The following is a 139,111-nucleotide window of genomic DNA, read 5'->3' as shown; positions in this document are numbered from 1 at the left end:
GCATGGACTTTGAATCTCCTGGGGAAAGCCATGTACGTTTGCTCTAAGAGTACAGTGCTAATTAAATCTGATAGGAATTGGGTACAGGAGACATGCATCATTGTAGCAGGAGGTTGCAAGGAGGCTACTTCAAGAAGTCCTTCCCTTTTCCTTCCTCTTCTTGGCTCTATTTTGAATTGAAGGCAGTGAGAACTGCATTGACACCCCTGTCTTGAGAGGATCAGGGGGGTCTGTCTTCTCCTCTCCTTTTCTTGCAAAGTATCTCATGGGTTTATGGCCGTAGCTCAGAGATTCAATTTGCTTAGCAAACTGTCATGGAATCTCAATCTGGTGTGGGGTGGAAGAGGAAAGTGGAGGAGGGAAGGGGACTCTGTGCACCACCCCAGACCTGCTTCTGGCTAATCCTCGCCCTGCAGTGTGACTTTGCTCTGTTTATCTTCTTAAACACACTGCAAAGATCCGACATTCCTTTGGGATGACTTCCATGGAGCTGAGCGCCCTTTGATGTGATGGGGGTAGAGCTGTGACTGGCCTGGTACCCTGAGCCTAAGGTTGAGCAGAGCCTGGGGACGTTGTCCTGAGCCTGCACTCTCCTACTTGGTCCTTCTCCCGCTCTTTTTGCCTGCTTGGTTGCTCTAGGAATGACATTAATCACCAGGGCCATCCCTGGAGGTCCTGAGCTGACCCCTACTTCCATATTTCATACATGTCATCTTGCATGTCTTAGATCTCAGCTCTGATGATTCCCTTTGCTTCCTTAGGTCCCTGTTGCAACTTTGCTGGAAGGTTTTATTTTAGTTGGCACGTGCACTACTTGTTTGCTTCACCTTGCGGTGACACGCAGCTGCTTTGTCCCATCCTGCAGGTAGTTGCACGCGGCAGAGATCTCAAATCACTTGGAAACCTGCTAGTAAAAGGTCTTTTGCAATAAAGATACTCTAAAACTGTCATCTTTGTCTCTAGCGCATGGCAGAGTAGGACTGTGGCTTGTCCCTGCCTTGCAAGCTGCAATCCCATGAATTGCTGTGTGCCATCCTGGGAATTACTAGGCAGTTATTCTTCTCACACCAAGCATGGGTCGTTTTTTTTGCAGGATTTCTTGGATTTAGTGGGTTTCATCTCCAAAAGAGGATTGAGACGGCTGCTTACTCTGATGCACGTGAAAGACTGTGGCCAAGATCAGTGACTCCTGTGGCAGGAGTTTGCAGATGCTCTGGAAACCGAGTGAAACTTTGTGTTTCCAGCCCTTGCTGCATCTCTGAACCCCCAAACTGCAGAGGGGAGGTCCCTGCAGGGAGAAGATTATCCCTGACGTCGCCTGCCAGCCCTCGGGTTCTCCTGCCAAGCTGTGATTGCCTTGGCTCTGAAGCTCTACTCCTTGGCCAAGAAGCACCACAGCTCGCTCTGCTCCCCGGGGAAATAAAAAGAACGGTGCTCTGAGGCCTCAGGTCTGCTCAGGCCTTTAAGCACTATGGTAAAATCAAGGAATAAGTATATTATAGAGGAAACATCTGCCCCAAGTTTGCTAGGGTTGGGTATAAATGGGATCTGAAATGAATCTGCTGCCTGGAACCTGGCTTCCCGCGTCAGCTCTGCCAACCTCACCAGTTGCGTCTATTTTTATTGCATTTTTTGTGGGTTACAATCAATGGTGATAATCAAATCTCCGTGCAGGCAGCAGATTAGCCTGCTATTTATGATGAGGAGCAGGGAGTGTTCTTGCTGGTGAATATTGTCAAAATATTTTCCAAAGCAGCAGTTTGCAGAAAATGGCCTAGAATTACCCTCTGATTTGCAACCACGCAGGCTGTGTCTTCCCAGGTTAACAAACCTTCCTGGTTTCCATGCCTCGGGAAATAGCTGGCAGCATTGGCTATGGGCACAGAAAATCAAATTAGCCACTTGGAGCTGGAGAGGAACCTCACAGCTCCGGCTGTTCTGTTATTAGCTAGAGGTGAGAACAGAGCGTGCGGGTGCAAGGTTCCCACTTTGTCCCTGAGCCAACAGATGGAGGGCAGGGAATGGGGCTCGGGATTCCCTCTTGGGATTTCTCGTCCTGGAGGCTATTCCCTTGCCTGGGAAGTGTGTTCTTAGTCCTGGCCGGGTGTTCCCTGCTGGTTGTCCCATCCCTTCCCGCCTTGCATTTTCCGAGCGTGTGGATTTTAATCCGCTCTTGCAGCGCCGGGCGGCAGCCAGGGGCGGCATTCCAAGCATAGCTCGGGCAGGTACGCGGGAGCACAAGGAATGGGAGGAGCAGCCTGCCCTTAGGAACGGGGCGGCGTGAGGAGCAACGCGAATGCACCGCGGTCCCCTGTGCCATGTCCCCCCTGCAATGTCACTGCAGCAGCTGGGGCTCCTGCAGCCCGAATGGGAAAGCTGCAAGTGGGAGGCATCTTCTCCAGCTGCTTATACGTGGGAAAACTAAATGTACCCCTTGCCTCTTTCAGGATGTCATTTCTGGTGCAATTTCTGAGGTCAAAGCAAAGCTGAAGACATGGTCTCCTTGCATAGGTTTGATCTCCCGTGACGACTTCTATATCCTCACACTAGCTTAAAGTACCCTGGTGAAGACTAGAGTCTAATATAGTAAGTGCTGGAGAAACCCATGCTGAGACAATCCCACAGTCGAAGGTGGTCTTCCCTTCTTCATCCTTTTTTCCTTTTACTTCCAGTGACTGGCAACTTTAGGGCTTGTACATGATTCTGGGAAAATCTAGGATTTGGACTCCATCTTTTCCATAGTGATATTTTGCTATGGGGTTTCTTCAGGCTCTGCTGAATCCTTTCTGCTGTTTGCTCATCCCTCTCATGCCTGAAAACTCTCCTCATGGATAGCTCTGTATTTTAAAGCTATTGCTTATGGGGCACGAATCGCATGATGCCTTGAAGGGGAGGAGAACTTTAGTGCCACCGTGTAACCATATCCCTACTCGTAGTAGCCTTTGCTGTGAGCGTTCACCTTCATCTCAACAAACTTTCCCCCTTTCCTCCACTTCCCAAGGGAAGGGTTTTATATTTTTTCCATGCAGCTCTGATCTGAATGACTGTGGGAGGTATCTAGCAAAGTGCTGGAAAATGCATGGAAGTTTTAGAGGATGCACCAAGGCTATGGGGGCAGAGCTGTGTTTCTTCCTCAGTTATTACCCAAGCAAACCCTTCCAGCTGGGCTGTGGGAGTTGTATGTGTGGGCTGGAACTGGCTACTAGGAGCTGTAGCTTCATTTAGGACAGTTTTATTCTTGAGGACTCGGGCTTTGAGAAAACAGTTTCTTTGTGTTTTATTTGTCCAGCTCCTGCTCACAGCCTGTTTCTCTCTGCTTTGCTTGTTACACTGGGCTGCCTGTTTATGCAGTGATAAAATCCCTGAGCAAATTGTTTTAACTGATGCTGTTTATCTAAGAGATAAACTGGGATCAGTGGAAGCTCCTGGCAGTTGCATGGGGAAAGTTGGTCTCCGGGAACTGTTTGAGCTCTGTTTAGGAAAGTGCTTCTGCTTCTTAGTAATTGCAACACTCGAAAGCTGCCAGCAACACCGTGACCACCCTGTAACCCGCTGCCTCCCTCACCCTGTTACTGCCTGTCTGGAGGGAACAACTTTTTCAGTGCAAGTTTTAATGTCACGGAAAGTGGGTGCTGCTGTGGTCGATAGTTTCTTGTAAGACACAAAATAAAACATAGCTGGTTCTTACAGGACATCTGTGCAGCAAGCAGAGAGCATTGGCTGCGTATTTTGAAGCCTTAGAGGTTGTGCATCCAAGTGGGGTGAATAAAAGGTGGATTTGGGTATTGGAGAAGATCTCGATTCAGAAGATGTGAAGATGCTGATTCCTGCACTTGGTACAGGACTCCAGTGACTCTGGGGTGACCTGTGGCGCTGGGTGCTCTGCTTGCCTCCTCTCTGCAAAAGCTGCAATTTTTTATCTATGAAACCAGGACTGTTTTCTTGCGTGGGGATGACTGGGATGAGACGGGACGGTTCTCCCCCTCTGCATTCCTAGGAAAGCTTTTGGCATGCGGGGTGGTGAGCTGGGGAGGTGATGCCTTCAGCATGAGGACAGTAAGTGTGCAAGGAAGACGCATCTCCTTGCAGGAGTTTTCCCTCGCTGTGGGTTGCTCTTCCTTGCTGCAGATCACTCTGCTTGTGTAACCTGTTCTGGCATGTGCCGTGCTCAGGTGGATTCCGCGTGCCGGGCTCTGCCAGCCTGGAATGCCAGCTATGCATCCTGGCGCGCCGCGGAGAGGCGGGCGGCTCGCGCGGCGGCCACCTGGAAACCCTTTAATTTCTGTATTAATTAAAAATTATTTGCTGCTAATGTCAAGGCGGAATTGTGCCAGGCAGAGCGCTGCACTGATCTCTGCAGGAAGCTAATGGTGAAAATGCTAATTCTGTGTCTTTTTTTTTTTTTTTTTTTTTTTTTTTTAAAAAAAGGCATTGGAGGCAATGCTGAACTTGTCTGCAACCTCCTGTTCCTTTGGTGCCTGCTCTGGAGTTTAGTGGTTGCTGCTTGATACCAGGAGTGTAGTGGAGAGTGAAGAGAAAATTCCTATGACGGTTCCTACATTTCTCATAGTGCATTTTTTTTTTCTGCAATTCTTCAAAGACTGGGCAAATCCTATCATATTTTCAGAGTTCTGACAGGGGTTCTGCTGTCAGGGATTGTCAGTAGCCTCTGAGGACCAAGGCACATACTTAGCTTTCAGAACAAGCTCTTTTTTCCTTCGTTGGGAGCACAGCTGGGAATAGTCTCCTTGAAGAGCGATCTTGGAAGATGCCACAAGAAGGACCTTTGGGGACAAGTCTCCAAACCGTGGGCATCTAGCGTGGCTCGTGGTGAGTGGGGAGCTGTGACTGTAGGAATGCCAGGGCTCCTCTTATCGGAGCCTTGTGTCCTTAGCATCCTTAGTGAGGCCCTTTTTTTAGTGCTTTTGGGACCACCGTGGTGTCATGCTTGGGCACTGCGAGGCTGAGGACTTGGCACAGCTTGCAGAGCCAGACGTAATAGCAGGGGACAGCGTGTTCCTTGGAGCAGAGCCCCGAGGTGGCTTCTTCTCCTCTGACAGGTGAAATAGAGCAATGAATAAAAAACACTTGGAGGGATTTGTGCTTCCTGAGTAAACCTGGTGCTCAGGGATGCTCTGTGCCAGCTGGTCCTTCTGCCTCGTAGCTCGTTTGAACAGAGCCCTGGGCTTACAGGGCTGGCATGGCCAGGGAGCTTAATATAGACCTTGGAAAAGGGATGGAGGAGGTGGGAGAAGTGGATCTGATCTGGAGAAGCCTCACGGCTCCTCTCGTCTCATTCTGGACAGACCCTTGTCAGATCTGTTAAAGCTGCACCATGAAAGGTGCTCCCTGCTGTGCTTTTCTGGTCATCTGCACTTGTTTTTATGAATGTGTAAACTGGTGGTAGCAGCTTGCACAGAGTATCCTATCCATCCTCTCTGGCATGGGAAGTGTCCTGCTCCCTTTCTCTGCTTGGAAGCCACTTCTGAACGCGAAAGCTGCTTTTTGCACCTCCCCTGCAGCGCCATTCCTCTGGATTCCTCTCTTTTAGCCTTTGCTTACATCATTGATTAGGATTTCAGTCCCCCAAATCCGCTTTAGTAATGGATAGGTACCATTTTTTGTTCAGATTGCCTTTTACAGCTGCTTATATGTGTCTTACTCCCCTCTGAGCAGCAAAGTGGATACCGCCCAATTGCAGATCCTTGGAAAAGGCTCCTGCTCCCTGGGCAGGCTGAGATAAGGCTGGGAGGAAACTGCCTTGCCCAGCGCTGCTTTGCTGCCTGCTGAGCCCTGCACAGTCGGTCTGGCTGCTTTTCCTGGTCCCCTGAACCGGGTTTTGGGCCATTTGTGACATCCGCAGGTGACGGCGGGTGCTGGGAATGGAAAACATCTGCCTTTTGGTTCCTCCATGGACCACAGGCAGTCTGCCTTCCATGGAAATGAAATTCTTTCCCACTTTAGCTACCGGATATATCCTGTTGTGAAGCTTGTGGGTTTATTTATTTATTTATTTTGAAAACTCCCGTAGTCCATCCTTGTTTTGGAGCTGTTTGGTGGAACATCAAAGGCAGCGTTTTCCCACCGGCTTTCCAGGGGAAATCTGCAGCTGCTGGGCGTAGGGGCAGAGCTGGGTTTTGGTAGAACTGAGACTGGATAGGAGCAGGTTGCAAAACCTGTGAGCGTTTTACAGTCCCAAACTGCCGGACAGCGTTTTCGATGACTTTGTTTCTTACGGAGATGAGGACAGAGCCCTTCCCAGGAGGGCATGGGTCTGTGTGTTGCTTAGTTCTTCCCTGTAATACCAAGGTTTCACTATCTTAGGAGTTCAGAAAACTACAATGAGCACTATGGAGCTTAGGCCTTAAAAATCCCCCTCTCCAACACTTATCCACAAATCCTTCCTGGTGGCAGCTTCACACTGAGGCTGGAAATGCCTAGGACATGGGTGAACACATGGCTCCCGCTCCATGTGGGTAGTTTGAGATGGAGGGATGGAAAGAGCATCCTCCTTGGAGTAGGTTGTGATCTGGTATCCTGACTATGGAGCTAGCTGTTGGAGCAACTGGAGATGGAGGGATGGAAAGAGCATCCTCCTTGGAGGTGAGTTGTGGTCTGGTATCCCAACTGTGGAGCTGCTTGTTGGAGCAACTGGAGATGGAGGGATGGAAAGAGCCTCCTCCTTGGAGGTGGGTTGTGGTCTGGTGTCCCACTATGGAGCTGTTTGTTGGAGCAACTGGAGATGGAGGGATGGAAAGAGCATCCTCCTTGGAGGTGGGTTGTGGTCTGGTATCCCGACTATGGAGCTGGCTATTGGAGCAACTGGAGATGGAGGGAGGGAAAGAGCCTCCTCCTTGGAGGTGGGTTGTGGTCTGGTATGCCGACCATGGAGCTGGCTGTTGGAACAACTGGAGATGCTCATGCGCTGCATTCCTGGCTCATCCAGCATTTCCGTCCTCCCCGGTGGCTGTAGGTGCCGCTGCGGGGACAGAGCCGCGATTGACTCCGTTATCCCTGGATGTGATCCAGGGCTGACGGCTCCCGGGAGCGTGTCCGTCCTCCGGTGCCAGCCGTTGGCCTGGGGGGCCTTGCCGCATCCTGGGAGCATCGTGTGGAGCGGGAATGCTGCAGCCGCGCGGTGATCCCGCTCCGCTGCGTTCCCTGAGCAGGGCTGCTAGTGCGGCAAGAAATGGCCTTGCAGGGCTTGTGTTGGCTGCTGATTGCTCTGTGAGCTGGGGAACAAGCTCGTTTCTTTAATTTATATAAAAAAAATCCCTAATCGCTTCCTCCCAGAAGTCTCCAAGGGCTCTCTCTGGAGCTGCTGTCTGATGTGGCACAGAGCGAGCGTCCTTCCCCATCTCCTGCCGCGTGGCTTCTCTTTTCAGACAAAATTGATTCCTTTTTCTCTTTCTCTCTCTCCTTGAGTTCTCATCCCCTGGGAAAAGAGCTGTCTTGCTTCATTTTCCTTCCCTGCTTCATCCTGCTGCAAGTTCTGGTCTTGCTGGGGCTCTGATGATTCCCTGCTCAGCAGAGTGTTGCTTTTCTCTTCCCTGCCCAGCTTTTGTTGCAGGATTTATTAGCTAAGAAACCACAGGAGAACCCCAGGGCTCCCACTGAGTACAGGACCACTGGAAATCCCCTGCAGGATGTGATGTACCATGGATGCCCTGTGCCACAGGGATGCACAGAGCTGGGTATGGTAGAAGGCTGCAGCCAGGGCAATGCTGAGAACTAGATTTGGTTGCTTGAGCAATTTGGGCCGTGCTGGTGCTTTGCTCGCTCCTCGGGAGAACTGGATGTGCTCCGTATTCCTCTAGCTCCTGCCCTCTTTCCTTGAGCAGTTTTCTCAGCGCCAGCTGTGCTTGTGGCTTCTACTTGGCAGCTGAGAACTGCTGCAGCTGAATAGGAAAGGGATAAAGCACTAAAGTCTCTATTTTCAGCTGAGCTTCATGGCAGGGTGGGCAAATGGTTTTGGACAGGACAAGCCCTTTCCATTTGCAGGTGGAGGCTCCTGGTGTTTGCCGTGGGAATGCGGAGTGGTCCTGAGCTTCTAGGGCTAAGTCACAGCATCTCTGCCATCCTCCTCCCTTCATCCCTAGCTTCTTCCTGATATCAGCTGAGCCACCTCATGCTCTTGTGGCTCATGAGAAATGTTGTCTGCTGAGCTCAGAGCTGCTGGCCTGGACCCAGTTCCCAGGCACTGAAACAGGAGGGAATCTAAAGAAATCCAAGCTGGAATTGTTTTTCTAGACTGATAATTTCTCCCAGACAGCTCTCAGTTAGACTCCTGGCCAGCTGTACTTGCACTTTCTTTGGGAATGTCTCTCAGGGGAGTCTATTCTGAAATCTGCACTCCCAGACGTGCAGTGCTGCTTTCTGCCTCCCTTACACCGAGCGCAGCCACTGGAAACTCATCCTCACATCCTGCCCAACCAAGCGCTCCCGGAGCGCAGGGCTCGGGGCAGGAGCTCTGGAATTAGCTCATCTTCATCCCTGCTTCAGGCTGAGCTTTTACGGTGCTGCCTAGAAGAGACTGGCCAGAAGGGTGGAGGAAAATGCAAGAGCTGCTGGAAGGTGGCAGCCAGACCGTGCACGTTGCTGCAGGCTGGTGGGCAAACCCTGGATGCAAAAGCTCCTATTTTAAGGCTTTTATGGCTGTGCTCCCTACCAGCCCACCCAGATGGCAGCTGCTGGCTGCATCCCAACCGTGTGCAGAGTGGGAAGTTCAAGTGTTTGTCCCTTTCGTTCCTCTTCACCAGTCTCCTTGGTGGAGCTCATCCAGCCTGCGTGTCCGAGTCTCCCATTGCAGGGTATGGCAGCTGGCCACCCGGGATGTTAGCAACCTCTAGGCTGAGGTTGGCTGTTGTGCAGATGTAAATTTGGCTTGTTAATTGAGAATTCTGCACTTTTAACATTTGGGTGCTCGACTTTCTGCCACCCAAATGAGTCTTGTGCCTTGTGGCCGCGTAGAAAATATGTGGCTCTGTGTTTTAAATGACTAAACTTGCCTTTTGCTGCTGGTGAAGCCTTTCCAGAAAGAGGAGTGTGCGATAAAGTGCTCTCCTCTTTCCCAAAACAAGCGTTCCGGACGTCCCTGCCTCCTTCCCCGGCGTGGGAAGCCTTGGTTAAGAGCTGCCCTGGAAATGAGCCTCATGAGCAGCCGCTTTTGCTGCAGACACGGGCTGGGGTTCCTGCCCTGCGACCTCCTGCAGCGAGTGCCCGGCCCTGGGGATCCCCCCATGCAGCATCTGTCACAACAGGGCAAAATTACAGCTCCAAAACTCTTGTTTTTTCACTTCCCATTGAGCCAGCCAGCTATCGCATGTGTTTGGGGCTGTTTGCTGTGTTTTCTAGCAGCCGAAATTTCTTTCCCCAGCTTGCAGGTCTCTGCTGCAGCTTTTCCTGGTGCAGGTGCAGCTCCTTGCATCCTGGATTTGTGCATCTCTGCCCGGAACAGGGGCTCTTGCTGCTGCGAGCCCCCGGCTCGTGCTGGGATCTCTGGGCTGTGGAGACAGTGGCTCGTGCCTGAAGAAGGGAGCCCACGTGAAGGAGGGTTCCTGCATTTATAGTGCCCAAAAGGTGCATGCAAAATGACATTGCATCTGGCCATAGGTGCCTGTACCCCTTTTGCTCCAGCTTGTATGATGGGTTGATGTGGTTGGGGATCTTGCTGCGATCAGACCTCCAGCAGACCATGGTGCCTATGGAAGGACAGACCTCAATGGAGGCAGCACGGTGAATTTTGGGTGTCTTGCAACTGAACATCCGAAATTCTTTGGCTGGAGCCGCGCCTGTGAATCCTGACCTTTGCAGGAATCGTGTCGTGCCATGCGTGGGAGATAGGGAGTCACGCTGGATGCCGCTGCCGTTAGGGATGGGAACCAATTGGCTCCGCTCCGTGGGAGTTCTGGTCCTGTGTCTAAGACTGCATGGTGACCGTGTGTGTGGCACGTGGTGCCTTTTGGGGACAGGTACCGGGCTCTGCTGTTTTGCTTCAGCCACATCTCAAACCTCAGCGTGCAGGTGGGCTTTGGTCTTGGACCCATCCTAGCACTAAGTGCGCAGCTAATTGCAGTTTAGCACCAGCTGAAGGCCTTGCAGTCCAAGCAGATGGTCTGACTCCTGTATGGGGGTGTCAAACACCGCAAAAACCGTTTGCAGGCAGCAAACTGCCTGCATGTGAGTCAACATCCAGCCTTTCTTTGAATTTGCTCAGATAGGGCTCGTGTTTATAGGGCATGTTCACGATCGCAGCCTGCTCCTGCCCTGCTGTTGCTCGCTTCCAAAAATCCATGGAGTTTTGCACCGCGTGGATGGCAGGAGGTGAGGAAGAGGAGGAGCGTGGTGGCTCCTGCCTTGGCTCGGCGTAGCGGGGCACATTCCTCTGCCCTGACTTCAAAGGTTGTTGCTGCATATACAGAGCCCAGCAGCCCTGGCAACCCTGGGCGGCCGGAGCGGTGGTAGCAGCTGTTTGCTGCTGGTCCTGGCTCCTTTTGGCCTCACTGCTTTTTGGGAGGGATGCCCGCTGCCTCCCGCCATGAGCCAGGGTATGTGCTATGGGTATGTGACCCTTTCCAACGGGCACAGCCCCCAGTGTCATTCCGGGCAATTTGGGATCACTTCTACCTGCTCTCGTGTCCTGTGCGAGCCCTGAATTTCATAGTGCAACCACCTCTGACACGTGCATCTCAACCTCCATTTCAGCCCTGGTACCCTCTTGGGGAGCGAAGCTATGAGGAGGGGATGCTTTACTGCAGCATGGAGTGGAATTAATTCAGTTCAAAGGCCAAACTGACCCTTATGTGGGCACAAACCGCCTGCACTGGAGCAAATTCCTGCTGTAGCATCACCCACGCAGGCCGACTTTGGCCTGGAAGCACCACTGTGATCAAAGCCTCTGGGTTGTGCCCTCTGGGATGGCTTCCCTGTTTGTAAATGCATGGATTTAGCACGTGGCGGATCAGGGGAATCGTGCACAAGGGCTGTGCCCCCTCTTGTGCTTCAGCTCTGGAGTCAAGGAATGACTTTTTCCAAGGATGGTGGGTGGAGGGACAGGGGTTGCAGCCCCTGGCCCCATGGGAACACAGCAGCCCTTGTCCAGGAGCCCCAGGAGCAAGCAGAGAGGGAAGCAAAGCTTAGCAATTGCCATGGAAAATTCCTCAAAGCAGCCCTAGGATGCAGGTGCCGGCGGGATAAGGGTTTTGCAGGCCAAGCACCTGCTCCAGGGCTGGTGTCCAGCACCTTTCCCTGCAGCGCAGCGCATCCCTGGCTGCTGCACGGCACATCTGGAAGGAATCACAGCTGTAAGCAGAAAACAGCTGGGCCTGGCTGTATCCCATTTCCTGGGCTGCTCGGGGTCCCAGGTCCTGCTTTTCCTCCCAGAACGGTTGATGGACGTCCGTCCTGCTTCCTTGGGGAGCTGTCGGCCTGCACACATCCCTCATTTGCTCCAGCTGCTTGCAGGACAGGGAGGTGGGAACGTGCATCAGGAGCTCTCATTCCTACCGCTGATGTCCTTAGTTAGCCTGGATAAGACTCTGGTTCTGTGCATGCCTCTCGCTGGGATTTGAGCGGAGCGATGGCATCCTGGGATGTGCTGGGACTTCTCCCTGGTTCCTTGCCCAGTTTGCCATGCAGGTGACTTCAGCGGCATCTCCGTTCTGGGAGCATTGCTGCAACGCACTTAAGAGATTAAAATTTACCATTAGGGAAATGAGGCTGCTGTGGTGTGGGCCAGCACGGAGTTCTGGCTTCCCACTGACTGCTCTTCGTTGGCTCCCTCGAGTCTCCTGAGATCCGTCCATCTGACCACAGAGGGAATTGCAGAGTAAGACGCTTGTAACAACTGTGATTTCCCCCATAGGGAGTTTCTGGCATCTATCAGAGGAGAAAAGGGGCTGATATGATTTATGCAACAGACATTTTTGGAGGTTTTGTAGGGCAAAGAGGATATAAATGAACTGTAGGCAACAGCCTTTGGAGGGCTGGCTAGTATTCGCCTTACAAGCTCCATGTCTGGTGCACATGGTCACAGGTAGCAGCTTGACTCGGGCTGGTCGAGGCAGGAGAATCTGTTTGTTTGCTTTTTAAAATCTTTTTTCCTCTCTGCCAAGATTCTGTTTAATGCTGTCTGCTGGGTTGCATCCTGGAGGCTTCAGCCCAGAGAACTGCTGAGGCTTCGTGGAAAACAAACAGCTGTTAAAACTTTTTGCAAGGATAAAAGTTCATTGCTGTCTTCTCCCACCCATCTTGAGTATCTCCCCTTCCTGGTGCAAGTCCAGTGCATCAAACTCTTCTGCTGCTTTTCCCCTTGCTGGGCTGATTTTTGGACAAGTGTGGAGCTGAGCAGTGTGTCAGCAACATGGTAGGGAATGGGGGATTCTGCTCTTCATCGCTGCTGATGCTTCCCTGCCTTCTGCTGCAGTCCCTGCAGATTTGGAAGGTTTATGTTTTCTGTGCCTTGACCTGTCAAGGCTGGCCTTGGCAGAGACTTTGATCCACATGTTTTCCTTTCCTTGGAATTGGGCACAGACGGATGATGCCTCAGAGGGCAGCGGAGCAGTTCTTGGCTACCGCAGCGTGGGGGATACAGATTTGCAGCTGGAGGGAACATGGGAAGCGCTCGGGCAGGGGATGAGGGAGACGGGAGCAATCCTGGGACACGATGGTCTCTCCCGTATCCGAGCTCGGAGAGCTGCTCCGTACAGCCAGGGGAAACCCGAATCCGTGTAACACAGGGAGGGATCCGTTTGGCACGAATACGGGGTAGAGCTCGCTCCAGCCTCACCGCCTGTTTTTGCTCTTTTTCTTGCATGTGCTGTTTCTCCCTGTGGATCCTGGATTACTCACGACCAGGTAAGAGCAGCATTTATCTCTTCCTTGGACCGCGAGCGGAGCGGGGAGGCCGGGGCACACAAGGAAGCCTTGTGTGGCTGGAGCACATACAGCTCCAAGGGATGGAGAGCGAGTGCGTGGGTGTCTTGTTCCTTGGATCCGCTTGTTCCTGGGCTGGCACTGGTCCAGCCACCAGTGTTGGGTGCAGGAAGGACCTTTTTGTCATGGAGGAAGCTCCCTTGGACAGATGGGCAGGAGTGAACAAAATGTGGGGATGGAGAGGAAAAACAGCTTGTTCCAGGTAGCCACTGTCCCCTGCATTTATGGTGGGACCTGTTGGTCTTGGTCTTCTGGTTTTTGCCTGGTCTTCTGAACCAATGTGTAGTGTAGGGAGCTTTTGGAGCAGGTGTCTGTTCTGAAGCACCTACTAGTTTTACCAGGAGGGGAATAAAAGGGTCAGCTTGCACTAAAAAGAAAAGTGTGAGGTTAATGGTCAGCGCGTGTTCCCTCCTGGAAGCAAAGCCTGTATGGGTTTGAATTCCCTTAAAAGCAATAGGATTTATAGAGGCTGTTCAGAACCTACAGGGTCAGTTGGTCAAGTGGGGTAAATTGGGAGAGCTTCACTAAATGTTATAGCACTTAATTGGTAACAGTGCCTCTAGTTTGGAGCTGTGATTTAATGGGAAACCCGATCCCTTTTGAAGCTTCCTCTTTCTCCCTCCTGGATTCCAGCCGCAGAAGTGTTCCCGGGAATGGCCTGACAGCTACTGACACTGTTAAACCTTTTCTCACAGAAAAACCCAATAGATTTTAATATCCTTTGCATGATTTTATAAGAGCACAGACAACCTCCTTCTTGTGGAAGGACCATGAGTACCAGCACAACAGGTCCTGGAAAGGACCATTGCAGTAAAGTCTCCTTGAGGAGCAGGTCTACCCACCTCCCTCTAGTAGAGTATGGCTTATGCTGGAGGGTTGGGACATGAACCTCACAAAACCCAAACTTTTGTGTCCAGTAGACAGAGCTACATGATGCAGAGCAGAATGAGCTGGGAAGGGAGGTCACCTAAACCTACTGAGTGTGAAGAAGAGGCCAAGGAGGTGCCACCAGCTCAGTGCAGGCATCAGTCATCTGATGGAGAGCAGCGCTAGGAAAATACTGAGCTTCAATGAGCCAAATGAGAGAGGGTTAATGCAGGATTTGTGCTGGAACTGGAAGGAGTAGCTGAGGATGGGGAGCAGTGCAGGATGTTATTTCGGGATCTCTGCTAGACAATTAAAAGTGAGTTTTCTTTAGCCAGAGAGAATGGAGTTAAATGCTGCGAGTGGAGGCAGCTGCTTGTGCAGTCTGCCCTACATGGGACTCTGGCAATGACAATTCTCCAAAGGGAGGCGACATGAATTTTAATGAAATCTTGAAAGACTTTAAATTTTCATGTTAACTTCAATTATTCAGGACAGTGGAAAAGCAACTTTAAAGCTTCGTAAAGAGAAAAGAAAATAAGAGGCCAGTGTGTGCGCTTTCATTTCTGTTTTTAAGATTTATTGATTTGCGTTTAGTTCTATTGAGTTGAAACACGGATGTTTTAAAGACACTGTTTGTTCCTGCATCTGAGGAGGGGAGGATATCGGGCAGTGAATTATGTACTGCCTGGGGCACAGTAGAGGTACAAAAACAGCCAACTGGGGCAAAACTGGTGCCTTGTGAAGGACATGAAGGTGGGAGAGGAGGTGCAGCTGCCCAAGTGATAAAGCAGGGTGGGAATATGCAAGGTGTGAAGCCATCGGAGTCATCTTCAAGTTGGCAGGTAGAGCTTCCCGAGGTGGCTGGATGCGCTGCTCTCGGTGCTTGGGTACCACCGAGACCTCCTGGAGGCTGGGGATGCTGTGACCCTCCGGCTCCATCCTTGAGGAAGCTGTAGGCACCTCTTAGCATCCATCCCGCTGCACAGGCATTGGAAGTGCCCCGCTCCGGAGGAGAAAATCCCTTTGGATCCTGTTCTCAGGCTCAACAGCAGCAGGCACAAAGAAAGGGCTGGGGAAACGTAGGGCTGCCTGCTTTCCCCTTGTACCTCCAGGCATTGGAGGCAATCCTGCTGCAGCAGAGACCCTTTTCTTCAGGAGCAGGTAGCCCTGGTGCTCAGAGCATCCCCATTTCCCCTGATTTCAGCAGCCCAACGCGACGCGTTCCTGGTGCAACGTGCTTTTTGGCTCTCGACTTCGGTGCATCCACTCGCACCCAAGCGCTTTCCTCGCTGCTGGCTCCCATCTCCCTGGAACAAGAAGCTCTTTCCCTCCACGCTGCTGGGCTCTTCCTCAGCATCTTCTGCCTCGAAACCCGGGGCATCTGTCTGCAGTCCTGTTTCTGGCTGATGCCTGGCCTCCCTTTGAGGGAGCCCCACTGGTGCAGGGGGCTCTGCAGCATAAAAACATCTTTTATTCCCTGCTGCCGAGAGCTGCCAGGCCTGGCTCCCTTCCCAGAAAGCGGGGCTGGATTTGAACATAAGCAGCTATTGTCTTAGCTGCAATGTGAGCCCGGCTGGAGCTGGGGGCGAGAGGGGAGGCAGCGAGCGAAAGCACTTGGGAAAGGAGCCCAAGGAATAAGGGAGCCTTGCAGGATCTTGGCTATGTCCGTCTCACTCCAAATAACGTGTGCGGCTATTCTAGACGTTCAAATTGTTCTTCCTCTCTATCCTTGGTTGCTACTGAGAAGGGCTGTGGGTTTATTTTATTCCTAGCAAGGAGCGAACTTTGGTGTTGCACTGGATGGAGGAAGAAATTGGGAGAAAAAACGGTCCTACAGTGAGGATCTCCTAATAGGAGCAGCCCCAGCTGGAGTCAGGGGCTCCTTGCAGCTCTGCCAGTGCAGGGACAGGCACTTGGGACAGGGGTGCTGCTTGGGGCACTGCTTTTCCCATCTATATCTGGCTGGCAGTGAAATGCTGGTGGACACGGTGCTGTGTGAAACGTGTGAGGTCTCTCTCTGTTTAGCTTTGTGCTCTCTCGGAGTGTTCGTTTTGCTAAGGGGTAAATCCAGGGTATGATTCTGTTACGAGGTCAGAGCCCAGGGGTACAGCTGTCCCAGGGCTTGTTTCTCCAAATCATAGAGCAGATCCTGGGCTCGGCCACGAAAAAAACAGTCCACAGGTTAAACAGTAATTGGGGATGGCTGGGAAGATGAGAACCCTCCCCAGACCTTCTAACCAGGTTGATGAGGAAGGCGATTTATCCCTGGAGCAGCTTGTGCCTATTCCCTATGGAAGCAGGGACGCTGGAAGCTAATCAGGAGCTATTTCACAAACTGTTTCTCCATGGAGAGCTGCACTAGGAGGGTTGGAGATGCTGAGCTTTTCCAGGTTAATATGGTGATTTTCTGCTACCTGCCAGGCAGATACCTGCAGTCAGCCCTGTGAGCAAACTTTCCCTGATTCCAATAAAAATGTGAGTGTAACCGAGACCTCCCCATCCTCCCAGCTCCTCCAACCACCAAGTCCATACCCTGACCCACAGCAGCTTCTTAGAAGGGAGCGATGGTGGAAAAGAGGGGAAACCTCAAACCCTTGCAAAGCAATTACTGCTAATGAGACGCTTCCTACGCAGCTGGTTCCAATTCTGGTTGGGTTTTGGGGGCTGTTCTGTGGACCTGAGGAAGGGGGAAAACCCCTGCTGCCTTCAGCAGCACCCACTTCCCAAGGTGGCATTTGGACCCCTCATTTGTTCCCATTTCACGTGCTAAACCTAAATAATTAACACACAAAATTGCACTTTTCCAAGGAGGCTGAATCTTAGCAGCTGCAATTATTGGATGCAGATTGAGTGCCAATTGATTGATATGTTTTTTTTTGAGTGTGTGTAATGTGCTTAATTAGTGTGTAATTTACAACAGCGAGGATGGCTAAATGCTTAGGACTTGAGAAAATTTCTTCATTAAGTGCCAGTTGTGAAGAAAATTGGGGTATTTCCCTTTTTTTAATATATAAATGAGATTGCTTGGGTTTCTGGTTTTTTTTGCGGACAAATTTAATGCTAAACTAACAGAAACTGTCTCTGATTTCTAAGCACCAGTCCTTGGGCTTTTAGGATGCTCCTGGGCTGCCTGGTCTCCCTGGGCTCCCAGAAATGGGATACTAGGTTTCTGGGAATGCCATCCCATCCTGGCCAAGGGGCAGGTGCTCAAGTGCCTCCGTCTTCCAGTGGGACCTTGGCAACTAGTTCTTGAAATTCAGTCAACTAGTTCTTGAAATTCAGGCTTTACATGGGTAAAACTAGGGAAAGAACCTCGGTCTATTATTGACCATTCAAGCCCTATCTCTGCCTGCAGGTTTGCTGATCCGGGCCCCTCCGACTGCTATTTTTGGCAGCGAGTTGCCTTGTTATCTGTGTGCAGAGGGTGGCCTTGGAGCAGGATGCGGAGAGGCAGGAGGGAGGGTCGGGAGAGAGGGATTTCAGGAAGTCGCTGCTGCTTTTGTGCCCCGAGCAGCGGGAAGGTGGCGTGGGAACCCTTGGCTCGTTTCCTTGGGAATGAGACGCTGCAACGTGGATCGTATTGGCAAGCTTATCGGAGGGATTTAGTGTGAGGGCAGAGAAAACGCCAAGTTGTGGCTTTCCTGGGATTCTTCCTGGCTGCAACCTGGTTCCTCCCGTCCTTTGGCTGTGCACGGAGGCCGGTTTCTCCCCTTGGGTACCCAGCCGTGGGGTGAAGCTCTATGGGGACATTGCGGATGATGCCACCTCGGCTCACACGGAGCGGGAGAGGTGCTGAAAGCCCCTGGCCAACTGATTTGCAGGGGATGGATGTGAAGGGGCTGCTCCCCCAGCAGTCCTGGAGTAGAAATCCCAAATGTGAGTTTTCTACTTTCTCTTCCATCAAATACAGGTGCGTTCTACTTGAACGCGTTTCCCTTCAGGAAGACTGTCCACAGCCGAGTGACCTTGGAATGGAGCCTGCCATTCTCCCGTCACTTTATTATTTATTAAACGTTACACTCAGCCTGCTTTCCCTTTCCCAGCCTTAGCAGCTCCTTCCTGCGGCCGCAGCGGGACGAAGGGAAAACGAAAGCGCGGTTCAATCTGGCGGAGTTGAAAGGCAGGGCAGGCTCCGGGGCTGCTCGGCTCAATTGCACTTTTGTTCCCAAAGCGGGAGGGAGGCCGGGCGGACGTGGGCAGCCTGCTGATCCGCCGGGATTCCCGCTCCGGGGCCGCATCCGGCAGCGCTGCCCTTGCGGAGTCTCCTGCGGTCCTTCATCCCGGGGATATTGCCCCGGTTCAGCCTCGTGCTGATGGTCCCTTTGCTGCTGGCAGCTCAGGAGGCTCCGAGTGAAGAATCCTGGGGTTGGGGTTGGCAGGAAGAGTGACCTTCTCCTGAGGGTCCTTGATGGGACACACGCTGACCTGCAGAGATGCCCCTATCTCCATTATATCGTTGCTCTTTCCCGTTGACTTTACGCTGGGTTCTGACAAGGGAGTTGCACTTTCAGGCCCCAGTAAACAGCAGACTTTGATACCTGCATGCGGAAGGTTCACGTGGTGTGGAACTGCAGGGCTCCCTGCAGGAAAGAGCCTCTTGGGAATGCCTTGGGTGGTGGCTTTCCCTCCTCTCCATCACTGCCAGGCTGTTCTGGGGTGCAGGAGTACCAAAGGAGTAGGATAGAGGTGGCATGAGTCACATCACTTTAATTTAGAGGCATCCGGGTAAAGGAAGGGAGCGCTGCCATTAGACTCTAACATTTCATCCGCACCAGAGCTGGCTGCAGGAGCCTGGCTTTCCCTTCTGTTTTCTTCCTCTTTTTGTAAATTTTAATCCCGAAATAGCTGTGCTGCTCTGGGATATTTTAAGCCCTCCCTTTTTCCCCCCGCATCCCCTAGCAGCCCGTGGCCGCGAGGATCCCGCTTGCCAAGGCAGCGCCGCACGTCACTTCCTTGGCGCGGAGCCGGCTCCGGCCCTCAATGCTCACTTTGTTTCCACCCCGGATGAGCGGCCCGCGTTACCCGTGTCCCATGTCCCGTTGTGCCGGTGGCTGCTGGTGCTGCTGGCAGAGCCCATGGGAGGTCGTGGTGCCCCTCGGTCCAGCTGTTGCAGCTGTGGGTAGGATGCTCTGTCCCGCATCGGTCCCGGGGTCGTGGCACCCCTTAGGGGACCTGTTACGTGTGTTGAGGCGGTTGTATCTGTTGTACAACCCTCCGAGCTGCTCTGCATTGGGGTATTAGTCTTTTTTTTCTTCATGCAAGGTGTGGAGGTTGTGCATCAGGGAAAAAGCATCCATCCCAAGGGACATGTGCCCGCATCCCGGAGCATCCCGCAGGGGAGCTGGGAGCCAGTGGACCAGAACATGGGAACTACCTCGGATGGTTTTGGTGCCAAACTGCTGTGGAGGGAGCTTGGGGTGGAGAGGAAAGCTTGGCCTGGCTGTGCTTTGCTGTTCTAACCGTTTTGTTCTTTGCTTTTTCTCCTCCCCTTCCCTTGCTTTCTAAAGAACATAGGAAGCTTCTTGCTGGTAAGTGGTGGCGTGTCATGCAAAATTATCATTTTATTATTTTTTTTTTCCATCCACCATCAAACTCGCTGGGTAGTTCCAGTCATTCTCCATCCACCTAGGATGTGCAGGAGCAATAGAAACCTTCTGGAAGTGGGTACGGACTCAGCTGAGCTGCAGAGCCTTGCACACCTCCGAGGGGGCTACTGCTCTTAGATCACAGTTTGGGAACCCCTCTCCCCTAGGCATTGCCCCAGCCTGATGTTCCTGCCCAGCAGGGCTCAATTAATTGGACTGATGCTGCTCAAAAATCAAGTGCTGAGTGCTGTGCTACTGAGTATATTGGATGCTGGGGGTGCAAAGCTGTGATCTAAGGACATCTGTCACCTAGTGCTCGTCTCATAGCCAACTCCATCCTCAGCCTCTCGCCTTCACCAGCCCCACCGGGAGCTTGCAGGGGGAGAATGCTGAATCCTGTCGGGGGTAAAACCAGCTCCCTGGCTCTGGAATCTCGTGGTGTCACCTGCTGTCACTTGTGGTTGAGGGTGAATCATTGCTGCTAGGCAAAAGGCAGAGGTAATGTCACCTCGGCAGCGCATCCTGGTCATTACAATGAGCTGTGCTTAGGAAAGCAGAGCTGCGAGGGCGCGCGGTGTACCTGGTACCTACACCCTACACATAACGTACATTATGGGTAATGTACAGCCCGTTGTGTGCACATGGGGAGGCTGAGGGCTTGCTTGGAAATGTGCCTTTGCTATGGAAAGCACCCGGCGGGGAATAGGTTGCATTGAATCCTGCCTTTTACTAACGGGATACTGAGCTCGGAGCTCCATGAGCCAAGAGCATCCCCTGCCGGCTCGCGCTCCCTCGGCTCAGGCACCCGCAAGGAGCTAAAGCAGGACCCAGGGCAGCTTCCAGGCTGCGGAATGGTTGTTTTTTGGGAGGTTTCCTTATTCCTCAGCGTGGGGAGAGGCTTCTCTTCCCCGGCGCCCGCTGGTTGTGCCACGATCCCATGCGATGCTCCTGTCGCGTTGGTTTTGGTGGCACCACGCTCCTGGCAGCGGCAGGTGGCACTGCGGGACCGCGCAGGACGCGCACGGACCCGGACCCGCGTGCGCCTTCGCTCAGCACCTCCTTGATGAGGAGCCGTGCGAATTAGCAGCGCGTTTCCCTCCCCGTCCTGCCCACGTTTTCATGCCTCTCCCTTATGCGCTCTGGAGAGGGCTGAAAATCTCTTTATTTCCAAGCGCTTCCCAGCAGGAGCCGAACTGCGTCTTGCCAACCAGTAAATGAAATAATTAAAATCCCTGCTTTCTCCCTCTCCTTTCGCTACTGCTGGTAATTAGCCCGTAAAACTGCAGGAGGGGATGGGAAGAGCCTGTTGGAGCCTTCCTCGCTCCCTCCTCCTCCTGCTCCCGCGGGAGGAAGTTGCGAAATGGCTCTCCAGGCGCCCGGCGCTGTCAGATAAATCCCAATTAGCTCCTTGCTAACGGGATTAGAGCGGGGAGGCAGGTGGGAGGCAGCCAGACAAGGGCAGGGGGTTCTGCAAGGAGAGGAGACTGACAGCCGTCAATCTGCGCCCAGAGCATTGCTGGATTTTAACCTTTTAGGTGGTTTTCTGGCAGGCAAGGACCAGACCCGTTAGCATCACCCGCTTAAAGTGCTTGTTGACCACATGGAGGCCCTAATGCATTAAAATTCATCTAGAAAAATTGGCTTGGTTGCATGTGAACGTGCTCAAAAATACTGTTTTCCTCCCCATAGCAAAAGAGCAGCAGCTGGATCCGAGGGTGTTAAATGGGATCTGTTGTCCCCCATCCCTTCCCCATGTCAGATGTGGTGACTTGCTGCCTCTTTCTCCCAATATCCCTGTGTTCAGGGAGTCACCTCTGCACAGGGCTCATCGGAGCAGGGATGCACCTTGGATTTCTTCCCTCCCCTCTCCATTTTTCCTGCAATGCTCTGGGCGAGTTGCATCTATGGGATGCTCAGGATGTGTGCAGCAGAGAGGGACGGTGGTTTTGGTGGTGGAGCTGGAGGGGAAGTTGTGATGCAAGGAACCTGCAGAGCAGGAGATGTCCTGCTAAGGACCAGCTGGGCCTGGTGACCTGCTGCAAAACTCACCAGCAAAAGGTGGGAGGAATTTAGAGACTTCCTTGTGGGTTTCCCTGTGTCACCACCATGGGCTTTCCCTGGTGCATCCTTTCTGCAGGGCCCCTGTCTGTAGGCGTGGGACGTGTTTGGGGACCCTTCTGTGCTCTGCCCAGACGTGCTGCCACCCCGGTGCACGGTCCATTGGGATGGAGTGGTGCTGTGGGGGGCTCTGCTTGTCCTGTGGTCCAGGCCTTTTTGGATGCCGTTTTTCTGGCTTTGCTGTGATGTGGTCTGTAGGTCCTTAGGTAAAAGGGCGCATAGGAGGCGTGCGCTGCTGCTGCTCTCTCCACCCGTTCCAGTGCTCTCCGGGACAGCATTCCAGGAGGAAGAGAGGCAGAAGTGCCCCAGGACCTCCCAGGAGCACCTTGCAGGACACGGGGAGGGGATGCAGGGCAGGGACACGATGCTGAGATGCCTCGCTGAGATGCTTAGCAGGAGGCGTAACGAGTTTTGACAGCGCAGTCTCCGCCTCTCTCGATATCTTCAGCTCACGAATGAAAAGGCGAAGAGAAGGAGGAGGAGGGGAGAGGGATTTTTTTTTTTCCCCCTCCTTCCCTGCGCTTTCCCTGGGAAAGCGAGGGAGGAAGCGAGCGATTTATCCCGGCAGCCCCCGCCCCAGCTCCGGCAGAGCAGGATGCGCACAGGTGTCCGTGGCTCCGGAGCGGCCGCGGAGGGACCGGAGCCGCGTGCGGGGACCGGGCGTCCCCCGCTTCCCCTTTGTGCTCCTGCCTGCAGGGGGTCCCCGGAGGAGCCGGGGCGGAGCGGGACGCGGAGCCCCTTTGTCTGAGCTGGGGACGGGGACGGCGAGGACGGCGCCGCATCCCGGTGGGCGCCGCATCCCGGTGGCCGTAGCTGCAGGTCCCTCCTCTTCTCCTTCCCTTCTTCCCGTCTCGCCTCCTTTGTTGGCGCTGGGATCGTTGCTGCTCCGTGGGCACCGGAGGGACGACCTGCTGCCCGTGACAGGTTGGGGACCCGAGGACCGTGCGCGCACGGTGGCCGAGGCCACCACTGCCTGTGGAGTGACAGAGACCGCCGGAGGCTCCATGGGGAGCGTGGAGCAGGTGGAGCATCGCGGTGGCACCAGGTGACACGATTGCTCCGGGCGTTTCTTTTATTCCTTCGTCGCTCGGCGCTGCACAACCCTTCAACTGCGCACGGGAGAATCCCTGTGCGGGAGCCGCGTCTCGGAGCATCCCTCGCGCTGCATCCATGCCGGCCCCGGCGAGGAGCCGGGATCTGCCTCGGAAGGACTGGCATGTCAGAGCGGCGTGAGGAGGGCAGCCGGCCTGTCCCGGCCACCGCGGCGCTGCTGACGGCTTCTCCCCACCGGCACAGCTCGAGGAGGAGGAGGAGGCAGGCCAGGAACGTGAGCATCGCCCTGGCTCGCCAGGAGGGACCGGCCATCCAGCGCCTGCTCCACCTGGATAATTCCTGGAGCATCCGACCCTGCTCTCTCTGCTCCAGGGACTCGTCCCGGCAGCTGGACTGCACACGAGTTCCTTGCACTTTTCCTTGGAATTATTTAGCTTATTGGCAGCTGTGGCTCTGCGCATCCCTGTTTGCAAAAGGAGCTGGCGCTGCCTCTCCAGAGCAGATCGGGTGCCCGTGCCGGTGCTCTGAGGTGGCAGATGTGGCCACAAACTCTGCCTGCTGAGAACCCCTCCGGCCAGCCCTGCTAGCGGAGCATGGGACCCTCCGGAAAAACGTAGCTCCGGTGGCTGCCGAAGAAAGACCAGAGCGGGGAGCGGAGCATCCGCTTGGATCTCGCGGCGTGACGGCCAAGCATGACCGCTTGCCAGTACCCCATGGCACCGGGGGCCCTGGAGCGGGACCGGCTCTACCAGCACAAGGTGTCCTTGGTGGTGCGTTATTTCATGATCCCCTGCAACATCTGCCTCATCCTGCTGGCCACCTCCACGCTGGGATTTGCCGTGCTGCTCTTCCTCAATAACTGTAGGTTTGCCCGGCCGCGCGGCAGGGAGAGCCAAGGGGATGGAGCCGGGCAGCGCGCGCGGGTCCCGGCTCCCCGCGTGCTCCTGCATCCGTCTTCCCTCCGGGTGCATCAAGGTGATGCTCCTGGTGGGAGCAGGAGCTGTGGGGAGGAACCTGCCCTCCCAGGAGCTCTCATCTCTCCCAGATCTGGTTTCCAGCGTGCCCAAGCAGATGGCACATGTGGGAGCGGGTACATCCGTGCGCTGTCACTTCTTGCTCAGGTGTTTGTGCTCCCACGGAGCAGCTTTTTCCGGGCACGACGTGGAGCAGGAGTCCTTTGTGCAGTGCTATCTCTGGGCTCCCAGGCTAGGAGATGCCAGGTGCCTGCAGTGAGAAGAGCATTTGGGAGGCAGAGGGGGGGCTGTGTGCTGCAAAAAACTCCATGAAACTGGTAAAAAGCAAAGGAATGCATTTCAAAAGCGTTGCCAGAGCAGGGCACTGCAATGGAAGGGAAAGACTGGCCGGTAAGGAGAAGGTTTGTCATCTAGTGCAGCTTAACTTCACTGCTCGTGTCACTTAGATGGTGGGGAACAGGGAGGGCAAAATGGGACATTGGTATCAGGATGCTCCTGCTTGGATATGGGACATGTTGGGCTGATATTCCCAAGGCACTTGGGAGCTGTGGGCAGAGGGTGTTGGGAGAGGAGGAGCAGGAAAGGAGCCTGACAACCCTGTGTCTTCTCTTGTTTCTTTGCAGACAAGCCCAATAGTTATTTCACCCAGACGCAGCCGACGCCGCGAGATGGTAAGTAGCCCAATTCCCGTTGCTGGAGCTTCCTGTGCTCGGGATGCACTTGGAAGCAAATCCAAGCCTCCCTGCAGGGATGCAGGAGTGTGGCACGCGGTGGATGGCATGGAGTGCGGGCAGGAGAGGCCCCTTGAAGGTGTTGGGTGATGCCCATGCACAGGGCCATGGGCTGAGCAGCTCATGGATGGGTGCATTTGCAGCTGGAGACTTATCTTCAGCACATGGACTTGCAGTTTTTATTCCATAGTCCATAGCAGTGCGGTATTTCCTATGGATTTGCACCTTTCCCTACACCTATGGCATTGCCAGGGTCTCTCCCAGGTTTGGCTTCCCCGTTGTCTGGTCCCAACACACCCTTTTCTCCAAACCAGGGCATCATGAAGCTCTTTGGGATTCACAGAGTTGTAGAAACCCTGTTTTGGAGGCCACGCTGCTCTGAGCATTATCAGCAGCTTTAAAAGCTGTTGGGTGCAGGCAGCGCATGCCCAGATAACGTCATCCTGGGAGCCTTGTTTCCTCTGAAAGTTGGGTTTAAAATCCCCTTTTTCTGCTAGCAGGCGGTTCAGTCACTTTCCCCGTCCTCCCTACCTTCATGTTCTCAGATAAGAACCTAGGAGAAAACTGCAGCCAATTAATAACACGATTCTCTCTTTCTTTTTCTCTGATGGGGGTGGGGAGGGAGGCGGGGGAGAAACGGATGCGAGATAAAATGTGATTAATCTAAAATTAGAGCGGAGAAGGCATCTAACACAAAAATAAAAGCAAACGTAGGTGTAATTTCTAGCTTAGGGCTCCAAAATATTAGCAGCCCAGCCCATGCAGATGACATATTCCGAAAGATCCCTGGTGCCCGCAGAGAGGAGCTAGGAAAGCGCCGCCCTTGGTGGCTCGCCAAACGACGGGCCTCCTTTTGCAACCCTGAAATGGTGCGAGTTCCTCTCAGAAAAGCTCAGAACTTCTTCTTTGGGAAGCTTTTGGGGGCAGGAACTTTCCATACAGTGATGCAAAGCTAGAAAACAAGCCATCTTCTGCCCTGGAAATGCCAAAGCTCTGTTTCCTTTTGAAGGAATCCGCTCTCCGCACCTTCAGCTTCTGCTCTGCCAAGACCCTATCCTGCATGGGAAGGTGCTTGGGTGATGCTGGAGCTGAAGGACTTGCCAAGGCAGCAGGGAGATGTCCCGGATTAGCCCTCATGTGCTGTTTCCATCTTCCTTTTTGTCAGACACCCATTTTGGCCCAGCAAACTCTTCAACCGTAGATTTATGGAGTTGTCTCTGCTTCCTTTCAAAACAGGGCCATTTAACGGTGTAAACTTACCATTTTGTCCCAAATTTCCAGTGTCACTGGCATTCCTACAGCTGAGACGGGCTTTGCTAAGCTCTGTTGAGTATCATAAGGCTTGAATATCTTAAACTCTTTGCTCTGTTGAAGGCTCCTCCATTTCCCCAGTTGAGGACCTGGTCCTGGTGTCTTAGCTGGTCAGTTCTCCATTCTCCTGCAGTATTTTGGATAAGTTTTGGAGAGTCTATAAGGAATTTGGGAGTAGGTGGATGCTGGCTCCGCTGCAGCCTCCCAGTCTCAGGGCAGAAGCATCCTGGATTTGGGCTTGGCAGGAATATGCAGAGCAGGATGCGCTTCCCTGCAGGGAAAGTGAGATGGGAGGAGGATTTGGAGGGTCCCTCCTCCCCTTCACTGTGTCCATAAAGCATCCACGATGCCAGGTTGGATTTCTGTTTGTTTGCAGCATCTCTTATTGGAGTCAGGTGGGGGAGATGAGATGGTTTTAGAGAACTCCAACCTTTCCAAGTCGTGGAGAGGGCTGGATCTTGGAGCTGTGCTGATCATTCAGGAGCTTCCTGGGTTTCATGACCTGGCTGTTGCCCTCTAGTCTGAGTCTTATCTGGGGCACAGAGAGGCTGTGGAGCAGCAGGGATGGGAGCAGCCTCATTTGGCATCATGGGGAGGTTGTTCCTATCATCACAAGCACTGGCTGTGCCTGAGCATGAACCACCCATCGGTGACAGGTCAGTGGTCTCGGTCTTGCTTCTCATTGAGTTAAAATCCCCTAATTCTGATGAGCAGCTTCCCCTGGCCGTAGCACATTGGCACAGATGTAAAGGGGGAGGAAATAAATTGCCTTAGGAGTCGCATAAGATGCTTAACCTTGCAGGGCAGCCGTGTCTGCCCACGGAGCACCTGTGTCCATCGGGATGAGCAGCTCCGTCGTGCAGGAACACTGTCCCTGCAGAGGACACGGATGGAGCTGGATGAAGAACTGGCTCTGGTAGGGAGGAAGCGCTCAGTTGCACTAGGAAGGAAGCCCTGAAAACGGAGCTTAAAATAAAACAAGTTCTTTAATTCTGTTCCCTTTCTGCGTGGTGGGATTGAAACAGCCTGTCAGCTTCAGCTACTGACCCCAGCCTCTTCCTCTCTTGGGTCTTGCAAAATGAATCCAGACCCCAGGCCTCGTGGAGGGGCTGGTTTCTATTAGAAATACTCCCTTTTTTCTGCCCACAGAGGTATTTCCCAGCCCCATGCCTTTTCCCACAGCTCTTCTCCCCACCGCGCTCTTGCTGCCCTGTCTGGCTCCTGCTGCACTCCCTGTTTGGGAGGCAGCGACTTGCAGCAGCTCGAGCGGGGAGGTTTGATCCACTTCAGCCCTCATCCATCTCACTTAAGGCTTTAGACCACAGTGTCCATCCTGTCATAATAAATGTCAGACAACGGCGCTGATGCTAAGCCAGGCTGATGCTCCTTGCGGTCCCCAGTGGCTGCTGTGACCTCCCATGTGTGTCGGGGACATCTCTCAAGGAAAGATGTGGCCATGTGAATGAAATGCTTTCTTTTCTCCTTGCTTTTTTTCTCCCTGCTTCCTGAGGCCATGAACACTGTGTAGTTGCTGTCTGCAATTAGCCTGGGACTGGATTTTTCGCATTTTTTCCCACTATAAAGAGCTGGACTTGCCACTTTCCTTGGCCTCTAATGAAGCCGGTGTGCAGCTTTGCTGTGCAAACCTTGGGATATCAAGGCATGGCAGCAATGTTGTGACACGTCATGCAACCACAAAATCACTGCTTGTGCAGGGCTGCATTTTGCTGCAGGTTTCTGGAACAGCCTTGTCCTTTCTCTGTCCAGCTGCTTCCTTTTAATTACATGAGGGGGTTCTAAACAGCTCTCCAAAAAGCTGAGCAGTAGTTAAGGGAGCTGCAGTTATTAGGCACCACTTTTGATCTCTTGAGAGTGTTCTTGTCTCTTTTTTTTTTCTCCCTTCACAGTCAGCATTGAGCTTTCTCTTGGGGATCAATTTATGCACTTTCATGTGATAGGGCTTGAGTTTAGAGAAGGGGTTGATAGACGGTGGGAATGTTAAGATATTACCTTTCTGCTTGCACTCTTCCGAAGGGTTGTCAGCGTCTGGTGCCTTGAGTGCCTGGAAAAGGTCAGCAAATGAGCTTAGACAGTGGATGCTGCCTTTGGTGTAACCCTCAACGCTGTCTGTGCTGCGTCTCGGGAAGGGTCTGTGCTGCTGAGCTGATCTCCTTGTCTGCCACTGCCGTAGGGCACGCGTTTCCAGCCTTCTCCCATCGCTGATAAGGGCTGCGGATCCTCCCATGCATCTTTTCAGATGCATGATTTCCAAGAGTGACTTTGATGTTTCCTATCCGGAGAACGAGATGCCTTAAACTCCTCCCTGCTCTGCCCTCACCTTGCTCACCGCCTGCACACGCGGTTGCTTTTAGATCTTCCAACTGCTCAACGCTGCTTTTTCCCCTCCTTCCCCCATCCTTTAATTATGGAAACATGAAGTCAGCTCTTCCCACTCCTCCATGGTCTGCCCGGCGTGTTGCAGGCCCTGCTGCTTGCAGGGCTTGGGGCTGAGCTGCTCCAGGAGGAGATACCCCCTTTCCTGGAGATCCCTGTGATGTGTTGAGGTGCTTGCAAGGTGCTTGCAAGGTCCTTGCACGAGAGGTGCTCAGAGAGCTGGGAGCAGCGCAGAGGTTCCCAACCGGGCGGTTGATCCTATTGTTCTCCCTATTGTCTCCTATCCTTGGGAGATGCCAGCTGGAAAGCCGTGCATGGCCTGGGACTTCAGTTCTTGTGGCCGTGGGGACCACGGTTGTGCACTTGCATGTTTTGGAGCAAATTCCTGGCTCCGCAGCCAGGAATAAGATGAAAGGTGCATGCTATTCCCATGAGCAAAGGGGAATCTTCGCTGCTTCCCTTCCCTGTGGCTCGCAGGGATGCCTGGTGTGGCCGGGGGCTCTCCCGCCTCGGCGCGGGGATTAATTAATATTGATGACGAGGAAGGGGGGGGTCCAAGGAGCACGGCGGGACTCGTTGCCGTGGCAACGTGCACCTCGTGCTCATGCAGAATTAATGGTGCCCTTTGCTGTCCTGCCCGCGCGGGGCTGCGTTTCGCTCTCCGGGGCAGCTCCCTGCTGCGTTTTGCCTGTTCTCCCGGGATTTCACCCCAATAGCTCCTCATATGTTGGATGGCGGCAGGGCAGGTTTGCTCGTGTTGTCCCTGCTCCAAAAATAAGGCTGGACTCCTGCTTTGGGGCAGGACACGTCACCGTTTTGGCCCCCTGGTCCCCAGGGACCGAGTGGGGAGCAGTAGGAGGTCAGGAGCAGAGATGCATCTCACCTTGGTGACTGCCCGCGTGCATTAGGGATGTGAAAACGGGTTAGGTGGTCGCAGCTTTTTCCCTCTGCTGCCCCCAGTGCTTTATCTGCTTTTAAATGGCTGAAGAAAAGGAGCACCCACTGCTTTCCAGAGAAAGAGAGGCTTAAAACTATTAACATTGGTGTTAAAGGCTATGCTGTTGCACCTGGACACCCTCATTCTTTAATTTCAGATTTTTCATATTAACAAGGATGAAGAATTAACCCAGGACAACTTCTTTCTGCTCCGTGTGGTTACGAGGGGCTTAGCCACTCCAGTGCTGCTTTAAACTTGTTTTCTCCTTGAATGTCCTTGCCTATGGCAGAGGTGACATTGCACTTGCCATCTAGTCAGCCTCTCTCTGGTGGCAGAGCTGTTCCTTGAGCTGGATGAGCCACGTTGTCTTGCAGGGTCCCTTGGTTGGTGGATAACACGGAGAAGACGGTGGCAGCTCAAAGGAGGATGTCCTGGCTCTGCACCAGAAATTCGGAGCCTTTCTCACTTCCCTGTCCCAGATCAGAAAGTTGGGAACGTGTGATGATGTTGATGGTTTCGGCTCATTTACCAGCAGTTCTGGGACGTGCAATTTGCCCTAACCTGCCCATGTGCCCTGCTTGAGAAGTCCCCCTTTTCCTCCCCTTCTCCTGCCCGCGTTCCTTGCTGCAGGAATTCTTGGCTACGTTTATATGCACACAGTTAGTCTTTTCTCTCTGCTACCCCTTTCCTCTCATCAGAGATGCTTTAAGGCATGAGAAGAGGTAAAACCCACCGCCCTATCTCCCACCCATGAGTTTTAATCAAGTTTCCCGCTGGGCTTTTCTGATTGTTTTTCTCGGTCTGTGTGGAGAAGGTGCAGCCTCCGCTGGGATCTGGAGCCAAGCCAGGCTGGGAAATGCACTTTACCTTCAGCAGAGAAACCTGGCTGGGGAAGGGAAGACACGGTTGGGATTATTCCATGGGTTTTCTAGGCATCTCTGCCTTCTCTGGGGCTATCTAGGCAGTGCCAAGACGAGGGCGCAGGCCGGGGTGCTCAGTGCCAAGGGCTGGATGTGTGCAAGATGCTCCAGGCATTTCTGTGCAATGGAAAAGAGCAGTTTTGCCATTAAAGTCCTAAAGTGTTTCTCCACTTTAATAACAATGATCATAAATGGAGTGTGAATGCTTGGGGCTTATTAGATAGAGCTCTTCACCTCCAGATCTCCAAGCACTTGACAACACCAGCTTATTATTAATCCCTGTTACTCGCATCTAGCTATTACCTACTTATATCAGGGGGCTCTTGATTATTATTAGCTCTTTCTTTTGTTGTTGTTTTTTGTAAATGAGGAAAACGGAGGCAGAGAACTGGCTGGTGAGTTGGGCACCACTGGCAGGACATGAAAGCGTTTCCGTAGCCACTTCTATAATTTATTTACTGGGTCTGGTTAGGGCAAGCACTAGCACTGCCTTTCAGGAGAGCCACCACTCTCTTTCCCCCTGGGATTCTAGAGTATTTTCAGTCTGCTTAGTAAATGATTCTTAAGATTTCTTTAAGAAGAATCAAAATCATTGGTAATGCCTCAACCTTTTACTCCTTCTGCTGTCGGGTCCGATATGGAAAGCTTTTCCCTGTTAGCCACCTCGTTCCTGCAGACTGTTATCGGGTCTGGAAAGAGAAATATAGACAGCAGGGAGTGAAGGCAGGATGACAGTGATGCATGAGCAGAGCCAAAAGGAAACGGGCCCTAAAATAGCAGCGAGTGCAGTGGATGTGGCTTCTGATGTGCTTGGTGCTGCCTTGAACTGGGCTCTGTGAAAAATGTCTTTGATTTCAGTGTGAGCAAACTAGCTCGGTGGTTCATGTTGGGAACCCTTCCTTGAGAAGATCCGTTTTCTATGCACTGCCAGGGTCTGTGCAAAGTGCATATCCGTCCTTCCAGCAGAACTGGAGCTGTCTCCTTGCATATTCTGCTTATCCCTGCTGCATTTTGGCGCTTTGCTCCATTTGGAGCAGCATGAGCGTGGGCCCAAGGGTGAGGGTCACCCCATGGGCTCACCCATAGGTTTCCTTTGCCAGATGCCAAAGGAGGCTGGTGGCACTGGGTGGCACTTGTGGTGGCTGCGTGTCCCCTTCTGCATTTCATGTTAATTCACTTGCTACTGGCCCCTGCACCTCCTAATCTCAGTGCTCAACAGGCTCATCTGCATTAAAAAAAAATCAGCAAGAGAGAAAGAGAAGCAGCAGAAAGAGTGGGAGAGATGATCCAGAGCACTTCATAAAGATGATAAATTGCTTTTAGATATTGGGCAGGAGAGAAAGCGAGTTCTTTTTTTTTTTCATTTGATATTAGTCTCTTAGCAGCGCATTGTTGCTGTGCATATGAGCTCGAAATCTCAAGGCAAAGGCGAGTGCCTGGGAATTGAAGTGTAAATGAGCCATTGCCGAGCACTTGATTTTGCCTTCTCTGATTCCTCTCCTTGTCACTGTGTTGGGTCAGTCTGTTTCTCTGCACAGGGTATGCACAGATCTGTCCTGCAGCCCGTGGGCTTGGAGCACAGCTGGTGCAATAGCTGCAAAAAAAGCTTTGCTTGCAGCAAGCTCTTGGCATTGCTTCCTCCATTGCACCTGCAGATAGTTGGGTTTGCAAGGACCCTCTCCATCATATATGAGATTCCCTTTCCCTTTAGCAGTCCGGGCGTTGAGCCGGGCCGCTGTGGTCAGCGGTAAGGAGCCCCGTGCCTCTTTTAGGCTGAGGCGCGTCTCCGTGTGTTTGTGCCGGCAGCGTGCCGAGGGATGCTGTGCGGCTTCGGCGCCGTGTGCGAGCGCAGCGCCGCCGAGCCCGGCCGCGCCGCCTGCGTCTGCAAGAAGACGGCGTGTCCCGGCGTCGTGGCTCCCGTCTGCGGCTCCGATTATTCCACCTACAGCAACGAGTGCGAGCTGGAGAAAGCCCAATGCAACCAGCAGAGGCGGATCAAAGTCATCAGCAAGGGGCCCTGCGGTGAGCGCGAGGTGTGGGAGGCTGCCCGTGGGCACGGGATCTTGCTTGGGAGCATCTCCTTCCCCAAAAAGAATGGATGGAAGCAATTCCCAGGCTGGCGTTCGCTGGCTGCGAGCAAGGAGCTCTGTAAATGAGGCCCTGGTGCCCTCATCTCCGTGTAAATTAACTTGACCTTTCCCTCCCACCGAGCTCTGGCTCGTGCTAAATCTGTGTGCTGCACCCCTGCTGCGGCGCGCGCTGGAGGGGAGAGCGCGCCGCGTGGTTTATTGCAAATAATAATCATAAAGTGACAAAAAGAAGCTGCCAAATAAATGTTGGCCCTTCCCTGTCAGCGAGGAAATTACTCCTTGAGCTCTTCCTCTAATTACGTTTTGCAGGAGGTGTCTTAAGGGCCCTCGATCTGCTTGTTTGCTGGAGCGAGAGGCTCTCCAAGAGCGTGTGCAAGGGAAGATGCTCCCAGAGGTGGAACAGTTGGGACGGGGGGAGTGTGATGCGGTGGGCGCTGATGTCCCCGCGTGTCCCCCCAGGCTCCAAGGACCCCTGCACGGAGGTGACGTGCAGCTTCGGCAGCACGTGCGTGCGCGGCGCGGACGGGCAGTCGGCCAAGTGCGTGTGCCCGTCCTCCTGCAGCGGCGTCGCCGAGAGCACCGTGTGCGGCAGCGACGGCCGGGACTACCGCAGCGAGTGCCACCTCAACAAGCACGCCTGCGACAAGCAGGAGAACGTCTTCAAGAAGTTTGACGGAGCCTGCGGTGAGTTGCTTTAAAATTGCTTTAAAAATCGCTTTAAAATATTTTTCCCTGGGAAGCCGGAACAGCTGGGAGTGCACCCAAACGTGTCCCAGATCATGCAAGCAACTTCCTTTCATTAAAGGAGCTCAATGGGCCCAGATCCCAGAGGGCAAGTGCGGTGCTGCCACTGCAAGCACGGCTTTCGCTTTGCCTAATGATGGTGGTGGATCCTTGTAATTAAAAGTGAGTGGATCCTTGTAATTAAAAGCGACTGTGTTCATTAAAAAGCCCATTAGATCATTCAGGGCACGTGCCAGATTTGTCCCTGGAGGAAGGCACGTGGGAGTGCGTTTGGGCAGGCTGCAGACCTGCAGGAGCTTTAACTTTCAGTGCTCAGGCTGAAGTAGGGCAAGAAGGATGGAGGTGGGAGGTGTGGAAGCAGGGAAACCGTGCTGGATGCTCCGGGTTTCTAGGATGGAGAGGGGGCTTGGAGCATCCCTGCTCCTTTGAGCTCTGCCTCTTTGTGGTAGGAGAGGGCAGAAACCAAGTGGCATCTGGACCGCTGCTAAGGTGAACCTGCCCCTTGCCGTGCTGTGAGGCTTTGGGATGCTGGGGACACGAGGGGAGGTGGTATGGAGGGAGTGCAGGTGAAGAAGCAGCTCTCAAGCATCCCCATCACACGGTCCATGGGATAACTGCCCAAGGACCTGCTTCCTCTCCCCTCTTTCATGTGGTCTCCATCTCCCAGCCAGGCAGCACCTTATTACCTGCAGGCTGGTGAGGCCATGGGAGATCTTGTGTTTCTGCTGTGGTTTGTGGAGACCCCAATGAGCTGACACGGCCTCGGTTGTCTGCTGGTGTCACCATGGAAGAGCAAACGTGTAGATGAGGCGCTTAGGGCCGTGGTTTAGCAGGGATGGTGTTGAAGAGGTTATGGTGGGACTCGATCTTAAAGACCATCAACGATCCAACCGTAATGATTTGATGATCGGATGACATGGGCTCCGGGTCGCCTCCGGCGCGGGCAGCTCTGAGGCCGCTCCGCGCCGTCCTTGTGCGCAGACCCGTGCCAGGACGTGCCCGCCGACGCGAGCCGCGTGTGCCGCGTGAACCCGCGCGGCCGGCGCGCGGAGCTGCTGCCCCGGCCCGAGAGCTGCCCCCCGGCGTGGGAGCCCGTGTGCGGCGACGACGGCGTCACCTACGACAGTGAGTGCGTCATGGGCCGCTCGGCGGCCGTGCGGGGGCTGGACATCCAGAAGGTGCGTTCAGGGCAGTGCCAGCACCAGGGTAAGTACGGGGGGACGATTCCGGGCCTTCCCCATGGCTCCGTGCCCTTGGGAAGGGCGCATCCCTCTTGCCCGGGGCGGGTGCCAGCGTTGCGGCCTTCTCCCTCCCAGACCAGTGCCAGGAGGAATGTCAGTTCGGCGCCGTGTGCCTGAACCGCCGCAGCAGCGCCCGCTGCTCCTGCGAGCGCGTCGCCTGCGACGGCGCCTACCGGCCCCTGTGCGCCCGCGACGGCCGCACCTACGGCAGCGAGTGCGAGCGCCGCAAGGCCGAGTGCCAGCAGCAGGCCGCCATCCCCGTGAAGCACCGCGGGCCCTGCGGTAAGCGCCCGCCGCGGGGACGCCCTGCCCCGTCGTCCTTCTCCCCCTTTCCCCGTCGTCCTTCTCCCCCTTTCCCCGTCGTCCTTCTCCCCCTTTCCCCGCCGTCCTTCTCCCCCTTTCCCCGCCGTCCTTCTCCCCCTTTCCCCGCCGTCCTTCTCCCCCTTTCCCCGCCGTCCTTCTCCCCCTTTCCCCGCCGTCCTTCTCCCCCTTTCCCCGCCGTCCTTCTCCCCCTTTCCCCGCCGTCCTTCTCCCCCTTTCCCCGTCGTCCTTCTGCCGCTGGTCCCGGCCGGTGCCGGCCCCTTCCCGGCCGGCATCCTGTGGAGGTGCCAGGAAGCTCCAGGTAGGTCATGAGAAGGGTCCCGTAGGCTGAGCAAGCTCCAGCCCTGAATTTCTGTCTGTCCTTTCTCCTTCCAGCACTTGCTGGTTGTCTGTTTGTGTGTGTGTGCTCTTGCTTGGTCTTGTCTCCGTCTAATGTGTTCGTTACCAAAGCAAAGAATCGTCTTGTGTTTGAACAAATCCAAAGTGTCTCTGATGTCCAGTCCCTTCCTCTCATTCATTCACCCCTCAACCAGCTCATCCCTATGCAGCCCACGCTCTTCATCCCTCCTCCAAGGGTAGTGCCAGTCCCAAACTCCCCTCATGCTTCCCCTCCACGCCCGCCTGCTTCTTTCAGCTCCAGGTGCTCTCCGTAAGGATCTCCTTGCTCTCCATAAGGATCTCCTCGCTCTCCGGAGCTCTCCACGGCTCCGTTTCGTCTCCGGGAGAAGCTTTTGGCCTTTCCGATGGAAGCTAGGATGGGTCTTTGGTTTCCTGTGGTGCTGGGAACATCTGTTTTTTCTTTTTAATTACTGTGCAGAAACTGGAGGAGGCTAAACACAGTCACGGGATTGATTTGCATGAGTTTGAATGACTGCTTATTTCAGTTTGGATCTATTTCCTGCTAGAGATATAAAACTGTGTCCTGTTTTAAGCTGATGCTTTGCAAGGTATCAGATATTTCAAGCCTTCTAAAGTACCAATAGATTCTGGCTGGTATTTTGGCCAGAATAGGCCAGTATTTTGGGTCTGTTTTGCTGGCTTTGGGCTCCTGCAGTTTTTAATATCACTCGCACCAGCTGCTTGAAAATTATCTGTCATGCTCCCAAAATCCCACTTAAAATAATCACAAATGCTATTTTGAATCGTTCATTCCAGTGCGTTTCTGGTTGTTGAACCATTAGGAGCTGCTTCCTCAAGTTTTTCCTACAAGAAGGGCAACAGAGATGCTTTTTATTCCTCTGTGTGATCCTGGAAGCTGATGCTGGATGGGGACCAGCAAAGCTTTGTAAGAAGCCGTGCGCCTTGGCAGATCTGGAGTTTATTCCCCTCCCCGTGTTGTGCGGCTGCAGTTTTATTGCTTGAGCTCCAGGTCTCCTGAGTTGGCATGGGAACACTCCAGGCTCCCTTGGGTTTGGGAAGAGGAGGAGCGAAGCCGAAGGCTTGTGTCCACATGGGCTGGCTCTGCCAAGTCCCAGAGGTTCAAAGCCCATATGATGGGTCCAGGCTGCCCTGTAGGAGACCACCCCAAGGCTCTCTGAACTCATTGCTGCCCGAGGGGATGACACTCCTTCCTCTTGGATGTTCCCAGTGCAGAATGAAAAGCAAATTCAGGTGGCAGCGATGTTGGTTGTTGCTGGTCTAGGTCAACATGGGTCTTTGCTGCGTGCTGAGGATCGCTCCTCTCATCCCTGGCATCCTGGCCAAGGCTCTGTTGGGTTGCAGGGTGCAGATGAAGAGCCCAGCCCATGGCAGGGGTCCCTTGGCAAGCAGGCTGAGCGACCTGCAAGATCTTTTTGCAGCCAGCACAGTGAATCCAAGGATTTCACCGATGCCTCCTTATTGCGAGTATCCCACAAATACCTAGAACCAAGGTGCTTCCAGGGTCTCGTGGAAGGAAGGGAACAAGACAAGCCATTACTACAATGGCAGGAATATACTTTAATCTTGCACACGCACCTGCCTGAGGAGCTCCTGGTGCCTAATGAGCTCCTGACTCTCATGCTCTTCTCCAGCAGCATGGCAAAGGAGGCAAAGCCAAGCAAAACAGCCCAGGCCTAATTTTTAATTCCCTTCTACTTTTGCATCTGTATCAGAAGCCAGAGATTGTCCCATGACAAAGCTGAGAAAGCAGGGATGGGATAAGACGTTGGACAGGAGGTGGAGGGAAGGTATCTGTAGTTGCATCTGTCTTTTCCTCCCTGCCACTTCTCTTTCTGTTTCCTTCTCCACTCTTTTTCTCCTCTGCTCTTTCTCTCTCTTTCCTTTTTCGTCTGTGTCTTGTGTTTTACAGTGTTGCCTGTTTGGAGAATGGAATTGTGTCCTCGCAGCACCTTTCCTATTTGGACATCTCTGCCAGGAGGTCGGCTTTCTTCCCTTCTCCGTAGCCAGTGGCAGTCCTGGCCCCTTCCCACTGCTCCCCTCTTCTCTGGTTTTGCCAAAGAGCCCCCGGGATGGAGAGAGGCCCCTGGGTTTGTTCCTCTTCCCAAACACTTCCTGCTGGAATGAAAATGCCTTGCAGTGCCATGGGGTCTTTCCTAATGCTTGCTTGGGTTTGACCTTCATAGACAAAAAGCAGAGGCCAAGGGAGTCTGATCCCCGACGCTCCTCAGCACGTCCAGGTTGGCTAAGATGTAACTTTGGGCTGCTCCTGGTCTTTTAATTGCAACTAACCCCTTCTCCCACCCACCTCCTCCTTCCTAGAGACTTCTGCCTGCCGGGGACTTGGTGACTTGTCTCTTTGCTCCCCATGGCGTGTCCTGGTTGTCTGTTCTGGAACTACTGGATACCCTCCAGCTGCAGGCAAACGGATGAGAAACGAAGGGTTGAAGGAGTGGCCCTTTGCCTGCACTGCAGCCCCCTTCCCTAGCCCTGCTGTTTTGCAGTCCCTGGGTTCTCCGTTTTGGCTCCATAGGTGCTTGCCAGAGGCCAAATTCAAAATTCAGCCTTGGGGGTACCCATGTTACGAGCCCTTCTCTCCCTGGTTGATGGCAGGGATCCAAACTCCGAAGGGCACAAGCCTCGTTCCCACTCTGTGGATGTGTCACATCTGTCCCCAAGGAGAGGAAAGCAGCATTTTGGTTCCTCTCCCTGCCCTTGTCCTGTGTCTGCCTTGCTATGTTGGTTGTCACCAAGGCTGTCCTGCGTCTGCCTGTTGCATCCACCTTGCTCCTGCTGCATTCTCTGTCCCCCACATCCCTGTTGTCATATGTCCTTGTCCGTGCCTGGTGAAGATGCTCTTTCTGCCCGTTCCCTGCCCAACTGGCTTTAATTAAGCAGCTTCGTGAAGTGAGTGGAGGAGGTTCTGTCTCAGCCTGCAAACGATGCTGCAGGGCATTAATCATCTGCAGGGACCCTCAGGGCTTGAGGATGTCTGAGGTCATCAAGTGCCTTCATCCCTTGCATTCCCATCAGGAGATGCAAGAGGAGGGGAAGGGGAGAGGAGGAGAGAGAGGGTAAGACATCGTTTCCGTGTCTTCCTGGGCATGGTCATGGGAGATGTTACGAGGAAATTTAGGGGGGAAATTGCCTCTAGGGATGTGGATTGTTGCTCTGTAGCCTTTTTGGCTGCTGAGTTTGAAAGCTGGTACCAGCTGGACGCCGAGCGCATCATCCCACGGTACCGGTACCGACGGAGGCCCCAGCTGAGGACTTCCTTCCCCTGCGTCCTGCCACGGGGCTGATTGCTCAGGCTGGACTTCACAGGGAGGCTCGTGGCTCTACAGAACCTCGAGCACCAAAACAGCAGGGTTTGCTGCAGAAACTCATGTGAAATCTGCAGGGCTGCTCCTACCTTCCTGCAAGCCCCGGCTGCATCCTCGAGGCAGAAGGTAGCTGGGATGAGGATGGAGGGGTGGAAAACTAATACCCTGCTTGTGGGATGCAGGGAAAAGGCGTTGTGCTTCCTCGCCCCGACCTCCCCGTGCATGGGAAAGATGCAGAGCCAGGCATGTGGAGCTGGCACGGAGGACACAGGGACTGGGAATGCTGCGTGTTGGCCATGGCTTTGGGGGCGGCCAGCGCGGGGCTCAGGAGGGCCATGCACTGAGCCCTGTGCTTCTCTATCCCCATCCCTGCAGACCTGGGCACCCCCAGCCCCTGCCTGAGCGCCGAGTGCGCGTTCGGGGCCACGTGCGTGGTGAAGAACCAGGAGGCCGTGTGCGAGTGCCAGCAGGTCTGCCAGGGCCGCTACGACCCGGTGTGCGGCACCGACGAGCGCACCTACGGCAACCCCTGCGAGCTGCGCTCCATGGCCTGCGTCCTGCGCAGGGACATCCGCGTGAAGCACAAGGGACCCTGCGGTAAGGACGCCGGGCGGATGCTCCTCCTAGCACTGCTGCTGTTTGCTGGGACTGAGCTGTTGTTTCCCAAGCGTGGCCCTGGCTTGGGAGGGCAAAAAAAGGACGTTTTTGGCTCGTTTGTGGGATGGTGGGAGAGTCTGTCACTGACGCGTTGCCCATCTGGTGGGTGATGAAACCATCAGGCAAATCGCCATGAGAGACAGCGAGGCTGGTTTGCAGGGGATGGGGGGGTCCTTTCCCTACCACCCATCACCTTACAAATAAAGTGAGCCCAGCAGGATGGGGATGTAGGGAGAGAAGAGGAGAATAGGTCTGAAACCTCCCTTCCTCGCCAACAGAATATCAGGAAAGTGGGAAACCTTAGGATAAAACAGATGTAAACGGCATCCCCTTGCAAGCCAGCCCTGGCGCTGCTGCCTGCAGTGTCCTTAATCAGCCCTGGTAGCTTTGCAGACCCAAAACCCTCACCCAAGCAGTGCTGTGGTGCCCATCCTCATCTCCCGGTTCCTCCATCCGTATATGACTCAGGCAGGCCCACACACAGCCCTTCCATCTGCAATCTGCCTGGTTTTTGCCAGTCTGTGTTGCTATTTAGTGTTTGCACACAGGCACAGCCCGAGCTGGCCGCGCTCTCCCTATAATGCATCTGCTGGGTTGCCCGGGGCTTGGCCCGCTGCAGTTTTGCCAAAATAAAGTCATTTTTCTTCCAGTCCTTAGGCTGCATAGCAAGAGCTGGTGCCTGTTTTTCCACCCTGTCTGGGGTGGGTGTTGCCTAAGGATGCTCTGGCCAAAACTGGGTCTGACCCCTTAGGTTCATAACCCTGTAAGGGGAAAGGAAAGGAAATCCTGCCAAAAAGAAAAGGCACCAGCAGCATCAGGAGCCTCTTGCTGCAGCAGAGCAGAGCGCCCCGAGGATTTCATATTGGAAGAAAATGTTGGTATGAATTCCAGGCAGCTCCAGGGAAAACAGCAAGGGGAGATGGTGCTTCAGCTCTAGGCTATGTGCAGCTGGGTGCCTGGAGGAAGGAGCTGCTCCTGGCCCTGCACAGATGCAGAACACGGATGCTCGGATTAGGGAGCTCCTCGGCGATAGCCAGCACAGTCCAATCTGCCTCTTCCTTCGCTGCACAAAGGCAGCAGCTGCCGCGTGCAAGGAGGGAATGAGAAAATCCATCTCGGAGCCAAATTCCCTGTGAATCAAAGGGAGGGCAAGGGAAGGGGAGGGGGCTCTTTGCCTGAAGCGGAAATGAATCCGTGAATTACGAAAGAGCCGGGGATGGGCAGCGAGGAGATGTGCTGGTGGCATCTGGGCAACAAACGCTAGTGAGTTATTACCAGGATAAATGTCCTCCGTGACCCCAGCCGGGGCTTGTGCTGTTTGCAGGATGGACATCTTCATGGGGGAGGTGACAGGACCCTGGAAATGGAGCAGATCATGCTATAAATCTACCTAGGATGGCTGGTGTGTCAGGGGAAGAGAGCTCCCAGGGTCACAGTGCTGCCCAAGCTCTGATGCATTCATTGCACCTTATATTCCTTGTAAATGCAGCTAACCCCATGCTCTCCTCTGCTTCCCACTTAGCTATACCAGTATATGATGCCACTTCATCGCAATTGCTCCTGGCCCCGATGGCTTTTAGAAGGAGTTATTGTCCCCCTGCCTCCAAGCCTGTCCCTCTTTGCTCCTATGAACCTCCCCTCTGCTCCTTCATCCCCTGCATGCTGGAGCTCCTTGCTCCATGCAGAGCTCGGCACGGGGACGGAGGTTGCAAGGAGGTTTTACCGCCGCTTTGGCAGCATTTTCCATAAGGAAAACTCCATAAGGAGGTGACGCTCGGACGCTGCATTAATGTCCCCTTATTTTTGCAGATCGCTGTGGCAAGTGCCAGTTCGGGGCCATCTGCGAGGCGGAGACGGGGCGCTGCGTGTGCCCCACGGAGTGCGTCGCGTCCTCGCAGCCCGTGTGCGGCACGGACGGCGTCACGTACGGCAGCGAGTGCGAGCTGCACGTCCGCGCGTGCACCCAGCAGAGCCCCATCCGCGTGGCGGCCCCGGGACACTGCAGTGAGTCTGCCACGGGCCCCTCGTCCCCTCTGCTTGCTCCTTTCAGTGGGCTTTTCGGAGCCCAGATGATCTTTAGCCACTTCGGTTATTGCATTTGCTTGTTAAAGTGTGGCCAGACCTTCCAGGAGGTGATGCAGAGCATGTCCCATGTCCCCAGAACAATCGGGCTAAAAACATAGTAGCAGCTGTCACCAAAACTGGAAGTATCAGTAGATTCTCTGTCCCCTGGGATCAATCCCTGCCTGCTCATGCGTTTCCTCCTCCCCTGCCTGTGCTAATTTCCCAATGAATTAAAAGCCCTGCCCGAGTCCTTCATTAGGACAAATGATACATTAGGAAAAGCAATGCTTTGGACCACGTAAAACATGTCCAGATGGATTGGGTGAGCAGGACATGGAGATCTCTAAATTTTGGAAAGAAAAATGAGCAAGTGTAATGGTGACTGCCACTGCTCCAGCAGCATTATGAGGCTGGAGATACAACACTGTGAGAGGGAACGGGGTTTCTTATGGCTGTCCCACAAAAAGGTGCTGGACACGACACCCAGTGGGTGCTGATGGGACTCAGAGATGCTCAGAACTCTCGTATGTCCCTTGCAGAATCTTTGCAGGCTTAAACAAGCAACGGCAGCTCCGGGGCCGGAGGGAGGTGGGTCGTGCGAGCCCGCGCGCGGTCTCACTGCGGTTCCGCCCTGTGGTCCCGCAGAGTCCTGCGGCGGCAGCGTGTGCTCCTTCGGCAGCGCGTGCGTGGCCGGGCGCTGCGTGTGCCCGCGCTGCGAGGGGCAGCCCGCGGCGCCGCTCTGCGGCAGCGACGGCGTCACCTACGGCAGCGCCTGCGAGCTGCGGGCGGCCGCCTGCCAGCAGCAGAGGAGCATCGAGGTGGCCCGTGCGGGGCCCTGCGAGGACGGTACGTTGCCCGTGCCCTCCTACGTGTGCGTTGGGGATGGTTCCCTGACCCGTGTTAAGGAGAGGGCTCCGTCCCCGGGGCCTTCATCCGCCTCCGCCTTCCTCACCGCGTCCTTCCCGCGCTGCAGAGTGCGGCTCGGGCGGCTCCGGCTCCGGCGACGGCAGCGAGTGCGAGCAGGACCGTTGCCGGCAGTACGGCGGCTGGTGGGACGAGGACGCGGAGGACGAGCGCTGCGTGTGCGACTTCACCTGCCTGGCCGTGCCACGCAGCCCCGTACGTACCCTGGGCCCTGCTGTCCTTGTCCCCCTCCCCCTTGTCACCCTGCTCCCTTCCTGGGGCATGGCAGGACACCCCGTGGGTGGGGAAGCTCCGTTCCCCATCGGGGATGGTTTGAGCATCTTCCCTGCCTTCGTGCAGGTGTGTGGCTCCGACGGTGTCACCTATGCCAACGAGTGCGAGCTGAAGAAGACGCGGTGTGAGAAGCGCCAGGACCTCTATGTCACTAGCCAAGGAGCTTGTCGCGGTGAGTCCTGTCCAGGGTAGCCAAACCTGTGGGCTCTAAATCCCCGTGCACCAACCAGCCTGGTCCCCCACGCTCTTCCCTCCACGAGGAGGTGCCCACTGAGGACCAGCAGTGTCCGTGTTGCTCCGTGTGCTCCAGCTGCCAAGTGTAACCCGTGCCCCTGCGTTCCCCTGCAGCCCTCGCCACAACCTCATCGCCTCTACCAGCCGTGCACTGCAGCCAGACCGTCTATGGATGCTGCCCGGATAACATGACCTTGGCGCTGGGAGTGGGCTCAGCCGGGTGTCCAAGTAAGTGAATGCCGTGGTCCCAGCCTTGGGCACCTCCAAGGCAGGTGGATGTGAGCAGAGATCAGGTCAGGCGGGCTCGGGATCCCATCCTAAGGAGATGCAGAAGGTGGTCTCTCTCCAGCAAGACGAGTGACCTCCCAGGCTGAGGAAGCCTTCAATTTATCCCCTTGCTCTGCTGCAGGCTCCAGCCTGGCTCCATGCGTGCATGGAGATGTGCAAACACATTCTACCTTCTGTGTCTGCTGGTCATGCTCCTCTGCTTCCTACCAGGGATGCTCCTCTCCTTTCTAGAGTCTTGAGTCTATGGAGTCATAGAATCATTGTGGTTGGAAAAGACCTTCAAGGCCATCAAGTCCAACCATAAACCCATCACCACCATGCCTACTAAACTGTGTCCCTACGTGGTCTAAGGCACTCTCAAATGCAGGAACATTAGATGGTTGCTCAGAACTTGTGTGTTGCTGAGTCCATGCTGGATATCCCAGAAGATGCCCAGAGAGACAGTCTCTCCCTGGGCTGTTCGTATGAGAGAGGTTTGAGATGCTGGTAAGGTTAATAGGCAAATCCTCGAGGGTTTAGTCCCCCCTCATAGTTGGGGCACATGAGGGTTGGCTGATGCTCTCCATCCCTGGAGCGAATCCGGGGGCTCTCCGGCGTCTCCCCTGGGACCAGGACTCTCACTATCCCTATGTGTCTTGCAGGCACCTGCCAGTGTAACCCGTATGGCGCTTATGGTGGGGCCTGTGACCCCACCACGGGGCAGTGCTCCTGCAAACCGGGCGTCGGGGGCCTCAAGTGCGACCGCTGCGAGCCCGGATTCTGGAATTTCCGAGCCATCGTCACCGACGGCAAGAGCGGCTGCACGCGTGAGTGCTGCGTCCCGCCGGGACCCGCGTCCCCGGGCTCATGTCACTGCGGGGATAAGCGGGACTTAAATACACGAACCCCAAGGCCAGGCCTGCTGGAAGGCACCGCTTGTGACTTCCAAGTGTCCCCACTTGGTGTCTGCCAGTGGGTGCGAGGGAAGGGATGAGGCAGCGTTTTTGGTGCTCATCCCGCTGGGAGCAGACATGAGCAAATGGGGAAGTAAAGCAGGAGAGAAGCCAAGTTCATTTCAAGCTCCATTGGAGAAGTAAGTGAGAAAATCGATAAGTGCCAAATAAAAAAGGCTAAGAGAAAATATGCTGTTGGGATGGGGCTGCAAACAACAGGATACAATTCTGTGCTTATTTGACAATAATTAAAGGTGGTTCCCTGTCCGTTTTGACTCGCTGGGACACCTGGAGGGTCTCTTGTTGTCTGCAGACAAAGTCAGCAGCTAAACAGCCTCTTCTTCCTCCTCTTGACCAGCCTGCAGCTGCGACCCGGTGGGCTCGGTGCGTGATGACTGCGAGCAGATGACGGGGCTGTGCTCTTGCAAGACCGGCATCACTGGCATGAAATGCAACCAGTGCCCCAACGGCAGCAAGCTGGGCATGACGGGCTGCGAGAAAGGTGAGGGAGCCCCATGCCAGCAGGACAGGCTGGGACACGAGTACCCAGGGGACAACGCGAGAGAAGAGCATCCCTCATGCTGCCTGCATGTGCTTTTGGGGGAAAAAGGGAGCTGCTTCTCTGTTTGGTGACATTCTGGCACTGCCACCGGTCCGAGCGGCTCTGCAGGGTCCCTTGGGAAGCTGAACCCCTGCACAGGGGATGTAGGGTGTTTTTTTTGTTTGTTTTTTTTTCTGTTTTTTTGTCATTGGTATCTGCTTTGTTACCTCTTCCCCTTCTCTCCTTACCCCAGACCCATCAGCCCCCAAATCCTGCGAGGAGATGAGCTGTGAGTTTGGGGCCTCGTGCGTGGAAGTCAATGGCTTTGCCCACTGCGAGTGCCCGTCCCCGCTCTGCTCCGAGGCCAACATGACCAAGGTTTGCAATGACCAAGGGAGGCTGCCGGGGCGACTCGGCGTGCAGGGACACGTGGGGCTGGCGCAGGTGGCATGGGACAAGGATGCTCCCGCAAGAAGCGGGGCCACTGTGGTCAGAAGGCGACGTGGGGGTCGTGGATGTCCCAGGGCTCCCTCCGTGCCACGTTTAGTGCCTTCGAGCTGCCCTGCTCCTGGGCTTCTGCAACTTGCATCCCCTTTGCCACAGAAGGACCTGCACAGCCTCTGCCCTGCCCAGCATGTAGAAATGGGCTTATTTCCTCCAAAACTTGGAGGAGAGCAGAGGTGTAACACGCACCTTTCCACTTCCCCTCTGCCCATGCAGGTGTGTGGCTCTGACGGTGTCACGTATGGGGACCAGTGCCAGCTGAAGACCATTGCGTGCCGGCAGGGACAGGTCATCACCGTGAAGCACGCGGGCCAGTGCCATGGTGAGTGTCCCTGCCGGGTGCAAGTGCCACCTCTCCTGCCCTGACACGGACTGCCACCCTCTGCGGCTCCTCATCGTCCCTCCATGGCACAGCTAATGCTCTGCCCCACGCAGATGCTTGGGGGTTTGCAACCATTCTTTTTCCAGCCTTCCCCCCTTAACCACCCTGTCTTGCTGCTCCTTTCAGAGACCATCACTCATGCAAGCCACACCACACCGCCCAGACCCCTGCCCACACTTCCCCTGGACAAATTAATTCTTCCTCCCCCGCTCCGGCTCACTACCCAGGCTCCTGAGCCCACGGAGGTGGCTACCAGCTCGCTGCTGTTGGAAGCCGGCCCTACTGCGAGAGGTCACGGCACGACGAGACGAGTGACAACCGCCAGACCGGCCACCACGCCATGGGTGACCCATGGGGTGCATAAGACAACCGTCCGGCCCCTCTCGACGGCCCCGGTGGTCCTGGCCACCACCCAGCCTGCCTACGTTGAGTCTGGCAGCGCGGAAGGCAGCGGAGACCAGGAGATGGGCATGAGTGGAGACCAGGAATCCAGCGGGGCAGGGTCTGCTGGTGAGTCTGCTTAGCTTGGTGGGTGTGCTGAGACACATGGCATGGCTTGGCCCCCAGGTAGACATGAAGCTTTCCCATAGAATCATGGAATAATTATGGTTGGGAAAGACCTTCACGATCATCAAGTCCAACCATAAGTCCTTCAACACCATGCCTGTTAAACCATGTCACAGAGTGCCTCGTCTACATGATTCTTGAGCGCTGCTGGGGATGGTGACTCCACCACTTCCTGGGCAGCCTGTTCCAATGCTTGACTACTCTTTTCATGTAGATTTTTTTCCTAATATCAACCTGAACCTCGCCTGGCGCAGGTTCTCTACCATGGGGCTCTCAGCCCAGTTCTCTTAATGTGGCGCTGAGGTCCTGTCTCCCACTGGTAAAATATTCTTCTAAATGCTGCGCAGGTGAAGAGGAGGTGGAAGAAAGCCAGGTAACCCCCACGCCGGCCATCGAGAGGGCGACGTGTTACAACACCCCGCTCGGATGCTGCTCCGATGGCAAGACGGCGGCTGCGGATGCAGAAGGGAGCAACTGTCCCGGTGAGTTTGTGCTTGGGGCCGAGCTCCGTGTCGGTGGTCAGGAATGAGGCCAGACTCTCGCAGGGCACAGTGGAGTGGAAGATGCTGCTGAGAGCTGCTCAGTTCTCACTCCATGGCAGGGAGCCCTGTCCCCGTGTCCTTGCAGAGCAAGGGGCTCCCATGGATGTCCTGGGCCCGTGGTAGCAGGAGAGGATGTGCAGTTTTCTTTGCCTGGATGCCTCCTTTCTACCTTAGCTGTTACTGCCTTAAAAATTTGGACAGTTTTTTTTGCCTTAGGACTGGTGCTGGGAGAAAAGAAGGAATTGCCCTGATTTCCACTTCCCTCTTTTACAGTGGCTGCACTGCAGAGAGACTGGGCTTGCCAGGGCACCTTAGTGCCAGGATAGCCCCTCTGTTCCTGCTGGAATTCCTGGGGGTTTTGAGCTCTTTCAGCTTATGCCCATGTTGTGTTGCCCATGTGCATTTCTCTCCCCATGTGGATGGCATCAATTTTTACCTCCCACACTTATTTTCACACTGTGAGGGTTTGCAGAGCCACTCTGCTTGCTGCAGAATCGTGGGTGTCCTGCGCACTCATCCTCAGTCTCCTTGGGTGCCTCCTAGCTGCTCACTGAGGTCTTTCTGACTGTCTTTCTGGACCTGGAAACTGAGTTTTCCAGCAGAACATCTGGCTCCCTTTTTAACCCAACAAGGGACCCCTGCCATGAAACTCCCATGCAGACATCCCCAGCAAGGACCTTTCTGGAGCCACCTCCGCTCCTTGGAAGGGAACTGCACCTTGGGCTCCTCTTGCAGCTTCGGTCTGGTTTCTGGCAGCAGGGATAGGTCTTCTCCTTTCCCGACATCCTCGTTTTCCCTCCGTTGCCCGATCCGGCCGCGTTGATGTGTGCTGCTCTGGCTAATGTGTCTCTCTTGTTGCTCAGACCGTGCAGGGGGGCTGCTCTCCAGGCCAGAGCTCAGAGGAAACTGTCTGGTAAAAGCTGCCATCTCCAGCCTGGTCTTTGCCATCCGCTCCAGCACCCTCCGATACTAATCTTCCATGCTCTCCTCCCAGACCCATCCAGACTAACCCCAACACTGGCACTACCCACATGCCACCATCTCCTGTTCCCCCAGGGACTGAATACTCTCTGCCCCCCACCATCCCACTAGCCAAGTTGAAGGGCTTTTTTTGTTTGCCCTCCTTCTACAGCTACCAAAGTCTTCCAAGGAGTCCTCATCCTGGAGGAGGTGGAAGGCCAGGAGCTGTTCTACACACCCGAGATGGCTGACCCCAAATCCGAGCTCTTTGGGGAGACGGCCAGGAGCATCGAGAGTGCGGTGAGTCCTTTGCACTTGATCTGGAGCCCAACTAGGGCGTTTCCAACCTTGGCTAAAGGAAAGAGATCCCTGCACTCCATGTGTGCCATGAGGGACAGATGCTTAAAACGCAAATGGTGACCTCCAGAAGTGCAGTCCTCTGCTCCTTGAATGAGCAGAGTTTCTCCAAGTGGCTCCTAACCAGCCATGTCCATACTTGTCCATGCCAGTGATGGTGTTTCCTGGGCACGCTCTCCTGCTGGTTGCCTGCTCACTGGTATGGGGCTGTTTGTGGACAAGAGCCTTCGCCTTAACGCAAAGTGTCATAGAAAACATCTTTGCAAGCAGCTAAACATATTTAGAGCTTTTTCCAAGCTGCACTTAAAAGTTGGCAAGCCCTCAGTGCAGCCGTATAAGCAGATGTGTGCCTGGCATATGGACCAGATGGTTCGTGCAGTTCTGCATTGTCATACAATATTTCCCAGTGCAGTAGTGACTTCAATTTGAGAATCCAAACATGCACAGAAAGCCTCGTTGGCCAGTTCATCCATTTGGGTGCAGGCTGCAGTGAGGTGCAACGAAGGACGCCCACTGAGACCCAAGATCTTTGACCTAAGTTTTTGTCCTCATTGATCAGTTTGTTTGCTTTCCTCCTCTGCCTCTGACCAAGTAGCTGGACGAGCTTTTCCGCCATTCTGATGTTAAGAAGGATTTCAAGAGCATCCGCGTTCGAGACCTGGGGCAGAGCAGCGCTGTCCGTGTCATTGTGGAGTCCCACTTTGACCCAGGTAAGACCCTCCCCTGTCCTTGTTCCTGTCCCTGCCATCACTGCTCGCCTGAGCAGGGAGCAGGTACTGTCAGCAGTGTATAAATAAGTATAAGAAATGAGCATGAGCAAGGAGCAGCAGATGCTGTGAGAAAACCTGGGAGGCGACGCACCCCACACTGGTGCCTGGAAGGCTAGAAATGTGTTTTTAGGGGAAGGAATGGTTCAGATGCGTCGTGAGGAGGTCAGGAAGCCTCCTAGGTGGGACTGCATCTTCACACTTGCCTTTTCTTTCTCCTCCTACGTGCAGCCACTTCCTACACAGCAGCTGACGTCCAGGAGGCCCTGCTGAAGCAGATCAAAGCTTCCAAGAAGAAGACCATCCTGGTGAAGAAGCCCCAGCAGGAACATGTCAAATTCATGGATTTTGGTGAGCCCTTCTGGCTGGCTGTGTTCTCTTCCCCTCTCTTGGCTTAGGTTTCCAAAGGGATGAGCTGGCTCGTCCCGTCTCAGCTTTTAATCTTCAGCAGTAAGTGATCAAGGGCTTCCCAGTGCACCGGGCCTTCCAGAGCCAGGGCTTGGAAGACGTTTCGTGTGCCCAGACTTGTTCTCATTCCCAAACCTGGGGCTGTTTCCCGTTTTCCCGGTGGGAATTGCAAGGTCCTGATGTTCTCCTTTCTGCGACTGTGTTTCAGATTGGATCCCGCGGCTCTTCACCACCACCATGACCACGACCACGGCCACCACCATGGCGCCCACGACCACGCGGAGGTTCAGCACGGCCGCCGTGGCCACCACAGCCCACGCCGCGCGGCCCGATGCCACGGGCAGGCCCGGCACCAAGGCGGCAGCGCCCGCGAGCACCAGGAGACCCACGGCCGCCCTCCCTGTCACCGGCCGGCGGAAGCCCCCGCGCCAGCCGCTGGCCACCAGGAAGCCCCCGCGGCCCTGCGACTCGCACCCCTGCTTGCACGGTGGCACCTGCGAGGACGATGGCAGGGAGTTCACCTGCAGCTGCCCCGCGGGCAAAGGAGGAGCCGTCTGTGAGAAATGTACGTGGTCCATCGCATCCACGGTGCTCCTGCGCATCGGTGGTGGCAGCTTGTGGCCATGGGATGGGGAAGACCAAAAGCAAGGATGGCAAAGTCGAGGGAAACGCATCCCTTTGAGCTGCTGCTTCCAGATACAGGCTCTAGTGGCACTGCAGAGTTGCCTCTTCATGTGTGTTTTCTGCAAGCATCTGCTAAGTGCAGCTAGCAAGAACAGATTGGTCTTCCCTCTGTGGACCCCTTCCATGTCTGTGCTCCAGGAATCTGCACTGGCTGCGTGGGGATGTAGAGGCAGCCCCAAACCCAGCCCCATACGAGGTGCTGGCCCCAATGCACACACCTCAGGCACTCCATTTAACCTGTTTCTTGCCTTTGTCAAGAACAGCTTGCACGTGCACAGTGCATAGAGCTGCAGGACTCTACGGCAAGAAGGTGTCAGGAGCAATTTCTTCCTGGCCACACTTATTCCAGTGCCCTGAAGCATGGGAATCCTGAGCTTTCTTATTTCAGCTGAGTACTGTGCTGCTGTCCATCCCTAAAGCCAGGGAGTGCTGGTTAATTTGGCACAGATATAGTTGTTAACTGTGTTCTCAAACACAAGAGCATGTGAGCTGCTAATTCAGGCCTAGTCCCCCATGCTCTGCTGGCCTGTCCCCTCACCATGGCAAGCTGGTGTCATGCTGGAGGCTCTAGCTGGTTGTGAGAGTTGTTTTTCCTGAAAAACCTACCAGCTTGTGGTCTTTTCTGGTGTCCTGTCCCACCTCGGCTTCACCCACTCTTCCTTTCTCTCTCGCAGCCATCAGGTACTTCATCCCCAGCTTTGGTGGCAAGTCCTACCTGGCCTTCAAGATGATGAAGGCGTACCACACCGTGCGCATCGCCATGGAGTTCCGGGCCGCCGAGCAGAGCGGGCTGCTCCTCTACAACGGGCAGAACCGCGGCAAGGACTTCATCTCCCTGGCGCTGCTGGGCGGCTTTGTGGAGCTCAGGTGGGTGCCCGTGCTCTGCCCCACGCAGAATCATAGAATCACAGAATGCTTAAGGTTGGAAGGGACCTCTAGAGATCATCTAGTCCAACCCCCTGCACACGCAGGGTCACCTAGAGCACATGGCACAGGACTGCGTCCATGCGGGTTTGGAAGATCTCCAGAGAAGGAGACTCCACAACCTCTCTGGGCAGCCTGTTCCAGTGCTCTGGCACCCTCACTGTTAAGAAATTTTTCCTTAAGTTCCTGTGGAACTTTTGGTGCTTCAGTTTGTGGCCATTGCCTCTAGTTCTGTCGGTGGCCACCAGTGAAAAGAGGCCAGCACCATCCTCCTCACTGCCTCCCTTGAGGTACTTCTAGACACTGCTCAGGTCCCCTCTCAGCCTTCTCTTCTCCAGGCTGAACAGGCCCAGCTCCCTCAGCCTCTCCTCATAGGGCAGATGTTCCAGGCCCCTGATCATCCTTGTGGCCCTGCGCTGGACTCTCTCCAGCAGCTCCACATCCCTCTTGTCCTGTGGAGCCCAGAACTGGACACAATACTCCAGATGTGGCCTCACCAGGGCTGAGCAGAGTAGAAGAGCTGGAGCAGCCTGGCTGCCCAGCCCCAAGGCTCCTTTTAGGGCTTAAATGCTAAGGAATGGGGGAAGGATGTGCTCTGTGCGGGTCTGGAGGCTCTGCGGGGTTCCAGCTTTGTCCTGCATGCAGCATCCCTCATGCCACGGTGCCATCACTGCAGCGTGTCACCAACACAGTGCCCCCTCCACCAGGTTCAACACCGGCTCCGGCACCGGCGTCATCACCAGCAAGGTCCGCATCGAGCCCGGCAAGTGGCACCAGCTGGTGGTGAACCGCAACCGCCGCAGCGGCATGTTGTCCGTGGACGGCGAGCCCCACGTCAACGGGGAGAGCCCCACGGGGACGGACGGGCTCAACCTCGACACCGACCTGTTCCTCGGAGGAGCTCCAGAAGACCAGATGGCCGTGTGAGTAGCGGGTGTTGGACCACTGCCCTGGGCACCGCGGATGAAGCGTCGCGGTGGCTCTGCAAACTGGTGGGAATGGGGACATCTCAAGGCCTGGGGTGATTGCAGTGGCTGGGAGGCCTTTTGCCACTTTGTCCTTTGTCCCCGCAGGGTGGCGGAGCGCACGGGGGCCACGGCCGGCCTGAAGGGCTGCATCCGCCTCCTGGATGTGAACAACCAGATGTACGACCTGCGGGAGAAGGGCAGCGACGTGCTGTACGGCAGCGGCGTGGGCGAGTGCGGCAACGACCCCTGCCACCCCAACCCCTGCCACCACGGGGGCGTCTGCCACGTGAAGGAGGCCGAGATGTTCCACTGCGAGTGTCTGCACAGCTACACGGGTACGGGAAGGGGCACCTGGGCCACCACCGGGCAGCACCAAGGTGTCCTTGAGCCTTCGGGCTCTGCTGTGAGCTGCAGTGAGGGAGGTTCAAAACCCGCTTGGACGCAGTCCTGTGCCACGTGCTCTAGGTGACCCTGCGTGTGCAGGGGGTTGGACTAGATGATCTCTAGAGGTCCCTTCCAACCTTAACGATTCTATGATTCTAGTTTGGGTCTGGGGGTGTCCGCTGCGGCTTGGAGGAAGAAGTGCAGCATGAAGCCACGTCTAGTGTAGACAGAATGAATTTAGGCCAAAAGCTATTCGTGAGATGAGGACAGGACCCAGGAAGGCGGCTGGCAGAGCCATCCAGAGGCATCCATCCTGTGCATGCCCCGGGATGGAGCTGTCTCCGCTCGGGCCATGCCCAAGGGGCATTGGAGATGCTAACCCAGCGCATGCTTTTGTCTGCCGCAGGTCCAACATGTGCTGATGAGAGGAATCCCTGCGACCCTACGCCCTGCCACGTCTCTGCCACTTGCTTGGTGCTGCCAGAGGGAGGTGCCTTGTGCGCCTGTCCCATGGGACGCGAAGGAGACTTCTGTGAGCAAGGTGGGACAGGCTCCGGGGCAAGAAGCATGGCCAAGGAAAGGGAGGGAGCCAAAGGTGCTCATCTGGCCCAGCAGGGCTGGGTCAGAGACCTCCCAGGCTTCACCGTTCCCCTGTTTGTGTCTAGTGACAGAGCAGGACCACAGCATCCCCTTCCTGCCGGAGTTCAATGGCTTCTCCTCCTACCTGGAGCTGAACGGGCTGCAGACCTTCGTGCCCGACCTGCAGTAAGTGCCCAAGAGCAGAAGTGCATGCACACATGAGCATGCATGGTCTTCACGCCATGCCTGTAGTCGCTGGCAGGTGAAGGTCCTCTTGCAAACCCTTTGTCTTAAGGGTGGAGGAGGAGAGCACATGGGCAACCTCTTTGGAAAATGTCGGTAACTCATCTCTCCTTAGGGACAAAATGTCTATGGAAGTTGTGTTCCTGGCCAAGAACCCCAACGGCATGATCTTCTACAACGGGCAGAAGACGGATGGCAAAGGGGACTTTGTCTCACTAGCCTTGCACAACGGCTACCTGGAGTACAGATACGACCTGGGCAAAGGGGCGGCTGTGCTCAGGTAGGGGTGACATGGGGAATGGGGACGGTGGTGACAGAGGCAACAAGGAGGCAGGAGTGGCTTTGGTGACCAGCCTGGCTTTGAGCCCCCTCCCCAGAAGAGTGTGAAGCAGGGAGCAGTTTCACACTGGCCTTGGTGGCTCCTGGCCTGTTGGCTCTCCATGGAGCAGAGCAGGGCTGATGTTCTCCAAGCTTTGGGTATCTTGTGGGCTAATGCTGAGCTCTCTACAGCTGTGAGCTGGTGCAACCCAAGCTGCTCCAACTGCAGGAGCTTGGGCAGATCCCAGGCTGCTCAAGAGGGGTTTGCGGGTGGCCATGGCAGAGCTCTCAGATGCGTCTTCTCTTCCCTTCCCACCATCAGGAGCAAAGAGCCGGTTCCCCTCAACACCTGGATAAGTGTTTTGCTGGAGAGGAACGGCCGCAAAGGGGTGATGAGGATCAACAGCAGCGAGAGGGTGATGGGAGAGTCGCCGGTAAGTTGGGTGGCCAGGAGGAGCCAGGCAGAGCTCTGAGGGTTCAGGCCCTGCTGCTGCCATGCATGGAGCGAAACGAGCAGTTCTCAGGCCCGAGGGCTTTTCTTCTTTGTGGGAGGAGAAAGCAAAGGTGATTGTCACACAGGGCCTTGATGGGGCTCAGGAGCACTTCCCGCGTGAAGAGCCAGGCCAGGGAGAAGTCACTGAGTAGCAAAAACCTGTTTGTGCCATTGCTGCTGAGGACGTTCGTGGTGCCTTTGCTCTGTTTCCAAGCTAGCAGCTTCTCCCTCTGGCCTCTCTCCGTGCCCTCTCCTTCTGCACTTCTCTCTGCACAAACCCCAATTCCCTGGGACTTCACGGCAGGGCCATTGGCCTTCCTCCCGTCCACTTTCCATCAGCAAAGCTGAGAATGCAGGAAAACCAACCAACAAACCCAATTGCTGCTGAACCCATCCCTAAAACCCACCTAGAAACGTAGGAGGAGGACTTTGCTCCTTCCTCACCAGCCCTGCGGTCAGGCAGCTGGATTCACATCTGGATCAAGCTCTGGCCCTTTCATATCTGTACCGATACAGCATGTAAAAGAGGGGCTTTTTGCCCTCCCCGCGCTCTCCTCTTTTCAAACTTCTTTCCAAATTAAGGTTACACCAGGGTGGCAGCATCCCCTTCTGCATCTCCTGGGCTGCAGTCCGTGTGCTTGCAGCCTTGCATGTTACGATGGTATCCACTGATCTCCCATCTCTTTCTTTCTCTCTCTCTGATTTTCCTTTGTGTTTTTTTCCTCCTCTGCTGTCTGGACCCCAGAAATCCCGCAAGGTAAAAGATAAGTATGAGCCACTGCACCTCCATCTCATCTGCCATCGGCACGTTATTCTTCTGTGTCTGTTTTCCATCCAGATCTCACTGTTTCACCCATTCCCCTTCTCCTCTGACCAAGCAGCTCTAGGATCCCTGTAGATTAGAGACACTTTTTTCCTGATCCTTCATTACTTTGTAGATGGTTATTACGTATTTTTTTCCAGAAGCATTTCAATTAATCTGGTCATATTTGTTGTGTTAACTCCACAAAGCATTAGCTAATGATTCATATAACTGCACCCTTGTTTCTGCCGTGTTTCTGGGTCCAGCCTGGGTATGTAGGAAGGGACATCCCTCCTGTTGTGTGCCTGGTGTGGCCGAAAATTCCCCTGGGACTTTGTGCCACACAGCTGGGATGCAGGAGGACGTCAGAGACGGGGGGACATCAAAGAGGGCATCTTTACAAGGACAGGGACCTCGAGTCCCTGCAGAGCGGGGCCCGATGCATCCCTGCCAACTTCGGGGACAACCTTGTCCCCTCTCACTCTTGGTGCTCTCCTCCGCAGGTGCCTCACACCTTCCTGAACCTCAAGGAGTCCTTTTACGTGGGGGGAGCCCCTGACTTTAGCAAGCTGGCCCGAGCCGCTGCCATCTCCACGAGCTTGGAGGGGGCCGTGCAGAGGGTAAGACTCCGATGTGGGTCCGCACGGGAAGGGCTGGAGGACGCTCAGGTCCACGTGCCTATGGGACACACCAAGAGGGGTTGTAGGGATGGATGTCGCATGGGGACAAGCGGGAGGTGGGGTTGGACACTGGCCTCTTCCCCACGATGTGCTGAAGGCTGATCTGTGCTTCATCTTCCTCGCGCCGTCCAGATCTCCGTCAAGGGGGTGCCCGTCCTCAAGGAGGAGAACATCCGCAGCGCCATCGCGGTCTCCTCCTTCCGAGGCCACCCCTGCACGCAGAAGCCGAACCCCTGCGAGAACGGGGGAGCCTGCAGCCCCCGGCTGGAGAGCTACGAGTGCGTTTGCCAGCGGGGCTTCTCCGGGGCGCGCTGCGAGAAAGGTGAGGTGGACACCGAGGTCCTGTGTCCTCAGCAGATGCTGCAACGAACCTGCACCTCGGAGGGCTTGTCCCTGCTGCGGCTGCCGGGAGGGATTTGGGAGGAATGGGGTGTTTCTAGGCATGACGTTTCTCGGAAATCCATGCGTTGGGCGCATGTAGCAGGGCAATTGGTGCTGCTCATGGGTTGATCACCCAGCCCTGTCGCTTCCTTGGAGCTCTCTGTCCCTGTTTCAGGTTGCTGTACTCCTGGGGCAGAGAGACAGGGTTTGGCTTTATGGCACCTTCATCCTGAGTGAATCTGAGCAAATCCCTCTTTTGAGGTTTCTTTTCTTGCCACCTCCCTGAGTTCAATTCTTGGGCCATCACCAAACTGGGTTCCTCCTTTGAGCCACCAGGAGAGCAACAAGGCTGCAAATTCTAAGTCAGCTGGCTGCAAAACAGGGAGCTGTCCCAAGCTCAGGGGCTTCAGAGTGAAAGCAAAGCCTTGCAGGGTGCTGACCCGTCCCAAGGGATGGCTCAGTGCTGTGCTCCTTGTCCTGCTGGGAAAGCTGAGTGTGAAGGGATGCTTTTCCTAGTCTCCAAGGAAGCACAAGCTGTGCTGTGTTGCCTGATGGCTCCTCTTCTTCCCGCAGTGATCATCGAGAAGGCAGCTGGAGATGCAGAGGCCATTGCTTTTGATGGTAGGACCTACATGGAGTACCACAATGCTGTGACAAAGAGGTAATTCGGCTGCTCTGCTGAACCAGGCTCAATCAAGGCTGTTACCAGGAGCAAGAGATAGAGGCCGGAGGTCCCATGTCCTCATTCTGCCATGTGTGGCGGTTAATGTCCCCTGGGGGCTTCTCAGGACGAGTGGCACCTCGTGCACAGCAGCTGAGAGCCCCGGAGCCCCCACCAGCCTCCAAACCCCGTGGACCCCTCGGGGTGCAGCTGAGCCCCAGCTGCACAGCACGTCCTGGCCACCCCCTCTTGCACCCTCTGCTCCCCGTAGCACTAAGGCTGCCCGTGTCCCCGTGCCGAGGTGAGCGTCCCCGTGGAGCTGCTGTCCGTGTGTCTGTGTGTCTGTCTCCTCTCAACGTCCTTGTCTCTTTGTTTTCAAGCCACCTCACCAATGAGATCCCCGCGTAAGTACCGTGCTCCTCGCACCCCATGGCTGCCCAGGGCGGGAGGGGGATACAGGGATGCTCCGAGAGCGGCATTCCCATCGGGTGCCCTGCTCCTGGCCACCACTCCAGAGGCTCCAGAGGAACCCCTAGGATGGAGGAGATCGCACATTGTCCCAGGAGCACGCTGCCATTTACCCTGCATTAAGTGATGAGCAAAGAGGAGGAAAGTCCCCATGACATCCCGTTCCTCCCAGCAGGAAGGGCATTAGGTGCTGAGATAAGGGCTGCTGATCCTGCCCCATTTGCTCCTGCGTGAATGTGGAGCAATTAGCACCTACCCTTATTGCACCTTTGCAATAAGGGTTTCGTTTCCTGCAAGCCGGGCTCTCCGTGGACGCGTGCATGTCAGCAGCCCATGAACTGCAGAGCAGAGCCCATGGCCCTGTCCTGTGAGGAAGCAGGGCTTCTCCCCAAATCCTTACGGAACCCTTGGGCAGCATTCCTCAGAACCCAGAAGGCTCCGTCAGTCTGCCCTTAAAAAGCAATTTCTTTTGCCCCCCGACAGCCATCGGGCTGTGTCCTGGGCAGGGCTCGCTCTCCAGTTGCTGCTGGACCCTGCTGGCTAGGACATGCCCCATGCATTTTATTTCAGCGTGCACATAGCTATAAAATTGGAGCTGGTTGTAATGATGGCCCTGCTGCTTGCGGGCAATGCCAGCAAGACAGCTGTAGTGCTGGGTTTCCCCTTGCCCATCCTGCTGCTCCGGTGCCCCAGGCTCACCCGGAGAGGTCTCGGTGGCCGTTTGCCTCTGGCCAAGATGGGATCTCATCCCAAGGATCCCAAAGCAGCAGCCCTGGGTCTGCATGAAATAGCACCCATGAAGGAGGCATCTGCTGGGGTGCGAGTGGTCCCTGCCTGCGTGGGTGGGAGGAAGGGTGTCCCCTGCCCTGTGCTTATTTATCGCACGCTCCCCTTTCTTCCTGCCTCTTAAGTCCCGACTCGCTGGACTCTGCCCTGGAGCTCAGGTGAGTCCAGGCCTCCTGCTCGCGGCTCCTGCTCTGCTCCTGCTGCATCCCCATCTCCTCTCTGTGCGTGTCCTTGTTGTCCACACCTTTGGCTTTCTATTTATAAGGGACACGGCTCTGTAGGAGCCAACACGGAGGAGGCCACACTTCCAGCTCTGCCCCTTCCTAACACTGAGTTACCTTGTCCAGCATCTCGAACGTGGTGTCCCTTGGGAATAAAAAGCCGTCTGTGTTGCCTGTGTTGTCCAGTCTATGTGTGCACTTGTGTCCCAGAGCATCCCAGGAAAGGGGATGGTGACTCCTCATGGCAACGTGGCTCCTTGCCCAGAGCCTTTTGCCTGCTCCAAGAGGGCCTGAGCAAAGATGGGGTTGCCAAAGTGGGGGAAAACCCTCTCCCTGGCATGACTGGGACCAGCCTGGCACTGTTCATCAGCCCACCTAGTAGCCTCCTCTTCCCATGCCTGGAGACCCAACCAGGGTTTCTCTGGGTTGGTCCAAGGAGGGCACAAGCTGAGGTCAATAGCTCCAGTTGTGTCTTACAAGGTTCTAGTTGGATGTTGGTGGAAAAAAATTAATTCCCAGGATATCTGCAGCCCCACATAGGAAGGTGGGCGAGTGCCCCCCTTGAGGGTTTCCCATCTCAACTGGACAGAGCCATGGTTGCCCTCATCTAGGGCTACAATAGTTCTAATCTTGGTGGGAGGTGGTTGAGAGGCCTCTTGGGGCTCCTTGCACCATTTCTGGGATCCTAGGGTCTAGTTGAGGGGCGGATCAGCTGCCTGGTGCTTTTGTAGCCCCGTTTTTAACTGTTTTCCCCCATTCCCACCTCCCGGCGCAGCGAGAAGGCCCTGCAGTCGAACCACTTTGAGCTGAGCATCAAAACGGAAGCGACGCAGGGGCTGATCCTGTGGAGCGGGAAGGGCCTGGAGCGCTCGGACTACATCGCCCTGGCCATAGTGGACGGCTTCGTGCAGATGACCTACGATCTGGGCTCCAAGCCCGTCGTCCTGCGCTCCACCGTGCCCGTCAACACCAACCGCTGGATCCACATCAAGGCATCCAGGTGCGGGGGCTCGGGACGTGCTGCTTTGGGATGGGCAAGCCATGGATGAGGTCAAGCCTTGGGAACCTGAGTCATGGCCTTGGCTTCGTGCCCTTTGATCCCTAAGTCATCCTCTTGGATAGTATTAGAGGAAAGGCACGCGGGCGATGCCATGCGGAGGGACGCGTGTTGTGACAGGCCTCCCCTGGCTTCTAGGAAGCACCAAAGGGGCGAGTCTGGCGGAGATACGAGAGCTCCGTGCCTGTTATTTTAGCTCGGCATTTGGTTCTTGTTGGGTCCAAGCTGTCGCTGTGCTTGGGGAGCTTTTATTTTTGGTAGTGGCAAGGGGAGTGGCGAGCAGATGGCATGGCTGGCACGCTGGGAATTTCTGCTGATGGCTCTCCAGGAATTAGGAGGAAAACGTGGCCCTTAGCAGGATGGATCTGTAGGAGCTTGTAAGGGATGCTGGATGGGAGCCCGCTGGATGGAGCAGGGTGTTGGTCCCCAGCTTTAGCATGGAGGGCACCTTTGGGGTTTGCACCTGAGGTTGCTGATGGTCTTTCCTTCCTTTTTCCCTTTCTGGGACAGGGTACAGAGAGAGGGTTCCCTTCAAGTGGGCAACGAAGCCCCCGTCTCTGGTTCTTCTCCGCTGGGTGCGACGCAGCTCGACACGGACGGGGCTCTGTGGCTGGGTAAGCCGGGTGCAGCAGCTCAACCCTCTCCCTGCATCCCTCAGAGGCACCGCTGGCACTTGGGATGCTCCCATCCTTGTGTCCTTGGGTGGCTTTGAGGAGCAGGGTCCATCCCTGCATTTTTGGGGGTGCTGTGGATGCAGCAGGTCCTTTTCCCACCCTCTTGACGCCGCCGTGTTTTGCAGGAGGGATGGAGAAGCTCGGCGTGGCGCACAGGCTGCCCAAGGCCTTCAGCACCGCCTTCGTGGGCTGCATAAGGGACGTCACCGTCGACCACCGGGACCTGCATCTGGTGGAGGACGCTTTAAACAACCCCACGATATTACACTGCTCAGCCAAATAGACCCCAGGGACCCTCCCTTCTTCCTCCCACCCTCCTGCCTATTGCTGTAATTATTTTCTATTTTTGTAAACTTATTGCTTTTTATATTTTTGGGGGGGAAGGGCTAAGGGGGGGAGGGGTAGGAAACACCTTTTCTTTTGGGTTATTTGTTCGGTTGCAGTTTATCCAGGTCAGTCAGACTCTAATCAAACAGCAGCAACAAAGAACAAGCCCTGAACCAAGTCTCCAAGAAGTGACAGAAGAACTTCCCCATTGCGTCTGCACTGTAAACTTCATCCATACTTGAAGCTTTTTATTTTTGTTTTGCGTTTTTTTGCATTTTTTTTACTTTTTTTCCCTCTCTGCTTGTGTTTTTGGGGGGCTGCTCGTGCCCTCGAGGGAAAGGGAAGGACGATGGTGCTGGCAAGACCTCGGTGGATTCCCCGCGTGCCCGTCTCAGGCCTTCCCCAAAGCCCCTTCTTCGGTGCTGAGCAGGGACGGAGCCATCTGAACCAAGTGGGGATTTGGTTGATTTACTCGTACAAGGATCTCCGCTGCTTTTCTCCTGGTATTAGAGCCCGTGCAAACACTGAAGCTCCTCCAAGCAGGAGGAAAAACAACCGTGAGCCTGCGGCAAGGGATGGCAGGGAATGTCCCACCGTATCCAGGATCCTTCTCCAAGGGAAGAGCCATCTATCCCACTGTGCCCCTTTACCCCCCGAGCAGGCAGCTGGCATTGCCGTGTGTAAAACGGTGTTTATGGAGCACGCAGAATTAATTAGAAAGATCCTGCTAGGCCTCAAATGTTACTTAAGAGCCAGGGTGCCGTCGCTGTGCAGTTTTCCTGCTAATTTTTTTAATACCACTTTTACCGTTCTCTCAAAAAACGTTTCTCAGCACTGAGTTTTCAGCAATGAAAAGTCAAATTGCTTTTCTCAGGGTGACCTCTGAACATAGATGTAATGAAGGGGAACAGCATAAAGTGAAACCACCTGCGTTTCTTTTACTTTCCTTCTCCTTTTAAAATAAAGGGCAAAACTGCATGCGTTCCATTTCTAAGGTCAAAACATGAAGGACATTGGAATAGGTGCATGGTTTTGAGTTTGTATTCCCGTCGTTTTGGGCCATGGTGGTGGTTTGGGAACAGTCCTTGCTAGTGCATTTCCCTCCCTCCCTCTGGATTTTTCTTTTCCCAATCCAGCCTCTGGATTTTTCTTTTCCCAATCCAGCCTAAGAAACTTTCGTGCTTCCCAAGCAGCCGTTGCTTCCCGCACTGCCAAGCAAGACCCGTTCCCCGTGGAAATCTCTTTTTTAATAAGTTGTCATCCTTCTAAGAACCCGTTGGTTGAATATCTCGTGGAGGGTCACGGCTTCTGTGAGATGAACTGGAGACTGCAGTATTTGTGTGTGTGGGTGCATGGATGGGTGCGTGTATGGGTGCGTGCATGGCAATACATGACATTTCAGGTGACTACTGTATATAGGGTGGCTCCTAAAGGAGGGTGCTGCGACTGTTGTGGAGCGGCTGTATTTTGATCGCAGGGTGTAGGTAGGCGAGGGCTGCGGGACGGGGCAGGACGGCTGATTTTGGGAGCTGGCGATGCCCGGAGAGCGGCACGCACAGAGGAAGCTGCTAATTTTCCAGAGTGTCACTGAAATGAAGCCAAGGTCACTGCAAAAAAGAAAAAAAAATCACACAAAAAAACCTCTGTCTGCTTTTGCTGGGGCTTGGAACTGCCTTAAAATGGGACATTATGTCCTTGTCAAGCATCCTGAACCAAGGTCAGATTCAGCAGTGCTCCCTAGGGGCCGTGCACTTAACTTCGGCTTTATTTTTAATAGCATTTATACTGCGTATGTACAAAAAAGATATTGAGGTTTGTTTTTTTTTTTTTCTGGGGTTGTTTTTTTGCTCCTTTTTTAAAGAAAAAAAATTGTCTGTCCATGTGGCTTCATTTATAGGGTAAATTAATGACCATTGTAAACTGCTGTATGAATTCTGAAGGGCAATGCACAGTAGAGGGGCAGCATGATATAACCATTACTAACTTGTGTCTTTCGTCAATCACCATGAAATAAAGTTTGAAAACTATAAAATATGTTTTAAAGGGACCTGTTCTTTTTAATTCTTTGTTGCACCCTCTGCCTCACACCAACTCCCTTGGAGAGACACAATGTGGAGTCAAACTGGTTTCTGCCCTTGAACCCGAGTGACTTGTGCACGTACCTGCTGTATCTTCTAATTCATTCTCCTTACGATGGTCAACTCGATGCTGGCTGTAGGGAGGGGAATTACAATCTCTGAATTATTTCACTTGTTCAAGTGCCCTTTTGCCTTTCCTTCCTTATTCTGTATGTTTTTATCGGCTTTTCTAGCGGGCCCAAGTCTTGCAGCTTCATCTTTCTGCAAGGAATAAGGTGGCATATGGATAATTTCTGCCAAGACCTTGTGCTCACTCGAGTGGCCTGGAGTGAGAAAAGATCTTGGGTGCCCTGTCATGTGGGAGGCAGCTCCTTCAGCGGAGCAACCCGTTTCCATGCCACGGAGTGATGCACATTTTGCTGAGCATCTGCACCAGCTCCGTAGGAACCGACTTTTCAATGGCCAAGGGGACGCCAAGGAGTGACAATGGGGAACAATGAGGCCCCTGTTCGGAGAGCTCCAGGCCTTGCACAACTCGCCGCTGGGCCCGCGTGTTGCTCAAGCTCGGCCTCTTGCCGCAAGCTTTTCTTGACAATGTCCGTATTGTACCGCGGCAGGCAGGGGCTTGCAAAGTCAGTGCCTCTTCCACGGGCTTTTTGCCAGGGTTGCTGCAAAGCGGGAGGAGAAAAACCCTCGTTGTCTTGGCCGGGATGAAAAGTGGAGTTCTGACAGCGTTAAAAAGGCCAAAAAAAAAAAAAAAAAGCTGGAAAAACCCATTGTGTGGGGAAGGATGGAGGAAAGAGGAAGAGCTGAGGCTGTGCGTGGGCAGCAAGTGTGACTCAGGGGAAGGGCCTGCTCAGGCTTTCTGGCAGCTCTTGCTCAGGAGCACAGCACGTGCAACCCAAGCTGCCTAAAGGAATGGGAAAACCTTCCCGGAGGAGAGGGCAGGGGGGCGGGATGGTCTTGGCATCCTCTGGAGGAGGGGACGGTGGCTAAGGTGCCTCTGGGGAATTCCTATGTGTCACCCTGGAAGCCGGTCCCTCTGCTTTCCCGGGGATCTGCAGGGGTGTGAAGGAAGGTAGAAGCCAGCACAGGGGGACAAGGAAGGTGAGCAGGGGCCTCGTGAGCACCAGAGCTGCTGTTTGTCCTTGCGGGTCCCCTCGTGCCATAAGTGGCACGCGGGGAAGCTCTGCAACCCGCTGGTCCCCTTCACTCCTGCCAGCTCCCTGGGGCTTCCCCAAATAGACGTGGAATTCGCTGAGTCTTATTATAGGTATAAAACTGCTATTTTTGCCCCTGCGTGTAGGCAGTGCTGGGCCGGGGGGGTGCTCGCTGGCTGTGTCCTGGCTCTGCTCTTGCTCTTGGACAGCTGGCTTTGTTTCCTCACCCAGCGTTCATGAAAGGTGCCAGATTCAGGGCATGTCTCTGGGTTAGATTCTGGGGAGAGGGTTGTTTGTTTGCTTTTCAATGTGAAGCAGCATATATTTGATAGGAGTCTGGCAAAGGCTTCCGAGTTTACACATCAGATAAGGCAAAATGTGCCGTATTTGTATAAAGCAGGCAGCGCACCTGACCCCAGCTCCTCCTGTGGAATATTTTGATGTTGACTTCTCCCTCTCACCTTAGGTGTTGGAATGAGAGCAGGAATCCACTCTGGAGACACCGTATTGGTCCCAAAGCAGCCCCTGAGCTGGAGGCATGGGGGGATAACAGTAAATGATGATGGGACTTGCCAGACTCAGGGAGCTCAGCGAGTTTTCGGGAGACCTTCTTGGCTCTCTGAACAGCATGACCATCACTGTGGCCAGATCCTTGTGAATCCAGCAGCAAGATCTGGACCTTCTGCAGCACCGAGGTCCTGCACCCAACCCGAAACCCGCTTCTGGTGTGAAATCTCAGCGCTGTCACAAAACTGCAATGAGGCTGCATGGGGACTCACTCCCCCAAGGTGGATTGATTAGTGTGCTGCAGGGCTGCGCACACCCAAACCAGCCGCCTCCCGCTGTGGCTAATTAGCTAATTGTGCTGCTATTGGGCCACTGCGCTGATATTTGACCATTTCGTGCTGCTCTGTGTGACAGGGAGGCCCCCCTCTCTCTTCCAGAGCCCGGGATGGAGCCCGGGATGGAGCCGCTCGGCCGCGCAGCGCCCGCGCCCCGGGCATCCGAGCGCGGGACGGGGGGGGGGCGTGGCCGAGGGCGGGGATTCCCCTGACGTCACAGGGAGGGTTTTCCCCAGCGGGCACGTGGCCGCGGCGCCTGGCTGCGGGGGGGGCGTGACCGAGCGGGAGGGGCGTGGCCTCTGGCGGAGGGGGGCGTGGCCGGAGGGGAGGGGGCGTGGCCAGGCCGTGCGGTGCCGCTCCCGGCTGCGCTCCCGGCGCCGCCGCCGTTTCGCTCCGCTCCGGTTCGGCTCTCGCTCCCGTTTCGGTTCGGTTCGGTTCGCCCTGGCCATGACCTCCCGCAGGTGAGCGCTAAGCTTAAAATAACATATTTCGGTGCGCCCCTCCCTGCCGCTTTTTTTTTTTTCAAACCTTCAGTCCTTTTTTCCTTGGTGGCAGCAGGAGGCTTGGGGGCATCTTTCGCTTTTGGTTCCTCCTCTGCTGCCGCTTCCAATTGGGGAAATTTGAAGGAATTGCCTTTCCTGGTGCTCACAGCACCGGGGCTCCGGCGCAGGTGGCCTGTTTGGAGGCAGGACTCATTGGCCCATTCACAGTGCCAGCTTTAAGGTGACTCAGGAAAAGCTTTTATGGCTGTTAAAAGCTAAATGTGTCTTGGCCAGTGATGCTGGGGAACAGTTCAGGGTCCCTTAAAACCGAGAAATATCAGATATAGAATAGAGGCTGTTCAGTGCTGGTACAGCATCAAATGCGGGTAGCTCAGGACTTCCACGGTCCCTGTTTGAATGTAACTCCAGAGACTCCTCATGTGTGTTCCTGCAACACCAGAATTTGGGAACTTGACTAGTTCATGTTTTGGCGGTGTCTCTTTTTTCTTTTTCTTTTCCTTTTTTTTTTTTTTTTTGATAATGAAAAGGTTTTGCCATCCAACCTGGTTGTCTCTCCCGTAGATACCCACACACCGCAGCTCAGCATCTATTCGTTGATTAAAAGTATGCAGAAGAACTTTATGTAGGAATAACACTCATCCGGGTGGTGCTGCGGGAAGCAAGGAGACTTGTTTGCTGGCAGGTGATGGAGTTTAAAGGAATGGGCTGGAATCCAGGGCCCCTGGATTCTATCCCCAGCCCTAGTTGTGCCCACAGGCTACTCCGTGTTCATCCACGCTGCCTATAACTTGCTAACCCCACCTTATAGAGCAGTGTCTTAGGGCAGCAAAACAGCTGGGATGCTGCTGCCAGCTCGGCCCTTGTGAGAGTCCTGGAAAACCTGGTCCGTGTCAAGGCCCGGCTGATCCCAAGGCAGCCGATCCCATGCACTGCATCCACCGCCTTGCTCACATGGGAGCCCTTGGAATTAAGAGCACTTTAGCATTAATCGGCTTACGGGCTGGCTCACAAAAGCCGCTGGTGCGGAGCTGCTGCAGCCAGTGTGTGCTTGGCCTGGGGTGCTGCGAAGAGCCTTTTCAGGAGCTCCAACCCAAGGCGATGCGGGCGTCCGAGCCAAGGGAATGGCTCCAGGAGCAGGTAGGGTGGGCAGCGGGCCGGGAACGGGGTGTCCAACTGCACAGGGAGCGTGGTCTTCTTGTTCCCCATTCATCCCTCTTACTGGGCTGTGCAACTCCAAGTTGCATTTGGGAGCTGTTTGGATAAGCAGATGCCCCTTAACAGCTGATGCCCTCTACGAGATGCTCCTGGGTGCAATTAGAGGTCTCCCTATGACTTGCATGGACTTGCAGGCCCCTAAAACCCAGGTTCCCTTCCTGGAAAGGCATTTCCAGAGAGTTTGGCAGATGGCTGCCATAAGCATTTCCCTTGTCCTTAGGACAAGATTATTCTTTACATACAAGTTTCCTGGAATGGTAAGACTGGGAGGATGGAGAAGTCTGGAGGAATTGCATAAATGTGACCTTCCGGATTGCCCCTATAAAGTGCCTGGGGGCAGAGCTGGGGCAGCCCCAGTTCTGCAGAGGCGAGTGGGGCTGTTGCTGAATTGGTGCCGTTGTGTGATAAATACGGATAGATTAGGGAGCCCCGTGTCCTCGCTGCTCTCCGTGCTGCCCTTCTGGTGCTCCGAGCCCTGCTGCCTCCAACACAGCAGCTCCCAACGTGCAGTTATTCTCCTTTCCCACCTGCATCCGTAGGAGTGAGAAGCCTCCCCCTTGGCTCCAAGGCCACAGCAGTTTGTGCTGTGGGGCCTGTTTGCGTGTTTTAGCCAGCAGCGATTGCACAAAACCCTCCTGGCTGCTCATCTCCCCATATTCCACATGGTCCAGGAGACGCTCCCTGCAGCCCAGCCAGTTTGAACCCTCCCTGACCCAGAGAGGGACTGGTATTTTTAGTGAAATGCCTCAATTTCTTTAACGGACTTAACAAAAAAGCTATTGAATGGAATACAAAACCCAGAGCTGCATGTCTTGGACAACCTTTTCTGTGCATTCACAGGAACCCTTTATAAAATCGGGCTTGCTGTGTGCTTGAAGTGCTACTTCTGCTTTAATTTTATCAGGCTTTGAGAGCGGTTCCCTTTGAGGGCTCGAGCTACCTGCAGGTGCTGGCACAGGCTGCAGTGTCAGGAGATGCAATGCCAACCCTGACCACCTGAGCAGCCTTCGGGCCTTCCCGGTGAAAAAACCCATGCTTCCTGCACCGCATTTGAATGTAAATATTAACCTTACCTATTTGCAAGAGCTGCTTGCTTTGGCAGCGGCGGGGAGGTGGAAACTAATGGCCTGGGATGCAAAAGCAAAAGCTTTGGCTCCTCGGATATTCATTAACAGCGCGGTGTGGGCAGAGCTGCGGGCAGGAAGCAGCAGGACGCGCCGTATCCGCTGGCGGGGAGCGCGCGGCTCCGGCGCTGCCGTCCCTCCGCTCCGGGAGCAGATGCCGAGCGCGCTGAACCCGTTTCCTTCTGGGCAGGCCCTGCTTCGGCGCTTGGCTCCGGCGCTGGTGAGCTCAGCTCCACTTAAGAAGGTCACTCTGGGTGGCTCCAGACGAGCTGCAGCAGCAGTTTTTGCATTTACACTGATTTCGAGCTGCAGCAGCAGTTTTTGCGTTTGCACTGGTTTCCTTTGCAGCAGCCTCCTTGCATAAGCCAGTCTTGCAAGCCCTTCCTATCCAGGCAGCCGGGATCTTTTGCTCCCTAGCTTTGTTGCTCAGATTTTCACTGTTTTATTTATGTATTTCTTTGGTCTCTTGTTTTTCTCTGTATGAAGGTCTTTGTGCACAGGAGAGCTCTCTTGGAAGCACAGGAAGGTTTTTGTGGGGGGGAACTTGCAGGCGTGCATGGATGGACGGGAAACGCAGTATTTGCACATGGAGCAGACGTGATTTTGTTTTGTTTTTCACTAGACTTTACTGTGGTAAATAATTATGAAAACAAAGTAGTAATTTAAATTGCATTTCTGTTACAAGCCCCTAGTCAGGTTGCAGATGTTTAAGTGTCCACAAGTGTTTTTCTCGCAGTAGGAATTGGCTTATTCGGTTCCTTTTTTGACATCTGGATTAAAAGCAAGGTCCAGACCAAAGCTGCACCGGCAGCCTTTGGAGCAGGGATGGAAAGCGGCTCCCGCCGCCCCGCTCTGTATTCCAGGAAACGGGTGTAGGATGAGGCCAAACCAGATTATGGGGCTGGCCTGTTTGCAGGCTTCCTGCGCGAGCCCGAAGGGAAGAAGGAAATTCTTCATATTAAACCGAAGTGGAAATCAGGAACTGGGCGCTTCCTGCTTGTGCTTTCTCTGCAAACAGCTCTCGGTGCTGCCTGCATCACTTTGTCCAAAGACCTTGAGGGATGCATGGACGAGATGTGCACCAGCTTCTCGTCCTGGTCCTCCTGAGCTGCTGCTGCTCCTTCTGTAGACCCCGTGGCCACCACGGATGTCCCATGCGGGTCCCGTGCAAATGGAAATCCTCTTGCTGTGACCCAGCTGGAGCATCTGCTTTCATGCAACTGCCTCCTTTCCCTCTCCAGCTGAGAAAGAACGTTGCCATGACCTTACAATTATGTCTGGAAATGACTCCCATTACCAACCTGCCGTTATTATATGTCTAGTAAATCTGGACTGTGTCATGACTCTGCTGCGCTGCCTGCTAATCTCCTGCAGGCTTTATGGAAATTCCTTGCTTAAATAAATTTCAGGCTGGTGATAGCGCACACCAGGGCAGTTAGGGAGGAAAAAGCTTCTCCCTTCCAACAAGGGAGACAAGGAGGGTTCTGTGGGCACCAAGATGGGGTGAAGAGACACTGGTTGGGTTAAGAAAACAGTGCTGAAGCATCTGCCTTAAAAAAATAAATGAATGGGAAGCAGGCATGAAGAGTGGTTCATGCACCTTCCACTGTGGCCTCATGACGTTTCAAAGCATTCTGCAGAAAATGGAGTGATTCCAATGGGAGAAACTTCGGGAAGACCTGCTCATGGTGTGTGAGAATAAGCAATGAGAAATATCATCAGTTTTTGTGCTAAATTGATGTTAAGGCCTTCTCTGATATGGGTCACATCCAAGGTAACCATGATATTGCTCGCTCGGTCTTCCAAGCCCTTCCCTGTGGCCAAGGTTGGTCGTGGTCTGTCATTCCCGCTTGGAGCAGCTGTGCTGGACACATGGGACAGGGAATTAAGGACAAATTGGGCAGGAGAACTGAATGTTTGATGTAGGCACTACCCTTGGGGCGAGGTGCTTGGCATTAGGGACTTGAAGAGGGTGGGTCGCACACTATTTAATTTCAAAACAACAAAAATTCCCCTTCACACCCTAGAGCAGCATCCCTTCCATGTAAGGTTGTTTCCAGGGCTATTTTTGTCCTTGATTTTCTTTTTTTTTCCCTTCCTCCTCCCCCCATGCTCTCCTGAAACATTTCCATCCGTCTCCTCTCTAAGAAGTGTTACAAGCTCTACCACTGATTAAATTCTAAATATAGCTGTGGCATATATATGTATTTTTTTTCTCTGCAATTCCTCATGATGTATCTAGGTAAAAAATAGCCCTGGCCATTCTTCAAAGGGGACAGGGCCCTGCCATGGGCTATATTTTTGTCTTGTCACCCTGCCCAGGTCCAAAATAAGCCTCCTCGTTTTTAATTAGCTTGTCGGGTTATATAATCCTGAAAGCTGAGGATTTCTGGGACACACGTGACGTGGGCTTGGGCAGATGGTAGCAGCAAACGTGGTGTGTCAGGGTAGGGGTCACAGAGATGTCTTCTCCTCAGGATATCCTGGTGATGAAGGAGCAGGAGTTTGGGACAGGCCATTATTTTTTTCACATCAGGTCACCCATCTAGTCCCTTTTGTCTCTGCTTAATAGTGAGGGCTTCTGGGCTCCTTGGCTCTTGCATTGGAGCTGCTTCGGTTTTCCTGTGCTCCCAGGGAAAAGGATTGGGTTTTTTTCTTCCCTTGGCATCATCCTAATAAATGAGCGCTTTTATTTATCTTTAAAATAATCCATATCCTTATCTCCATTCCGCAATGGAGCTGATTTACGTTGCACTAGCCCAGATCTGAGTGCTTCTGCTTGGAAAAGCATCATCCCACTCCCATCGCCTAACAGAGATGGGAACCAAATGATTCCTTCTGCCTAACGTTGCACCACGTGGTGCCTTTGGCCTTACCTTGCTGTTCCACTTGGTCTTGGGAGATCTCTGTACTTGCAGAAAGACCTTTCCTTGCAGTCCTTATCAGGAATGGCCCATCACAGAGCTGTGTTGAGCCTGACGGTCCTGGAGAAGACCTGGCCATGCACAGGAGCCCTGCACTGCTGCTCTAAAAGACTTTTAGAAGTTTTCTAGCCAGCAGATGGAGCAAAGGCCTTGCCTTTTTGGGGACTGGGTGAGATGTAATGGAGAAACACGTGGACCCCCTCTTCTTTTTCTATGTGATCCTGCTAAGTGCTCCAGCTCCTACGCTGGAAAGGTTTGAAAGGCGACGGATGCAGCCTTCAGCCCCATGTGAGTGAGAGGAGACCTGAATTTCCCATGTTTGTCTTTAAAGGGAGTCCCTGGAAGCAACTGAATTACAACTTCAGGCCAAATGTTAGTGCAGGCTGTTTGTGCATGGTGGAAACAACCATATTATGGGATGAATCTTACCACAAATGATCATGTCCTGCAACGGGGGCTACAGCATCGGCTAGGGCTGCCTTCCCCCTTGCTGCTTGAGCTTCCTGCGCTGGTGCTTAGGCTCGAGCAGTGGTTCTGTCTATCTGTTTCTTCTCTTTTTTCTTCTATTTTTAAATTGTTACCCCCAGAGGCTACTGCCTCTGTTGCTGCATGTCTTTGGCTCATGGCAGGAGGCTTCTGACAAGTGTTTTGGTGAGGAGAGAGCCCTTGCCCCTCTGTGTCAAGCAATATAGCAGGGACATGGCTCATTTTTGGGGTGCTTTTGGTGGTTACTGTGTAGGATGTCTTGTGTCTGGGACAGTGGCATTGCCATGGGTATTGCAATGCCTACATGAGAGAGGACGGGTTCTGGCTGAATCTTATGACAATTTAATCTAGGAAATACGAAAGCTCTGCCTCTGATTAATCTAAAAACAACTCTGTTTTGGTCAGACATGGCAGAGGTGGAGTGAGCAGCAAAGATATTGAATTGAGTGCAGGAAAGATGGGGGAGTTACCTCATGTCCTGCCTGACACTGCGTGTCCCCCTCACTGCATGTTCTGGGGGTAGATGTTCCATCCTTAGCACATCTGTGTCCCAAGGGCACGCGAGGGAAGCGTTATCCTAAGGGCAGCTCCCACCATCTGCATTGGACATCTGGGGAGCAAATGCTGGAGGGCTATTAGCAACCTCTCCATTAGCAGCAATTACACCCGTGTGCTTCTCTGCTCATCTCCCTGGAGTTGTCTCGCTCTTTCCCTCTTTTTCCCTACTGATGTGGCATTAACATCCTCTTCGAGCCCAAGAGCCACTTACTCTCCCATCTTTTGCAGGAGAAGCCCAGCTCTTTCTCTACAAGCCAAAGGAGAAGGTCAGACCTTAAAAGCGAGTCTAGCTCTGGTCTGTCCCCCTTCTGCTCTTCCCTGCAGGACCAGCTGGACCATCCTGGGCTTGGGGCTGCTCTCCCATCCCCTGGGTGCCTCAGCTGCTCTCTGGCACATTAAAGGCTGACCACAAAGCAGCTGTAATTGTGCTAAGTGGCTGCGGGATAATGGGCTGAATACTCCGGATTGCCGAGGCAGCCGCATTCCCAGCTATTTAATACTCTGATTGATGTATATTTAATTGCGTGCCAGCCCGCAGGAGGATGGTCTGCAGAGGTCTTGTTTCTCCTGCTTGTGAGGCAGGTATAGGAAAGAACCATGGAGGAGGGAGGTATTTAGTTGTCCAGATACAGGACTGTAACGATCCAAGTTTGCTCTTAGCAGCTCTGGATCCAAAGCCACTTGCTGGGACTGCTCTGGTAGGACTGGGAATGGCCTCTCTCCTTGGCTTCCTGAGAATAGGTGGGAAAACTATTCCAGACCTCTTCAGAAGAGTGGAGCATCCTCCACAGCTTCCCGAGGAATGAAGAACCCAAATTCTTCCTGCTCTGGGAAAGCTTGTCTGTTTTTTTTTTTTTTTTTTTTTTTTTTTTTTTTTTTTTACCAACTATATCATCTGATCTTATATATATATGTATGTGTGTGTGTGTGTATATATACATATAGAGAGAAAGAGTTATCTCGTCCTGCAAACCTTGCTACCTCTCTAATTTAAACCTAGGACATGGATGTGTTGGGATACTTGGGCTATCTAATTTGAGGCATCTGTACTGAGTAGCTCAAATGAATGTCCCTGTGTAGTGAAGGGAGAGGAATAGGTTCTGCATCATCCTCTGGAAGAGCCTATTTTTCTTCATGGTTAACTAGGGACACTGCCTCCAAGTGGGGTTCCTTATACCCCAGTGCTCCGTGTGTTTCTGTCGCCTGTCCAGAGGGTTTTAGCCCAGGAAAGTTGGGTAAAAATGCTGCTCTCTGAGACATACCTGTCCCTGGAGATACATAGTGCTCCACTCTCCATATTAAAGCAATATCTTCCTGAAAGAAGTGCACGAAGGAAAGGTTACGGACCTTACTTTACAGGGCAGGGAAAGTCATAGTGAAATGAAGGGGCTGCTTTTTAGAGATTAATTAGAAACCCTAAAAAAACAAGCAGGGCTGCTAAGATGTCTTGGGCACCTAAACAAGTTCCTTCTGAAGGAGAGCGGGTGGGAGTTGCTTGTGGAGCAGGAATCTGTGTCCTGCATGCAGGTTTAATAAGAAAGTCTACTTGGATAGAGGACCTCCATGGGGCATAACTCTGCCCCAAAGCCGTTCGTTTCTTGCCTTTTTCTTTGCCATGAGCTGAGGGATGTCGTCACGCACCGTGTGCGCTGGTGGTTGCCCTCCCCGGTCCCTTCCGAGCGCTCGACTCGCCGCGGCCGCCGTTGCGCCGATAAGCGACCGTGGTGACTTCCTTTTCTTCTCTCCACCCCCCCGGCCTTCCAGAAGAAGCTGGGCTGTGTCTCTGGGTATATAACCCTCGCTGTCACGTCTTCGCTTGAAGCTTTCCAGGCTCCACCACCTTGGCCAAGCCTCCTGGAGGATGCCGGAGGCTGGAGCCTTCTTATCAGGCAGCAAACTGTCTGCTACATCCTAGACCGAGCTCTGCCCACCTCCCGTATCCTCCGAGCCTTGGTGCTTTCGGAGCTGCCCTGTGGTTTCTGTGGATTAACGGACTGCCCTGCGTGCTCTGGCCCGGTTATGGTGAGGTAGGATGTCTGTTCTGTGTATGTTTAGCTTCTGTTTTCACCAAAGGTGATATTTCTGAGTGGGACCAAGCAAAGAGGAAAAGGCATCGACTGCATTCGCGTAGCTTAGATCCCATATAAAGATTCCACTTGCCCTATAGGAAGATGTGAGCAGTCAGAGAGCACCTAAAGGCGCACTGCTAGGGTACGAATAGCCCTGTTAGACATCGAGGAGCAAATTCTTTCCAGAAGTGTAAAGTTCTCCAGCGGAAAGTGCCCTTCGTAGGTCTCTGCAGTGCGTGGGCGACTTTCCGCTTGCTTTTGCACTGGGGAAGAGCATGATAAGCCTTGCATTAATACAATTGCTATAATTGCTGCTAACACGATTGCTGAAGAGGCTTTTGGTGCTGACTGCATCCCGGGAGAGGCGATTTCTGTTGTGAGCAGCATGTCATGTGTATGTGATGCACCTGATCTGTAGTTTGGTGCTGTTTTGGCATCAATGTTGTGTTAATAGTTATTCGTGTATCTCTTAATTTGCTTTGCTGTAGCTCTGGCTGAGCCTGCTTTTATGTACTGATAATCCATCTTGCCTATATTGTAATTTCAAAGGAATGTAATTTCTAATGGAATTGTGTAGATACTTGTAAAATGTGCCAAATGCGATGGGATTGTTATGCACTCAGCATCCCAAAATCTTCATTTTAGTGCTATTTACTCCCATGTTGTAGGAGCCCCTGGTCTCTTGTCCCTTCTTAGGGCACGTTCTGCTTCACTTCAAGGCAGTAAAGCGAATCCTGTGCTGCTCCGGGGACAGCCCAGCCGCGTAGGCAACAGCTGGGCCACTTTCAGAATTGGCTGGCAATATATTTTTAATGCCCCAACTGTCTGGCAGGTGGGTCTGCAATTTAATTATAGCTCTCTGCGTGAGAACAAAAACATCTGTAATGTACAGGCCACTAAACCTCCCTGACTGAGGGACTTTAAGAGAGATTTCTCCTCATTTTAGGCCTTTTGAGGCTAGTAGGTAATGCTGCCTCTGAGGTTAAAGTGTAGCTTAGTGTTTGAGGTGGTCACTTTGTGTTCCTATCAGTGGAATGTCCTTGAAGCAGAAAAAGAGCTAATTTAAAATTGATTTGGAAAATAAATCAGAAAATTTGAAAACCACAGCTGAAAATAACCTGTTTGGATCCCTTCCCTTCATGCATCTTTGGGGCTGATATGCTCAGAGAAGCTTGAGAGACTTTAGCTACACCTCTTTTAATTAAGAGGACATGGGTGTAAATCCCCTGGGCAAATTGGAAACATCTCAACAGTTAGTTACCTGCTAGTGCAGATGCGTATAATTGGGTGTTGAAATGCATGTGGACCAGATAAAACTCGATCTGCCTCTCCCATTCTGCAGAAACTGCGAATGCTCAGGCAAAAATTGTATTTTTTTTTTTCCAAGTAGTTTCGGTCTTGTGTTATGCTTCCTCTCCTTGTTGGCAGCGTGTGATGCACTAAGCCCATCTGCTAAACTGGCAGCTGCCACCTTGCCCGTTGCAGTGCGGTCTCTGGTGCACGTTGGAGGTGGCCTCTTGCATCCCCTTGTCCAGGGCATGAAAATCTTCAGAGCAAACTTATCAAGGAGTATTGGGTGGTAAGGCCAGGATTTACATCAACAAGACATCTCGTCAAGTCTCTGCCATTGGGTATTAGGCTGTTAACCCACAGCACGATGATCAGAGGTGACTGTACTTGTACCAGCTGGATGCTGGAGAGGAATGGGTTTTTCCCCTTTGGATATTTAATGGGTAGACAACTTAGGGAGCAGGTCTTAGCAGTTCCTCATGTGCTACACACTGCTGTGCTTCTCCCTTTGGAGAAAACCACTTTGGGAAAGTGGTGTAAAGGCACCCAGAGTCTGAAGTCCTCCGCTTCCAAGGAGAAAGCGCATGGCCTTTGAGCTGCTGCCTCCTATGGTCTTTCCTCTGTGTCCCATTGGTGACTCTCTGCAGATGATCAGGAGAGGTATTGCTCAAAGGTCCTCTCTCCCCAACTGTTTTAGACCCGAATGTTACTAGTTTTAATCTTAGGGACATGCTGAGAGCCAAATCCTTTGCTGGTACAAATGGTTCAGAGTTAGATGGTGGTGGTTTTAGCTTTTATCCCTTATCAAGGACCATCCTTTGGGGACATGCAGGCAGATGGCTCGTTCGGCAGTCTCTGCCTCAGACCTTCTGATGCAAGCCATAAATTTAATTTAAAGTCTGCATGACTCCCCCCTGCCCAAATGCCACCGCAGTCCTGCCAGCCTGGCACGTGCCCGCAGTGTATGGGCAAGCTGTATTTGTACACTCCGTTTGCTTTAGAGTTGGCCATTTGTTTAAATCAAATGTGCTTATCAGTGGAAATACTAAGTCTGATTTCAGCGATGAAGAAGAGGAAACTTCACGGACAGATTTACATGCTGATGTGACTGATAACTTGCTTGCTGTGCCCCAAGATGCTTCAAGGCTTGATCATAGACAGGTTATGAATTAACACGGCCTATTTGGGGAAGCATGGGGACTGTGATTAATGCCACCCTGAAATACGGTGGCAGGGCTTTCCACTGTGACTAATGCCCTGAGGGAGAATAAAGGTTTTTTTTTTCTCTTAGTCTCAATTTTGAGCCAAATCTCTATGCATTACTTGCCATGTTGTTTTCTGGTGCCTGGCTTGAGGTGCAATTGGAGAGACCAGGCTAAATGGAGCAAGGGGAAAAGCTTACAAAATGCTAAATATCCTCTGCTTCAAAACACAAATAAGCGAAACTGAGATAGGAGAGTGAGGGGTGAAACTCGCATCTCTGGAGCACACACAGCTAATTTTCTACAAAGAGGTTTCCCTGGTACTTCTGGTAGCTGAAAGCCTGTGCTAGGAGGGCTCTGCTGTATTTTTGGGAAACATGGGCCTATCAATAACACACATTAATTAGTGGGGAGAGGCCCTCGAGGGAGAGAGACCTATCCAGCAAGGGGAGATGTCTGTGCTCAGGTCTTTCCAGGCTGTTGCTTTGAGGACCAGAGTTGCTAGCTCAAGTTCTTGCAACACTTTGGACGATGGTGGGCTTTCAAAACGGCATGGGCATCATCCCCCCTAAGCTCTTGTGCATGGTGTGGAGCCCTTGGTTGTTGCAGGGGACCAACGTGAGGGTGGAATGGCAGGTGCAGCAGCTGCTCGGTGACACAGAGCGAGGAGGGGACACCAGTGCAGCAGACAGGTGCCAGTCTCTTTCACATCCTTCATTTGCCCATGCAAATCTATAACGCAGCTCAGCTTCTTGCTATATTTGAAGACCACGTTGTAGGTTGATGCCTTAGCTGCCCGTTCTGGTCTTGTGGAGCAAACTGTCATTTTTTTGTCTCCAAAAACGTAGTTGTGCCCTGGGTCTTAGATTGGCAAGTGGCTTCCTTTCCTTGTCACTGTAAGGCCTTTTATCTGAGGAGAACAAGATGTGATGGTGGAAGAGGTTTCCCGTATCTGCAGTGTGGGACAGGCTGTGAGGAAGTCCCCATGATAGGGACAGCTCTAGTTCAATGAGAGCAGGCTGGGGATGACAGGGAGGGAGTCTGGCGAGGCTCTTTTCAGCTTCTGCCTTTGGACATGGTCTAGCTTGGCTTGAAAGCGGGGCAGATCCCTGGTATCCATTAAACGAGCACCTCTCTTTTGAGATGTCCTCACCTTCACATGTACTGATCTTTTTCCATCTCGCCTAAAGCTGGGGTGCCTCTAAAACCAGAGTGGAAAGATCCAGACAGAAATGAAAATGAAACAGGCATGTGACTAAACAAGAAATGGGGTGGGTTGTGTGCCAACGGCACCCGCAGAACTGCAGGGAATCGTCTTGGCTCCTCCATGTGCTGCAGATATCCATGTACATGGCTCCTCTATGGAGCTGGGGTTGGCACGTGCTGGCAGTGCAAGGATGCTCAACAGAGGTGCTTGCTTGGGTCAAAAGGAAGAACATGATTGTGACTTTCCTTCATCTCTTGCTTTCCCCATAACAAAACTGACATATGGGTGTCTATGAAGAAGTACAAGAATGTGACCTTTTGTCTGTAAAGTTCAACAGTCTCTTAATGTAAGAGTGAAATTCATGTTGATCTGTCTGCAAATACAATATTCCCCGCAAAGGGAAGGTCTGCATTTGCAGTTTCTTAAGTCTTCTGACTTTTTTTCTGATGGTTGCTATTTTTGAGCTGATGACCTGATTAATAGTCTTGGGTTTCCCCAGAGAGAGAATAGGTGAACACGTGATGGGATCTTGCTGCTTTGCATCTTAGCTCATAGCCTTTTTAGAGAAGTGAACTCGCGCGCGCGGACTTTTCTTTCCCTCATTGCTGGTGCTCTGCGTGGAGCAGAGCCCCTTGCGCAGAGGAGGCCACGGGAGATGGAAACCAAGTGGGCAGAGCCGTGGTGAAGCTCCAAGATCTTTATTACAGGCAGTTGGCAATCAACATCTCAGCAACTTCTGAGTCCTTTCCAGGTCTCTTGAACCACATACCGTCCTCCAGGCTGGTCTGATATATATATTTACTTGTGCTAAAGTTTTCTGCCTTCCATGGAGGTCATTAACTCATAGATATAGGTTGAGGTTTCCATTGCTGCAGGCCAGGCCTCTTTCATGCCCAATTTGCACAAACGTTAGTGGCAGAAGACAAGTGGGCTGAGGACATTCTCTTGATGGGCACATCCATCCAGAGGCTGCAATAAGAAAACACTGTCCTTGCCTTGGGACTACGCTCTCTTAATAAAGGGATGGCCATTAACCAAGTCCTCACCCTCCTGAATGTAAGAGATGGGGATTAATGAGCTTTTTAAGATGATGCTGATCCCGTGCAAATGCCTTTTTAGAAACCACCTTAATTAAGCCGGGCACTGAGAATGGAGCAGGAGGGAAAGACCTAACTGGACCTGCCCCTCCTGAAATGAGCTGGGTTTTTTTTTTCCTGTTCTTTCCTATTGCTTCTGCTGTTTCTTGTTTTTAAAAGTGGGAGTAAACAGCCGTGCCTATGGAAGCAGGCCAGGCTCTGTGTAAACACCCCGTTTGCTTTGAGATGGTTTTTGTCTGTGCTAGTGATGGGATTGTGGTGTGCGCAAACGTGGGACTCCCTCAAAAGGGTGAAAGGAATCGGGATCGTACAGGAATTTGGTGAGAATTGAGCAGGCATCTTTTTGGAAAAAGCAATTAACCATTTGCACCTGAGTGAGATGCATTAGGAAAGTGCTCAGTGAAAATATCCAGGAAACAAGCAGATTACTACAGAAGTGGATTGAACCCCAGGGGATTCAATGCAGGCTTGTATGCCTGCTGTGGAAATGGATATGCTGGCTTAGAAACATATTAAGATTTTTATTTGTTTTGTTTTAAAGTTGTTCACGGAAGTCTTGGGGGATTTGGGATGTTTTGCACTGGCACAGTTAGCAGTTGTGATGCTAATTGCTGTAGGAGAATGGAAATATTTACCTGTATCTAGAATTGAGTGGAATTTCAGGGTATATTTATTTAACACATTCCCTTGAGGTTGGGCTTGGTATAATGAGCCTTGTGATGAGCTTTGAATTGAGACAGCAAAGGGGAGGCTGCAGCTCCATCAGGTCTGAGAAATGCTCTATATGCAGACGTGCCTGTGCTGAACGACTTTCAATGACGATGAGAACGCTAATAATTCCTTAGGAAAACATCTCAAAGCCTAAAGTAGCCCTGCTGTAGAGTGAAGGGACATTTTGCTCTTCCAAAGAGCCCTGACAATTAATTTTAATTCTCTGCTGCTGTCCGTGGCTCTCCATGTTTAAAGTATATCACCAGTTACAGCTAACCTTTTAAAAATGTCATATTTTATAGATTTCTGAGGGTGCAGCAGTGTTGTCCAGACATCTGTTAAGCTTTATCCCAAGATGAGGGCACAAGGATGAATTTCATCAGGAAAAAAATAAAAGCAGCATTTCCTGCTCATTATTTCCTGCTTGTTTTAGGGAGGAAGTGAGTAACACTGAATGGAAGGGACGACTCTTTTTATTAAGATAAATTATCAAATAACTTTTAACTTGGAGGGGAGGCTTCCTTTTCTGAGCTTTGACTGGAATGTTATTGCTGCCTGAGGAACTCCTCTGCAACCAGACTTCCTTGTATCCGATTTCCCTGGATCTGGGAGTCGTGTTGCTCCCGTTTCTTATCTCGGTGGCCACAGGACGAGGAAGGGTTTGTACCATTGCATCAGCTGGCCCTTCTTGCAGGGCCCTTGTGGGGGAAGTCCTGGTGCTGGCATCTGTCTAAGGTTTGTCCTCCTATGTCAGGGAGCAAATCCCCACTGGAGAAACCACTCCACCCATGTCCAACCTGTAGCATCATCTGCTTGGACTAAAACAGGACCATTTCTAGGCTTTCCTCATGGTGGGAAGTCACTCAGTGAGGGCTCTTGGTGGAGGTTACGATGGGGAGTCCAAGAGCTGATGCAAAATAAGAGCTGGGCTGATGATTTGGAGGGTTGCCTGCAAGGAAAGTGCTGTTGGGTGATCACCATGGCCGTGGTTGTCACTTCCACAGCCCCTTAGTCATTCCAGGCTTCTCAGAAAGCGCTTTCAGGCATTCTTGTGGTTATCAGACCTTCCTTTCCGCTTTTGAATGCGTTAGTCAGACCGAGGTGCAATCGGAACAGAGCCCCGTTCCCGCCGTGTTCATCCCCATCCCAGCTGCATCCCCCTCCTTCCCTCTCCATGCAGGGCCCAAGCTGTCCTGACAGTTCTGCCAGTCTGTGGTAGCAACATGCTGCATGCAACTCTTATTTTAGCTATTTATTTTAATGCATTTCTGTGCATAGGTCTGTGTGCCTTAATGGCACTTGAAGATATTTGGGTTTTTTTGTGTGTGTATATGTTCTTTTTTTTAATTTTAATTTAGCTTCTGACTGACCACAGAGACAAAATTCATTTATTTGCACAAAAGCAGCATTGTCCAAAGCAGACCGTGTATATTGACTTGTAGAAGTAGAGATGAAAAGTTGTTAGTTCCCCACTCTTATTTATTTAAAGTGATTCTTTGTGGGTGACTCAGTTCTGCAAAAAGCACCAACAATTGAACAGTTGCCTAAATGACCTCCTGCACAGTAACCCTTGTTGCTTAGTGTCATTGAAAAAACGGCGTGATACTATATTTTTATTTATTTATTTCTAGGCTGTCGGTTCCCTTTTTCTTGTGCTTTCCGCTTGGAGTATTGCAGAACTCCCTGGAAAGAATCCACGTGTTCCCAGGGTCTGAATGAAGGCGTTGGGCTCATGAATGGTGCAGGTCCCTCCGATGCAGGGGGGACTCTCTGTGACTCTGGGCAGGTTTCAGCATCCTCCCCTAGAAAGGGATGCGTGGGCTGGTGCTTTCTTCTCCTCTGCTCTGGTGTGGGTTGCTTTTGCGTGCTAACTGCTGCACTTCAACAAAAACTTGTAGCAAAAAATGGCTCTAAAGGTGCTTTGTGCAAATAGCTTACCCAGGCCAGGAACAAAATAAGTTATATTGATACAAGCTATATTGAAAAATAGATATAGTGGCAGTTGTGACTCATGGGATGAAGCAGCAGAGAGCTCTGCAGCAGGGCAAGCTCCCTGTGTACATGGAGTTAGTAGGATGTGGCAGAAAGGAAGGCGCTTTGGATCCTGTTTTAGCTGGGTTTGCTATTTTTTTTTTAAATCCACTGTTTACAGGAGCAAGGGATGAGCACAGCCTGGTGCCAGGATACACGGAATAGGAGCAGCGGGTTTGAAGTCACGTGTCGCTCGAGTTGCGCAAGGCGTTGAGCGCTCAAACTTCTCTTTTTTTTGCTTTTTTTTGTTTGTTTTGTTTTTAAATACTTGCATAGTGCAGGCAGAAAAGCTTCCGTGGGGAAGATGCTCCATTTCAGTCCCGGAATTCCCAAGTGGAAGCCAATTCCCTTTCCAAACTGCTATCCTTTCTTTTGGAGGGATGTTTGGCGGAAGGTCCTTCCTCCGGGTCCCTTGGGCACTGAAAGATGCTCCAGGTGACCAGGATGTGCTTGTGCCTATGGGGATGTGTCCATGAGGGCTCTTATCCCACCATTTCCACAGATGTTTCCCTAGGCTTTTCCCCACTACATGCTATTTAGCAATATTGCCCTGTTTTTATTGCCATTAGGCATTTGGTGCAAACATTATGCGTGGCCTTTGGCAGCTCTGCCTTGTCCCCGGGCTTCATTAAGCTCCATTAGAGGAATTCATTCCTCTGGCAATAGCAGTTTGATGGAGCATTTAAGTGCTGGCCCTGCACCTGGTGGATTTATAAAACGGTGTCACTCTTGTGATGTCAGGAACACAAGTCTTGGAAATGCTGCAATTCCTGTTTACCATCTGTTTCTATGGCCCTTTCCTAGCAGAGCTCTACTCCTTCAGTACCCAAGGATCTTTAATCCAAACTGTTTGCCTTGTGGTGGGAGAGAGGAAATCCCAAATTCTGGAGGAGATTATATGTTTCTTGACCTTTTCTATGTGTATCTCGGGAGCAAACAGGCTCTAAGGAGTGTGCGTGAGCAGATGTTTGTAAACTTAATCTTTGGGAGCACTTCCTAAGGCAGGCACGCAGCAAGATGCCGCTTACGTGGTTCTCTGCAGCAATCAAGATAAACTTGCAAACCCCTTGTGAGCAGAGGGAATTAGCTTGATCTACAGGACAGCTGTGTGCAACGGACTGACTTACTAAATATTTCCAGCCAGCTTTGCAAATGAAGGGTTGTGTTTTAGTCGCTTGGTTCTGGGTGGCAAAGCAGACCCTGGGTCATGCAGAAACTTAGGTCCTGCGCTCAGAGGTGACTTCTGAGCCAGTGCAGCAGCTTCTCTTAGTGCTGCCCGGAAAACACGCAGAGAGCTACGTTTATTATCATAACAGAATTAGTTGTGGCTTGTCTTTTCCTCTCTGTTGTTGCTCATGGAAAAATATTGCAGCAATCCCATGCAGAAATGTGCTGGAGCATGAGCTAAAACTGAAGAATATCTTCTGAACAGAGTGCCTGTCAGCTTGGAGTGCTCTGAGTGTCACTTGGGTACTTAAAAGGGCTTCAAGAGGGAGGAAAGAAGAGAAAAAAAAAAAAAGAAAAAGAATTTTCCAGTGGTTTCTGAAAAATCAAGCCGTAGAATCGTTGCATACGTAGCACACATTAAAGCCTGTGGAAACACCGGTTCTTGTGATTCCATCAAGAGAACTCGATCAAAGCTGATAGCATCAGAAATGAGGTCAGTAGAAGGTTTGATGACACTTAAAACATGAAGATTGCATTAAAGTGGCTTACAGGGTGATGAAACCCTTTTCCCCTCAGGGCGAGCTGTCTCTTCTTCCCTTCTGTAGCGTGTCCTGCTAGCGCATACATCATAACGTATGGATGCTGATAGCACTGCTGCTTTGCGAGGAGGAAGATCGCATCCGCGGGCCCGGCCGTGCTGCTCCTTCACCTGTCACGTTTGTCCTTTGCAGGTGGTTTCATCCCAACATCAGTGGAATCGAGGCAGAGAAGCTGCTGCTGACCAGGGGGGTCCATGGCAGCTTTCTGGCTCGGCCCAGTAAGAGCAACCCAGGAGACTTCACCCTCTCCGTCAGGTAAGCAGGCAGAAGCTACAAGTATTGGAGGAAGGTGCTGGCCTGGCCTTTGCAGCATCCTCTGCTTTGGTTATATAGTTATATATGTGCTGAGCTTCTGGGCAGCATCACATGCATCATCTTTAAAGCGTTCTTTTGGGACCAACTGTGGAAAGGTTGGTTGCAATTTAGTGGATACAGTGGAGCAGATGCAGAGGGTGCAACACTCTGAAGGTGACTAAGGGAAGGGGCAGAGCAGCGTTGACCACTGGGTCCCGAGATAAAAAGGGGAGGTTTTGTGGTCCATGCAGTGCTTTGACCTCCTCCAACAACAACAAGAGCCTCCTGTTTGGTGTCTTGGAGCAAAACACACCCTCAACGGCTCCTCTAGGCACTTTTACTTTAAACAACCCTCACTTTGTTTAGGAAACTCCATTGAGTTTATACATCCTTTTACCTACAGCGTGTTTAGAGAAGCTCTGTGCAAATAACAGCCGGGACGGAGTGTTCCCACCTGGCAGGATGGGAGCAGCACAGGCCGTGCCTGCGCCTCGCTCCATCCCTGGGATCCTCTTCCCTCTTTTCCTGTGTGCTGGCAAGGTGGGGAGCGCTCGGATGCGCCTTCGTTAGCTCACCCGTAATCTCGCAGCCAGAAGTGGCTGGGAGTTAATGAGAGAGACAGGAAACACTGTCTAATTAGAGTGGAAAATAGACTTAGTCACCCAGAGCTGCCTCGAGCAAGTGATGACAGTGAGGAGAGATGTGTGAAACGGCTACTGTGAAACAACTACTGCTAGCCAAGATGTCCCCAAAGCACTGCTTTATTGTCACTACTTCTTTATGCCTTTCCTTGTGGCACTTGGACTCCAGGGACACCTTTGTGCTGCAGTAAATGTTCAACAACAATATTGTTTTCATCATAAGCTCAAGCCAACTAATGCTATTAATGCATGGATATTACCTTAATGTCATATTATTAACCATTCCACCACAACCCACTGGCATGTTTTGAGTCCAATGAGAAGTCTGACCAGCTCTCACGAAAGGAGGGCTATGAGACCAAGCACTGAGTTTTGGGGCATCGTGAATTCAACACGAGGAAAAAGGACATCCTTTAAAAAAGCACCCAGAGGTGTCTGGGAGAAAACACCCCTAGGAAAAAACAGCCGATGCCTCTTCCCCATCTTCCCAAACCCCTTTCAGCTCCTTCAGGGATGGTTGAATCCCAGGGAGGGAAAAGGCAGCTCCATTTAATTGCAGGGAGGATGTGGGCTGAAAATAAAGCCGGAGATGGATTTTTGGCTTATGAGACCACACACCAAGTGACCTGCGTGCTGGTGCACATCCAGATGTGTCTCTAAGGAGGAGCTAGAAAATAATATTGTAGAAGTTATGAGAAAGTTTCCACAAAAGAGGGTGTCTGCTTTCCTTTTTTCTCTTCCCTTTTGCGTACCATTTTGTCCTTTGCCATCGCAGCAAATACCTTCCCAGGGTTTTGGTGGGTTCTAGCCCTTAAGAAAAAGAGGCAGCCTGCATGGAGAGGACATAATATGGTGAAGGGATGAGTAATATCCAGTGCCAAGGGCTGTGTTTTAAAGAGTCTTTGTTTGGTGTGACGTTGGCGTGTCAATTCTGGCTGCTTAATTTGGATCTATTGGCTGGTTTCATCCCATTTTCTGGACACTCCAGCAAACATGTGGAGCACATTAATAGGGATACAGGAAGGAAAATGGTTTGGCAACTTCAACTGAAGGGTAATGATGATGGAGCGAGATGGATATAACGTGGGCCTGGGCTTGTAGATTGCTGTGGAAGCTGTTCTGGAGGCTGCGAGCAGATCCTGTCAGTCAGGGTGTTTTTGGTCCCATGTGTCAGGTCTTCAGTGCATGCCTGGATCTGCCAGAGAACGTTTTCTGAAGACCAAATATTTAGAATCGCTTATGAGGAAAGTGAGCAGCTTCTTACAGGTTTGGCCAGGTCTGGGTAAATACCCTGAACAAAAGGAAAAGGCAAGTTGAAAATTCACCTGAGTGGGTCTTGGCCTGTTGACACAGGACTAATGCAAGTGCCAAGACAGTGAGAACTATCTATTAGAGACCCTTGTGTACTTGGTAACTCGGTCACGATTTATGGGAACGGATCTTGTTGTGGTCTATGGGATACAATACAAAGTACTTCTGGATAACAAAATCTTGCCTGAGAGCTTCACTCTGCTCCAGGGTGGCTTCCCTGTTCTTAGCTGGACTTTCTCTCCCATTTTTATGCAGAAGGCCACCCAAATGCTCTCTGTGTGCAGGGTGAGACATGTAAGTGAGCAGGATTTTATGTCCTATAAAATATATACCCTGCTAAAAGGAGCAGATCAATACCATAGATGTGTTGCAGTGTTTGAGTTGCTGCCTGCATACAATACAGATGGGATGAAGGAAGAAAGTTGGGTCTGGAAAAGAACCAAAGTCTTGGAAGAGGCTCTTTTCCAAAGCAATTGTCCTTGTGTCTCATCAAAATAGCACCAGCCCTATTAAGGCTTTGTGGTGTGATACAAATACAGGATGAGAGACAGATCCCAGTGCTGCCTTTTCCAAGCTAGGCCAGCTAAGGAAGCACTGACTTCATGTTAGAGCTGGGGAAAAATGAAGACTCCACAGTCACCTTGCTGGAAAATGAGAAGGGAAGGGATGATGTGGTGTAGAAAGGGATGCTCTAGTCTCTATGAGATGAAACATGAGAGCAGGTGATGCTTGGCTCCCATCCCAGAGAAATCCGTCTCTAGACAGAGATCATAGGCTGAAAGCATCTGGGTGAGCGCAGGAGCGATGCTGCACGGCTGAGCCAGCGTTCTAGGCTTCAGATCCCTTCAATCATTGGGCTTGCAACTGAAATAACTGCTCTATTTCGCACAGTTTAGCTGAGTAGTCAGGCTCGGGCAGCAAGCTGACTCGCTTCATGCTGCCAGTCATGAATTTAAGTTGATATCTAGCCATAGTCCATGGCATGAAGTGTTTGAAACCCATTTTGATCCCTAGAGTTCTCCTGGCCGTACCTCTGAAAATGCATGCAAATGTCAATTGATTTTTGTTTTGTTGGTTATTGGTGGTTAGTAAATTTTCTCTGTGAGCCCAAACCACTATTTAATTGAAACCAAATATTCAGCCAAGATGCTAAACTCTGTGGGAGGCTCTTCCTGTTTTGCATAGAGAACATTTGGGGGTTTGGGGGTTGGTTTTTGCAGCTTGTCAGAAGGAGTCACACATACATGCTGCAAGGTTCTAGGTTTTCTGTCTCTGATGCAGGAAGAAAAAGCACACGACCAAAAAAACTTTGGGGCATGCAACAGACAGGTAGATTCCTGATATTTAAAGCAGTTCTGTTTACTGAAGTCAGTTTTCAAGTTTTCTTGTCAATGGTACTCCCTTGCAAAGAATAGTAGTTTGCATCTATACTGTGGGATGAAGTGGTATGGGCTAAAACCGTCCGATTCACATTCCCCACCTGGAACACTTCAGATCTAGAACATCTCCTGGATATAGTGCTGTGTCCCTGTACAAGAGCTGTGTGTCTCTTAGTGGGTAGCCGAGCCTTCCAGCACAAAGCAGCTGAATATTCAGGCATCTCCCTTGTGCTTTCTTTCCTGAGGACACTGTTTTGTGGATGCTGTTACTGTGGGATCCACTTTAGAGCTGTCGGGTTGACGCAAGTTTTAGGAGAAGAAATGGAGGGAAACGGGAGCAGATCAATGGCCTTTGTGCTGAGCTTGACCTCGAGGGCTCATGGCATAAATGACCCTGATTTTTCTCTTTGCTTTTCATTCCTGAAGTGCCCGAAGGCCTTTGCCGAGGGGGGAAGCTCTGTGAACTGAGTCTTTGTAGTCCTTTAATGGGGCTGCAATGGGATGAGCTGTACTAAGAAGGGAACTTTTGAGCCTCTGGCCAAATGGCAAAACCCAAGTCTGTGTCTGGTGCCGTCTGTGCTGCACAAAGACTCTTCGTGTCCAGCTGCTGGCGCGAATGGCCGGAGCTCTTCATGTGCCAACTCCTCCTGGAGAGGAGACCCTGTCAGCAGAGCCCAGAGCAGACCTGGATTCCACAGCCAGTTTCCTTGCAAGGAGTTCTGTGCACATCCTGGATACAGACACGGCTCGCTGAAGTCCCTGCTCATAAAACAACTGGAATTGATGTGGCAGGAGAGATCTGAACTGCGTTTGACATATGTAGCAGGAGAAGTTATCCGTGTCTCACTAAATCCTCCAGAGTGCCACTCACGGCAGCTTCCCTGCTCTGTACAGCTGAGTTCTGTTTCTGAGACCTTTCTGTCAAAGCGTACGGTGAATATTGGAGATGTGGATGCAGATTTTGCCGCTCCGGCCTGTTTTGCAGCTTACTAATGCATGGTGATGGTGACACCGTGGGTGCTGTCTGGCTGTTTGCGCTCTGGTGGGTTCTGCTGAATTAGTGCTAATTTGCAATCACTCCAATGTCCTGCTCGAGTCAGCCCAAGAACCACAGCATAAGTCCAGACTGGAATTACTGGGTCCACATCCGCAAGGTCCTCTTGAGCAGATAGTTTTGCAGAGCAGAGACCAGATACCCAATGCCACCCAGCAATCCAGGCTCTTGCTAGACTGTCTTGTCGCGAGGGTGTCCCCTGTGTGGAAAAATAGCAAAAGGGAGAGCCCCAGAGGCTCTGCTTTGGGTCTAGCTCCTCCTTCTGTTTAACCCTATGCACAGACTGCTGCAGCCTTTCTCATTTCGTGCTCTCCAGGATGGTTGTTCTCGCCCGAGCTGATGCGCTGCCAGTACCACCCCGAGCATCCTGCATCCCGCTGCCGCGGTTGCTTTGGCAACAAAGAGCAAGAGGCTGCGAGCAGCTCAGCATGGGCACATTTCTCCTTTCCTTACCAGATTTACAAATCCGTGCCTGACCCAGCCCATCCATCAAGCAACGGCCCCATCTCCCAGCTCGGGGGGGCTGCTGCTAAGTGCATTTAAAATGCCATTAAGCCACCTCTTGGAAAGGCTGGCGTGCCTTCTGTGGAGGGAGGATGGGCTCTGCAGGAGCACCAGGGATGCTGGAGCGAGCAGATAGACGTCCTAGATGTCCCATCCGTGGACCCTTCTGGCTTGGGAGGGAAGTAGGGAATGCATTAATCCTTTCTACACTGTTTATAAAGGAGGGAAAACAGACTGGTGAATGCTCAGCAACATATTGATTTGGAAGACTGCTGTTTTTCAGTTTAATTAGGTGGATAGTAAGTGCTCCTGTGTGAGGAAGAGGGTTTGCCATAAAGCAGAGTGAGGTCACGGCCTCATCTGGCCAAGGGGACAAGTGCTTTGGGAAGTGAAGGGGGTGGCAAAGAATGAATTATTCACCTCTGTCTCTGAGACTGGGGGTCTAAGAGGCTAGAGTCAAGTCTTGGCTACATAGCCTTGGCCAAGGAGTTTCCATACCTACCCCTACCTGTAAAAGTGCAGTTAGCAGGAGCAGCATCTGATTAATGGAGATTGCCTGGTGTCATTTGAGGAGGTAGGTATTGCTCTGGATGCAGCTGGGACCGCATTTCTCCTGGTTCGTGTATCCCTTGCGCTTACACCGTTGTGTTTGCTCCGTTTCCCCAGGAGGAACAATGAGGTTACGCACATTAAGATCCAGAACACGGGCGATTACTATGACCTGTACGGCGGGGAGAAGTTTGCCACCCTTGCAGAGCTGGTGCAGTACTACACGGAGCAGCAGGGCCTGCTCAGGGAGAAGAACAGCAACGTCATCGAGCTCAAATACCCTCTGAACTGCCAGGATCCCACCTCGGAAAGGTAAAATCCAGCAGCCGCTCCTGAGGATGGTGACCATCTACATGGTGATGCTGCCCTCAGAGCTGCTTCGGACCCCACCGCTATACCTAGTTCTGCCCAAAACGGTGTGGTTTGGGGCGATTTAACTTCTGTGGTCCGAAAGCTGCACATCTCTGGGATATTTTTCTTATTGCTCTACTGGAGGCAAACAGAAGCTGGTCAGGAAACAGTGAGGTGCAATGTAACCACGTGCTAATGAGCTTATGTAGCTTGCAGGCAGCTTGGAGCACAAGTGTGTGGTATATGGCTTGGTTTTAAAAGATGCTAAATGCATGTGCTTTCTGTTCAAATTACTGAAAAAAAAGTCTTTCTCCACCCCATCTAAGTCTGCTGCTGCTGTTTGTACCTGTGGTGACACCCTGTTGTCTTGCAGAGACGGGGATGTCTCTCCCTAGAAAATGCAGCTCACTTCTGGCTCGGGATGTTCTCCTCGGCCCATTAGTGATCTTTGTGTCACTCCTTCACTCGTGACACTTCAGTGACACTTCTTTCCCCCCTTTCCTCCCCCTAGTTTCTCCGGTGTCACATGCTGCGGTGCCACTGCGGAAGCAGAAACGGCAGGCGGGTGGCAATGCCATGCAGGGACCCTAATTACTCTAACTTTAGCCGCCAGGATAAGTCCCGCTTCCCAAAATGGAGCGGAGAGGCTCCTTCCGAGCTGGCCCGCGGAGGGGCCGGGAAGTCCCCGCGGCTCATGTGCTCCGGCGCCGTCAGGAGGGTTTCTTTGCTCGTCCTGGACTGGCGTGAAAAGTGGACAACAGCCGCTGGCATCGGCAGCAGCTCTGGAGAAGCGGAAAGCCCCTTCTGCTGGGTTTCCCCCTCTGCTCCCGCCAAGGAAAGTTGGGTTTGGCAAGTCAGCTCCCTAAGGGCTGTTCTTCCAGACCACACATCTAGCGGCATCGGGGAGAAGGGAAATGCAAAAAGGGTCCAAGTCCTCTAAATAAATGAAATGACGGTGGTTTCTGAATATAGCAGGATGCGTCAGGATAGCTCCTGAGACCTGAGGCTGAGCAGCAGCCGCCGTCAGCAGATGTACATCAGCAGAGCTTGCCTGTCCTGCTCCCTGTAGCAGCAAAACTCACAGATCGGTGATTCTGGAGCCTTCCCAGGCCTGCAGAAAGCGATTTTGTTCTTTAGAGGTCCTCCTTTGACCTCCTTTGAAAGGCCCTGCATCACTGGCTGCTGTTCTGTGAACTTCACCCTCTTGCAGAAGTTGCTGAGATGTTACATGTGCCATTTCCTTGTCTCTGGAATAACATTTTGAGCCCCTTTGAATTCTTGTCAGCTTTCTTGGTAAGCCGGGAGCCAGCATCTTCCAACTGGCACCTGCTCAGAGCCACCGCCGAGGGTCGGAGCGTGGGGACTGAAAGCTCCAAGGCAAAAAAAAATAAAACAAAACAAAATCCCTGCTTCACTCCACGATATTATTTATCCTTATGGAAGGCTGTAGCAGTGTGTTAGATTATGAGGTTCTTGTTCCTGATTGTTCCTCTTCAACACTTTCCTCCTTGGCTGCAGGACCTCCAGGAGCACAGGGCTGTTCCTGAGCGGTATGGGGGGCTCCTGGGGGGAAGGTGGTGGGGTAGCCACTGATCCAGTCCTATTTTTGGGGAGAAGGAAGAGGATTTCACAGCAAAGGCCCCTTTGGGGCCTTCCCAGCCTTTCCCAGGACAGCCTGCCAGGCTCTGTGCCAAGCACGTTGTCATCACCATCTGCCAGAGCTGCAGCTTATGGGCAGGGCTGGAGCGGTGGGGAGGCACCCTGCATGCAGCAGAAAATCTGCTTTTGCAGCAAAAAGCAGATGGACACATGCTCAGAGCATTTCCAAGCTGACCTTGCTCTCCACGCCTGCTTCCCAGGTGGTACCATGGGCATCTCACCGGCAAGGAAGCAGAGAAGCTCCTGACGGAGAAGGGAAAACCAGGTAGCTTCCTCGTGCGGGAGAGTCAGAGCAAACCAGGAGACTTTGTGTTGTCGGTGCTGACAAATGAGGACAAGATGGAGAGTGGGGATCGGAAACCGCATGTGACCCACGTGATGATCCACTACCAGGTGGGAAAGGTGCCCTCCTTGCTCTTCCGTGACCGGAGCTCCTGGTGCTCCAGCTGGGAATTGCATGTTGAGTCTTGATGTGCTTCCATGGTTCTTGCAGCCAGATGGGAAGTACGACGTGGGAGGAGGAGAGAGGTTCGACACGCTCACGGACCTGGTGGAGCACTACAAGAAAAACCCAATGGTGGAGAAATCTGGAGCTGTGGTTCATCTGAAGCAGGTAGTAGCTCCTGTAACATAAAGTTGTGGGTTTGGGGCCACACTCTTGCAGGAGCCTGCACATCCAGCCCTGTTCTTTGGGAAATTCCTGCCCCCAGAACCTCTCATTGGTTGTCTTTTGGGCTTGTCCAGCTTCACAGTTGGAAGCAAAGTCCCTGGTCCCATACTCAAGGCCTCAGGGATGGACCCAACTCCAGCCAACACTCCCAGGCACTCAATAATTTATTTTTCAAGGGAAAAGTTCTCTTTTCACTATTGACAGTGACTTCTGCCTCCTGTCTTCCAGCCATTCAACGCCACGCGCATTAATGCAGCCAATATTGAGAACAGAGTGAAGGAGCTGAACAAAATGGCAGATCACAGCGAGAAGGCCAAGCAAGGCTTCTGGGAAGAGTTTGAGGTACAGGATGCTGCTGAGCCCTGTCCCGGGAGAGCAGCTGCTATTATCTTCACAGGAGCACCATGGTTTTCCAGTCTGTGGACCTCTTCTCTACACTGTTCCTTCTTTCCTTATTTTTTCTCTTTAATTGAATTATTTCCCCCTATTTTTTTCATTGTTTTTTCTCATGTCTGAGGCAGTTTCTCCTTCTCCTGTGTGCTTTTCGTTCCCTACAACACCCTGTGCCTTCTGTCCCGCATTAATTTTTCCACCAAGCTGCTTCCTGGCTTCCTTTCTCTGCTCTTCTCTGCATTATGAAGCTAGCAGTTAGCTAAAAAAGCCTCTGCCTTTGGCCCCGAGTTGACTTGTCTGCTCAGAACCATTTGTTCCTGTGTGCTCTGCTCCAACAGATGCTCCAGCAGCAGGAGTGCAAGCTCCTCTACCCCAGGAAGGAGGGACAACGGCCAGAGAACAAGGCAAAAAATCGCTACAAGAACATCCTTCCCTGTAAGGAGACGCTGTTTTTTTTCTGTTGTTATTGCTTTGTTTTCCTCGACTGCATTTCCTGCAGCTCCCTCTGGTCAAACCTTTCTGCTCACAGCTGAGTTGGATGTTGGCACAGTCCTGCTGGAGCATTCCAGTTAATTCATGGCCTTCTGCATCCCCTTTTTATCCTTGTCCTTCCCTTTTGCCTAGGAAACCAGTAAATTGCTCTGTACTTTATGAGTCCAAATACGCTTCAGAGCTCAGGTTTAGTTAAAGTTATATGGAGCGAGAGCTCCCAAAGAAGACACTGAGGAACTTAAGCTGAGCTTGGTCTGGAAGGCTGTTTATCACTCGACTTTCCATCCAAATTACTAGATTACAGCATCGTTGCGTGCCAGGCAGTGTGGATATTGCCAAGTGTCATTATGGAAGTGTCGCGTTGCCTCTTTTGCAATAGCCACCCATGCAACGTGGGTAAGAGCCTTGCTGGGAGCCACCACACGCGCCGTGGCCTCAGCAAACCCCAGTCGTGCCCCTGTGTTCACTGTGGACTCTGGTTTTGCTCAGTTGACACCACGCGGGTGGCGCTCCGAGACGTTGATGAGAGCGTGCCTGGCTCCGACTACATCAACGCCAACTACATCAAGGTACTTCAGAAGGGGGAGATGGTGTCTGGGGGTTGCCTTCAATTCAATTCCATGTTTTTTGTGGGGAGGGTGTGCAAAGACACCGTGAGTCTGAAGGCATCAGCTTGTCAGGAACCATTGGGTCCAGGTCAAGCGGTTGATCTTTCTTCTGTTGTGTCCCAAGGAATTTCATTATTTCATCTGTTTTCCCTTGACCTAAGAATTTATTTTGGTTCCCTCCTTTCTTTACTCATTCAGGCAGTCCTAAGACCTGGGACTTAGGATAGACCCAGGCTCTCTGTTGTTGCCCATTAGCTCTAAGGTCAAACCATAATCATCATCTATAAGCTAAGAGCATCTTGAAGCTGAATTTCTAGCACTGCTGCTCCACCCTTTGGGAAACCTTCAGGTTGCCAGCTCATTATGAAGGTCTTTTCTTGGATTATTGGCTATTTTTTTTTCTTCTCCTTTGCTCCTCAGGGCATCCCTGAAGACGGCAGGAACTCGGAGCACAGTAAGGTCTATATAGCCACCCAGGGCTGCCTGCAGACAACGGTGAATGACTTCTGGGCCATGGTGTATCAGGAGAACAGTCACGTCATCGTCATGACCACCAAAGAAGTGGAGCGGGGCAGGGTGAGCACGTCGGGCACGGTCCCCAAGCCCCAGTGTCCCCTGCTCCTTGCACTGACCCGTTAGACTGGACACAAGGACTAGTTGTTCAGGACTTCAAAACTGAAAGTTTTGAAGCAGCAGCTGCTACGTGCACCAAATGAGGTTGCTACTAAGGGCTCTCATTAACATGTGAAACAAAATCAGTGATGAAATTAACCCTGGGCAGTCAAGCTAGGTTTATTATCCTGCCTGGATAATTGCTGTGGCAAAGCAATGTCTACGTGAGGCTTGGGCTAGCTGGAGCTTTCCCTAAGGATCACTTCATAGCAGAATGGCCCTTTCCAGGACAGCCCCAGATCCAAGGAAACGCTCTGGGTATGACCCTGCTTTAAACCTTCACTCTGGGGGCTGACACCCGACTAAGGAGCCGCTGTGCCGTGTCCCTGCAGAACAAGTGTTTCCGCTACTGGCCGGACAAGAGCAGCACCAAGGAGTACGGGTGCATCTGCGTGCGGAACGTGAGCGAGCGCGAGGCCCAGGGCTACTACCTGCGGGAGCTGGAGATCGCGCGGACGGACCGGGTGAGCGCTCGGCTGCCACCGGGATGCCAGCGGGAAGGGAGCTGTGGCTGCTCGTTCTTTGCTTCATGGTCCCATTGCTTAGGTTTTGTCCTGTTTTACACCAGCTTTGTTAATCGGAAAGGAAGATGCAACTTGGTGTTGGGTTTCTGACGGAGCCATGGGCTTCTGCTTCCCGTAGGACGAACGTCCCCGACTGGTGAAGCATTACCAGTACTTCAGCTGGCCGGACCACGGGGTGCCCAATGAGCCAGGAGGGGTCTTGAGCTTTCTGGATCAAGTGAATCGGGCGCAGCGGAGCATTCCCGACACGGGGCCCATCATCGTTCACTGCAGGTAGGAACCAGCGGCAGCCGTGATCAAGCCTACTAGACCCTGATCTACTAGGTCCTACTAGATCTCTGCTTTTGGCTCAGTTCATCCTTCAGCAGCCCTCCCAGGGATGGACCAGGCTTGCAGCTGAACGTGGGAGCTGAGCTGCTCCGAGGACACTCTCCTCCTGTAATGTTTTTTTTCCTCTTCTCTCTCCAGTGCTGGAATAGGACGCACAGGCACCATCATAGTGATAGATATTCTGGTGGATATTATCCATAGGCAAGGTATGGCTCCCTGTTTAATAGCTTTTTCTCCAGCCTCATTCCCACTCCCCAATCTCACTCTTTCCTTCTCTCGAGCAGGTTTAGACTGTGACATCGACATCCCCAAGACCATCCAGATGGTACGACGGCAGCGTTCAGGCATGGTGCAGACAGAGGCTCAGTATAAGTTTGTTTACATGGCAGTTCAGCAGTACATCGAGGCCGAGCAGAAGAGGTTGGAAGAAGAGCAGGTGAGTCCCGTTCAGCTTGCCTGGAAAACCAGCCGCAGAGCTTGCTCTGCACCAAGGACCACTTCCATGTTCCTCCTGCAACTCAATACTCTCAACTCATGGAAATGGATCCATACCTACTGCTTCCCAGACGGCTTTTGGATCCATGAAGGTCGTCTTCTCTCTCCACTTTGGGTAGACTTTCATTGCCTTTGCTTTCTCTTTCAGCGGAGTAAAAGGAAAGAGCGAGACTACTTGAATATTGGATATTCTCCTATGGAAAAAGGCAGAGCCAAAGGGCAGCCCCCTTCACCCAGAGCCCAGGCTGCGTAAGCTGAATGCTTTTGTACTAAAGCTGAGGATTTCCATGGCAGGGGAGAGACTAGCATGAGCACAGTCCGATGTTGGACTATACGAGATGAGAAAGGCTAAAAGTGACCCCACCGCGTTGTCAGAGATGGTACCAGCCTCTCTTGCTTACGTTAGATTTTTTGCAGCAGCTTTTGGAGAAGAGAGGAACTTTATGCAAGTTCCTTATATAAGATCACCTACTCCAAACGCTACTTTTCCCCTCGGGGGAGCTCGGGAGCTGCGGTTGGAAAGCCGGGAGAGGGCAGCAGGAGGCAGGAACGGGGCCGCTTGGCTCTTGCTGAACACGCAAAACACCCGGATCCTTCCGGGCACTGTGAGCTTCCCAACTCCCACGGATCTAACCACTGTAGAGGGGGAAAAATCAGCATAGAGCAGTGTGGCTAATCCTATCTACGGGGTTGGGGAGGGAAAAAGAGCTTGGTTGGCCCATTCCCCTGGCCAGGCTCTGGGAGGAGATCCGGAGGAGCGAGGATGTTAACAACAAGGCTCTGTTTCTCGACAGGGTTGATGATGAGTCAGCTTCCGTGTACGAGAACCTGAACATCAAAAGCCCAAAGGTTTCAGGGATGAGTAACACGGGGCGATAAAGGAGCCGGAGGTGAGCTGTGCGGAGCCTGTGCAGGTAGGAATGCTGCCCTCGATTAACCGGGATGTCACTGCAGCCTGTTTACACCACGTTTATCCCTGATGCTCTTCAGCTCAGGGTACGTGGACTGCGGAGGCTCTGCCTGCACCAGGGAGGTCAGCTTGGAAATTGGGCAGAGCTGTGGCCAGCTGCTGGTGGGAGAAAAGGGGGGAAAATGGGCTGGTGAGACCTCATTAAGAAAATCTGTTCATTTTAAAAATGCTACTATTTCTAGAGGAAAGATCTGGGTTTTTTGGAGCGTTGTTAGCAAGCTGGCAGACTGAGATATGTGCTACATCTACAGACAAGTAGGAGAGACTCCATGTGTTGGGAATGTCTCAGCTCTGCCGTATCAGTGCCCTTTTTATGGTTTTAACCACGTTCTCCTTCCTTCTTGCTTTGCAGTGCAGGATTTACAGTGTTTACATCCACCCTTTCCAAGTTCTGCCACTGTGGACAATTTTGTTTTTTCTTGCCTATCTTGCCTTCTCCAAGCACCTTGGATTCAGTGAGGAAGGAAGAAGCTGACTGCATCCGAATGAAACGGAGCCTACGCCTTAAGAACACACCTTGCGCCAACGTAGTCATGAGACAGAACTTACCCCGTCCTCCCCTGTTTACTAGGTTGATATTTATATGGAAGTGCCTCTGGACATTCATAGGGCATCAAGATTCAATTTTTTTTTTTTAATTTAAGATTCTTATTTTTTACATGGAATGGAAATGATTATTTGCTTAGGAGTGTTCCCAGGGTTGCCCATTGAGGGCATTAGTAAAGTGTTAGTTCACTTGAATGTTTCTTTAGGTCAATCATTTCTAAGCTAGAAGTATTTTTTGACTAAATCCTGGAGTAACTTTGCTGCCAGTGAAAGAAATAGAGAGTATTGGCTGGGCCCAGCTATTGCACTTCTGATTCTTGTCCTCTCCACGCTTCCTTTTAGCTGTTCCAGCTCTAGCTTTCTATGCAACCTTTCCAAAGTGCACAGTGTGCAATAGTACTGCAGTGCCTGGGAGATTGTTGGGTTCCCGGCAGGATGGAGCAGACCTGACTCTGAGGTGGCTCTGAAATCCCATTTTGAAGGTGCCTAAAGAGCAGGGAAGCAGCTTGGACTGTGTGCTGTGCTTAGCTGCCTCTAGCAAGTCGTGCACGCCTGGGTTCTAGGCTGAGCTGAAGTTTTTGAACTCGATTCCTCTAAATTTGGTGCAGGTTTGTTCTTGCCTTGCTGCATGGCCTTTTTTTCCCCCCCACCCTGCAAATATCTGACAAGACAAGTACTGGGTCTACCCAGGGGTGCTGTAAACACTCACGATGTGACCAGTGCCATGAAGATGTGCGTGTTGCTGAGCGGAGTTTTCCACTTCTGTTGGTAATTCTTGACTTCAGACCAGCAGTGCTCCTTGCTCATCCAGCCTCCAGGCCTGCAGCTAACGCTGCCAAAGAATGCCATTTCTGCAGGATCTGTGGCTTTCTGGAAGGGGAACGTTGGGTCTGAGTATTGGTGTCCAGAGCATATGGGGGGATCATGCTAAAGTCCCTCTGGGTCTCTGGCAGGGCATGGTAAGGGGCAACGGTGCCCACAGTGCTGAGCAGAAGGGATCCAACCAAAAGCACAACGATGAACCTTGGCTGTATTTTCTGGCTGGCATTCCCAGTCGTTTGTCACAGGGACAGGAAACTGTTTATTTTTATTGCACTTTTAATAAATGTTGAATATTCTGCAGGCTTTTTTCCTTTCTTTTCAAGTAGTTTGCTCTTTGGGAAAGTGGCAGACAGACAGCATACGGGCATCCTGAATGTCTCCCAGCCCTAGATGTGGTGGTTGAGGGCCTTGCTTTTATTTATCTTGAACCTTCCTTTGGACTAAGCACAAGTGGGGGGTTCAGCTGCAGGATGGATGAACTTCCAACCTTTTTCAAGCACTCAGAGTGAGAAGGGGGAGTGCAGAAGCCAACCCCCTGTGCGGATGCTTTGATAGACTCCTAGGAACAACCCCCATGGCCCTTGATCCTCTCCAGATGTATTAGTTTTTATAAGGCTATTGCACTGAAGATGCAGAGAGACTTATTTGCCTCCCTCTTGCCCTTAAGTCTCACCAATGGGAGCTGAAGGGGTGGCCAAGATGTGTCTAACAAAGCACTTCAGCTCTTCTAGAGTCAATTTGCTGGGTTTAGTCTCAGATGGACCTGCTGTAAAATGGAAGTGCCTTCTCTGCCTTGAGCCTTGGCAAGTCACTTATGCCAAGAACCCACTTCAGCTGGTGCTGGGAAGATATTCTGGGTAGTGGCAGTTTTCCACCGATGTTTTGCATAGCAACGGATTTGCTGGAAGCTGGAATTGCTTTTCAACCAGCTGGAAGAAGTGAAAATGGGCAGTTTCTGTGGCTGCCCATTTTTTCAGGTCAAATCAGGTTAATTGCAGGGGAAAGTTGCACCTGGCCCAGCACAGCTTGGGTGATGGTAAATATGAACTAACGGGACAGAGATCTTCACTTGTGCAGGTTTATGGACATGCCATGGCTGTAGCTGCTGTGATCTAGGAATGCAGCTGGACTCAGGACTCCTAAGGAAATGTCTCCACTAGAAAGTAAGAGGGGCAACATGAAGTAAATGCTACAAATTGACACTGTGCATTATATGAAACATAATTTAATAAATACAGGTATAGGATTTGCATACAATACTGCCTTACATCCTTGTGTTGGGATAAACAAGCTATAGTAATTGTAAGCATTCTTGTTCATGAAGACCTTGGTCCAATCACTGCTGGAAGGTCACTGCATTAAATAAAAATTACAGTGTAAGCAACTGGCCTGTGTCTTAATACTGACACCCTTAAAGGTCAGGAGCGTGAAGCTGTCAAAAGATGGAACTTGGGTCATTTTGGCAATGGTTTCTCAAGGAGAAGGGTAGAGTCCAACGATTAAATAACACTGGAACTTGGAGGGAGGTTTATAAGGCTGTGTCAGGGTGTACCTGTCTCTTCAAAGGGAAGTTGCTTCCCCTTTCTGGGCAAGGGATGAGCACTCAAATGTTGTCTTAGGAACAAAACAGCAGCCTGGCTCAGTGTTTCAGTAGTACCCGGAGGTGGGCAGCAATAATATCTACCTTGCAACAGCAGCATTCAACGCCGCCAGCCCTGGGTAACACAACTGAAATGCTTCAAGTACGTGGAATAAGGTTGGTTTTTTATCGGCTTACACAGCTTTGGAATGGATTTACCCTCCCCAGCCCAGCTCTCCGGAATAACCGCGTGGATCCGTCGAGGTGCAAGGGCAGCCCATCACGTCCCGGGCAGCCAACCCAGGCAGGAGGAGACCCGGGTGTCCCCCCGAGCAGACCTATAAACCCCGTGCGTGGGTTTCCGAGGCTCTGGTGTCCCTGAAGGGCCAGGACGGAGGTGACAGCTCTGCCTCATCGCCGCTACTGGAAGTGTGGCTGTGTCACAGGCGCTGCTGCTGTGGTGGGTTTAGGGGGGAGATAGTCCGGCCTGCTCATTGCAACAGTTCTCGTGAAGCAGCGGAGGTTCCCAGTCTTCAGGGCACACTGGACCGGCCACAGGATGATGCAGAAGATGATGATGATGAGCGCAGAGAGGAGGAGGATGCGTTTCCAGTCGTCACACATGTCGCAGCGGGACAGCCTCCCGGCTAGCCCTGCCGGAGGGGGCTCCGGAGCCTCGGGCTTGCTCATGGCCACGTCAATGGAGATGCACGAGTCCGGGTTCTCGGGGTCATCTGATGTCTGGCGGCAGCAGAGCTTGGTCCCTTCCATCCAGAGCACTTTCTCCTGCTGGAGTTCGGGGGGCAGCGTGGCCAGGAGCTCCTTGCTGGTCTTCAGAGCTGGAGCCCCTTCCAGAGGGATGCTGGTGAGCTGCCTGCAGAAGGGGCATGGAAGCTGGTCCTCAGGTTGGTTCGGGGGCAGCCCCGTGCTCAGGCGAGCCACGCACTCCAGGCAGAAAACGTGGGAGCATTGGAGCAGCTTGGGCGTCTTGAAGGTGTTGTCATAGGTGTTGAAGCAGATGGAGCATTCGACGGGGGATGTTGGCTTGGGAGACGTTGGGTTGGGAGAGCCAGGCTTGTCCGTTGGGGACCTGGGCTTCCTCTTGCCATCTCCCGGGGACGTGATAACAATGGGGCTGATGGGGATGGGAATTTCGCTGGGAGACGCAGGGTCAGGGCTGGTGGGAGAGTCCGGTGTGTTGGAATGCCATAGGTGGGTGAAGCAGGACATGACGGAGCCTGAGGAAATAAACAGAGCTCTGGGAAACTCTGGAAGAGAAGAAAACCACAGCTTTAGTTTTCAATAAACGTGAGGTCATCCATCGCCGGGCCTTTTTTAGAATTCTTTAGAAGGGCTAAAGAGCAAGTTCACAGCTTCCCTGTGTCCTGAGCCTGCGAGCGACCCTGCTAGAGGTGACAGTGACACACGCAGCCTCTTTAAAGTTGCAGGGTGAGGGCCCCGCAAAGGAACAAGCAGCCAGCAGAGATCCAGCATCCAGCCAAAGCCTTTCCACCAGAACCACCCTGGCATTACGGATACCTCCCTCGGGGCAGAAGAAATAACACAACAACAACGTACCCCGGCTGGTGCTTCCCAACACCGGAGAAGGGAGAAGAGCAGAAGACTCCATGAGGTCAAGTAGGGACCTCGCTATGGCAGTCTTTTAGTCTGGGAGGCTCTCAGATATTATGGTGGCAGCATGAGCAAGGCCTAAGAGACAGATAATGCTATTGAGTTGAGGAGACAGAAGAGGGGTGGACCTCTCTCCTCTCTGCTGTGCTGAGACAGAGCTTTATTTATTGAATCGTGGTTCTGCAGGCTGCCTCGTACCTCAGGAGGACTCAAGGAAGGTGAGGAAGCACTAACACCTTATGGAATTTGGTCCATCCTCTGCCCCCTCTACATACAAAGAGCGCAAGAAGCATCTCTACCTTGTCACCATGACACAGCAAGAAAAGCACCGTTGGAGGAAACAACCTTGGGTACCAGAGCAAGGGGAATTCCTCACTACTTCCTTGTTGCTCTGGTTTCCATAAGGAAGCAAAACTCTCCCATGTCCTCAGCCCTGGCAGAGTGGCCCAAGCTCTGCATGGTGCTGCCAGGTGCTTTCTGCTTTTGGAAGGTTCTGCAAGCAAGAGCTTTGAGCTGTGTGGCTAAGATATGGGTCCCAGCAAGCTGGTTTATAACCAGGTTACTCAAACCTTTGCAGCACTCAGAGCCACCATCCTGGCTGTTCAAATATTGAGCATTTACTATTTTCAACTAAAAATAAGCATTTAGCTGGAAGGAGTCCCCAGCAGTGGCCAGGATGCTGCACACCTGGGGAGCATTTCTTTAGGATATGTCACTGAACTGGCTGGGCTTGATTCTTCGCTCTGGGAGATTTACCAATGACAAGCCAGAAGTGCTCAGATTGCTGCTGTAATTATAGCTCTCCAGTCAGTCAGAGGCTCACCAGCATTGGCTAGAGATTTCTAGAAAAAAATGCCTAATTTAGGATCCCAAAAAGGCTTCATATTGTTCACATTGCACAAAAGAAAAGTTTCTACTATTTGAGAATGAAGTGTTCTCCCCTCTCCCATCAGATCCAGCATAGCCCGAGATGAAATTATCTTTAAGCACTACACTTAGGAGACAAACCTTGGCCATCTGTCATTAAAGTGACCACAACTTGCCTCTTGGTTTAATTACTGACTCCTTTTTCCTGTCTCCTTGTAAATGGGGATTTTTTGCGAAGCCTCTCCTCAAGCTTGCTGCCTCCATTCTCCTCAGTGTGCTGCCACATGATTTTATTTTTAATACAATATCTTCTCCTGGGCAGACCTCCCCAGTGTCATTGCACTTCCATAGAACCTGCACTTAGTTACCTCCCTGCAAATCCGGGCTTTCCAGAAACTTTGGGAACATCAGTGCATAACAAGAATGTTCAGAAGAGATGCATTACCTCAGATTCAACACTATAGGCTTGTTTAACTCTGCTAGGCATTATGTCAAATGGCTTCACTTCCATGCAGGTTCTAGAAGTTGCTTTCCACACCATAAAATCCAAGGGACCACACACTCTTAAGGCAGTGGCCAACAATATTCTGTAATATGATTCCCTAATGGTATCTTTAATACAGAGCAACCAAATAGCCAGCAAGTTAAGAGGTGCATAGCAGATTAAACTCTATAAATACCTGTTCAGAGTGAAGTTTAGAAGGAGAAAAGCATATTCTGCGTTCTTGATTTTTGCCCTTGAAGGCTCTTCTCTCCAGAGGACAGTCAAGCTCAGGCTCTTTTGTATTTATAAGCCTTCTTCTGGCATCCAAGCTCCCCAGCAGCTCTCCGATTTGTTCCCAAGCACCGTCGGTCTAGCAAGAGCAGCCACCTCTAAAAGCTCCCGTGTAAAAGTGGCCCTGCCACCGTAATTCCAGTATCTTTTATACCTTCCTGTCTAGAGGTGACTTACCTGCCCCACCAGTCTTTCCCAATTACCACTGAATCATTCATTGGCTGCAAGTGCATTTCCACTCCGGGCCGGTTTCTATGACAAACAGGGCAGGCTGGAATGCTATTGATAAGGAATAGTACTACGGAAAACACACGCTTGTGCTGTACGCCGTACGGAGGCGACGATGAGAAATGTTTATTTGTTCATTTTCTTAGGACTGGGCAATGCCTTCTGCTTTCTAGTAAATTCTGACAGCTCTTTGCCTATTTTTAAACTATTTTAAATTATTTTTTAAAGGCTAGTCCGGTTTTAAATGCTCTGTGCAAATACACTGGCCATGTTTTCATGGGGCAGTTAAAGTTTGAAAGCGTGAAAGCTGTTTATAAATCAGCTGAACCACTCGTACAATCTTATGTCTGCTTCAAGATCCTATAGAGTAGTTTGAAATAGCTCTGGGTGGATTGTTAAGGAGGAGAAATTTCATTCTTGCAGCTTTTGGTAGTACTTGACATAGAAAACATGATTCAACCTGTTCTAATGGTTCACAGGCATCAGACCACAGGCCACAAAAATGAAATAAAAACACATATACTCACATGCAGATAAGGAAGCAGATGGGGGAAAACAACAGCAATGGACAAACACTCTAGGTTTAACCTAGTTTTAAACTGTTGGTAAATAAAAATACCCTTCCTTGTTCCATTTCTCAGAAAAGGACACAGGATGATCTGTGGGTATTTTCAGGGCAGTATAATTTCTTAACAAATTGCTGAGAAACCTCACTAGAGATGTGTGGAACCATGTCAGTGTCTTGGGACAGGGAAAGGGTCTAAATCCCATAGACTTGTGGGATATTTGGATACATTTTGCTTTGGCTGCTCCAAGTCGTGGTGTTCAGTTTTAGACAGCTGAAATCCAAAAGTAGGCTTTTTGGAATAACAAAATGTGCTGAAATTAGCTACATTTTAAAATAGTTTTAGGATGATAAGTGGGTTGAACTGCTCCTTCCACAGTGTCTGTGCTGGAGTTTTTTCCTCCAGCAAGTTTAGATGAGCACCAAGGGTTTCTCTGGAGCCCAAAACATCAAGGGACAAGGCAGATTAAAGGAAAACCTTCCCAGATCTGCACTGCAGCACCGTGACTCCATCCATGGGCTGTGCATATAGCAAGTCATCCATCACACCGAGCATCCCACAGCAGCATATGGTTCTCCCCCCTCTATTTATACTGCTTTTCAGGCATCAGGAAGGATGGGAGCAAATGTGTCTACAGCTGCCAGCGCAGGATCTTTGCTGAGTGGATGTAAATGAAATTTTTAAAAGTCCTGCTCACTTAGTCACTCGCATAAGTGCTGTTAAATTGGGCTTCAAATTAACGATATTTCGGCAACAGAGCCAGTTTGTAGCTACTACTGAGAAACAACAGTTTGGGTACAGCTGGGATCCTCTTGTGGAGCAGTCAGTGGAACAACACTGCTTCACATTTTGATAATCTTGCATTTTTCATCTTCTAAGGAAAAAGGCATGGCCATGTTCAACCCTTCATGCACCGGCAAGACCCTGCCTTGCCAAGGGAACCTGAGGTCTGCAAGGCTGGAGTGTGCAGAGACTTCCCACCCTGCTGCGGTGGGATCAGGGCTTTGCTCCCAGGAATAGGTGGGAGCGGGTGTTATTTTTATCTTCTGCTCAGAGGAAATCAGGGAGAATGCCAGGAGCTGCAGCTGGTCCTGGGTGGATCGCAGAGAATAGGCAGCAGCGAGCCGTGGGAGCACAAATTATCATGTTTGCACTTAGAGACGCAGGCGTGTGGAGCAGGAACAGTTCATCGACACTGTTGTTCCCTTGAGTTTGCAATACACATGCAAATATAGCATAGAGTAATAAAAACACACCATGGTTCCCTCAAAGCCTTTCCTTTATTCATTGTTCCTCACTAAAACCACCAAATAAAGGTGGCTAAGAAGAAACACCAGGCAAAGGACAACGTGCTTACCCTGATCCCTGTCTTTTCATGCAAAGTTAGCCCGTTTCTGGGCATGCCACCTCTTGTTTATGTTTTGACAACTGTTTATAGCTGCTTTCCTACTTTGTCAGACTGCTGCCCAAGGCCCTATGTGAAGCCCCAGGGCCTCCACCAACCTTCCCGTCCTGCAGGAAACTCTGCAACATGTTGGTAGGACCGAGAAAGCAGTTGCTGCAGAACCACAGAGGGATCCAGCTGCCTGGACTCAACCTTTGCAGGACAAAACTCCAAGTACAAGTGTTATTCCTCCTTGGAAGAGCCATCTCTGCTGGGTTCGTGGAGCTACACCTACTTTGCGGCAGAGAAGAAAGGTGTGACTAAGGCTAGATAAGCTTGTTTTAACTGGGCAAGCACAAACCTAACTCAGCCAAACACCCTTGCACAGCATGGAACAGGAAGCCTGCCCAGCATTCAGTGTTCACCACGAGAGGAAGATTGTGTCAACCTTGTTCTCCATCAGCCCTTAAGTTCATACATCTGCTCCTAAACTACTGAAATCCGGTGGAAACATCCCCCTTTCTCCCCAGCTTCCGCAAATTTTGGCCCAGGTCCAGCTCACCCACCTTCTAGCTGTTCATCAGCTAGAAAAGAAATGGAGACACACAGGAGTGACTGAGTTTTCCTGCAAAAAAAATTCCCTGGCCTCTGGCTAACATCACTTTCTGATCCTACAGTGCTCCAGTCAGGAGACCGGGTGCTCTTGGGTGGTAAACAGTGTCATTAAGGGATGTTTCCCATGCTAGCTCATGGAGCTCTCTTATTTGTCTGGCTTCACGTGCAACTGGCTGCCTGATCAGGTGTTCACTCTAAAGTCTTCTCATTGTTGCACTGGATTACTTAAATTCCAAAGTATATATTATATACTGCCAGGAAAGAGCCTCAGCAAGGCACCAGAGAAGCTGGGGGGAACTCATGTGAGACAATCACATTTGTCCCTCTCTGGATCTTTCTATCAGACAGTCTCAAGACTTCTCTGGCATGGTGAAGAGTCTTCCAATAATCACGTTTACCAACATTTTTATCACAAATAAATGTTAGCAACATTTGCCTCATTACATTTAGGAGTTTGGTGAAGCATGGAAATCCAGCAATGAAAACATGAGACCAACACATGCCCGTTAAGGTAAGTTCAATACCTGTTTAGAGAGAAACTGCTTCTGATAGAACCCCACTCTCTGCCCCTTGAGTGACTCCTGTCCAATGCATGATGCCCATTTTCATAGATCAACTCTGGGAACCACAAGTCCCTGCGATTTTTCTCTTTGACACTCTGGATCTGCCTGGCAATAACTTTACACTGTTCCTCATTTCCTGTAGTCACCCGGAAAACACCATGATTAGATAATCATTACAAGGCAGAGATGCAACACAGCAATTTTCCAGATACTCTATAACTCATGTGACTATTACCCTCCAGCCGCTTGAGGTGGGATGATTCAGCCACTCATGGCTAGATTCTCAAATAGCCGGAATAGCAGCCATTCCCTGGATACAAAATCAGGTCTTTTTCCTTGCCCATTATTTCTGAAGGAGTAAGTGACTTAGACCAACAGCCAAACTGCAATCCTTGTGCCCAAGGACTGCAGTGCCCGCTCCTTTGGATGTTGCAAGTGCTTTAAGTGCAACTGGATTTGGATCGTAGCATGTGCAAAGTTCATGGGAACCAAACTACCTTCTGAAACATGGACAAGATGCCCTTCCCATGAACCAACGAGAGGGCTATTGCTGTTGCAAGCCCTAGGATAAGTGCAAAGGCAGCTACGGTCCTTGCAGCTCGCCAAAGAGAGCAACAGGACCAGAGGAGCCAGCAGCAGAAGCAAAGGGGAGGCAACACAGGGTTCTCACCAACACGTAATTAATTGCTCCCATGATTGCTCCTGCAGCGTTACTCACTTCCGCGCGCCGTGCGGTGACACGATGAGCTTGGGAAATGGCCATGATGTCAGAACTGAACGTCTGCAGGCCACCGTGCACCTCCAGCGCCTTCTTCTTGCATTGCCACCTGCCCTCTGCTGGCTAAATCCTCCCGTTCTCCCCTTCCAAAGTTGAGCTGTGATGGATACGAGTTGCATCCGCACAGCAGGACCAGCACCAGGAGACACATCCTAGCAGGAGAGACACTCGTGCATCTGCTCCGGGGCATTTTGGGGTGTACCAGACCTTGATCCCATGCGTTGCTTCCCAGCAGACCAAATGGGTTCTGGTGGTGACGGTGATGAGGGACCGGTTTCCCTGTGGTGAGTTTGCACACCCTGCGACCTCTGGGTTCTTCAGCAAGGCTGATCTTTTCAGGTTATAAATAGTGCGCTCTTAGTTGACTCATTTTGCCTCCTTCACCCTGCGGGAGCCCGCAGACTCAGAACAGGCCCCACTGATAAAAGTTCTCAGCAACCTCCAAGCTCAAGCGTGTCCTTCAGTTCTCCACCCATTTCTCTCTCACGCTGTCCCAGAAAGCAACCGGGCTTTGCGATATGCTGCTTTTTGCTGTGAATATCATCCAGGGTTATTTTCCATGCTCTAGAAGCAGCACAGATGACACACACCTGCCTTCCTCACCCAACAGCACCCACTCCTGCATGTTTCAAACGTGGCACTAAAGCAACGCTGAGCTCATTAGAGAATTACAGTTCTGGAAACAGGCTGAAATATCATAAAAAGAGGGGCTCGATGCCACATCGGTGGCATAGATGGTGCTGTGCCACTTGCAGAGTCACTTTAGAAAGGAAAGGTGAAGCATTTTTAGAAGAGATAGGTCATCTCCATGGTGCTTCCATGGTGCTTCTTTAAACAACATTGTTCTTATTAGTAACAGAGATAAAGTGCAGCAATTTGTATTTTTTTAACAGTAATGCTCACAGGTGGTGAGTTATAAGACACACAGAAAACCTTGGCATGTCCGACAGCATGTGAAACAGAGAGGAAAAGAAAAACTACTTAATATATAATCTGAGAGATTAAACACGTGATAGGCTCCAAACATGTTTTGCTTTGGAAACTATTTTTTTGCGTGGAGCAGTTTGATTCAGAGCTTTTGATCCCACTGCTCTTCCCCCATTCCAAGCACCCACCCCAAAAGACAACCAAGATTTTTTTCCAGATTGTTTATGACAAAATGTGGCTTGTTACAAGGGACCTCTTTAAACCCGTGCTGTTGACTTAACAGTCAAGTAGGTGAAAGTCCCACTACTATTTAATGTGCCACTGTGAATGCGGGAGACTCAACAAGTGGAAAATTACAAATGTTAGGGACAAAAATTATATAATACAGATTTTGCAACCAAGAGGAGAGGCCAGGAAAATTGCTTGTCCCTCCATTCACTTCACTAGGCCCAGAAAACTGGAGCTATGGAGTGACATATTAGCTGTTAAATAAAAAAGGAAAAAGATAAATAAATATATATATATATATATATATGTATGTATGTATGTTTTATATATATATATATATATATATATATATATATATAATTGCATCTTTTGCTTATTACAAGGTCAACATTGGGTTAAAAACATTCCAGAGCAAACTCCTGCAGGTGTGCCTGTTAATTAGGTGTTAATTGAGGAGGAGCAGCAGAGTATAAATAGCAAAGCCTAAAGCTCTGTGTTTTTTCTTCTTCTCACTTGTTTCTTGTGTGAGCTGAGGAGAGAGTAGTGCTAACAGGGAGTGACAGAAGACAAACCTGAAGGAAGTGAGTTGTATTTATATTTTTGGTGTTTGCTGATGTGTTTTATGAGAAGGTCTGTATTGCAGAAATGGAAATTAGTGATGAATTCCCTTCCTGGGAATTATGTCCCAGAGCAGAGTTTTCTGGAAGATAATGTTATCCTGGCTAACTCTTCAAGGGAAAGTATTTCCTATCTAGTAAGGGTATTGGTAAGCTAAATTTGGTGAACAGCTTGTTTTTATGAGCCTCTCTTGCCACAAGCTAAACTGATTTAAATGCAAATGTAAGTTTTTTATGCTAGTAAGGGATTTCCTTTATTTTTAAAGACAACAGCTTAAAACTGAATTTGTGGGAAGGGATGGATATTCAAGAGCAAGGTTTTCTAGGAAGAGGTAATAGCTTTTACTAGACAAATTGTTAATTTTTCAGCTGTGAGAACAGCTGAAAGAAAGTTGCCCTGGGCTTTAATGAAGAGATTCACAGCACAGATGTGTGGGGTTGAGCATTATGTGCTGCTCCTCTTAAAAAACTATGAGGCTTATTCACTTTAATGGAAAAGATAAAAGCATAAGCCAGGCTCTTTACTCTTTCAGCAGCTATCTTTCTGCTTTTTGAAGTGTTCTGTGTTTTCCTGGATATGAGAAAGGTATTTAAAATTATCAGCTGCTTGCTGAGGAGAGGAAAATGCAAGTTCTCAGGGACAGCTTAATAAATGGCAGAAACCTAAAGCTCAAAAGGCCTGTAAAAAGAATAGCCATTAAACTGCCCAGTTTCATAGAAGTCTCTTCAGGGGAAATCCTGTTGCGTAAATCTGTTTCCTTGTTACTTCCTTTGTTTTGCTCTTTTTTCAGAAACAGTCCATTTCTTTCAGTGTTGTAAAGGGCAGAGGGAACTAAATTTTTTTTTTTATTTGTTTAATGTTTCTCTTGGGCCCTTCATTCCCTCAAAGGGTGTCCAGTGCTTTCTGCTCACTTGGAGAAATCTAAGTATTGGGTTTTGAGGTTTCTTTGTGACTCAAAGTGTTCTGTGAACTAAAACACAAATATAAACACATTGGAAACTGCATTTCATGTTTTGTGGACTTGTATAAAAGTGAAGAACAGATCACAAACATCTCTAAGGCTTTGGGTTCTGCTCTCAGGCATTGTACCTACTTAAAAATGCACAGCAAGCTGCATTTCTCATGAAGTATCTAGGTTACAGAATTTGTAAAGGGTTGTGTTCAGCTGCAAAGTGACATAAATATTCAGCAAATGTGAATACCAATTTTATTGGTAAATATTTTTATTCAACTCATAGTCAACAAATTAGTATTTTCCTTCCTGAAAAGTAGGTCCATATATGGTCTAAAAGAAAGCAACTTTCATGGAATTTATATATCTCAAATGTTTTATTTAAAACTATTCTGTAGAATCCATTTCTTTCTCTGAATGACATTTGACATTGTATATAATCTTTTATAGTTTAAGCCTGCTGCAAAATGTAATATATTTTTTCTTGGATCATGCTTTAATTCACCATTTTGAGAGCTAGAAATCTGCTTTTTTTAATGAAGGCTCAGATTTCAGAGTAGAAATGCAGCTTTTTATCTTGCCATCTGCTTCAAGCCCTAGTTATGCCAAGAGATGCTACCCTCTCTGCTATATTTCAGCAGTAATTAATGGGGTGAGGCATGATGCTTAGGCAGGCAGCTCTCCATCCCCTATCCTGATAAATTTTTAATGAAAAACCTTTTTTTTAGTTGTGATATCTGCCATTTAATGTGTGACTTGGTGGATGGGGGAACATATATTTGCCCTGCCATGGGTCCTGATGGAGCCATTGGCCTTTTCTAGGTAGGGAATTCGATCTTGAAGGTCTCTTCCGACCATAATGATTTTCTAACCATTAATGATTTTTTTGGGCCCTCCTTTGTCTGCTGCATCCCCCGCCCATCCCCTCCTGGGGCGTCTCTGTCGCCAAGCAACGCTCAAAATGGCCGCGCCCGCGCGGTGCGCGCTGGGAGTTGTAGTGCTGCGGCTCGTAGTTCCCCCGCCCGCCTTCAGGCCCCGAACTCCCTTTCCCAGAAGGCACCGCGGGCAGGCGGCGCTGTCCAACGCGCTCCGCTTGCGGGCTGAGGAGGGGGGTTTACCTGCGCGGAGGAGGGCGCAGGTAGGGCGCGGCGCGAGGGCTGCTGGGACTTGTAGTTCCCGCCGCCGGCCTGTTGCCTGGAGCCCGAGGCGCGGCGGCGCGGAGGGAACTACAAGTCCCGGCGTGAGGCAGGGAGCCGCGGGCAGCGCGCCGCCTGAGGGCGGGGGGTACGAACGGGAACCTGCCGCGGGCGCCGCCGGGGGCCGTTTCCTCAGGTGAGGAAGAGCCGCGGGCAGCGGCGGCTCCGCGGGGCCTTTAGCCAAGGGGCGACGCGGGGACGGAGGGGGGCGAGTCCCGGCAGGAAAACGCCCTGTCCTGGCGCCGGGGGCGGCGGCCGCAGCGGGGGGAGTCGTTGCTCTTCCCTCCTCCCCCGGCTCATTCAAGGCCGTTGGGTTCCTTGCCCATTTTAAGCTTGTTTTATTCTATTTCCTAGATTTTTTTTTTCTTCCCAAGTCGCGTTTGCAATTTAATCACCTCTTTCTCCAGGGCGAATAAAAATCGTTTAATCCCTTCCCCTTCCCGGTAAGCTATGTCATCTCAGTGCAGCTTGGCTATCTGGGTCTTATTTTGGGGTTAAACTCCGAATAAATATACCTCTAACCCAGGCTTGTGCTGCCTGGCCTGTGCATGGGCCGAGTTTCCAGCACATCTTTCCCTGGACACCCAAAAGGTGCCAGTTTTGGCTTCAGCTCCAGGCACATTCCATGTACATAGCTGATTTTTAAGCAAATCTTAGCTTAGAGCAGGTCTCTTAATTGCCTTGAAGGTATGGTGTGCTTTTTAAATTGCTGGTTGGTGTCCTTTATTTTATTTTAAATAATCTTTCTGTGGTGGTGGCAGGAGGAGCAGTTCTTATCTTGGGTGTCTGTTAAGAAAGCTGGAAAAACGAGTCCTGCTTCTGCTTTGGTTTCTAAAGGTTTGTTCTAAGCACAACCCACACCTATTCTTCTGCCTGCAGACTCATCGGGGAACATTTGAGAATGACTCAATGAGAAATTAGTAGTAAACCACATATGATAAGTGTTCAGCTCTAAGGAAGATGCAATATTGCGCGCTCTGAGGTGGCTGGTAAGTGAGAGTTTAGGCCTTTACGAGCCTGTGGTTTGTGGAGCAGCATCTTGTCTCTTCCAATTTCGTTATTTGTCATGATTAATTCAAGGGCTGTCAGAGCTAAGAAACCCCGTGGCAGAATGAGGGCGATACCGTTTCAAACGGAGTTGCAAAACTACCACAGCAACATTTGTAGTTGTGTATTGTAGCACTGGGAAGTGATTTGAGATTTGGTTGGTGTGAAATCCCTTTTTTAAATTAGAATATCTCTCTTCTCAAAACTGTGCTGGCACCTAGAGCATAAATACTTTCTAATTTGGACTCTGGTTTGTGTATGGCATTATGATGTTCTTAATCTGAAGGGAAAATGCTGCCAAACATAAAGCATATTTTATGTGCAGCTGTAGTTTTCTTTTTAAACTTGTAAATTGTTTTGATGTGCAACTTGCTCTGATCAACACTTTGGTTACCTCATTCTGTGGCCTTATAAAGGAGGCTCTAGATAAGAGCCTTTCCTTTCTAAAGTTAAAATTACAACAATATATTGCTCAGTTTGGCAATAAAAAGTTATGATTTGCTTGTGGTTGGCAAGCTGTAAAACGAGTGGTGCTTCTTCCGTGTTTTGGTTAGGGGAGGCCAATCCATAGTACAAATCCCCACTTGCTGGTTTATCTGCCACTTTGTCCTTTGCCTTACAAGCCACAAAAACCTTCTTTTCAACCCATTGAGCTCTGGCACAGCCCAGCTTTGAGCACTGTATGTGCTCAATGAAAAAAATACATATATAGTGTCATCTTCCATGTGAATTCATGTCTTTCTGTCTCATTCAGATGGATAGTATTTTTGGTATTATGTTATCAGTCTCTGATTTTTATCATCTGAAAGGGAACTGAGCAGAATGTCGTGAAGTGGTTCTGGGATTAAATGTAAATTAATGTAATATGCTCTTAGCATGTTGGTGAGTTTTAAGTTTCTTCCCCTCTGCTTTCATTTTCCTGCAGTTAAAAGTAGTGCAAACAAAATGTATATTAAAAAAGCTGTTTCTCTTTCACAGAAACAAAATATATCGAGTCTCTGATTTGAGAACAGTTAGCTCTTGTGTCCTATTTCTGCTGGAACCGCCTCAGGGTGTTCTAGTTTGCTGCAATCACCAGTGGCTGTGAACAAATATCTGTCCTCGCATGTAATGCTCTTGTTAGTAACTTTATTGGTTTCAGGAACAGAAAGGCACCCGATGTCGAGCCCATGGGGTTTGGCTATTTACAATTCACAAAGAGGAAGATTGGGAGCTCTGGCAGTGGCTAGTTTCACAAATGTGTTCTTATTTAGCATGACTTGTTCCTGAATATAGGTATTTTTCTACAGAAGTATATATTTGTTTAAACAAATTGCTTTTCTTTTGTCTTCTCCCAGCATTTACAGTTATTATAATATTCAAATATTAACAAAATGTATGCATAGTGTCCAAATTGATGAAGTTAGCCACAAATGGCTTTATTAAGAGTTAGTCCCCCAGAGGAAACCTTTCTCAACCAAGAAGGAATATCCCATTTTTGAAGATGGGGTGTGGAAAGCTGACAGGTAGTAAGGCAAGCTGTGAATGTGTTTTTTTTAAAAATACATCCATCCATATGCACATCCCTGAGATTGTTTTAATGTTTTTCCTTGAAGAAAACCTAAAATTCTAAAGGTTACTAAACCTTTAGTGCAGCACAAAGGCATAAAGACAAAAATCCTACTGTTTTAAAAGGTTACATGTGCAAATTAAAGTTGCACCCATGTAATTAGTACAAGATTGTTCATAACACTATAGAAAGATATACAGACAGAAAGTGCTCTGTCAAACTAAGTGCAATGCCTACATATGCAACCACTTGAGTCGTAAATAATTTCTATTTTACTCAAATTTGCAGGGGAAAGTGGTGCCATCAAAGCTACAGTCCAGGAGTTCTTGGCTTCTGAGGCTGTACATTGTGCTGTAGAAAAATTATCTCCTTTCATCTGCTAATGTCATCACCTTTTTATTAGAACGGATATTTGCATTGGAGGTATCTTCCCACCCTACACATTGCCAAAAATAATACCTTAATGCTTTTTAGTCAGTAATTTGTGGAGCTAATTGTGGATTAGAAATGTACCTTTTTGTCCTTCTGCAAGATTTCCCCAAACTGACTTTTCCCTCCCCTTTTTGTCCATGCTTTTCAGCATGAGTCTCGGTGTAGGTGCATCCATATGTAAATGGGAACTGATGAAATTATGGATTATCAACTTGATACCAGCAGACCTGGCATCCACCATTATGTTTAAATCAAAATAGTGTGGCAGTGTGATCTTCTCTTGCTCTGCCCAAATCTTGGGCTGTAGCAATTGCCTATAGCAGTAAGAATGGAGTTGGATTTTCAAAACTTTCAGTTCTTGGTCTTAGAGCTGTCTGAGCAGCAGAGGACAATTTTTCCTACCAAGCTGAACTAATTGTATTTGGAAGTTGAGGCAACAGGATATGTGTCAGTGATTTCAAAAACTGAATAGAAATTAATGGTAAAATCTGTTCAGTGATTGCTTTTCTTCAACCAGCAATTTACCAAGGGTTATGCTACATATTTTACAGTAACTTAAAACTCATCACTATATTATAAAAACAAAAGCAGCATTTCTGTTCATGGAAGTCACTGAAGGAGTTTTCCCCACACAGTTTGCAGGCTTCCTTTGTAACAATTTCCTCTTATTAAGCCTCAGTTAAAGGGTGTTGTCTGTTCCCATGTTTTATTTATAATATGAGGCTATGTTTTTCTAAAGCTGCCAGGCTGCATGTAAAGTAGCTGGGGAAAGTGGATGTGGATTTCAGAGACACTGACAAGGAGATGGGTCTTCTATGGATTATAGTGTTGATATAGGAAGTGTCTGGGCAATGCAAATCAGAATGATGCATTTCTTTTATCCAAGGAATTTAATTTTAAGTGTGGGCTTTATTTGGTTTATTTGAACAGTTATATGGGGGGGAAAAATGTATGTTTTGGGGCTAGGGGAGAGCTGGAGATGTGTAACAGCCTGTATTCTGCTGCAGATTGATAAGAACTGTTTGCAGACAATTAAGAGGTATTACTATTACCAGGCTGACTTCATTAATGCTTCATAACTGTGTTATGGGAAAACTTAATTGCAGTATTGTCTTTTCAGGGTGCTGTGCTCTCTGTGCGGAGGCAAATCCATCCCAGCTCCGCGCTGCAGCCCGAGGAGTCACCGCGGGAGCCTTATCAGCTCCCGTGCCAGGCAGTGACTGTTCTCTTGCAATCGCATTGATTTCCAGCTCCTGGGTGTGGAATAGCCCCTGCATCACCCTGCTTGGAACAGGCTGATAAGGCTCCCTGTTTCTTAGCAACTACAGGCAGCCATCGCCAGGAACCTGCCCCTCTGCAGCTGGAGGGAAAATTCTGAATGTCTCACATTTGTACCTTTAACCCAGGTAAGTCATTCCCCTTTGGCATATTTAATTAAAGGCTTTTGCAATTCAAATAAATGCCTTGGCAGAAGTTTCTTTGCAAAGGGTAAGCCTAATTTCTCTGTTATTAATAAGCCATTCTGATTTCTTTCCTCTCTTTCAGACCTCTGTCATCCCTGGGCATGGAGGTGCCATATGTCCTTCTCTTAACTAAACTTGTAGCAGAAGTTGCCAGCAAATCTACTGAAAGTTTGGTAGGTGCTTCTTGCTTTGTGATGTTAAGTACTCTGAAAACCAGTGTTAGATTTTTTTTTTTTTTTTTCCCCTTCATAACTGCAGTTTGTAGAAGGCTTTCTGGTTCAAGGGAAACAATAAACACAAGCTACTGCAAGTATTATCTGTAGTTACACTTTATTCCTCTGCATTCTGTCAGTTGTTCCTGAATTGTTTTAATTAAGCCAAGAACTTTGGGCAGTGTATTGTAACTCATTTTCTTAGGTTTCAGAGACAGAATGTTGTGTGGATGTGTGGGATACAAACAGTTCCTGCCCTGCAAGCAACCAGTGCAGTCCAGGTATAGTGTATCATTGTTTAATGAAATTTCAGATTGTTTTTGATAGCAAGCACCAAAATACACCACCTGATTATGTGCTGTGGAGGGAAAAAACTTAATTAGTACATGTGAATGTTGAGGATTTTATTCCTACCTTCCAGGTATTGCCAGTTATGACTCATAAAAGTTGTCCTTGCATGAAAAGCAGAATAGGCTTTTATCACTAAGCTTGTTTTTGTTTCTTTTTCCTTGCTGTTTTATTTGGGTTAGGTAAAAGCTAGCCCATATAATGGGCACGAAAGGACAAATAAAGTGTATCTAATGGAGCAGTAAGAATAGCTTCAGTGAAACAGTGAATCTGCTGTTTTCAGCTTGCTCTTATTCTTGTGCAGGTTGTTACAGACGATGGAATGAGGATGGTAGCAGTAGCTGTATTAAGTGCAAAAATGAAACCTTTCCTGTTGCACCTGTTTACAATCTGACTGATTGCAGAAATAGTAAGTCTTTTCCCATCCCTTTATCTTGATGAGAGTCTTGGTAGTGAGAGCTCTGGAATACATAGTCCAGTAAAAGCTGCATTCTGAAGAAATAGTTGAATGTTTCAGAATATTTTTTTCCCATCCTTACAAAATTATGCAAATAAATACTGAACTTCTTGAATGCTTTGATCTCTGCTTTTAGAAAAGGGCGTTTGTTAGGGACTTCTTCGGAGCACAAGCAGCTTGAGTACTTGAGTGTACTTGAGTTCACTGAAAAATATATAGTTTTGGATCTGAGATTTTTATTTGACAGTTAAATACATGTGCTTGCTTTCAAGTAAGAAATTTGATAGAACTTCCTGAAAAAACAAATCAGTTAATAGTTTTCTTCCTGGAAAAATGCTGTTGGTTTGCATCCTTTTCTGAAATTGAAAAAAGTGATATTAAGTTTCTCAATAAATCCACAGTTATGCTAACACTCTGCTTTAAAAATACCATTTTTTTATTACAGCTGGTATCAGAGGAGTGAATTTTCAAATGAATATAAGCACCGCAACTCCCTTCATACAGAATATAGGTGAGTAAATGGAGATGAAATATATATATCATATAGGTAACAGGGTAACAGTCACTTTTACTTGTTTTGCCCAGCAAGAGTCTTTTGTAAGTCTTAATTTGAGGCGAGTGCCTTTCTTTTACTGAATGGTACTTTTATTCTGTTATATTTGTCCTGGAGTGATTTATTGTACCAGTCCTGGGTTTTCAGAAATAGCCAGCTTGATTTTTGAACCTTATGCAGCAAGAGTTTTGCTTTTCATGGAGTGAGGCAACATTACACACCTGGTAGATGACTGAAATCTGATTAGCCTTTCTATAGATAGATTTATTTTATCACTGCTGGCCAGTCACTTCTACTTAATCTCTTAAAAATATTTGCTTGACACGGGCAACTAATACAAATTGAGTTTATTTAGATAGCATCATTGCATGCTTTGGCTGAAAGTAGAATGTAAAATGAGGTGAGACAGAGCAAGTTTTAACACCACTATTCTTGAAGGCTATGGAACCAAGTCAATCCCTTTCAAACATTTATCTTGTCATCTACATACACTTGATCTGAAGTATCCTTTGCTGCTCAGACTGTGAGCTTTTCAAGAAGAGCTTGCTAGAAAAATCTGTTGTTTTGGTTTGGCTCTGGCAAGATTGTAAACATCTTCTGTTTCTTAAAATACTTGCTATTCACAGTCCTGCTGGCACTGATCTTGAAAGTTGTATAAAAAGGGAAGAGATTTCCAGTTGACAATAGTATTTTCTCTGATTTTTACAGGGGGCCCAGAAGTGGCAGCATCCCTCATTGTGGGAACATTTTTCATCAGTTTATTCCTGATTCTGTCTGTGGCTTCTTTTTTCTACCTCAAACGTGCCAATAAACTTCCGAATGTTTTCTACAGAAGAAACAAAGGTAAAATACCTCTAAGTACTTGCCTGTTCTCTGTAAAATTTTGATCTTTGCTCAGCTTCAAACAAAAAACCCCAGTGCTTTTTACACACAAGACATTTTAACAGAATTTAATACTACCCATTTATTTCAATGACACTTGTTTGTGACAAAACCTTTTTCTACTAATAGAACTATTCTGTTGTACATATGCTTTTAGAAAACTAGTAGTTCTAGCCTTCTGAACTAATGATGATTAGTCTCTTTCTCTCTCTTTTTTAGCATCTGTTCTCCAGCCTAGTGAAACAGTAAGTAGAATCTGTCCTTTTAATACAAATAAGCAAGCATAAACTGCCTAGTAAACAATAATTTAGATTTTTAACAATTCAGGATGGAGCTACCTAATCTGATGTGTGAGAAACTGGAATAAAGCTGTCTTTGAGTTCTCTGCCCAAATTGGGGAAAAAGATGAATACTGACCATATTGATTCTCTTGAGCTGAAATATCTAAGAAAGACTATTTGCACACTAAAAATTATTGGAACTATAAAATGTTCCCATATTTTTGTTTTAAAATAAGAGACTGTGAGGACAAAAGGTACATTGTTTGACTTGATCCTTCTTCTGTTATGCAGGCATCCATGATACCACCTCCTGCCTCTTCAGGTGAGGAACTGTTCTCTGGGGTGTATTGCTGCAAATATTTTCCCTATTAGATGCTCTTTGGCATCTCGTTATTGCAAGCAGGAAAACCATCTCAAAATGGGTATGCTAAGAATACACAGCAAGTCAAAACAATTACCTGTGAAGCCTGGTATAGAACTATGTAATCTCTTGAGGGGCCAGAAATCCAATGAAATCTGTCTAGTTGATCATCTTGATGGGATTTATAGCTTTAATCAATGTAGACATAGAATAATAAGTACTTTGTGTTAAAGTTTACCATTGCTGGTTAGGATAGAGAAAACTTACAAGGACCTGGAATATTTTTCACTAGTGCTGAGTAATTTGGTTCATGTAGAGGCTCACTGATTTGAAGCATATCAACTTTTTTGAAACAAATAACCTAGTGTCTTGAATATACTATTTAGTGGGTATGTGGTGCATGGGCTGTTTGTAGGTGACTAGGTGGGTTTTAGTAAGTATTAAAAAGCTCAGGCAGAAATTTATTTCTTGGGGAACATTTCATCTAATCAGCCTGGTTTAATTTTCCTCCCTAGACCTTTATAGTTTCTACATACAAATGTAATTGAGAAGTACAGACTTTGCCACTTGCAAATTGTTGTTTGGGGTGTTGTATTACAAATTAATGGTAAAGGCATGGGTATATGCATATGTTTATATGCTAATGATGTCTTTCTGCCAACCATTTCAGTTCGGAAGCCACGATATATCAGACGAGAACGGTCGCTGGTGACATCTTCTGCTCTCATCTCTTCTGCAGAAACAAGGGTCAGCAATGTTTAGCCTTCATTCTTACCTGAGGACTGTGTCAGGGTACACAATGTTGAAGAAATGTTCTCCAAATCCACTGAAGTGCCAGGAAAACACTGCAAGCAACTGACCTAAATGCAAGCCAAATGATTGCATCGAGGGGTTTGTGCCAAATATTAACAAAGAAATGAACTCATGTAAAGATGCTGACAACAGGCTACATCCAGTTCTGTGAACTGCTTTGGTGGGCTTGAAGTGCACTATTCCAGCTCTGTGGTTTCAAATGTCTCCTACAGATGCTGTGTTTTGAAATCTGTAAAGTATCTGCCTTTCTTTGGTTTCAGTTTGGGTGAGTTTTTCTTCCTGGGTTGTGCTGTGTTCTCTGCCTTCAGAGCCGAGTGTCTTGGTGCTGCAGATCAACACACAATATTGGGGTTTCTCCAGAGTGTGGGCTCCTTTGAATGGCCTGCTCAAAATGTTAACACTAAGTGCCACTGCTTTAACATTAGAGGAGAACATAATACTTAAAATGCAGTATTCTTTGGATGCAAAAACTGATGCTTCTTGGAGCATCATCTTCAGCCTCTGATATTGAGTGCCCTTGTTTTTTAACTCTCCAGGTACTGTTCTCCTTGCTATTGAAGCCTGTGATTGGGTCTGACCCAATGTGTGTGAATTTCCTGGGAAGCTTTTCCAATGGTTTCAGTTTGGTCCTTGAATTAAAAAGCCATTTTCTATGGTTTTGTAATGGATAGGCTGCTATGTGTGCTGTGCACGGGTGCTCTCCAGTAGCTTATTTCCCTCAATAAAGCAGCTGAAGGGAGATCAACCTTCCTGGGGGGTAGCTGTGCATCTTCTAGATATGTCAGTGAATACTGAGATGAATTGAAAAGATCAAGTGAATTCCTGCCAATGCAGTAAGGGTTTTCTTTAATCAAGCTCCTTATTAATGTGCCTGACATCTCAGATGGTTGACCTTACTGTTACTATGCCAACAATGCAGTGCACTTGATCTGGAAATTAGGTAGCTGTAATTAATATTTTTTTTGCTGAGTTCTTTGAACCACGTTGTTTCTTGGTGGGGTTGACTGTGTTGCCACATGAGCCTTTATACCATCATGATGAGCACAGGAGTATGGGCATGGGAGTAGGAAATAAGTGGAAAAATTTGAGGTTGCTAAATCAGTTGAAGTGTTACTGTCACCGCATGTGAAATTATTTCTAAGCGTTCCCTTCTGCCTGTGTTGCTGTTGCCTGTTTTGGTTTATCTCCTGTGTTATGGATCTGTACTTCGAAAATAATTGACTTTGTGGCTATTCATCACCAGCCACTGACATGAACATAATGATCGCAAATGAAAACAGTTGATTCACCCTGTCAGAAAATGTGAACATAACTGTCTTGAGCTGATGCCCATATGGAGAGGGCAGAGACACAGATTCTCTTCTCCTTGTGGTTACAGGCTTGATAAAAGCAGTAGGAGCAGAACTGATATAGGAAGGGATATGCTCATCTTATAGCCCTATTTTTATCAAGCTTCAGTGTAGTTAGAATTATTTTCATCTCCTAAGAAGGAATGAGGTCTCTTGTGGCATCTGGATAAGCCAGGGCAAAGACTAGGGATAAGGAACACACCATGGAGAAGCAAGGGCTGCTGATTCAAAAATAACCCAGAATTGCTATATGGAAAATACTTAAGATTGCCTTTCTGTGGCAGTGAGGAAATAAATTATTCTAGTGGACCAAACTAAGCACAGCAGACAACTCTATTTGAGACATTTCACTTTTTTAAATATGAAATATACTTCTATGTTCCTTATCCAGGAGGCTGCAGTTTTGTCTCAGTCATTTTGATGTCTTTTTATCTACGTACTGTTGAGATTTTCCATAGGTAGAAATGTGTTTGGAGGCAATAGCTTTTTCCTGAACTTAGTTGCTGAATCTTTCCTAAACTTTAAGGAAAAGGAGTAACTATGCAAACAATACAATGCCAAGAAACTGCACCTTTTAAAGCAGGGAGTTGCTGCTTGTGATCTGTCAGTGATGCATCTTGGAATTACATAGTTGCTAACCTGTTCTCTCTATCCATAAATTGTTGAAGGAGCATTTGTGCCACTGTTGTACTGGGACTTAAATATCTCAAACCACTGTTATGTGTATATATATCTGTCCAAACCCTATCTGATCCACTTAGTTCAATGTCACGTCTAATGCTCTCTCTGTGCAAACATTTTTTTCCAGAATGCTAATCTTTCCTCTCCCCTATTTTCTCCCCAAAAGTCTTGAATGCAGATTATTTTTACTACTATTTTCCAGGAACTGTTCAGCTTTCATTGTCTGACACAATGGACTCCTGGTCTGAACAGTTTTTGGTTTATTTGCACTGTCAACTTAAGTATATAATGTGGTGTTTTGGTTCTGACCCTCCTTCAAAATAGCAACATTTAAAAAGAAGCTTTAATGAGCCCTCAGCTTTGAGCTAAATAACATAAGTCCAAAACAAGGGATTGATATGTAATGTATTTGTGTATTTTTAAAATAATGCCAAAATAAACATCTTGGAGCTTTTTTTAACCACTGTGGAGGTCTTGCATGTCATTGCTTTTCAAGCACAGAATGAAGGGAGCAATCTGAGCACTCAAACCAGGTCAACTATCCAGCATAGGAGGGACCTGCAACAGCTTCAGAGGAGTCTGCTGAGCCCCCAGCTCTGAGGTTCTTGGTGAGGTTGGTGGCCCAGGTGAGGATGGTCCCCTGAGGGCTTCAGGCAGGAGAAGGTTCCTTGGGCAGGACATGGAAGGAACCAGGTAAAACAGCATTTTTTTGCATCTGCAGAGGGTTGTGGCCTCTAAAGGTGGCACAGCCTGTTTGTGTCCCCAGGCACCCCGTGTCACCTGCAGGGCCAAGGAAATCCTGCTCTCTTGTGAGCAGAGATCTTGGTAGCTTGCAGGGTGTTGTGAAGGCACCTTCTGCTGGGTGGTTCCTCAGAGTCAGGTGAATCATTCGGGTTCTGCTGCCTTGTAAAAATGGAAAATAAAAGACCTAACGGGGAAGTGTGCGGCAGCTTCCATGAGCTGGTGCATCTGAAGCTGCTTGATATAAATATTGTGAAACTGTTTGTGGTAGTCCTTGCCTTGGGGTGAGGGTTAGGCAGTCTCACATGTCCAGATTGACTCTTTTCCTTCCTACCAGAGCTGAAGCCACCGTGCTGTGCTCGGAGCAGAGTTCTGCAGCGAGTGGAGCCCGTCGCCTCTGTGCGTACCGATGCGAGGTGAGCAGAGCCAAATGCTCCAGGCTTTTCTCATTGACCTTGAGCAAGTAACCTGGGAGAAAAGCTGGGCTGTTTCCAGAGATACTGGAGAGCCCATTAAGGGCTGGGAAATCCTCTGCAGTGTGTGTGAGATGTGGTATTTAGGCTCCCTAGCTCAATGTTGGAAAGCGGAATGTGAATGTGGAATTCAAGTACCACTTAAACTCGGGGATTGAGAAGTAATAAAAGGGAACAGCTTGAGATGTAAATGCTCATGAGTGTCGTTTTTACCTTTGCTCAGGTTATGAGCTCATGTCTGGCCTCCTCAGCGTACCCGTGTGCTGCTGTAACAGCAAAATGATGCTGAAATACTGGTGAGGAAAGAGGAAACGGTAAGAATCGGTTATCTGAGTAGCTGCTTTGATGCTGGCTTAAAAAAAGCAATAGGACAAAATAAAGCAAACTGGGTAGGAGGGGAAAACAGCTGTGCTGGGAGCCAGGCTGCAGAGCAGAGCTGTGGGAGGTGGCTTTTCCAAAGGGAGCTGCCTGCCTTGGTCTGTCATTCCCCATTGGAGGGCTCTGCTCCGTAGGGATCGCAGCTGGGGGGATGTGCTGGGCTGTGGATCTGAAACCAGGTGGGAGGTTTGAGCTAGCATGCAAATAAATGCCCAACAGGCTCTTAAGATCCACCAGCTCCATGTTTCCACCGGGTCTTGGCATGTAGTTATCGGAGATTTCCTCTCCCACATGCAGGGTGAGTGTTTGGAAGCATTAAAAGAGAGGCATTAAGAGCCTTACCCCTTACTAAGGAGCTCCCTGAGCACAATTCTCCAGATCTGACATGAGCAGATCTACACGAGAGGGCTGGGGAGCTCTGTATCTGCTTAACAGAGGGGATCTGGGAATTTTTTTATCTGGGACTCTGGAGTCCTTGTCCTCTCCCTGCTTTTTTCCTATACCAGCTACCTGTCAGGTGCCTTCATCTCCCTTGATGTGGCCCAAATGTGCTGCTTATCAGTAAGTGACTCTAGGGACCAGGAGGGCAGGTGAGCTGGGATTCCTCTCGTCTTTCCGCCTTGGCTCCAAACGAGGATCTCGTTAATCCGTGGTTGTCAGCCCAGCTCTTCCTTGTCCAAAGCGGTTCCCGGCAGCCTGGCCACAGGGTAGTGTCTCATTCCTCTTCCTTTTACCAGCATCCCCATAAACAGTGTTTGCAGAGAGGGTATGTACCCTGGTGTACCATTTCACAGCAAACCGCACACCTTTTATTGCTGCCTGACACAAAGTCCAAGACTGTGACCTTTGGAAAGCTTTTGCTCTTCCCTAGGGACTTTCAGGAATAAATCCCTGATTTGTTTCTTGATAGTTGCAGTTTAGTTGCAGTGGGGAGCAAGGCTCTTGTTTCATCTTTTCATTCTGTTCAGCAGAGTATTGGAAGTGTGTTTAAAATACCTCAAAGTGGTGGCCGTGGTTGATCCATGGGCCCCAAAATAGTTTATTTTACACCTCGGTTATTAGGACTCCCATTCCCTTCAAAAACTGGCTTTGAGCAATTTCTAAACTGTTCCAAACTTCATTTATGCAAACCATGATTCGTGCTCCCTACCAGGTTGCATTTCTGCCTTGCTTGTCTTTACAGGATAGCTGTGCTTTGCTAAAAATGCACTTTCTGAAGACAAGGAGGTGAATGACAACTTGGCCTCCAAAATTAAACTTGGCTTCAAGAGTCGCTATGGAGAAGGAAATTGAAAAATGGAACGGAATCCTTGCTGGAAGCGGGTTTTTATCCCCTCAAGAGGTAAGATTGCTCTGTTGTCATAATATCTAACTAGCTGTAGCTCAAGGCTAATGCTTACCCTCCTCAAGGGCTCTCATTCGCGACCTGTTTCTAAGACTGCTCCTCATTAAAAGCACTAAATCAATCTGCAAACAAGTTTTACAGCTAAATCCTAGGGCAGAGACGGCAGGAGACACTGGCTCTTGTTTACATTTTAAACGCTTTCTAACTGCGTCAGGTCTTGAATGAATATTCTTTAACAATGATGGCTTGGGGAGATAAGTCCTGCCTTTATAACCCATGGATTTTAGTGGTAAACAAAGATCTGGTCATGACCAGTGTGGAAACAGGACCTGTCCTGTTGGAGCAAAATCATGTTCCATCCGGAACTCATCCGTACAGGTGGGTTCCTATAAGCTTCCAGTGTGTTTATTGGAAGTGGTAAAAAGCCTCTGCTTGGTGTGTTCTCATTTGGATGTTGCTAAAGTTGCCTGGAGGCTGCAGTGCTGCATGCTCAAAGGCAGTGCATGTGCAAGGAGCTGATTCTAGTGTTGTAGCCTGCACCACTGGTGGGAATAGGCTCTAATTTTGCTCCCTTAAAAGCCTCTTTTAATCTCTGCTTCAGTCCTCTTATTTTCCCAGAGCTTTCTGCCTGTGTGGCTGCCCAAATGATCTCCCTTTAAAAATAAAATACCTTTTTTTGGTAAATTTTGGGGTCTGTGCAACTTGTGATGGCCTTGAGCAGCTCCTGGGGAGCAAGGAGGAAACTTTTCCTTGGTTTTACTGCAAGTTGGAGATTCCCTATATGTGCTGGGAGGAACAAAGTGGGATTGTAGCAGGGGCTGCCTGGGAGGATGCAGTGCAGCATGGCACATCCCTGGGATGCTGATTTGCATTTATTTCCATCAGAATGGTGCTTGGATGTGTGAAGCTTTTGTAGCAGCTTTTTTTCCCCCCGAAAAGCTCAGGTTTCTGCATTCCTAAAAGGTCATCTTTTGTTTGTTTTCACTTCAGTCAATAATTATGCTAGTCAGCAACACCAAAAACTTCCAATCATGTTTTCATTCTTTTTTTCTTAGGATGCTTCCAAAGGATTTTATACCAGAGCAGTCTGGAAAGCAGGGAGCCTGCATTACCATCATTAACTAAAAGAGGGATCCGATGCATCCTGCCCCCATCTCCCCTTCCTTAAAAACTGCTCATGGTCCAAACTGTGACAAAGATGCTCTGAGTCCCTGACTTGTTCAGCAGGGACATCCTGGCAGAGCGAGTGGCATGAGTGACACCTGGTGGTAGCAGTTCAGCAAAAGTATTTGACATCTCAATTGGCTTTTTTTGTGAGTAATTTTGAATATATACATAACAAATACAAAATAATGGCAACTTTTATTTTTTATAGGCAGTCGTCTTTTCACAGTACAATTTCAGTAAGAAAGTTTATTTTTGATTAAAAATAGAGAGTCAGGAATAGGTACCTATTTTCTGTCATGTTATAGGAGAAGAACTTTGTGTTGAAGGAGGAGATGAAAAGACCTAACTTTGGTTTTCAACCTCAAATTTACTTCACAAGAAACTCAGAATCAGAGAGCATGACAAAGGGGAACACATAAAGGAAATATTCGAAAATCAAATTCCAAGTACATGCAGCTTGGATGGTGCAGCAAGAAGCTGGTTTTTTTTCTAGATTTTTGGAAGTTCAGTCTAGATTTTCCTTCAGAAATAACAACTTTCCTTGTTGGCAGCTGATTTCCCCCTCTACTACAAGTCCTGCAGAGTATGAAGTGGAAGATGTTGATCCTCCTTTAAGGAGAATTAACTAGGAGAATTTCTCATAAAACCTTTTTCATCCTAGTGCTATGTCATGTTTTTAAACTGCTCAGGTAAAGGAGAATACTGCACCATTTATTTCACACAAAACGCTTCCATGGACCTCACTTCACATCTTTCCTTAACCCTACAGGCACCGTTCTCTAAATCTCTAACTAATTCTAATATGGAAGAGGATTGTGATTAGAGTTGAACCATAACAGAAAAACAGATGTGGCTATAGAGGACCCTAAGAGTCAGTCTAATGAGGAGGTGAGTGGATTTATAGCTCTCCCCAAATCAACTCCAGTGAGGAGTCAGGAGGCTGCAATAGTGCAGGGCTTGAAGCTCAGAGGGAGGTTCAATTATGCTCTGTACAGTACAATTAACTGCCTGCAATTAGAATGAGTGCCTTAATTACTATGTTTACATTTTGTAACCTCTCTGCTCCAATCAAACAGAACTTTATGTGCAGCTTTGTATGCAGAGAAAGATTTTGTTTTTCACTCTTGTTTTCCTACCATATGCTAATTTAAAGAGCTGAGATTGGGTTTTGGCAAATGACTCCTCAGCTCAAATAACACAATAAAAGCAATAAACACAGCAAAGTTTTGACAGTTGTTTGTCTGGATTTTTGCCTTTATGCTCCTTCAATATGGATGTTTCTTAATCACTTCGTGTTTACTTTCTCCCAACTGCAAGGTTGCATAAAATGGCTTCTAAAGGCTCTTTAAAAGAGTCTTTTAAAGCCTCTTGAGATGTCTGGATTGCTTCCTTTACCTGGAGACCTTTGGCTACGTGTTCATCTTGGTCTGCTGTTGAACACAGGATTTATTTGTTCTCCCTCCTCAAGTGGCTGCCCTGCTATGGAGGATGCCTTGGGTGCCTTGCAGGATTGTAAGCTGAGGTTCATTAATGTCACCACCAGGTGACAGCAGCTCTTAATGCTGCCACAGCTGCCAGCACAGTCTGGGGGCAGGTTTTCCTCCCAGAAGAAGCAGAAAGCCCCAGGTTGTGGAGAACAGGGAATGAAATATGGGCCTTGGAGCACTTATTTCCCTGTCTCGTTTATGGAGCCTGAGCATCCTCTGATGTGAGACTGGCACCAGTGTGGATGGCTTTAACCACACAAGTGTCACCCATGTAAACGAGTTCATTTCTGCTTTATTTCTTTTGAAAAGAAGAAAGTTGGTTTCCAAGAAGTCACGTGAGGTTGGTCTTTGCCAACTGCTTGATGTGTGAATGTGCTGGAAGAGCAAGCTAACTTAGCAGGTTCATGTATCTTCATAAGAAGAGCAAAACCTGCTATTTTGGTGCTCTGTTTGCTTGGTCTCTCTCCTTTGTAAGGAATGCTGATGCTCTGCAGTCAACTTGTTTGTGTTCTGCCTTCAGGTTTTCCGTCTGAACTGACTGCTTGGAAAACAGCAGCTCTTTAAAGCTGAGCGATCAAATTTAATTCTGGTTGAAAAAGAACCCTCCTGTGCTTCTCTCTGCTTCCCTCTACTTGTGTGTGCCGTGTGGCAGAATGTTCCCTAAAACTGGTGTCTAGAAGTAATCCCTAGAAGGATGAGGATATCAGTAATTGCAGACCAATAAATATTACTAGATGTGCTTCCTCCTGGAAAATAGAAATGCAGATATTGAAACTGCTGGAAAAGTCAGTGGATAATTCCAGTTCTCTTCCCTTTGGTCTCTTTTTAAGGACAGACACTGTTTTAGTGGGTAAGGTAAATGCAGAAAGTGTAATCCATGCATCCCTCATCATAGATGCTCTTTTCTTATGGTTATTATGACTTCTAAGTGTGATGAAGAGTTCTGGTATGAGCACTAAATTGCTTATAGCTCAGGGATATTTATATCTAGGATTATTTTCAGGCCTGCATCTGGTTTATTTGCTTTTAAGGCATACTGAAAATCTGTAGAATACACCTTGTACCTGGCTTCATACTATTTTCCTATATTGTATCTTGTCTTAGCAAAATTCCACCAAAAAAAGGTAAGATCCAATTTTACTGTGAGCCTTGACCTGTGAATCCTGCTTAACTTCCAGCTGCATTAGGATATGTTGTCTTAGAAGATACCTAGCCTTGATTATAAAGACTTCATGTGGTGGCAGCTTTCCTGTGTCCTCAGGTAAGATGTTCCCAGGCTGTTGTTTGTTTTTTGGTGGCCTCTGCAGCGTTCTTGTATTTGCAGACCACTTCCAAATTAAAGCAAGATAAAGAACGACCTGGTTTTTGGTGTCCTTTGTACATCATCCTAGTGCCCTGGATGATGGTAGCGTCTCCCCAGCAAGTAGTTACTTAGCAAATTTGGTTAAACGCAATGGAGATGGCGATGTATTTCATTCTATAATTGGACTAAATTATCAGATTAAGCAAGTAAATTGACATGGGAGAGGTTACTTATCTGTTGGCCTTATCTTAATGCATGCTCTAAAAATAGGAAGGCCTTGATAAGGATGCTCAGGAAGGGAGGGGAAGGCTGCAGGGGCACAGGGCAAAGTGAGGAAAGTGAAGCAGCTTATGAGCAAATGTCCCAAATCTGGAGGGTTTAACTTGGTGATGCTTGGAAGTTGAAGGCTTGTACACTTTGGGAGCTGAAGGCTTTAGGTCTCCCTTGGCTCCAAATGGGTCCAAGACTGAAAGCTCCAGAACAGTTAACATCCCCTGCAAATAGTGCCTTACTTCAAAGTTATCTCAAATTTGGGTATTTCAGCTAACTGACATGGCCAAATAATGCTTAAAATGCAGGCTGGGGTTTTCTTACTGCTATAGTATCATAGGCAGTGGAAAAAAAAGCACCTTTCTCTTGCTGTTCTCTTTAATGATGTTATCTATTTTTAAAGGTACTTTATTTCACTGGATGTTAATGAGTCTTCAGAGAGAAAGCAAAAATTGGGCTGGGTAGCGAGATGGGTGATGGTGCAGGTTGACTCCTTGAACTCCAGCCTATTATTTGAGCAGCTAATAAGGAGCTGGTGAGTTCTGAGGTGTTCGTGTCCTTTCTGCATAATTGTTAGTGAGGAAATCTTAAAACGTGGAGCGGATGTGTTACGAGGGTGACTGTATGTGGTTAAACTCAGAAAATTATTATTTCCCTCTTGGATAAATAGCTGTGATTCGCCATGCGGATTTATAGCTGCACGGTGGCAATCTTTGGGTTTCGGATGGGACAAAGGTCTCTTTGTGCTTCCTCCCTGCCTCAAACCACTGTTGGGAAGAAGGAAGGGAGTTAAGAGAAGGTGAAACAACCTCCCTACAGTGTCGTAACCGAGCAGTGGCAGGCCCAGATGTAGGGCTCTGATTAGAGGCTGCATTTGTTCTCTCCTTAGTGCAAGCTGGCAGATGAAGGAAGCCCTTGTGAGTATTTCTGAAGTGCTTTTATTCAAGAAAAGCAAACCCTTAGCACATTCCTCAGTTTTTAGGTAGAAAACACAGCTCCCATGCCAGCTGGTCTTGGTCTCCTTGAGTATTCCAAGCCACTCACCCTTGGCCAGGGCACTGATTAAATGTATTTTTAAGTCATAGGTTCCCTCTTCATGTATATTCACGATGGATGGGTATTTACATGCAGGGCTGCTGTTGACCCTGAGAGTTAAACAGCAGTGCCCACTTGTTATGGGGCAAGTACAGGAACTGGCTGTTTGTAGGATTCAGAGATTTTAGGGTCATTTTTATTGAGTTTGTGCCTCTTGCTTGTTTTTTATTAAGTCTCCAAGGGAAATGAATTGTTTCCTGCTCTCAATCCTCCTCCCATCAGTTTTGGGTACTTCTTAGCAATTAAGTGCTATTTTTTTTTTCAATGTATGGGCACTACTACATTACTGCTAGGGTAAACCAACATCAAGATATCAAATTGTCCAGAGCTGTGGTGTTTTTAATTGTAGGAAAACGAGATGCTCCCTCCGATGCTTGGGCAGAGCAAAGGGACCCGCTGGAGCAGGTTGTCCCCCGCTGCGGTGGCCGTGCCGGGGTGCCAGCAGGTGAGAGCATCCCACTTCCCAACAAAGCCACAGGGGAGAAATGAAAAGCAATTCAGCAAAATCAGGGAAATCTCAGCTGAACTAATAATATGCATTTTCTCCTCCTGCAAGGCTGGCTTTTCTCCCAAGACATTAATCTCTGGCTTGCGGCGTTATCTATCCTTAGAGCAAGACACAAAGGGACCCCACCTGGATGGTAGCCAAAACGGTCCCTTTTTGCACCTGCCTTTCAGCATTTGGCAGCCCCCGCGGGGCCCCCAGCCCAGGAGCTGCCCCATTCCCAGGTTTTCCGCTGTTTTTCCGCTGGTAATTTGCTTTTGCTGCTCCGGAGGGCTGAACAACGGCTGTTCCTTTGGGTGTTGTTTCCATGAAGCCTTAGTGCCCTCCTGAAGGCCAAGGAAGCTTCCTCGGAAGGCAAAAAAAATAAAACTTACAGTCCCTGAAAGCATCTGATTTAACCCCAAACTAGAATTAGATGCAGGCAGGAGGAATTCCGTGAGCCCTTCATCCTCACGGGAGTGTTTGAACGTTTCAGGACCATAAAATAAGTCAACTTTCCAAGCACAGAAGTTATGTTCTACTTAGTTCTTATCCTATAAACCTCAGCAGCAGGTTAACCCTCCCTCCACATGCACCTACCCCTACAAGATGTTCATTTATACCCATTGCCTCTTTGCTAATAAGCTTTGAAAAGCAAGTTCGTTAACGTGCTGATTGCCAGCCTGTGCTTTAATGAGCCTTTCTCAATGCTTCCTATCTTATCTGCAGCTTGATAAGTACAAAACGTTCCTGTGACATTGCTATAAATCACATTTTATTGATGCAGCCCAATACGAAATGGCTGCTGCAGTTTGATGGTGTCTGTTTGCTCCAAAGAGGTAGTGGGGGTAAATACAGGTTTTGTTGTACAGGGGGACCTGCAATTGTGTGGGGAAATATAAATATATATTTGAGGTATGGAGGAAAGGGGGGAGATTGGGTTCTTCTACCTGAAGTTCTACAGATGTGCAAGGTTATTGCTGCTTGAGGGCTAACTTTATAAGAAATGATCCCTAAGACTTGTTTCTTCCATTCTCTCAGGACCATATATGAAATTACTGGGTTCCCTTTGCCGTATGCAAGGGGTGACCCATTCATCTGCTGCATCAGGCGCTGTTTCAAACAACTCTCCTGTAGCTGTGATAGAGATCCAAGATGTTTGTCCACTGATGGTGAGAAAATTACCTGCAACTTTGAACTTGCTGGGATGGATGTTGCTTAGTGATGGTTTCTAGCTGCTGGAAATCTTGTCCCTATATGTTATTTAGCTTGTATTAGCCACAAAGCATTATCAGGAAAGGAAAATTAACTGAATGAACTGATAATATGCAGTTTTTGAAGCCTGCAGGCCCTCATCTGGATATATTTTCCCCGAAAAGTTCATCGTCTCTGATGTCTTTCCCCTATCTCCCCCTCACCAGGGTGTTTTGAAGGGTCCTGCCTCTCCCTTTCCCCAATCCCCCTAAAGCTGGGAGTCGTCTTTTCCATAAATAAACAAACCCAGAACCCACTCGAGCAGGGAGCGTGTGCGAGACCCTGTTCTTCCTCCCGGGGCTGAAGTTAAAAATTATTCAATGCAAAATTCCTGGCCTGTGAAGCAGAGGCTCTGCACTGTACCAGGCAAAGATTTTCACCAGCATTCTCCTGCTCCGCCAAGGCTGAGATAACAGACCCTGCAAAGCCCGGGGGGGAATAAATCTGCTGCTCCGAGCGTCTGCGGGGTGCTCATCTTCCACCTTGTTTTTCCTTTGCTTAACAAGGTATTTGCCCTGACTTTTTCTTAATGAAAACAAGGCCAAATGCAGCTGCATGTTGGTGTTTTTGTTGTTGTTTTTTCATGAGTTAATGACGAGAATAACTGGAGAGAACAAGTAAGTGATGGTGATTTTGGTGTTTTATTTGAGTGAAGGCTTGAGGCTCTGTTGTAACTGCTTTGCAATGTTCGGAGGGAGTTTTGAAAAGGGTTTAGGGAAGGGTAGAAATTTCTGAATTTGGGATGTTTGGAGCAAGTGAAATGAGGTTGAATGGCAGCAATTCTGCTGTCCCAAAGGGCTTCCTGAGACTGTCACAGGTAGTAGAAATGCGATTCTGGTCCCCAGCCTTTGTGTTCTGGCTCCAAGTTGCTTTCTGATCGTTCCTGAAATCGCTCCGACACTGATGTGGGTGCTGGAGAGGCAGGAGGGATATTGCATTGTAAGAAAGACAAACCAGTTTCTCTTTTTCCTAAGCACAGAGCTGTGTAGAGATGAATATTGATTGCAGCCACGTCCTGGGTGTTTACTTTGCAACGTGAGCCTCTTTTGTTGGGTTTTTACCATAATCATCCCTCCTGTTCAGAGGGATCCTTCACGTGTTGTTCAAGTGCTAGCAGCTCTATGGGGAGATCCCCGTTGCCGTATAGTTTTTGTGGAAAGAAACATATAGCAACTCTCTCAAGAGAAAGAGAAGTCTCATTTAGAATCTGCCTTCTTTCTGATGAGCAGATGGTTAAATACACATATATATATATATATATTATATATATAGGGGTGTTAGCCAGATGCAAATAACTCCATGTGCTTCTTTTGAAAATGAGACAGGTATAAAAATGATGTGCCTTCAGGTGAACTGGATGGGGGGTAATAATGAAAACAGTATTTGCAAAATTCTTTCTCTGGGCTGAGAAATTTTGTGCTAGAATTCAGGATTTCAGGAGCTTTGTCAGCGTTCTTGATCCTTAACCCTCCTGGGGAAGAAGAATGGCACATTACAAATGAGCAGTGCTTATTTTGACCAATAAAATATGGTGATTCCCGTTGACCAGTGGCATCGTGTCTTGCGATACGAAGTGCCCTTGATGTGACAAGTGTCCCTTGAAGCTCTTGCCTGCTTGGGACAGCAGCTTCTTCTCTCCATTAAGAACCAGGAGAGCAGCAGGGATGCAATGACGGTGTCGCAAGGAGCCGTTTCCAAGTCGAAGGTGACTGAAGTGGTTTCTGAGACCATCACAGCAGACCTGGTGCCCAGGAAGGTCCTCCTGATGCTCCAAGCCACAACCCACATATCAAAAAAGCCTCCTGCTTCAACAGCTGCCAGCTGTGGTGGGTGACAAAGCGATGGACAACGTTGGGGCTCCATATGCTGCAAGACACCCCTTTCTGCTGGCCAGGTACAGCAACGAGCCGCTGCTGCTCGTCCTTCAGGGGTTAATAAAACTACAGGAAACCGCCTTAAAAACCCTGCTCTTGGGTCTGCCAGACATTCCTCCAGCCTGGCTGATAACTTGGGTGTTTCTCGGTGGGCAGCTGATAGCAGGGACGTGGGTTCGGAGCCTGCAAGGCTGCAGGGAGCACCCAAGCTCCCTCCATCCAAGCCCCTCTTGCAAAGCCAGCCCGCACTTCGAGTGCTTGCAGCTTCCAGAGATATTTTGCTTTTGGGGATTGCTTACAGAAATTCAGCTTGGAATGGCTTTTGTTTAGGGGAGAGGCTTGCATCTTTGTACCTACACCCAGCGGAATATTTGCAACGTGGTTTCTTGGCTGCTGCAAGGCAATTTTTGGAGGTTTGCTGGAATTTACAGCAGCTGGTTGGGTCTAGAACTTCCTTTTCCTGCTCAGTGTTAATGCAACCACAGGCCTCATTCTCCTCTATTTTGTAACTACTGATCTAGGCTTCAGGCAACTCCACACCATAGGAATGCATAACTCTATGAATTGAATAGTTTGGTGCCTCCTAATTTTCAAGTTATTGGAATTAATGGATGTTTTGATTTTATAGCGCACTCGTAATTCTGGCTCTGCTGCAGGAGCAGCAGAGTTGGGGAGGGAGAAGAGGGTCTGTGATGAATTCCCACTTGGATCTCTGCGGATCCGTGCCAGGGATGTGCAATACGGAGCTTGGCACATCAGCTCCCATGGTTTCTTCTTCCCTAATGCAAAAACCTGCCCTGTCATCCTGAGGTTACAGGGTTCTCTTGCATCATCCTGGTGGGACCAGCCCTTTGGTAGGTTGTGGTGACTCACGTGAGCCACACGGTGTTTGCATTTGGGTAACTGGGAAAACACAGCCCGTAACGGAGCCTTTTCCCCATGCTAACGCGTGTCCTTAGGCTTGAACCCGGTAGCAGGACTGGGTTTAGGTAAGGCTTGCATCATTTAACTAGTCCTTCTGCCTTTGGGGCTGCTCTGAGGCAGCCTTTGCTGCAAGGGCTCAGATCTCATTAACAAAAATCATCACCTGGTTGTTGCAAGGTCTGATGGTGCCAAATAGACCCCCGAAGGTTGCTTTGTCTCCTCTCACTCTGTTTGGCACAAAGAAACACAAAATCAGAGCACACATTGCAAACACCTCGCTGATGCCCTGCATGCTGGAGCTGGGGCACTCCGAGTTGTCCTTTCCCAGCAGCCAAAGGAAATCTGGCCTGGCAAAACCTCCGGGCTGGGTTCCTTCCATCCCAGCCCTGCTCCTGGTTGTGTTTCCACCCTCCCCACTTTATTCCTGGCCTCAGGGTGAAGCTCCGAGTGCTGCAGCAGGAATCCTGCTCAGATAAGAGCAGTGAGTGCAGGCGGAGGTGATGACTGCTGCCCAGGGCTGCCAAGACTCCCTTCCCTCCCCAATCCACCCGCTCTACCCGTTTTGCTCTGCCCTGGGCATCCCTGAGGAAGGGAATTTAGGGAAAACCCAGGTTCTCGTAGCCTCCAGCCCACCAGGCTGCCTCTCAGAAGAGGTCTCCTCTCCTAAAGCCCACGGGCCCTGCAGCAGCCGCCCAGGGTAAGTTCTAAACCTCTCCTGCATCACCAAACCTGAATATTAAACCACGTTAATTTCCCTGATAAATCACAGTTTGAGTCATCTAATCAACAAATAAGGGGATATTCTGTTAACTTTTGATCTGCAGTAGCTTTTGCTTGTTGCGTTTTCAAACTTTTTTCTTGGAGCTTTGAGAACAACAACTTTTTTTTTGGAATCTGAGGTTTTTAAAAACTCTTCCTCCTGAGCTGGAGCTTTGGGCAGCCTCTGGACTCGGCGCTGGCGTTGCCATAAGGGGCAACCTGCCTCTGTGGCTCCTCCGAGCCAGTTCTGGGGAAAAAGAGGAGGAAAAAGACCCTGTTCTGGCCCTTTAACCTTGGGATTAAACCTTGGGAACCTCCGTGCAGAATTAAGTGCATGATACAAAACACCCAGGGAGCTAAAAACTTGGAATGAGACACGTGCAGCATCTTCTCCCTTTCCATTAAATGATAGTTCACTGAGCTTTAGACTGTACCCCCTAAATGTGTTCATACACAGGAAGAAAAGGGAAGGATAACTTCATATCATTCCTTATCTTTTTCAAATCTCTGCTCCTGGGAAACATGCTTGAAATCTTCCCCTTTTTGCAGTTGTAGGTGATTCCTAGTTTTCTTGAGAGATTAGCTATAAAGATAGCATTGTGTTTAACCTGCTTGCCCTGATTAGGAAGGAATGCTAATTAATACTTAAGTGCTGTTGCATGCAAAAAAGGCAACATATAAATATAGTTCAAAATTATGGTAATGCAGCTTTTGAATGGGTAGCTTTGATTTTTATTACCATTATAATCCCCTAGGTTTCTTTTACTCTTCTAACTCATTAGGTATATATTGGATTTTTCTGGGTGATTGTTTTGCTTTGGATATATATGCTAATGCATTTACTTAGTGCGTTGGGCTTAAAGGATGGGTAAATCATGTCAGAATTAGTCATGGGCCAAATATTTCCCCTCTTGCGGTGTCACTCATGCAAAGGATGCTGTAGTCAGCTCCAGGTTGAATGTTTGGATCAGTTAGCCGGGAAATCTATATACAATACAAAAGGAAAAGCACAGTGGGAAGATCTGAAGGGTCTAATCTCTGCCTAATCTTTGTCATATTGTGCTGAAGCTGGGATAAAGCTACATTATAAAAGAAGTGTTAGACTGTGTGAAAGTGGAGCCGGGTAACTGCATCGTCTTGCTCTGGGTTTGCCAGCTTTCTCAGTCTGCTCTCACATCCGAGGGAAGTTTAGCAGTGAAAATGCAGTGCCAAGTGTCATACAACAAATTATATATATTTGGGGCCGACAGGAATGTTTTTCTTTGTGGGTGTTGTGCAGGTGTCCCCGTGATCTCCTTTTACTGCACACTTGGTCCCAAATGAAGCCTTCAAACAACAAGGATGAGGTTTGTTCCCGTTCTTAGTAGATATGATCTCTAGAAAAATCTGGTTTAAAACACTCCATTTTCTATTCCCATTTCTTTCTCTGCCCATTCAGCACTGCTCTGATCTGCAATATAGAAACGTAACAGTTGCACAGACATCAGTTTACCTTGGTTCTTCCATAAAACATATCCACTAATGTCTCCCTGTGTCTTAACTAAGCTTGGACTGTCCTACCCTTCAGATCTGCTGAACTTCCAGCACTTTTCTGATCCTGGAATATGCTTGTAATGCATAGTCCATGGTCTCCCATCGCCATCCCAGCAAACACAGGTGAACATAGCTCTAAAACTGCGGTGTAAAAAGAAAAGAAAAACATCCTCTGTATCCCATGCAAAGGGCCAAAATGTGGTATCCTGATTTGGGAAAGGCAGTGGGAAGCCAGAGCGTGAACCTGCAGCCAGAGGAGCCCTGTGCAGACAGAGGCTGCTAAATCACTCGGGTGATTCATCCACCCCGTTCCTGTTAGCTCCTTAGTTTATATAACAGTGTACCCTGAATCACAAGCAAATCGGTTCAAATAACTGGGGTCAGGTTGCAGTTGCTTTAGCCGCTGTTTGAAAAAAACATATATATCCCGGTATTATTCCAACAGACTAAAAATGAGACTACCCTTTCTCTCTTACTATTTATCTAGGGGAGCAAACACTATACTATTAGGATAATAAATGCAGTCAGTGGAGACATGACCGGTGTAGATCACTCGTAATTGTAGGAGAAACACTTCAAAGAGGCTGAAATAGCAAAGTGAGGGGTTGAAATAGCAAAGTGAGGGGTTAATGTGCTGTAGGTCTTTTTTTTTCTTCTCTTTTTTCAGCTCAGCACAAATGGGCAGTGGATCCTGTTCCAAAGCCTGGTTAAGTTCCTGCACAGCCCCTGATTAAACAGGAAAAACCTGTGAATTGTTGGCTCCGAATCCTGGACTGGGTGCACTGGGGTAACGTGGGTGCTTTGGGGCTGCGTTTGGATTGTTAAAGCCTCCGAGGAAAGGGGAAAAAAATCTAGGTCTCCCTAAAAGAGGGGAAAAGATCTAATCTGTTTACACCCTGCATTCCTCGCGTTCCTTCAATAGTCTGCTACTATAAAAGCCCTGAGTCCCACCTACAACATGAGTTTGGTGGAGCTATAGCAAAGCTAAACTCTCTATAAAGACAGATTTTCCATAATACATGTAGGGATCCTGTCTATGTAGATCCCAGTGCATCTAAATTTTGTGATATTTTTTAGTGCTCCGAAGAGGCTGTTTGTTCCTCATGTGCGAATTCCCACCTTGTTTCAAAAGTGCCCCTTTCCTTGTTAGACATTAAAGCAGTGTCCTGGTATGGGAATGCCCTTTTTGGAGTATCAGGCTACTTTTCTTTCTTTTTTTTTTTTTTCTGTTTGAACATGATGACTCAAACTTGGTGCAAATCCAAGGCAAATAAAAGGTGCAGGCGCCTACAGCCGCTTAACCCCTGAGTTTCTGTGAGCAGATATTGGAGCAGAGCGGGACTGCCCCGCTGTGTTCCCTCTTTCCAAGGCCTTTTTCCATGTACAGTGACCTGGGCCCTTTCCTGACCACACAGATCCCAGTTGGATCTCCTGTTGCAAACCTTTAAAGCTCTGCAGTATTTAACTCCTTCCTTTGAATGTCAATAGTACATTATTTTTATCTTGAGCCCCCAGAGATTACCTTTTCCCTTCCAGAAAAGGATGGAAGTCTCTCCCTTTCCATTCCTTTTCCTGTGGGCATATTTTTCCAACTTCACTTTGAAAAGTCATGGAAGAAATCAGCAACTCTAATGATTACAATTGGTAATATGGGTGCACTTTTCATAACCAAACACCAATATCCTGCCAGGTGTCTCAGGAACAAAGCGAGGACATGGAAGAGGTGCCAGCAGCTCCCATCACAACCCAGCCAGGCCCAGGGATCAGCATTTCCTAACCAAAAAGGGATTTGGATAGCGTAGCTTTGAATTGCCTCCTGTGATTTACTGCAGCGCTGATTTCATTTGCAAATGAAGGCATGAGCGCAGAGATATTTGTTTTAATATTCAAATCTTTATGGAAAATAGTCTGAATGCCTCAAGGTGTTTTAAAAAAAAAGATCCAAAGGAAAAAAAGAAAAACCCTCTTGATTTCTCTGCAGCTCAGTTGTCTTTTATATTCTGGAGGTTGATGACTGGTTCATGCAGCCCTGATGGGGTCCAGGACCAGGGTGCCTAAAGCAGCCCTATAGCAAAGGGAGCATCGAGGGGCCACCCTGGCACTGGGGACACAGGCAGGGAAAGAGGCTGCAGGGTAATGAATTATAGAGGCAATAAGAGATGAAGTAACCAAGCTTGGGAGGCTTATGATAAATGCAGTTTTCCAGAAAATCTGTTTATTAGTCAGTCTGAGAAAAGGGATGCTCCCCAAAGCCCTCTGAACTCCAACTCCTTTGTAGTTTTTTTTTTTTTTTTTTTTGAAGATGTGGCCAAAATTTTTTGTAGGTGATTCACGGTATTGTCACCCGATACTTCATACTTTTGCCCGAGAATTAACTGTTAGCCACCTATCCCTCCCTGCTTCCAGTTTAAGATTAGGCCTATTTCTTTTCCACCCTGTGTTACTTATTGTTTTTGCAGAGAATGGGAGAATAAATTGGTCTGTCTGCCCTCCCTAAGGAGCAGGGGAACGTGGCAGGCAATTTAGCAGCACTAGATTTGCTGCAGACTAGGGCAGGTCGTCTTTAGCCTGTTTCTATGGTGAAATGGTGTAGAAAAATGCATGCTCCATTGCTAGCAAAGGGAGACTTCCCAACATCACGGTGCCCAACTGCTAGGACTTGAGTTACTCCAAGACAAGTCATTGGAGTAAAATCTCTGGATTTCTGAATCACAGCTCGGTATGTTAGCACCACTTCTGTGCATCTTCCACAGGTTGCAGAATGGCTTTTCAGTGACATTTGTTGCTCAAGAAAGGCCTGCTCAGTAATTTGGTGCTCCTATATATCCTCTTCTCCATCTCTCCCCAGAATCCTGCACAGTTGGGAGATGCAATTCCCTCCTTCTCGCTGAACACAGATGTTTAAGCAGGACTCAAGCAGCTTGCAGGGCATCCCCCAATGTGTAATGCAGGGCTTCAATGTGTAAGAGCATCCTGATCTGATATGGACATCTATAAAACAAAATAGAAAAAAAGTGTGTCATTCAGTGCTAAAATGAAGGCTGAAGACAAGTGCACATTCCTGAAGGAGGTGAAAATACCTATTTATTTCAGAGACAAATGCTTAAGTGGATTTTCCAAAGGCTAGTTCTGCAGAAAGAATTGGATAACGTAAAATCCTATAATCCTGTACTCAAATACTGCCTAACTTTTACAGCATTCTTTTTATTTCATCATTTACATCCCCTGGCTTCCATTTGTCATTTGTTTTGCTGCTTCTGCTTCCCCAAAGGTGCCTCATCTCAAAGGAATGAGATGTTTTGAGCCAGCGCCTGGAGGCCCCACGTTAATTTGTTTTATGGCCCTTCTCTCCAAGCTCTTTCCTCCTATTTTTTTGCAAAGAGAAATTCCTTTTTCATCTCGAGTAGCTGTTTGAAACAGCAAGTTGAAAGTGTCACAATTCATCAAGTTCATCTTCCTGTCTAATTTTCAAGGGTCCAAGCGATTTAGAAACTTGAGTCCTATTTGCAGAACTGATCAAAGCTCATCTGCCAGATTTGAAGCCATTTCAGAGCACACATCCACTGATTTGAAGGGGTGCTCTGTCGCTAAACACTCACCTTAATGATTTCAAGCCTCAGGGCAGATATCCTCAAAGGTATGTAGCTTTCCAGCATCTACTAAAATCACACATGCTCTGAAAAAAGAACTTAGGAGGTCTAAGATGTGATTTTCACCTAACGTTCTGGTCTAAATTTGGTGACAAAACTTTTCCCACTCCACAGATCTAAGGTTAAACCACAAAAATTTCTGGGCAGAAACTGAGCATCTCTCTCCTCCCTCTTCTCCTAATTTCCAGCTCTGTTTAGGAAGGACTCCTAAATTCTTATTTCAGATACTGACTTGAATGGTCTTCTCTGCCCCTTGCACATGGACTTGAACAACTCAGGTAAACCTTGGTTCTTAAACACTTCAAAAACCCCATTATGAAATTATTTTCTCCCAAGCCTACCCCTATATACACAAAACTATGGGACAAGGGCTGCTTTATCAGTCCAGTACAGTTGAGTCTCTTGGAGCACTTTTATAAACAGTTTTCTTAAGACTTGTTGAGAAATGTGTTTTCTACCTCCCAATTACAGACTTAAGGTCCAAGTTCATAGCTGGCAGCGGTTCCCATTATAATGCTGTATCAGAACACAGTTAAAATGACAGTAAGTTAAATGATGGGGATTCCAATGACTTCAGGCTCTCTGACGTAAGTTCACCGTGATAAGAAAATTTAGTTTTGTTCAGCTCGGTGGCAAAAAGCTGCTTTTCCATGCAGTATTTCTTATTATATTGCAGTATCGTTATTTTATTGCGCTATTTGTCATTACAATGAGCCGCCGTTCTTTGCATACAGCTCCATGTCTTTTGGCTTTCAATTTTAAAAATCTGTGTATCCAATTAGCTTCACAGGCAGCTTTCAAAAGGAAGGGAGATGGGAGGAGAAATGGCACGGAGCTGGATTTGCCCAGTGAACCGAAGCCATGCCAAGGTTATCTAGGTACGGTTGTATTTGATAGTGACTCACTCGGGAGCTTCCTGGCTGGCAACACCCATCCCTACTAACTGCTCTGGCAGAGAAGGTGACTCAGACTGTGCTCGGCTCAAGTTTTTGGGCTGGGAACAGGGTTTCAATGCCCTTTCCGTAGGGGCGATCTTGGAGGATGCCAACAGGGAAAAAGGACTTGTCCCAACGGGCTCTCTCTTAACGAGCGAGTCACCTTGCAGATACAAATTGCTTTGTTGAAAACCGAAAAGTACCCCGGGAAACCCGGAGCAAAGGATGACCCTGGATCATCCTTCCCGATGCAGAGCGTATCTCACCTCAAACACCCAAAGTCTGTCTTGGTATCTCTATCCCAGCCTTCAAATCATGACATTATTTTTTTTGCATGATCATCTCAGTGAAACTTGAATGATTTTTTTTAAGGACTTAAGGGCTGAATTGTGTGATTGTCATGGAATTACTGAAGAGCCCCAGGAAATGAACAAAATACAGTTTTCTTAAAAATTTTCTAGAAATACAAAATCAAAATATTTTTTCCTTTTTTTCAGAAACTGGACTGAAACAGCTTGAGGCTATTGACCAAACTCATGGCTTCAACAAATCATATGAAGCCTTTTTAGAAGTTATTGAGATTAAATAGTGACTTTATTTATCTTA

General features: G+C 50.0%; 4 protein-coding genes across 4 annotated transcripts; 3 read left to right on the top strand and 1 right to left on the bottom strand.

The window, feature by feature from the left end:
• The first annotated feature begins 23,239 nt into the window (after positions 1-23,239).
• On the top strand, positions 23,240-59,213 carry AGRN (agrin). Its single transcript, XM_088536190.1, has 36 exons — positions 23,240-23,417; positions 24,154-24,201; positions 31,630-31,845; positions 32,373-32,597; positions 33,639-33,863; positions 33,974-34,180; positions 38,296-38,517; positions 40,387-40,581; positions 41,287-41,487; positions 41,615-41,760; positions 41,905-42,010; positions 42,187-42,300; positions 43,002-43,166; positions 43,651-43,794; positions 44,087-44,211; positions 44,554-44,659; positions 44,846-45,229; positions 45,634-45,768; positions 46,961-47,088; positions 47,741-47,855; positions 48,144-48,263; positions 48,529-48,885; positions 49,679-49,871; positions 50,636-50,851; positions 51,002-51,231; positions 51,687-51,821; positions 51,946-52,045; positions 52,218-52,382; positions 52,743-52,854; positions 53,659-53,670; positions 54,219-54,335; positions 54,528-54,717; positions 55,350-55,437; positions 57,688-57,912; positions 58,480-58,583; positions 58,769-59,213. The coding sequence occupies exons 1-36, from the start codon at positions 23,249-23,251 to the stop codon at positions 58,924-58,926; spliced, it is 5,898 nt and encodes a 1,965-aa protein (XP_088392316.1). The 5' UTR covers positions 23,240-23,248; the 3' UTR covers positions 58,927-59,213.
• A 4,203-nt stretch (positions 59,214-63,416) lies between these two features.
• LOC104569270 (tyrosine-protein phosphatase non-receptor type 11) lies at positions 63,417-94,834 on the top strand. Its single transcript, XM_088536086.1, has 16 exons — positions 63,417-63,511; positions 81,366-81,488; positions 87,083-87,277; positions 89,176-89,368; positions 89,469-89,588; positions 89,874-89,987; positions 90,377-90,473; positions 91,020-91,099; positions 91,559-91,714; positions 92,143-92,274; positions 92,453-92,607; positions 92,803-92,870; positions 92,949-93,100; positions 93,308-93,408; positions 93,954-94,073; positions 94,482-94,834. The coding sequence occupies exons 1-15, from the start codon at positions 63,498-63,500 to the stop codon at positions 94,036-94,038; spliced, it is 1,785 nt and encodes a 594-aa protein (XP_088392212.1). The 5' UTR covers positions 63,417-63,497; the 3' UTR covers positions 94,039-94,073; positions 94,482-94,834.
• Positions 94,835-97,496: 2,662 nt separating this feature from the next.
• RNF223 (ring finger protein 223) lies at positions 97,497-100,430 on the bottom strand. Its single transcript, XM_088536125.1, has 3 exons — positions 100,256-100,430; positions 98,655-98,786; positions 97,497-98,344 (listed from the first exon to the last, which is right to left on the bottom strand). The coding sequence occupies exons 2-3, from the start codon at positions 98,704-98,706 to the stop codon at positions 97,497-97,499; spliced, it is 900 nt and encodes a 299-aa protein (XP_088392251.1). The 5' UTR covers positions 98,707-98,786; positions 100,256-100,430.
• An 11,999-nt stretch (positions 100,431-112,429) lies between these two features.
• CUNH1orf159 (chromosome unknown C1orf159 homolog) lies at positions 112,430-116,786 on the top strand. The gene is made up of 9 exons (XM_010216223.2): positions 112,430-112,839; positions 112,979-113,069; positions 113,314-113,389; positions 113,761-113,865; positions 114,359-114,424; positions 115,175-115,309; positions 115,568-115,593; positions 115,921-115,951; positions 116,661-116,786. Exons 2-9 carry the CDS (start codon positions 112,998-113,000, stop codon positions 116,750-116,752), a joined length of 603 nt encoding a protein of 200 aa, XP_010214525.1. The 5' UTR covers positions 112,430-112,839; positions 112,979-112,997; the 3' UTR covers positions 116,753-116,786.
• The last annotated feature ends 22,325 nt before the right edge of the window (positions 116,787-139,111 follow it).

This window comes from Tinamus guttatus, unplaced genomic scaffold, assembly GCF_059628265.1.
Source record: "Tinamus guttatus ecotype Peru unplaced genomic scaffold, ASM5962826v1 Tinamus_guttatus_pri_ptg000652l, whole genome shotgun sequence".
Taxonomy (NCBI): Eukaryota; Metazoa; Chordata; class Aves; order Tinamiformes; family Tinamidae; genus Tinamus; species Tinamus guttatus.
Note: the sequence above shows the minus strand (reverse complement) of the source record. Positions and strands in the feature narration are given on the sequence as shown.

What these genes read in the sequence shown, in the direction of transcription:
- LOC104569270 (XM_088536086.1), top strand. An exon ending in GCTTCTGGGAAGAGTTTGAG is followed by an intron (nt 89,988 to 90,376) that starts GTACAGGATGCT and finishes CTGCTCCAACAG; the next exon opens with ATGCTCCAGCAGCAGGAGTG. An exon ending in TCACCCAGAGCCCAGGCTGC is followed by an intron (nt 93,409 to 93,953) that starts GTAAGCTGAATG and finishes GTTTCTCGACAG; the next exon opens with GGTTGATGATGAGTCAGCTT.
- RNF223 (XM_088536125.1), bottom strand. Translation starts at nt 98,706, where the DNA reads ATGGAGTCTTCTGCTCTTCTCCCTTCTCCGGTGTTGGGAAGCACCAGC. An exon ending in GTTGGGAAGCACCAGCCGGG is followed by an intron (nt 98,345 to 98,654) that starts GTACGTTGTTGT and finishes CTTCTCTTCCAG; the next exon opens with AGTTTCCCAGAGCTCTGTTT.
- AGRN (XM_088536190.1), top strand. Translation starts at nt 23,249, where the DNA reads ATGACCGCTTGCCAGTACCCCATGGCACCGGGGGCCCTGGAGCGGGAC. An exon ending in CATGACGGGCTGCGAGAAAG is followed by an intron (nt 43,795 to 44,086) that starts GTGAGGGAGCCC and finishes TCCTTACCCCAG; the next exon opens with ACCCATCAGCCCCCAAATCC. An exon ending in CGGGGCGCGCTGCGAGAAAG is followed by an intron (nt 54,718 to 55,349) that starts GTGAGGTGGACA and finishes TTCTTCCCGCAG; the next exon opens with TGATCATCGAGAAGGCAGCT.
- CUNH1orf159 (XM_010216223.2), top strand. Translation starts at nt 112,998, where the DNA reads ATGGAGGTGCCATATGTCCTTCTCTTAACTAAACTTGTAGCAGAAGTT. An exon ending in TCCCTTCATACAGAATATAG is followed by an intron (nt 114,425 to 115,174) that starts GTGAGTAAATGG and finishes TGATTTTTACAG; the next exon opens with GGGGCCCAGAAGTGGCAGCA. An exon ending in TTCTCCAGCCTAGTGAAACA is followed by an intron (nt 115,594 to 115,920) that starts GTAAGTAGAATC and finishes TCTGTTATGCAG; the next exon opens with GCATCCATGATACCACCTCC.